General features: G+C 40.7%; 6 protein-coding genes across 16 annotated transcripts; all 6 read left to right on the top strand.

The window, feature by feature from the left end:
* Positions 1-1,142: 1,142 nt before the first annotated feature.
* Positions 1,143-35,880, top strand: dennd5a (DENN/MADD domain containing 5A). 4 transcript variants are annotated; one of them, XM_080501642.1, is made up of 24 exons: positions 1,143-1,355; positions 12,520-12,591; positions 13,412-13,521; positions 14,106-14,790; positions 19,824-20,011; positions 20,906-21,217; positions 22,743-22,958; positions 23,127-23,361; positions 23,610-23,699; positions 24,855-25,005; positions 25,080-25,173; positions 25,922-26,053; positions 26,592-26,744; positions 26,868-26,955; positions 27,037-27,124; positions 29,511-29,639; positions 30,158-30,279; positions 30,381-30,526; positions 31,208-31,326; positions 31,414-31,595; positions 31,731-31,813; positions 32,864-32,987; positions 33,819-33,987; positions 34,417-35,880. In XM_080501642.1, the coding sequence occupies exons 1-24, from the start codon at positions 1,256-1,258 to the stop codon at positions 34,598-34,600; spliced, it is 3,972 nt and encodes a 1,323-aa protein (XP_080357768.1). In that variant the 5' UTR covers positions 1,143-1,255; the 3' UTR covers positions 34,601-35,880. The 4 variants fall into 4 exon arrangements, with proteins under 4 accessions (XP_080357768.1, XP_080357770.1, XP_080357769.1 ...); XM_080501644.1 differs by lacking the exon at positions 23,610-23,699; XM_080501643.1 differs by lacking the exon at positions 12,520-12,591.
* A 775-nt stretch (positions 35,881-36,655) lies between these two features.
* Positions 36,656-39,693, top strand: sinhcafl (SIN3-HDAC complex associated factor, like). 2 transcript variants are annotated; one of them, XM_080496742.1, is made up of 6 exons: positions 36,656-36,706; positions 37,806-37,988; positions 38,125-38,224; positions 38,317-38,431; positions 38,922-39,078; positions 39,184-39,693. In XM_080496742.1, the coding sequence occupies exons 2-6, from the start codon at positions 37,861-37,863 to the stop codon at positions 39,365-39,367; spliced, it is 684 nt and encodes a 227-aa protein (XP_080352868.1). In that variant the 5' UTR covers positions 36,656-36,706; positions 37,806-37,860; the 3' UTR covers positions 39,368-39,693. The 2 variants fall into 2 exon arrangements, with proteins under 2 accessions (XP_080352868.1, XP_080352869.1); XM_080496743.1 differs by having other exon boundaries at positions 38,925-39,078.
* A 2,880-nt stretch (positions 39,694-42,573) lies between these two features.
* Positions 42,574-63,579, top strand: scube2 (signal peptide, CUB domain, EGF-like 2). 5 transcript variants are annotated; one of them, XM_080496683.1, is made up of 23 exons: positions 42,574-42,720; positions 43,198-43,317; positions 43,733-43,858; positions 44,123-44,257; positions 44,987-45,112; positions 45,231-45,347; positions 46,915-47,004; positions 47,664-47,780; positions 47,861-47,983; positions 48,777-48,893; positions 49,147-49,269; positions 49,551-49,667; positions 50,364-50,453; positions 50,595-50,708; positions 51,380-51,547; positions 51,848-52,054; positions 56,685-56,855; positions 58,607-58,774; positions 60,658-60,819; positions 60,961-61,158; positions 61,644-61,796; positions 61,897-61,976; positions 62,365-63,579. In XM_080496683.1, the coding sequence occupies exons 1-23, from the start codon at positions 42,633-42,635 to the stop codon at positions 62,509-62,511; spliced, it is 3,057 nt and encodes a 1,018-aa protein (XP_080352809.1). In that variant the 5' UTR covers positions 42,574-42,632; the 3' UTR covers positions 62,512-63,579. The 5 variants fall into 5 exon arrangements, with proteins under 5 accessions (XP_080352809.1, XP_080352811.1, XP_080352810.1 ...); XM_080496685.1 differs by having other exon boundaries at positions 51,851-52,054; XM_080496684.1 differs by having other exon boundaries at positions 43,201-43,317.
* Positions 63,580-64,131: 552 nt separating this feature from the next.
* Positions 64,132-69,977, top strand: tmem9b (TMEM9 domain family, member B). The gene is made up of 5 exons (XM_080496765.1): positions 64,132-64,317; positions 65,449-65,540; positions 65,634-65,742; positions 66,326-66,460; positions 68,825-69,977. The coding sequence occupies exons 1-5, from the start codon at positions 64,246-64,248 to the stop codon at positions 68,978-68,980; spliced, it is 564 nt and encodes a 187-aa protein (XP_080352891.1). The 5' UTR covers positions 64,132-64,245; the 3' UTR covers positions 68,981-69,977.
* A 1,613-nt stretch (positions 69,978-71,590) lies between these two features.
* On the top strand, positions 71,591-119,082 carry dennd2b (DENN domain containing 2B). 3 transcript variants are annotated; one of them, XM_080496654.1, is made up of 20 exons: positions 71,591-71,688; positions 88,697-88,798; positions 93,171-94,445; positions 95,909-96,054; positions 99,279-99,400; positions 100,472-100,684; positions 101,118-101,214; positions 101,387-101,431; positions 101,551-101,735; positions 102,351-102,460; positions 102,966-103,035; positions 105,119-105,196; positions 106,202-106,342; positions 106,450-106,598; positions 113,560-113,737; positions 114,894-114,935; positions 115,336-115,447; positions 116,899-117,138; positions 117,385-117,471; positions 118,416-119,082. In XM_080496654.1, the coding sequence occupies exons 2-20, from the start codon at positions 88,722-88,724 to the stop codon at positions 118,448-118,450; spliced, it is 3,402 nt and encodes a 1,133-aa protein (XP_080352780.1). In that variant the 5' UTR covers positions 71,591-71,688; positions 88,697-88,721; the 3' UTR covers positions 118,451-119,082. The 3 variants fall into 3 exon arrangements, with proteins under 3 accessions (XP_080352780.1, XP_080352781.1, XP_080352779.1); XM_080496655.1 differs by lacking the exon at positions 71,591-71,688 and adding an exon at positions 71,816-71,933; XM_080496653.1 differs by lacking the exon at positions 71,591-71,688 and adding an exon at positions 77,930-78,070.
* A 1,702-nt stretch (positions 119,083-120,784) lies between these two features.
* On the top strand, positions 120,785-140,391 carry trim66 (tripartite motif containing 66). The gene is made up of 21 exons (XM_080496641.1): positions 120,785-120,809; positions 121,019-121,166; positions 121,251-121,379; positions 122,230-122,342; positions 126,142-126,362; positions 127,026-127,239; positions 129,336-129,465; positions 129,793-129,909; positions 130,062-130,176; positions 130,427-130,573; positions 131,178-131,295; positions 131,589-132,394; positions 134,246-134,452; positions 135,805-135,928; positions 136,008-136,089; positions 136,185-136,368; positions 136,655-137,532; positions 137,819-137,942; positions 138,034-138,108; positions 138,708-138,860; positions 138,961-140,391. The coding sequence occupies exons 5-21, from the start codon at positions 126,354-126,356 to the stop codon at positions 139,195-139,197; spliced, it is 3,720 nt and encodes a 1,239-aa protein (XP_080352767.1). The 5' UTR covers positions 120,785-120,809; positions 121,019-121,166; positions 121,251-121,379; positions 122,230-122,342; positions 126,142-126,353; the 3' UTR covers positions 139,198-140,391.
* Positions 140,392-142,700: the final 2,309 nt, after the last annotated feature.

The raw sequence follows: 142,700 nt of genomic DNA on the forward strand, positions 1-142,700 counted from the left end.
GTTTTTGCTGAATCGATTACCTCACGTTGAAGCAACATCCAAAACAAGCCATTTAAATAGCTTGAATGTATTTTGGAGTACATGAGCTCACCAGCCCAGCTTGTTTGTGAGGCATCTGACAAGAGACTGCGAAATGAGGGGAGGCTGTTTTATAACCGCACAGTGCAGTGAGATGATACAAGCAGAAGAGCATAAAACAAATGATCAAAAATGATTGTGCATTTTTGTTCCACTTGTCTTTCTGTATCAGCATCCACTGTTGCAGTAAATTATATTAACTACTTTCTGCATCAATGTTTTGAAAAGACGATTAAATTTTTTTTTAGCATATCCATCTATTTTTAACACATCTATACAGTCATTAAACATCACCTTGCCAGTCCTTAGTGGGATCAGCCCAGAAATCCTTTCTTGTTTATGTGTTTTGACAAGGGAAACAAGTTAATGTCACTTTTGAGCTCTGTTACTGTTTTGTTCCTTATTATTATGATGTTAATATGAATGCAACTTACCCCCTTGAGCTATCTTATAGCTTATTAAACCGTAATATAGTATAGAGCCTGGGTAGAAGGGTAAAGACAGACTGAATCAAGGAAAACAGGAAAGCTCTCCAACAGATTGGTGAGCGTGGCAGAGGAAATGAAATATGGATCAGTCCCAGAGATAATGTATTCAGAAGAATCCCATCTATCCCGGTGGTGCAGTGGTTAGTGCTCTCACCTCACAGTAAAAAGAGTGTGGGTTCAATTAGAGGCTGGGACTTTCTGAGTGGAGTTTGCATGTTCTCCCCATGTGTGCATGAGTTTCCTCTGCTCCAGTTTCCTCCCACCGTCCAGTGGTATAGAAGACAGATGGACATAATCCTCATATATTTCAATGTAACTTTCCCTTCCGTTGCTTCTTATCTGTATCATCCTGTTTTTGTCGGGCATGTTGTTTTTACTGACCGATTTTAGACGTGAGTGTTCTTGTTAAGTCTGGTTCACAGTCACCTCGGCCTCGTTCAGATGTGTGTCGTTTTGTTTTGAAGGCCCATGTACCTTCCGGCCGGTGCCTTTATTCTGAAGGTCTGAGCCGGAAGTGCCCACGGCTGTTGTTTTTAAGCGAGCTGCCTCCCTCCGTGAGTCGACTCGGTTGTGATTTTCGAGCTTCGCAGCGACGTCTCATCCGTGATGGCTGGCTCAAATCACGTCTCCCAGGCGCTTTAATATGCTCCGTGCTGCGGGAGTGACGGTAGCACCGGACCAGTCTCAAAATGACCACCGGCTTCAGCTCCGGTTCCTGCCGGTTCGCAGATTATTTTGTGATCTGCGGACTCGACACCGAAAGCGGGCTGGAACCCGACGAACTGTCCGGTAAGCGCGTTAGCCACCGGGGAGGGTGAAATGTCGGGTGCGGGTTGTTTTTGGCGTCTCCTCTGCGTTATTAAGCCGTATTTTCTGTGTATTAACGTACATGTGGTTCAGCATCCAGTGGTACATGTGTCGTGTGTTTGTCGAGACGGGCAGGGAGCGAACATTAGGCCAGGCCTATAGCTCATCTCCTCTCAAGCCTGTTTGTTTGCGGGGCTCGGGGTAGAAAAGCCAGCGGATTACTGGCCTGTTGTGTCCCTTTAAACGTGCTGACATGCATTTTAATTCAGAGCCTGTCCACGAAGCCCCCCCCCCCCCCCCCCCCCCTCCCTGAATGTTACACTCATTTATCCACCAGTGTTATTTTGGTGTGGGTGCAGTGGTTGTGCGGACATGCAATGCGGTGGATTGGTTGGTGTGATGATGGAGGCTGTCATCCTGAGCTGTCACTGTCACTGTGGAGCAGATCAGACATCCAGGTAGCAACAAGCAGGGATGAAATCCTCCATACATTGACCTGTTCTCCGTCGTTTTGTTGAGCGTCAATCATCAGCATCTATCAGAGCCCACGTATTGAAATGCAGGTTGCATCTCAAAATGATGAGTCATTAAAAAGGGGGATTCTTTCCCCATTGATTTCTACACTCATTACTGTTCTAATAAAATATTTAAAGCAATGTCTACATGACAGTTGTGATCACTTGGACTTATGGTGATACCATTAGAATAATTATCATCTGACCTCATAAAATGATTAGATTGTTTTTTTTAACTTGTGTTTTATTGATTTTCATTATTTGAAGTTTAGCTGTCCTGAGTTGCATATTGTTTGACCAGCTTCCTTTTGTCGTTTTTTGTCATGTTGAAAGAATTAAGGTAGGTATGGTCTTATATCAACACAATCTTGGGCAGTCGGGCTCAATGTGATTAAAGGCCTTTGACATCTTTTGCAACATAATAACTGAGAATCCTGTTTTTTGTGTGTTATGAGCATACATTTACACTGAATTGTGGAACAGATTTCACTTGCATAACACATATTTCCATTGCTTCAGCAGTCCCAAAGCGGTATACTGTTAGTCACATTTAGTCATTCACTGAAAGCAACAGCTCTCACCCGAGGTGCTCCACCTCTATTGGGAGAAATTTTGGGGACTCGTGTCTCCCTCAAGGACACTTTGACATATAGTATGGACAAAGTAAGATGGGGAATCGAACCAGCGTTGCAACCAATAGAGCCACCCAATAGAGATAGTTTTGAAATATTTTACTTTGTAATTAATGTATGAGATTTAAGTTTCTCTGTTAGATGTTGATTGTGATAAACTATATTTCCCATTGTGTTGATGTTGACATTTAAATGAAGAGCACCTGTACTCTAGTAAGAGGGCACGCCACACCCTTTCCTTTCACAAACAATTACAGATCTAAGAGTATAGCAAGCTATCACACACATGGATCCTTTTTGGGCTTTGCACACTGTTAATGTTGAAGAATTGGAAGAGAGATATGCTCACCAGCACTTAATTTGGTGCACTTCTTAAATTCAACGGCTTCCAGTTTTAACAGCCCTGCCCTAAATTCTGACTTTATAATGATCTAACAATCAGTGTTGCATGAGATTACTTTTTTTTTCTTTCTTTTTTTTTAGCTTTAGATTGCAGTGCTGTTGAGCTGGACTGCATTTTTTTTTCTGTACACGTTAACAACTTTAGACATAAACAGTAGTGTGCTAAGTTTTCAGGAACGTCTGACAGAACTGTTTTTATTCCACTGCAACACTAAAAACTAAATATAGTATTGGTTGTGGATTTACTCTGCCAGTCATAAAGCCAATGTTTTTAAATGCTACCTCATTATTTAAAGATGGGTTCAGAGTCCCGGAAGTAGTAGTATGGCCCACATTCTTTGTTTCAAATGAAACTAACCACTCATTGTGGTATTGCAATTGGTATAACACCTTCAGAGCTGTGATGATGTAGATACGTAACTTAATTTCTGTAATCGTATATTGACCTCACAAGTCTTCAGATATAACTGCTGTCTTATAAAGCTGATGGTACTTCTTTCTACATCTAAAATGCTTCGCAAAGGGCAGCTGTTTATTGATTAGACCATTTCAAATAAGGCTGAAACAAAAAAAATTAAATACTAGCTAAGAGTTGTATGTCATTCTCTAGTTACATTTGAAGTGTATGTGTTATTGAGACATCGGAGCCTTTTGTTGTAGGAGTCAGTGTCCTGACTGGCCCGCCTCCTCAGTGCAGGCGGGGGTTGCTGTGTTTGCTGAAAAGTATTACTTCGACCTTTTGACAGAGATTTGTGTTGTTTGGTGTTGATATGAATCTGTGGCAACGTCAGCACCATCATCCCCCCCCCCACTCGTAATAATGTCAGGGTTTCCCACTGCGCCTCCTCTGATGATAAATATCGTGGGGAAGTCCTGAATGTTGAAGAGAACAAATGGCTTTGCTCAGCTCAAATGATGTGTATCACACATTGAGGGAGATAATAAAATACCAATGTTTTTTTTTTTTTGTCACCGAGGCTGTTCTCATTCTACACTTGGACGCCTCCCGATGACTGCTGTAGTTCACTCAGACAGCTGAGTGTAAATCTACCAATGTAAATGAGCTTTAAGCCCGTATTAAGGTGTATAAGCGCTTGTTGACCGGGTCACGACTCCCTGTCCCATCAGACAATAATCCAATTAGTTTGACTTTTACAGATTTTTATTTTCATGACAGCAAAAACAGTGATGGAAAGTGAAGACGGTTCAGGAAAAGACTATTTGCTTTTTTTTTTTCAGTGTCATTGTTGGTTATTGTGACTCAGCGGGTAGTGAAAGGTTTATGGAGTTCCTCAAAGTAGCTCACCAAACTGAAAACCCTTCATAGACCTAACCCCTGCGTTTCCTTTTTCTGCTTCCTTCAATCGTCTTCCTCTTTACTGCTTCAGCCCAAATTCACACTGAATTTGTAAAATGAGTCCAAAAACATACACCGGTTTGATTCTTATCCAAGCACTACCACCACAAAGGCACACGGACGTTCGTCTCATCTGAAATTCAAAATGAAAGTGCAGCTTTTTATTTTTAGCTTTTGTATCCACTATGAAAAAAAAAAATATATATATATAACAAAGAACTGTTGGTTGTAGTCAAATTCTTCATTTCTATGTCAGAATAGTTGATTAAGCAGCAATGTCAGATGGAAAAGATATTTTTTCTGTAATTTATATCAAACATTGGAACCTCCATATACTGTATTTCCTTTTTCCTTTCTTTGACCTATTTTATTGACATGGATTTACTACACACATATTGCAACATTGCAAGCCTTTCTTTTCTTTTCTTCCTTATGATTTTTGCTTTTAAGTCATGAAGAAAATCGTCTCTCAAGATTTCAGTTTGGGTTTTTTTTTTTTTTTTTTTTTTTTTACAGTGGCCATGATTATCACGATAAAATTTAATTTGTTAAGAAATTAGAAATAAAACCAGTCTTAGTGATATTCTAATAGTAAAAGATGGATTTGTAAGTTCAATGATTTGTATGGTGAAATCATCAGCCGTGTACAAATTAAGACATACACACGTACCTGTATAGCAGTTGCCATATTATCAAGTTGTCAAGTAAGTAAAATAACCGCCTACGACAGGTAATGCATATGGTTTTTTGTTGTTTTTTTTTTTTCTGGTTGTTTGATGAGGTTTTCTCATAAGCTTCTCAGAAGAGACAGAAAGTAACCCACTGAAACTTTGCTCACATGTGCAAACCGGTGTTCTGAGGTCAGACGCTGCTCTACTTAATGCGTGATGCTGCTGTTTACTGTCGAGCGAGGTCCGGGGCTTACCCCTATCGACTGTTTCATTCTTCGTCAAAGAGAGGAAATGATGGGGAGAAGTTTCGTGTAATGTCAAGTAAACATTTCTGTGGGTGGACTGCACCTTGGAGTTTTTGTTTTTACTCTTGTTGTAAATAGTTTAAAAAGGAAATGCAGAATTTTATCAGATTTCATTATTAGTTGGCGGGGATTTTTTTTTTTCTTTGAAACAGATGGCTTTACATTTTGAGGTCTCTGTTGACTCTTCACAGGCAGAAAGAACACGAGGTGGGATATTTTAGGGCGCTTTCCGCTAGGAATACAAATGACAAAGAATTTAATGTCAAGGTTTTTAAGAGTTCTTATCACACAAGTGTGACAAATGTAGAAAGCTTTTGATATAAACTCCAAAAAGAAATGGGTGATGTCACTTTATAAGTCGAGCAGGGTTAAACGTTCACGTTTTTTTAGCGTTGATCCTCTTGTGATGGCTAAATCAAAAACTAAAGACATCTATCACAATCATCTATTCTCCTAATTATTATCAACTCTTTATATGTTGCAAGTAGTGTTGATCAAAATGTGTTATTTTTATTATTTTATGACTTATCTAATAAAGCAATTCAGAATCACCCTCGTCAGGAAGTACACATAATATTTGACCGCTTATCTCTTGTCAACTTCTCAAACTTGAGGTTATTTTTCGTAAATATTCATGAGGAAGAATGAACTGAAAATGTGAAACCGCCACAAAATCATTGCTAATTTAATCAGTTGGAAGACAGAAATATTATCATCAACTAGTGTTTGTTTTTCCCTCATTATTTAGACAATGGAACTGGGCTCACTTATCTCAGTTGTTTGGATTTTGCAATGATTAAACATCCTCAGAGAAACTCACTTCAAGAAATCTATCTTGAGAAAGAGACGACAACATGCCATTCCGTAATGCAGACAATTTGCTGCAGTGTACTTATTGTTAAAGGGAAAATGGAACCAACAGATCATATTTATGGAAAGAAAAAATCGCCGTGAACAGCCTTATTAAAAACTAGTCTGTTTGAAATCGTATTTCTCATTCAATGTTTCATAAGTAAAAGCAACGACAAGATTGTGATGAAACTGAAGCAGCAGTAAACACTATTATTCCGTAGTGCAGAAACAACAGATGGTAAGAATGATTTCACTATTATTGTCCTCGCTGAACAGATGACGGCTCATTTCTTTGGGGACTTTCAAGGGTCTCAAATGGATTTAAAGGATCGAACTTTGCTGATTAAACTGGGATAAATGAACGGATTCACACATGAGAATGGCGAGTTTTCTTCTGGGGTTTAACAGAACTGCTGTATCATCGAGGGCTTTAATGTCATTCCACGTACAGTGAAACACAAAGGAATGACCAACACTTCCTCACAGCCCGGCCTGTGGCAGCGCAGTGAGGACCTGATTAGCATATGCATGACCCTGCAGCCTCACAAGCAACACTGGAAACACACAGCTCTGAGGGACACAAGTACACTGGCAGACAGGCTCCGCTTATTCAAATGCTAAATATCCTTTTGAATTTCCCAGGCAGCCTCTCTCCCCCCCCCAATCCTACTCGGCAAACAAATGAGGATGAATGGCTCAACATGAAAAGCTGGCTTTAAATGCATAATGAGCTCTTTCATATTTCCACCCAGAGTTGTTTATTTCTGGCCTCGTAAGAGACTTGTGCTTTAAGAATCTCTTTGAAAATGGATCAGTGAAATTTGGAATGCAGTTTGATAACTCACAGCCTTTTAAGGGTGACGTATATACTGATCTTTACATCTATTTCTTTTTTTAAACAAATTAATCCCCTAATAAGTGTATCATGATGCTGCATTATATGCTCATGGCGTAGATTGTTTTTCTTTAGAAAACCGAGTGAGACAGTTTCAAAGTCAACAATCTCACTTCTTTTTTTTTTTTTTACAAAGATGAAAGGTTATCTGCATTTTTCTTTGTAGATGATACTTCACAGAGAACATGAAGACTCGAGAAGCCCTGAAAGTTTCCCCGCTTAGTCATCGACTCAAAAGATTAAAAATCTGTCTTCATATAGTTTGTGTGACAAAGGGTTTTATCTTGCTGATTGCTGTTCAAAAATGCCAATTTTTTTGTTGTGTCATCTGGATTTTATCTGGATACCTCACACCTCTTGTCAGATTATCCTTGTGTCAAATGAGTCAAAATACTGCAAACAAGTTGTCGACTGGTGAAGGTTTACATTCCTCTGTGCGGTGGCAGACAAATTAAACCTGCACATTCTTGTCTGGGAGGTGGCGGGATCCCCTGGAAGACCAATCCAGTGGTGGCAAACGGATGTTTCAGGAACTCAAACTTCAGGCTTTCTTAATGAATGAAGTCGGTTTTAATATTCTCCGTCATCGACATTAAATCCTTATTTAAGTTAATAGACTACACTGTACCTGTGCTAATTTCCCAAGAGGCAGTACACAATAAATGCCGTCATCAGAAAATACTTTGAATGAAGTTTGACTCTTGAACTCAAACGCCCTTCTGTATAATAATGTTAGTTTCGAATTTTGCTGCAGGTGGTCTTGTGAGACAAGCGGCCGTCTTCCTGTTTGAAAGGAAGCATGTAAAATTACTTTAAAATACTTTATTTCGGCTTTCCAGATGGTGCAGAAAATCCTCAACCTCTCGACAGTTGTCTTTAGTGTTCCCCTAATCAATTTTTTTTTGCTAAAAAAGTACCCCGAAATCAGTGTGCTGGTGTTTTTTGGCAGCTCGCCTGTAAGCGGTGTTAACTACTGAAGCGTAAAAGAAAAGACAGCAGAGTGTTTGCAGAGACTGCCAGCTTAGAAGCTTCCCACGCTGTAACAAGAGGTAAAACATGGAACATGTATCCCTTTTTTTTTTTAAATTTTTTTTTTTAAACACACACAAAAACCAATAGTCTCAGTGGGGACTGTGAGCTGTGAAGGCAGTGAGTTGAAGCTGTGAGTAAAGTATCATTTAACGTCAGCACTGGATCCTCTGGTGGTTGAGTGTTGACGTTTCTGCCGCTGAGCTTATTTTTTGATTTTTTGATTTGAAGTGGCGACGGTCCGTCGGATACATTTTGCCGCAAGCGGGCGACTTGTGATCGAGTCGCCTCGTCCTGTGCGTGGCCCGGTGGGCCATGCTGCCGTAGGTGTGAGGGTGTAGCAGAGCTGTGGGTGGTCCCTGGCTCACAGCAGGAGTAGCCAGAGCTGAGTGACGCGCTCACTCCCACCACTACCGGTGCGTCCACTTCGCCCGCGTGTTGGGAGAGATGAGACAAATGACGCAAATGTTTTCCGCGGCAGAACGTTTTAGTGCTCATAGCGACAAGTGTAGGCTCCCCAGGTGAGGCTGTTAGCATGTAATTAGCACCAATTAGCAGTTGAGAAACATCAGACTGTCGCACCTGAGTCACATGTGAACAACGGGAAAAAGGTTCAGTGTCACACTTATTTATTACAGATATATAACACTTGCGGTTGTGCGGTTGTGCTGAACAATGGCATGACCTCCAGTGTGATATTGTGCCTATATAGATAGATAGATAGATAGATAGATAGATCGATAGATAATTACTTTATTCATCCCCGAAGGGAAATTGTCTTGTCGCAGTTAATCTTATGAAAATGTTTCAGTTGAAAATAACGTGTTTTTCTCGTTTTGCCCCCCCCCCCCCCCCCGTCAACACAAATGGTCATACAGTGACTTTTCTTTGCTGCTGTATTTCTGCAGTGCTGTACTTTCCACTCTAATCCAGGAAAATAGTGTTAGTTTTTTATTCCATACACCACATGCTGCATATGTTGAAATTTCGTTCTGCCATTTAGTTCTGGTCAAGACATTTCATACTCCAGGAGAAACCGAATTGAAAAATGTCCTGTGTTGTGAATATGGTCTGATTTTGTAACTTGTGGTTTTAGTGATTTCACGTCTCGAAAAAAAAATGTGATCCTCTGTGCACTATGAAGAACACATCATTATGTAACTGAGTAAAAGCTTTGCTTGGTTTTGAAAGTTGATTATAAGCCCCTAAACACACAATAGCATTAAACATATTACATACATATTATGAGACTTTTTACATTTGCCTGAACCATGCAACAAAACATCACCATCTCGATTAAATATGTATGTGGGTAAGTCTTATAATAAGATTTATTTTTTAATGTTAATGAAATTCCTGAATGGAAGAATCAATCGGTGTTTCTGTCTTTGGAAGTATAATTCGAACAATCATGTCAAATTTAATTACACAATTTATTAGATTTAGATTGGCTTTGGAAAGTAACAGCTTTATTTTTATGCCTTTGGATGGTGAATATATTGTGGCAGTGCTTCACTGCATTTTGAAGTAAAGGCCTGATTGTGATCTTTGAAAAGTACACAATGATCTCCTTTATATATACTGTATATACACATACTATGTATGTACATATATACATACATACATGGATACATGTAGGGTGAACAGGTCAAATTAGGAGGAAAATAACAAAATGACGTGACATTTTATTGTGATTACAGTAAAGAGCAGTGACATGAGTTCGTGGAGAAAATCAACATGACGTCTCTGGATTTTTTTGCACAAGCCAAATGCTGTTAGGCTTTTGATGAAGGACTTTCAAAACAAGTCACATCACATCTGTCAGTCTTCAGCCTGTGTCTACATGTTCACGGTCAACTGAGGTTCCTTATTTCAGCTTCGCAGTGTTTCAAAGTATCTAAATCTCGAGAACAAATGATGAATGGAGTCATCCGAATAACATAAAATTACATGAATTACCATTTCCTTGCTTTTTTATCATACTAATCCCCCTTTTGAATTGTCACCAGCCTTTTTTTTTCAGTCGAAGTTGTTCTTCTGGCCTACTTTCTTCCCAGTGGTCACTTTGGGTAAGAAAGTAACCATCAGATTAAACCACGTAATCCCACAGGGTTTTTTTTTTTTTTTTCCCCCTCCGCCAGAAATCATTTCACTGTTGGGAAGACTCTACTGCAAATCTAGTTGCTGCTTCTCTTGACACTTCCATCAGTGGCTTTGGAAGGAATAACATGAGAATTAGGTTAGAATTAGAAGAATGAAAACAGTTTATCTGAGTAAATGCATCCCCTTGCTTATCCACTAACGTTAATCTTGGATTCTCTCCAGACTGCGACAGAGGAAATTAATGTAATCTCCAGACTTTAGAATGTAATTATCATTTGTCTGACAGCGCTGACTCATAATATAAATGTGATAAAGATGGATTGTCCTTACCCGTACCCAAAAAAGTCCGTTGAGGAATGTACTGATTTCATGTCTGCTGGGCGACATTTTGCTGAGAGCTGTTTCAGTTTGAAGCGGCCGTGGTGTAACCAGGGAAGAATTGATGCATCATGTATCAACGCAGCTCACATTAGGCTCCGACATGCTGCATGAATTTGTTTTAGTGCCAGCAGGATTTCATTGGGGCTTGGGAAATGGATGCATGAAAAAGGGAAGTAGCACTGCAAAGGCTGCAAAGGGCCTTTTTTGTGATGTAAAACATCACAAAAGAGGGCTGTGGATGGCTTCCTCAGGGCTGTAATACAGTGAGCAGTCATCCACTGTAATCTCATGACTATCATCTGATGGGATCCACATTTTACACCAATTTCTCCAGACTTGAAGTGTTTAATCGACAGTTAGTGGTCTCATTGGCTCTCCCAAGTGTTTGCCTACTTCTTCACCTAATACCATGGAACTTGGCCTTCATTTCTACCGAAAAAGCAATTCCTTTAAAAAAAAAAAAAAAAGGGTCACAAAACACCCTTTGTTTTTTTCCTCTCATAAATGCCTCTAATGCCCTCCTAAACCAATAGGGTGCTGTAGTTCTTCTTCAATCTCTTTCCAAAAAGGAGCAGCAAGAAAGAATTTGTTGGCCTGTTTATAACGGTGGATTAATACACATACAGCATGCTTAGTGAGTAATTACAGCAGGTTGATGGCGTCCGTGGGATCGGCTCAAAATTAACTACAGTGCCCATGGGTGATGGTAAACGGGCAACATGCTGCCCAGTTAAAAGCTACTGCGTATTAGTGTCATTTATTGATTTTGAACATTAGAGCATGAGAGCATATGCTGATTTATTTATTTTTTCTTAAACACATGGCACTTTAAACATCACATCTGTAGTAGAGCATGATAATCATACACTGTTGATATAAGAATAGAAATGTAATTAAAAAAATTTTTTAGTTATCACTCATCTTCTAAACACATTTCTCAGGGTTGTGGCAGGTTGGATCAATCTTAGGTGTCTTAAGTTGAAGGCATGTTACAGTCAGAACAGGTTATGGTCGATGAAAAGACTAACACAGTGAGACTGACATGTGCTCACACTCACAGCTCCAGGCAGATGAGAGTCACCATTTAACCGGAAAGGCAAGTTTTTGGAGGAAGCTGGAGTACCTGTAGGAACACTCGCACCGGGAGAACATGCAAACTCCACACAGAAAGGCCTCCAACAATAAACATCTTCACTGTGAGGCCAGAGTCCTTACCACTACATCTACATGCTGCCAAAATGTGTTCATAGTAAATGAAATGTATTGTGTGTTCATCATTCCAAATGTTTGCATTCTATGATTCCTGCTTCTTTATTATAAATATCTTCTGGTTCCTTTGGTCCTCTCTGACATGAAACTCTATATCTTTTTGGTTGTGGACTGTTGCTGAGGACAATACAAGACATTTTAAGCTGCTTCTTGGGCTTTGGGAGAGGCTGGTTGGCATATTTCACCATTTTCTCTCATTTGAAAGACCAAAGGATAAATTGTTGTTTTAGTTGTTTAGTAATGAAAATTGAGTGCAACCCTTCACCACGATACTCGCTGTCTAAATGATGCATATTGTGTCTGTTGCATGGTGACATGCTAACTTTAGCAGATGAATGTGATGAATATGAGGGCATGGGAGCTTGCTAAGGTCTATGTGAAGGCACGGCCATGTCTCATTACATCGTAACCAAGATCTCCGCCTGGCTGGTTCTTTCCCCCTGGCTTTGTGTTGAGATCATGATCCATGTTACACTAATGTGGATTTGCATGATCTTCACAAGAGGAGGAAACCATGACAAAGAGAAAAAAAAAACTACATTCCTGTGTCATGAGATGTCATGGATTAGCACACCCACCTGACACAGACAAGATATTGGCCTGTATGTGTGTGTGTGTGCAGCTTGTTCTCTTGAGGGCAGAACCACCAGGATGTGTTTACACAAACTGAGAAGTGATGCGCTACCCATCGAGAACCAGCCTTTTAATTATATTTTTGTTTCATTTGTTGTGTAGCGTTATGCCAGTATATAGAGGCTACTAAATTCAGAGATGGGGCCAGAGGAAATTTGGCAAGTGCAAACGAAGGTAACCTTCCCACCACACACACTCCTCTCCCTTCTAACTGAAGCTCAGCTTTCACCCCCTCACCCTCAAACCTGGCACACCTTGTGTTTATTTTCTCAGCAGTCCTCCTTCGTTACTTAAAAATCTTGAGTTTTCACATTTATTTTCTGCACCGGTGTGGGTACTTGCCCCTTTCTATTTTGCGCACTCCTGATTTTCCTCCTCCTGGTTTCTCTCCTCCCCCTCCGCCGTCTCCCTCACCTCCTTCAGCAGCAGCTGAACAATGGGCTGATGTTTGACAATCACTGCTTCTGTTTCTCACACACACACACACACCCAAGTCCAGTGCTGGCTGCACTGGCATTGCTTGGTCAATGTTTACTCTCCCCCTACACTCTGAATGACTTTTCAGTGCTTCCTTGGTGCGTGCATCACTTCAGCTTTACTCTGGATTCAAATCAACTCAATTCGTGCTTCTCTGATTGATTATTTTATGTGTTCCTCTGTATTGTCACTAAAGCTGTCATAAAGCATTAAGATCTGCAAAGTTACATGTGTTTTGCCTGATGAACTATTCTGGATTACCAAATACTGCTGTCTGAATAGGTTTTTAACTTTCTCTTCTGGATCAAAATGCAGATGACAGTTTTATATGATGTAATACAGTCTTCTTCTCAAGACAAACCCGCTGATTTGCTCTCTCTGGAGTTGTGCCTGGCACTTTATGTCGCTTCTGTTCAAAAATTTATTTTTTTCTGTTCCTGTCTCTGCATCTGGAAACATGTGCTAACTGATTTTCCTGTTTTTTTGTCTTTGCACTGTATTTTTGCTTGACTTACAGGTGAGAATTTTGAGCAGAGTCCATTGCGGAGAACCTTTAAATCCAAAGTCCTTGCACATTATCCAGACAATGTCGAATGGAATCCATTTGATCAAGATGCAGTTGGCATGGTATGATCTCTACATGACTTTAACATAGCCTCTTGTTCTTTCATGATAACAGTATGACTTCCTTAAAAGGTTACAGTTGACTCTTGTTTTGAGCTCACGTTGGTCACTCTGGCATGAGCGGCAAGCTGACCCCCCAGTTGCTCGATGGGGTTGAGATCTGGACTGCTGATCGGCTGTTCCATCCTCTCCGCTTCCCAAATTGTGAAGGCAGTGCCTGAAAAACCCTGGTTGCAGAAAGTTTGTTGCCAATCTGACGCGATTGTCAGCACCAGGGGAGTACCACAAACTCAAACCAAGAGTCAATATGAACTGTGCAAAAAAAAAAAAAGCTGTTTGGCATCTGTGAAGAATATTTGACAAATTTGACATTAGTGCAACCAACATGCTGAGCTTCGCTCATCCCACAAATGAATCTTCCTTGTAAACGTGGCCGCATTTTAAGGGGCAATAATAGACTTTTCAACGGTGTGAAATTTATTGCTAAGCAGCCCTGAAAACTGAAAAGCTATTTCCATCTAATTCCAGTAAGATGTGTGTCGTCTTTCAAGACTCTTAACTCCTTGTGTTGGTATCTCCTCCCACAGCTTTGTATGCCAAAGGGTCTGTCGTTCAGGACACAGGTGGACTCTCGGGAGCCTCAGTTCCACTCCTTCATCATCACCCGTGAGGATGGCTCCCGGACCTACGGCTTTGCCCTCACCTTCTTTGAGGAGGTGACCAGTAAGCAGATCTGCAGTGCCATGCAGACTCTTTACCACATGCACAATGCAGAGCAGTACGACATCTTGCACACCCCCACTTCCCCGCCGGGGCCCGAGGACCAGCGGCACCAACACACCCAGAGCCGTCCCGTGCTGCACGCGGCGCCCGCCATCTCCCGTCTGCAGCGCTTCAACTCGTACGACATCAGCCGCGACACGCTGTACGTGTCGAAGTGCATCTGCCTGATCACGCCCATGGCCTTTGCCCAGGCCTGCAGGAAGGTGCTGCAGCAACTCCACCAGGCCGTCTCTTGCCCCCAGCCCCCTCCCCTCCCCCTGGAGAGCTACATATTCAACATCCTTTACGAGGTGCCCCTGCCACCATCCGGGCGGTCCCTTAAGTTCTCAGGCGTTTACGGGCCTGTGGTGTGCCAGAGGCCGAGCACCTCCGAGCTGCCACTCTTTGACTTTGCCATCGGTGAAATGTTTAATCTGCTCGGGGTGGAGAACGTCCTGCAGCTGTTCACCTGTGCCCTGCTCGAGATGCAAATCCTGCTCTACTCGCAGCGTAAGTGGTTTCCATTCTCATTCGAGCGCGTCGATCGCGAGTGCATATGCATCTGGCTCTTAGTGCAAATAAACAAGTGCTCATCCTGTTTTCTATGCACGCAGTTCGACCAATGTAAATGTTCTCTGAATAGCTGGCAGTGGTGAGGCAGGAACGAGTCCTATGTCATCTGTAACAGCTGTTGCTTTGAGAGTTGCGAGGTCATGGAAGCCTGTTAGTAAAGGCTGTCTCAGGAGATTTCTCTGCAGCGGTGAGACATATCCGTGTCATCACATGAGACTCAGATATTGTCTGGGGGGAAGGGTATTACATGCAGATGTAGCTCCAGGTTTTTTTTTTTTTTTACATTTTTATTTTTTTAAGTAAACTATTTTCAATGCTTTTGCAATCTCGTGCTGAAAAAGTGTTGCCGCGTAGAGTCTTTCTTTCATCATCCTTGAAAAGCTCAGAAACATAATGTCCCGAGGAAGTGCCTTGATTCAAGAGCTTTATACTTATCTTATGTTAAACTTTCGAATGCCTGGCATCAATGCAGTTTATTATTCACAAGAACTAAATGAAAAAAGGATTTGTGTTGCTTTGTGTGCATTTATCTTTTCAAGGACGTAAAGTCAGAACATTGACACTCAATCTTCTCATTTATGAAAGATTTGTATTTAAAAAATCACCCAGTGGGCTCAATCACAAAAAGAGTCCGATCTCTGTCATTAACGTTAAGCCCGGTTTTTGAAAAAGGTGTCTTTCCGAACATTCTGTGTCTTTATGCGTGTGGGAACAAGATGATCCCTTCAGGAGGTTGGCTCGACTGTCGTGATTGAATCCGATGCAACTGCTCGAGAAGGCAAATGGTTTACAAAACACCATGAGGAAGACGCTCTTAAGGGGGAAAGCTGTGGTGTTGCTAGGTAACCCAGAGACGGGGAGTATAGCAGTGATGCAGGATGATTATTATTGGCTGGAAGTGACATCATACCTCCTTTTTTTTTTCCCCCTCACCCCCACGAGGCTCATCGCTGCAGAGCATGTGAAGGGGTGTTGTGTAGATTTAAGCCTTGGCAGTCTTCCACTGAGAAGAACTGAGGGATTGTCGGGAAGAAACGCAGCACTGTTAAGCACACACTGCGAAGAGAGGGATGCTCTGCAAATAGAGAGATGACAGCGTGTGCTAAAAATAGAGCTGCAATTCATTACACTGAATGAAAGGAGAAAAAGAAAAAAAAAAGGACCCTGACCAACATCTTTTCAATAAAGCCATTAAAGATGAGACATTCAAACACTGTCAGCTGCTTCTGCTGTCGATTTTAAAGAGGAAGCCCATCATGTGTCAACTCTTGCAACGAGTCACATTTTTGGCATTATTCAAGATGTGTTTTATTTTTTGGGGCATTGTTTTATTCTATCATTGTGTGTTTTGTGCAGTTGAGTGACAGAACAGTTTAGAGAAGAGGGACATCACAGTCTCGGGGAGAGATCTAAACTGAGGATGCTGCAGTTGCACATGCTTGAGCTGCAGACAGGAAGTTGAGATTAAAACCACAAATCCGAAGCTGTTGGCACAGACGGTTTGGCTTCAGAGAGGCACTGGGGATCATTAGGGCTTTATATTAACATCTTATTCCAATGTTTAGCTCATTTGTGATGCCAAGGAATGTGATTATTAATATATGCTGCAATATAATTTAGGCTGATGTATGTTTTTTTCGGCAGCTTTTAAGACTTTGTTAAATGGCTTTAAAAAATGTATGCAGCTTCTCACATATGAGCTATCGCTCATTCTTGCCCCAATGTTAAACCTTATATCACTTTAATATTTGTATGCATGCCAGTGTATTTTTCTAGCCAAAATATTAAAATAGGGTTTCTTTTTAAACTAATCAAGTTATATGTTTGAATCCTGGCTGAAGTCTGAAATGTGATATTTTATCAACTGTACTTAGTGGAGAGATATCAAATAAAATCTGAATATTTATGGCTGTAAAAATCCACAAAATATAAAATTAATCAGCATCGCTTTTGCATTCAAAGAGTAGTCAAGTAAACTGAGCATTTTTGAAACGAGCTGATTAAGATTAGTTGTTTGTTCACGATAGTGTTGAGATGTCCGATCCCAGGCCGTTTCACTTCTGTATGGTCAGTGTATATTAAGTCTGCTCTGTAGTATTATTCACACTTAGTGGGTGAAGTGAAAAATTAAAGCATCACTTTGTGTCTGAACCACCAGCTCTCGGTGTGAGTAATTCTAAAATGTTCGTGGTATGCAGCTGTGCATACAAGCAGGCGTACTTCAGTCTTTGTTCAAGTGGTTTCTTGTTGCGATGGCCCAGTTTAAAAGGAGACGGGGTGATGTTAGTATTCTTGTCCCCATCCTGGGAAGAGGAAGCCTGCTGGGAAGAGGGGTGAGGGAGGGAGGTGAAGGGGGGGGGGGGTGGTCTGGCTGGGGTGTGAGAGAGCCTCTTCTCATGGAGCAGCACATGACCAAATGAAGGAATGGTATTTATTTTGGCACCATAACAGGAGAGGCTGCCACCGCTGCTGCTGTATGTGTAGTAGGTGTCAGTGAGAGAGGCGGTGGGGGGGCCTGGATGTATTGAATGTATTCACTGAAGTGCTGCTATGTGAAGTCACGATAAAGGAATTTAACTTCAACCAGAAGGCCAGCTGACTGCAGCTGTGTCACATTTCAAAATCTGGACTCCAAAAGGCCCTTCAGAGCACTTCCTCCTCCTGATCAAACCTCTTAGAGACCAGCTCCTTGTGCTGTGGTCAGGCAGCCAAGAATTTCAAAAATGTGAGAATGTTTCACCCAAATTTCACAAGGTGTAAACACCATTGGTAAATAATGCTTTTACCAAGAGACTACACTTAACAAAGTGAAAAGTGTAAAAGGCTTTTATAGACTGGAGGTTATTTGGTGTATTATTCCTTCAGTTGTTCTTTTTTTTCTTTTATATGAGGTAGACATTGTAATAAAAAGGAAAATAGCAAAAATTCAGTTTTAAGCAATGAGAGTGATATTGTAGGAAGTAGAACATGTGTATGCATGTTTGTGTGAGAAACACCTACATAGAAAAGAGTGGGGTAGTTTCTTTGAGGGAAAATAAATACACAAAAAATGCACAAAATAAACACAGAGACGCCCTCCAGCCCAGACTCGAACTGGGGATATTCTTGCTGGTGGAAGAAAAGAGTTGGCCACTACACCACTGTGCAATTGGCTGGTAGGTAGTTACAATAATATTTATTCTTCCTAGTTGGCGAATATAATAATTGTTTGCGACTGTTGAAAACACACAAAGAGCGATGCATATAGGTACATCAAAACAAAATTTTCAGACTACAGTGGAAAATGTATTTTCTATTCGGTGATCTTTTTCAGTGCTTTACCCAGTTCAGGGTGGTGATGCCAGCCGACTGTGGGTCACAGTCACACACACTCGCATTCTTTACCAACCGACAAGCAACCTCACACATGTTTTTGGACTGTGACACACAAAAAACAACATGCACTCGCGGGGAGAACATGAAAATTCCACACTGAAAAATGAAACCAGTCGTCTGATTTTCTTAATTTCTGTTCCGTTTCTCACTACTCGCATGAAAAAGGATTGAGGGGGAAAAAAAATGTTGAGAAGAAAATAGGTTTTTATACTTTCACACTGCATGTCAGAACGCGTGTCTCATCATAACAACAATGATGGCGTCGGTTATGGCTTCCTCAGACGAATTGCTTAATTCCAGAGAAACGTTTTAAACTACTCTTTAGACATCTTCATGAATGTCATAGGCCACTTTGATCACATGCTGTGGGGCCACTTCATGCAATCTGTCAGTCACAAGTCGCAAACCACAGCCAGTAGAACTTAAATCTTTCTTTATTTTCGAATTTATGCGAAATAAGTCATAGCCATTGAAGTGTAAACTTGAATCTATTTTAACATTCACATGGTGCTGCTGTGTTGTGTGACAATCCAAAGTGTCGTTCCTACAAGGTAAACTATCCTGGCAAAATTGTCTATTACTCGATCGCTTTAAGTGGCGCACTGAAGTGTCAAGAGTCAAGTGTTTCGACACGTCTTGGTCTTATTATCATCAATTTAAATGATCCAGACCCCATCGTCTTGGTGCATAATGTTTGCCTTCTCAGTGATCAGGATCACTGTGTGCGATCACTCCTTATTCCTCTAAGGTTGGTCATCAGCCGACTTCCACTCCTCCAGTTATAAAATGAAGGGTAACAAAAACAACTCAGCCAAACAATGAGCACTGCAGTCGGGTTGGGTTTCTCCTTTTGTGTTGTCAAGTTATTCCACTTTGACTCCATGAGGAAGTCACTAAATACTAAATCTTGAACCTCCCTATAGAAAAAATTGCCCTGCATTGCTTTACCTGCTGCAACCTGTCCTGTTGTGCTTTTTGGCACAGCGAATTAGAAATTCGCCGCGGGTGATTTGTGTCAGAACATTTAATTCTTTTAGTAGGTATACATAAGGCAAATCCCTCAATCATGCTTGTTTTTGCTAACACAGAATCTGCTGATAGTTTGAACAAACCGGTGTGGTTACACTCCTTTCACTACATTAGCTATCTCGTCTGTGTCATGTGGCACAATTGATTTTAGACAGCAAGCAGAACGTGATCATGGTGCAATGGAAGAGTCATGTTATGCATGTTATGCAACTCCTCATGTCATGTGCTGTTTACCAGTTGAAGGAAAGTATGACAAAATATTTATCTTCAAAAAAATGCTGATACTTATGACTTGATGGCTTTGTCATAACTATGCTGTCGACAAAAATCAGGAAAAATACTCTGACATAAGTAATCGAACCTGCGACCATTCTGCCAAACCGAGCCACAGCCGCCTCATGTAAATAAGACAAGGAATCTGAAATAAAAAGTAGAGAGGCCCATTACATGTATGAAAGTCTATAAAGTAGAGCTTTAAAGAACTGAGTCAAATGTTGATACAAATAATGTGTCAATTTTGTGACATCACCCCCCCTTTTTTTTATCTTCTTTTTTCTGCGCAACAGATTACCAGAGGCTGATGACAGTAGCGGAGAGCATCACGGCCTTAATGTTCCCCTTCCAGTGGCAGCATGTGTACGTTCCCATCCTGCCGGCCTCCCTCCTCCACTTCCTGGACGCTCCGGTGCCGTATCTCATGGGGCTCCACTCCAACGGACAGGATGACCGCACCAAACTGGAGTTGCCCCAGGAGGTATATACACACACACACACACACACACACACACACACACACACACACACACACACACACACACACACACACACACACACACACACACACACACACACACACACACACACACACACACACACACACACACACACCGTCTTGCCATGCTGGGTTTAAATGTCCATGTTCTTTTTGAGTGTGTTAGCCCTTTTAAAGGTCTCCCAGCTACATTGAGGTTTAGGTTAATTAAATTGCAGCTAAATTTATTGTGTGAACTTGACCTGTGCCGTCTTCAGTGGTGTGAAGCAGCACTACAAATCTTTTTCCTCGCTGTGGTTTTACTTGCTTTTCAGCCAAAGAAAAAGATTCATGACGACTTTAATGTTTGTCCCTGGTTTTTGTGCACACTCAAACATGACATGACATGTTGCCTGTCACTGCGGACAGGATTTGGCATGTATCCTTCTTACAACCATAACTCCCAGAAACATTAATTTTTCACTCGTTACTGGAACCAATATCACACCTATTGTCTATTTAAGCTGTCTGGTCACTGAGATGTATGGAATCTAAGCCTCACTGCTCCTCTGTCTCAGTGCCCAGGGGGTTTTACCCGTTAACTTTACTCTCAGTAAGATATTTGAATTTTAGCAGTTAGCTCATTGGATGTGTGTATTTTTGCTTCCGATGTTCACATGGACAGATCTGTTGAATGTATGACGGGATTTCAGGTCAATCACACAAATGATAAAAAGTACAGCGGTATAAACATTGTATTTGTTGGCTTTTTGATCACAATATCAGACTCATTTTATAGTATCAGAATAGTTATTACATTGCAGCAATCTTTTGTGCATAGCGTCCAATATTTTCTGTGTAATTTATTCGTGTATCCTTTGCTTTGTCATCTTTCAGGCCAACCTGTGTTTTGTGGACATTGATAATCACTTCATCGAACTGCCGGAGGAGTTGCCCCAGTTTCCCAACAAATTGGAGTTCATTCAGGAGATCTCAGAGGTGCTCATGTCCTTTGGCATCTCTCCAGAGGGAAATATTCAGTCCACCGACAGACAGGCCAAGTACCGCGGCTTCAGATCTGTCGATATGGTCTCTGACAAGCGTAACGGCAACCTGTCATCACCCCTCAACTCCTACCTGCTGAGGGAGAATGAAACCATCGCCAGGCTGCAGGCTCTGGTCAAGAGGACCGGTGTCAGCCTGGAGAAGGTATGAACGTTCTCGTTCTCATTATAAATGAGATGCAGAATAAGTGTTTTTGTGTTCCTTTTGTTGGTGTTCTAATACCTACACTGAAATGACAGGGAATTTAGTCATAATGGCAATTATGTAAGTTATTAAATTTTAAAAAAAAGGCTACATTATTTTACAGATTACATTTTTTTGCCCATCTGGAGTCTGACTGGCTGACTTAAGGTGTGAGGCAAAGTGAACTCTGGACAGGCCACTTTTAATATATGAGTCTACACCTTCTACACACCTTCAGCAGACTTAAAATCACTAATTTTACATTTCTGCAATAGAATATGTGGCAAATCCAGAGTCGCCTCATAAAACTGATGCAAGCACATCAAGTCATCATGAGTCCCAGTAACATTCAAAGCCATTCAAATACAGATGTAAGATCTTTTCACTTGTAATGACTGTAATTAAATAGGAGCTGTTTGATTTGTGAAAGGTGATGTATCATAGAGATAATGTATTGCCATGATAATATAATCATCTCATTCTATGTATTAACAGAACTTAGTTTTCACATTGTTGAAATGGATGTTTAGAAAACATGGATATAGATTTGTCAGTGATTTATCAAATGCAGTGACCAAAACATGTTTAAAACCAGAAAGTTAAGGATAGAAACATTTAGGTTGAGATATTCTTCAACTGAAAAGGTACAAAGGCTTGTTGTTTTGTCAGTCTTTATTGTTGTAGTAAGAGACAATAGACAGCAGGGGGAGCTGCTCCTTTTTTTAAATATTGTGCTTGTGGTTCTTTTTAATATTTAAGTCTTTATGAGCAAATGATACACGTCTTTATCCACCACTCATTCATTAATGCAGTTGTGAAGCGTTTGGGTTTTGACTGTCCTCTTTTTGCGTTGTCACAATTAAAGTGATGGAGAGGATGCTGTTATTTGATCCAGAATAGTGTGTAGTCCTTGAGATGTTCTCTTTCACCAGTTCAATGCATCGAAGATGAAAGAAACCCTTAATGAGCCTTAATAAGCACTGACACCCACATGTCTGTTAAGTGTTTTTTTTACAAATATCATGAAGCACTTTGAAAACACAGAGATTGACCTTTTAAAAAAAAAAAAAAAGCTTTGATACTTACAGTCTAATCAGCTTATGCACATGTGGCCAGCATTAGGTTTCCATGAAAGGGCCAGCTGGTCATCTGTCCAAGCGTTCAGCTCCAAGGTCAGATGTTACAACGACTAATGTCTGAATCTATGGTGGACTTTCAATTAAAGCATGAAGGCAGTGATTAAACAGATTCCTGGGCCATCGAATGGTTGCCATCCGCTCATCTCAAAAAAGAACTTGTTTGTTTGGGTCATAAATAAAAAAAAAAAAAAGGGTTGTTTGTTTCCTTTCTCAGAACACTGTATCATCATCAGCAGAATACGGATGAGCTTCTTATTCTTCCTCGTCTTTTGGATTTTATTTTCCGTGTTATAAAGAATCAAAATCAGCCGTTACAAATTACTGTGATGAATGTTTGTGCCCGTCAGCTGGAGGTGCGAGAGGATGCCGGCAGCATGAAGGACGCGCAGGTTCAGTGTGACGAGGAGGAGCTCAAGATGCACCAGCTCAACATCCACGTGCGCGAAGTCTTCGCCAACCGTTTCACGCAGATGTTCGCAGACTACGAGGTGTTTGTCATTCAGCCCAGCCAGGACAAAGAGTCGTGGTTCACAAATCGAGACCAGATGCAGAACTTTGACAAGGTAAAAGATAGCCTCCTAATCATAAATGTGACGCGCTATAGTATATATACACACTTTAATGGCCATTTAAATGACAAATGCATCCATTTTTATTGTGTAAGGAATCCTTTCATTTCCTCTCCGATATTTTTTTTTAACGTGGTCTTTCGACGTCTTGTGTTTGTGTAGGCCTCCTTCCTGTCTGACCAACCAGAGCCATACCTGCCCTTCCTGTCACGCTTCTTGGAGACGCAGATGTTCGCCTCCTTCATCGATAGCAAGATCCTCTGCCACGATGACGAAGAGAAGGAGCACACGCTTCGGGTGTTTGACTCCCGCGTGGATAAGATTCGGATGCTGAACGTCCGCACGCCGACACTGCGAACCTCCATGTACCAGAAGTGTACCAACATCGAAGAAGCAGGTTAGTTGAAAAAAAAAAATCTTTGTTGATTAAAGAATCTTGTTTTCAGAAAGACTTTTGACGTTGTTAACATCACTGTGTTGCTTTACAAGCTCCAAGAAGGTGAAAAAAAAGAAAGAACCATTCTAGTGTTACAGTGGGAGCCCAAATGAAAATGACCATTAAGTCCCAGTGTGTGTGACCTGACAGCCTTTCTTCACACGTTTGCTCTCTGTTAACTGACTGACTTACAACTATCTTGTTTGCAGACAACCTGATTACAAAGCGATATGAAAAAGCTGATTTTATTGTTCCCGATCCTCACCCCATTAGGCCGGAAACCGACAACACCAACCAGCGTAATATGTGTTCTCCTCGCCTCAAACTTCTCTGGGTGGAAAAACTCTGTCAATGTGTGTGCAGTGCATTGGATGGGGGGTACTTATAGAGGACAGTTTGCTTTCTTTCGTATTAAACAGAAACATGATGTATAAATACAGAGTATTTCTATTACTTTTCATACACTGCTATTAATTCAACCTTCCTCTATGAGCTCCTCTGTGCATTGCAAACACAAAGGCTTTTTCAAAGCTTGGCGATCTCTTCTTGTCCAGTTGATTTGATAACTTGCAGCATGCAGGTGATACCAGGATGATGATTTACTTCTTTCAGGAAATGAAATGTTGTCGCTGCAGCCAATCTGTGTGCCTCCAACATTTTAATACTCCGGATTTGCACTATATATATAATATATATATATATATATATATATCTCGTCTTATTTGTTTTGTGCCCTGTCGTTCACAAAATGAAGCGTTCTTACTACGGTTGACTCTTTCCTTCCAAACTTTTGGGTGCTTTTGTTCCCTTATACGTGGGTGTATTAATGATCGGGCCTCGGGAGATCGCTGTCAAAATCTGCATTCATGAATGTGCCTGTGAAGAAAAAGAGCAGAATTTCTGAACTTTTTTCTCCTGTCACATCGTCAGGCTCTGTGGGTGTTTGGGAGGACATGTTTCTTTTAAAATTTAGGATGCATTTTTTTTTTTTTCTGCTGTCAACTACTTATTCAATCAGAAATGAAAAGTAATTAGTCACAGCCTATTGATTTCTCAATATAATGTTTTAGATACAAAGAATCCTTGTCAAATGTTTGAATTAAAGAATGAAAAAAAAAGACAAAGACCTCAATTCAGATGGTGACTATTTCCAGTGAGCATAGCGCCTTACATATTGATGTACCACACTTTTATGAAGGGCAATGGTATTTTATTATTAGGATTATGGCAGTGGGATTCTGTGTAATGGGGACAGGATATTCATTTTCTAATCTATGATGCTATGTGATAGCTGAGCCCAGTTTCTTTCAAATGTTTTGTCATAGTCTCTGAAACAATAATGCCCAGAGATTTAGAGCCCTATCCTTTTGGGAGAAATGAAAATGATGTACGATGAAATGATGAATGCATCCTCGTTATCTCACTGCAAACTCCTCCTCCAAACTTCCCGGCAGAGAAAGCCATAGAGATGAGAGTGGCAAAGATCGACCACACCGCCCTGCACCCCCACCTGCTGGACATGAAGATTGGTCAGGGACGCTACGAGCAGGGCTTCTTCCCCCGGCTGCAGTCTGACGTGCTCTCCACCGGGCCCACCAGCAATAAGTGAATATTTCACAGCATCACGTGAAACAAATCTCTGTTGGAGCTTATTAATGGCCTGCTGTTCTGTGTCGCAGATGGGCCAAGAGGAGTGCTCCCGCCCAGTGGCGAAGGAGGGATCGACAGAAGCAGCACGCCGAGCACCTTTATTTAGACAATGACCAGAGAGAGGTGAGACGTCCCGGCAGTGTTTTTCTTTTCTGAGCTCATTCATTCAAACTGCCAGCTTGACGTTTCTTTGTTCATTTTGCACGACCTGCGCTCACTGTCCTTCTTATTTCGTCTTCACTCTCACCATCTTGTGTGCTCTCCTAACCCCTTTTACATATCTGGTCACTGCCTTCTCTGTTTTTCTTTTTGTTTCTCTGCCACTCATGCTTGCTCACTCTCAGCATGTCGAGTGTTTGTTTCCGGAGCTGCAGCTCCTGCTGTTTCTTGACTACTACTGGCTCACGCAGTCCTTCAAGCCTTGTCTAAAGTCGGTGACTGTGGACGTGGTATGTGTTGGTAGTGCACGGACCACATGACGTACACACACACGTGGTCTTTCCCTGAATCTGCTTCCTTAAAGTCCAGCAGCTGACCTTTCCTTTGTTTGAAAAAAATATTTGTCCCTAATGCAGCTGATTAAGATGAAGTTCGTTAAATTTTGTGGTGAATATTTAGTTTGGAACTAGTTCAATTTCTTTTGTGACTGTAGAGTCACATCATTTTAACTATAAGATTAGTAAATTCAGAAATATTTGTAACTGTTGTGGGGTTATCTCCATGTTTATTATGCAGTGAGAGCGACATTGTTTCAACATCAACAAATTAAGCTTCACTAACAACACGAGGACCCCAATATGTAGAGATTGATTCCCTGTTGGTGTATTATTTTAATAATTTACTGACTCTTGCCTCTCTCCTCTATTAACAGAAGTACATCCAGGAAGCCAGAAACTTGGGTACGACCATCAGGCAGCCGAAACTGTCCAACCTGTCGCCTTCTGTCATCGCTCAGACGAACTGGAAGTTTGTGGAAGGATTGCTGAAAGAGTGCAGGAACAAGGTTTGTCGATGACGATCTGACTGCTGAGTTTAGCTCTGCTGTGCCACATTATCTCTTTCGATGAAGACATCGGCCTATTCACAATATGACTTTTACACATGTGGAAATATTTTTCACTGGTTCTTAGTGGAGTCCTGTACAGCATCAGTGAACTAAATCAGTGTTTATCAACTTTTATAACTAACTGTACAATGTCTAAATTTAGAGTTGAATTGTTTGAAAGTATCCGTTGTTCCTTTTTAAAATCTTAATCTTTAATTCTTTGCGTTAGGTTCCCACTTCTAATAGAAGCTTTTTTTTCAAGCAAGGTCAGTCCCGTGAAAATCAGAGTTTCATTTTCAAGGGAAAAGACAGCACAACATCTTCAAAAGTTACAATTTATCTAAATAAAATGGTACCAGGCACGATCATGTGAACCAGTTGCTTCCATATATACAGTGTATATATATGTGGTTGCTCTGTAGTGTGCAAACATTCTAGTACTGTTTACTTGACATCCTTATAACTCTGTGTTTGTGTGTGTGTGGACTGTCTGCAGACTAAGCGTATGCTGGTAGAGAAGATGGGTCGGGAGGCAGTGGAGTTGGGTCATGGGGAGGTGAGCATCACTGGTGTGGAGGAGAACACGCTGATAGCGAGCCTCTGTGACCTGCTGGAGAGGATCTGGAGCCACGGGCTGCAGGTTAAACAGGTGAGAAACAAACAAGACACTTGGGTCACGGTACAGCGGATAGAACACGAGCAGAGGATTTGCTTTTGGTGATACTGGGATAGTGTTGACTCTGACCATGTTTTGTTTTTTTCTCTCTTTCAGGGAAAGTCTGCTTTGTGGTCCCACCTGCTGCACTACCAGGACAGCAAGGAGAAGAAGAATGCAACTCCAGCTGGATTGGGACCTCCAGGTAAATACAGAAATCTGTTTTAAGTGATCAACAAATATAAAAAAAAATGTTCATTATAATTACACCTTTAATTCCTTACAGGTTTCATTCATGACACTGAAAGACGAAAATCTGATGGAGGCATGTCAGCAATGCCTCCTCTGAGAGTCTCTCTGATCCAGGACATGAGGTGAGATCTGTGTATGCTTAGGTATCACTTTTTTCTACATTTGTTTAACCACATGAGGTTCAATTAACTATCAGACCAATATCCATCCATCTATCTTCTATTTTGCTAAATCCTGTTTAGGGTCACGGGGTGCTGTAGCCAATCCCAGCTTAATATGGGCGAGGACACGGTACACTACAGGCAAACAGAGACAACAACTTGCTCACATTCACATCTAGGGGCAATTTAGGTTCACCAGTTATCCTCACATGCATGTTTCTGGACTGTGGGAGGAAACCGGAGTTCTCGGTGGAAGCCCACACACACACACTGGGCGTACATCCAAACTCCTCGCAGAAAGGACCAGCCGCTATTGGAACATATTTGTGAGGCCAGTGCACTAACCACTGGTCCCCCTGGCAGCCCTCAGACCAACTTATATAAGGTTAATAGTGCCCCCTTGTGGTAAATTAACAAATAGAATCACAAGAGCAATGTACTCAAAATGGGACTCCTTTAAACGTTATTGATGAAGTAATTAGGTTACTTTATGAATGAAATTGTAAAAGTCTGATACAGTCCATCTTTATCTCAAACAATGAAGATTTTTTCTTTCAGCTAAGAAGCTATAAAATGTTTGTTTATGTCCTTGGTTTATTTGTTTTGGTTGACTGATGAAAACATATGAAAAAATGTTGTTTTTCATCTTAAGCTTTTTATACCTTTTACTACATATAAATTACCCATAGTTCATGAATTATTTTCTTTCTAAACTCCAGATCAAATAAAACTGAATTATTATCCTCTGTTTAGAAAAACATCTGGCAATAAAAAGAATGTATTCACTCTTGTGCACCTTTAATGCAATTTTGTTAGCCCATCATTAACAATAAAAGATACCAAACATATAAGAGAAAAAACCCTCATTACACCAAAAACAGTAGTTTTGTATTTTATTACACAATGTAAATTATATCACATTTACAACATGACTTGTACATCAAAACAAAGTCCATATTCGAATATACTCTATATAAAATCTGTGTTCAGTGTTCAGGCATACAGCAGTAAAACATTAAGTTAAGGGGAAAAATGCCAACTACTGCATCTGAAAGTATTTAAATATCCTTGAAAAGGCAATTGTACTGTGTATCTACTGGGCCTCCACCTATGAATGGACACTATGTCATAACAAAGCGTAATAGCAAGAGTACACTTCTTTAAAATACATTGTTTTTTTTCCAGGTGTTTCTGACCTGACATTTTTCAGTACTGTAATAAAGATTGGATTGTTTCTTGTTTATAGTCATTCAGCAAAAGTTACTTCCTTAGAAAGACGGCAGCCATCATTGTTGTCTTGGTGCCTACTCTAGCTGGCCAGTGTGTGTGAGTCTGGGCTTGTGTCGTACGAAGAAGACGCAGAGTGAGTCCGTGTAAGAGCGTGTTACTTCCAGCCTAATTACCAAGACCCCCCGCCGGTCTGACTGAGTCGAAAGGAGGGGTCAACTGAGGGTACCGACATAGAGCTCCACTGATAGATAGGTCCTCCACATTTGTGACAGCATGAGAGTAAACATGGTCTGTCACAGAGGCAGCCATCAGACTCCCTTAGAATATTATATTAATTGATGATACAGTTTTAACAAACGTGAAGTGTGTTAATTCTAGATTTTATTAGGCTTTAAAGATTATTAGAGAATATTTCAATGAAACAAACAGTGTGTATTTCAAGTTCGGTTACAATAATGGAGCATGTTGGAAATGTTTTCCACTGTTGCCATGGAGATAACAAGCAAGGGGAAAAAAAAAAACTGGGTTACTGGGAGTGAGTGAGGGTGGAGACATGGAGGGGGATGGAAGGTGGAGTAGGAGATGTGATGAAGCGCGTATGGCACAGGTGGAGTGGAAGGGAATGTGTCTGGACGTAGCAGACACGATACTGGCTCGGAGCGATGACACGGGACCGACCCGCACGCTCGCACACTTTTCCACGCTGCGGTAGAAACACCAGGCCGAGGCAGAGGGGGGCTTCTCTCTGAGACAATTCCTGGGCATCAAATCAGGAGTTTTACTTCGAGACAATAAATTAACATGAGAACTTATAAATCCATAAAAAAAAAAAAAAAAAAAGAAGGTTGATTTGTGTTCAGATGGGTTGACAAATAAGATGGAAGTACAGCATTGTTTCATAAACTATTTGTTGGGATGCAGAGTGATTGACATCGATTTTCTTTGGGTAACTAGTTAGTGAAGTGATTTTGCATGTCTACTCGATGGTGCACCAAATTTTGGCACCTCAACATGAAAGTATGCTTGTGATAGTAAAAGTGGAATCAGTCTGACCTGTGCGACCAGTCAGAAGTTGCTCTAACCCTGCTGATCGTCGGTTCTGATTTTGATCTTGCAGGCACATTCAGAACATAAGTGAGATCAAGACCGACGTGGGCAAAGCCAGAGCCTGGGTCCGTCTCTCCATGGAGAAGAAACTGCTCTCCAGACATCTGAAGCAGCTGCTCTCAGACCACGAGCTTACAAAGTGAGCGAAACGACACGCCACCTGAGTCCACATGCTTGTGTCTCTTTCAAATTCAGTGTGTTTGAAAAACAGAGCAGCAGGCAGGTCTTAGAAATGACTGAGTGTCTTTTAATGGTTCATGTCTTGACCTTCTTTCTTTACTTGTGGAGGAATGTCGGTCTCGTCTGAAATTAAGACGACGTGTGCCCCAGACATTTATAATACATTAACTCTTTTGAAATGGCAGAGCATCATAGTGTAGTCCATGGCCGCATAAATAATTCACAGGCTTGTTCATAATTGATATCTGAGTGCCGAAGTGGGTCAGGGGCATTTGTGTCTGCCTTTACGACCTTACTGTGCCATTTGTTTCTTCCAGACTCAAAACAAATTGGCACATTGTTATACACCATTGTCCACCTCGCCCTATAACTATACATTGGAGGAATGAGTTTGAAATAAACAAAATATGAATAAACTTTTGTAGATTGAACTGCTAATATTTCTTCTAATTAAACATTTTTGTTTTCTTCTTTCAGAAAACTTTACAAGCGCTATGCCTTCCTGCGGTGTGACGACGAGAAGGAGCAGTTTCTTTACCACCTGCTGTCTTTTAACGCGGTCGATTATTTTTGTTTCACCAACGTCTTCACAACCATCAGTGAGTGTTTTTCTTTGTCCAAACCGCACGGCCCACCAACTGCCAGATACTATTGATTTGAGCCCACGGTGTGACATTTCCCTCCTCTCTTGGTATCGCAGTGATCCCCTACCACGTGGTGGTTGTTTCCAGCAAGAAGCTGGGGGGCTCCATGTTCACGGCCAACCCCTGGGTGTGTGTTTCTGGTGAGTTGGCAGAGACCGGAGTCCTGCAGGTCCCCAGGAACACACTGGAGATCACCTTTGAGGTTGGTCATAATTCACACATCAAGAATGAGTTGATTTCATCATATGAAAACAAGACGGATAACTGATCATTTTTTCACTGCTTTGACGTTTGACTGGTGCTGATAGCAACATTAAGACCAGGAGCTACACATAATGAAATGTTTTTGTTGCCTTTGGCTGTTGCAAGAATTAAATGGTGCACAAAAGGAGAATTGGTGCCACCAGGCATTTATCTTAAAGTAAAAGAACATTAAATAATTGACATGTGGCATCATAGTGAACATCTATTGACATTACCTTCATGGATTTTATTTACAAGGCTAAACACTTGCTTGGGACTCTTTTAAAGCTGATGTTGATGCTGCACTTTTTGTGTGTTCATTGTGCAACAACGCATGGTGTGGTTGCTTTGTGTAGACTACTGTAATTTTTAAAGTCGTACCCAATTCAACAGACCTTTATTTACTCCCTTAAGGATGTTTGAAAGAAACATCCTGAATGAACATCTTATATCAGACCTTGTTTTTGTTTGTTTTTTGTTTTTTAAAGAAAAAGACCCTTTTGATTATGTGACTCCATGAAATAAGAGAAAAACTGAGACCAAAACTCAAAATGTTCTTTCAAAATGTTCCCTCATATCATGTATCCTGAATGTCATTTTTGTTTTGGGTGTTTCTTGAACATTCTCCTCTCCATCTCAGTGCCAGAACCTGGGAAAACTCACCACAGTGCAGATGGGTCACGACAACTCGGGGCTCTATGCAAAGTGGCTGGTTGAGTGCGTTATGGTCCGCAACGAGATCACGGGACACACGTACAAGTGAGCACACCTCATGGCGTTGTCTGTTGTCTGAAGATGTACTTCGGCCAGTTGTCTGAAGATGTGCTCGGTGCCCTTGTTGGGCAGGTTTCCGTGCGGCCGGTGGCTGGGGAAAGGCGTGGACGACGGCAGTCTGGAGAGGATCCTGGTGGGAGAGTTGATGACCCCCAGCACGGAGAACGATGAGCGGATGTGCCGCACGCCACCGATGCAGCAGTCCCCGGGGATGATGAGGAGATTTGTCACCATCTCACCAAACAGCAAACCAAGTAGGTTCCTCTATCAAATCCACAAATGATAAAAACCAAAATAATTAACCATAGAAAGCTTTCTGGGATCCCCCCCCCCAATCCCCCCCCTCTAATCTCACAGCATCTTTGTTTGCCTTTTCCCCCCTCATCCAGAGTTAAACACAGGTCAGATCCAGGAGGGAGTGGGAGAGGCCATCAACGGGATTGTGAAGCACTTCCACAAGCCGGAGAAGGAGGTGAGAGACGGCAGTCTAGACAGGCCCAAACCTGCACTTCTATTATTCATCACAAATGAGGAAACACGTCTGTCTGCACCGAAAGCCCCTTAGCGCCTCAGCCACTGCAGGCTACATGTTATAATTCACATTGTTAGAACATAATAATGAAGAATTGATGCCATTTTTTTTTTTTTTCTCTTTCAAAAACTGACCTGATTCTTGATCAGCCTCTCTGACTTCGGGGGATGTCTGTTGTTTTTCCTGTTCACTCCGGACAAATTAAAAACTTCCAACACTGATGATTATTACATTACTAACACAGGTGGAGTGACAAATGCATTTCAAAGGAGAGACTTACCAAACATTTTTTAAAGCGCACGGTTACCTAACTATTCATTATCAGCTTTAGGAGTCAGTCAATGTAGCGAGACTACACAGGGTTTTTCCTTGCAGGGAAATCCCCTTCTCATTTGCTCCACCTCTCTAACGGGCCGACAGAACAATGAGAGGAGGCTGCTGAGAGCGACAAATGTTTCTAAAAGTGAACCATGCTTTGATTATTGTTGTGTGTCGCTCCTTTTGTCACTTTGTTACATTAAATATAGATTTAGTCCAATATGTCATGCAGCCATGACGTACCTCTCTCGTACTTTTACTCTCACCGTGTCGAACACGAATCTTTCATCCTAAATCCAGATGTACTTTTCTCCCTTTCTGCTCATCATTTTATTTGATGAGATTCGGATATTCCAGCAGAACATTTGGAAGCTTTGGTATTTTGTTCTCATGTTTCTCTAGTTTAAGAGTAACTAATGAAGTGTCCATGGAAAGATAAAAACATTTTTTTTAATGTTGGTCAGTACAAACTACATATTTACAAATGCTATATATTCAGGTAGTTTGTTCATATTACTTGCCACAATTGAAATAATCCTCAAATTCAAAATGGTCGATGACACTCTGGTTCCATTTGTTTTAACGTGAGCAATTGAAACAAACAATTTTGTGAGAATACCATGACTATAATACAGGCTTTAATCCAACGCATTGCATTGTGGTTGTTCACAGAGAGGCAGCCTGACCCTTCTCCTCTGTGGGGAGTACGGACTCGTCTGGGCTCTGGAGCAGGTTTTTCAGCACGGTTTCAAATCCCCTAGACTCTTTAAGAATGTCTTCATCTGGGATTTCTTAGGTAAGGACACAAGCCTTGGCAAAAACTGAAACCTGATAGACTCAAAACGAAAAGGTTGTTGTAAAGTGTCAGAAGTGTTATAATCGATTCATTAAAAAAGATACAATAGGGTCCTCGTCCTTTGTGTACGGTCCCTAATAAAACACTTGTGAAGAATGTCCAAAATTCAGAGATTATCTGTTGTGTGCTTTGTGTGTATTTGCTTTGCTGCATGACTACTCGCGATCGCTTTCGACAAAATTAATTAAATTCTCCTATGATGCATCGTATTTCAATAGAGGCTCACTGGTTGTCTGTGACAGGACTGTTCAATACCCAGACATCACAATCCTTTAAGATGATCAGCGGTTATTATCCCACATGTTTCATTTATTTAGAAACACATCTCTGAGTTTGCTTTGCATTATCTTTATGTGTCAAAGTGTGTGTTGCACTAGACGTCTTACAATATATTTAATTGACTCGAATCTGTCTCATGATTCCAGGGCTTGGAAAAAAAGAATGAAAACATCTATTAAAATCTTCTCTTGAAGTGTGATCCACCTCAGTAGACATGATTTGTCATGTAACAGAAGCTCAGTAAACTTCTCCTGGATACTTTTACACTTTGAACAAAAATACAATAAGTACCTTCCAACCATACACACTTTACCCTGTCAGTTGAAGGTGTTCCCATTGACATTTTCATGAACACCAGATATACCAGACAGAAATACTTGATGACCTAGTGTTGAGACTGTTTTGCTAAGCAAGGTCAAAGATTGGGTAATTATATTATCCTACGATAAAGTATGAACCGTCCTATCTGTTAATCATCTTTTCTTCAAACAGAGAAGTCTCAAGTGTACTTTGAAAGTGCGGAACAGCGACAGGCGACTCCAGATGAAAACTGGCAGACAAGAGTGCGACACTTCTGCCGCTTCATGCGCGCCATCAACAGCACTTCAAGAAACATTGGCAAGGATGGAAAGTTCCAGATGCTCGTCTGTTTGGGTGCAAGGTACACACACACACACACACACACACACACACACACACACACACACAATGCCACATTGAGATGTAATAAGCATTGTTGTGATCAACAAGAAGCTTCACTGTTAAACCACTTAGACTTGTGTTGCTGAGACTGAAACAGAATGAGCACGCTGCCCTCGGTCTGACCCGGGATCATGGTCGGCACAGTCTTGTTGAAAGAATTCATGCGGATGTGCTTCTTTAATTTGTCGAATCTATACTGGGACATGCTAATGTACTTTATATACTGAATGATCAGTTCGGTTTATTGAAAACATCAGTTGACCTTGATTCTATCAAAGTGTTACTTTCTTCACTTCTGTTTTAAAGTATTTTTTTTATTAAATAATATCTTCACCACATGCTACAGTGTGTTAAGCTCTAATGTTGTGTACGTGTGTTCCTTTCTTAGGGACCATTTGCTGCATCACTGGATCGCTCTGCTTGCGGACTGTCCGATCACGGCTCAGATGTACGAGGACATTGCACTGATTAAGGACCGCACGTTGGTGAATTCTCTGATTAGAGTGTTGCAGACTTTGCAAGAATTCAACATCACCCTGGAAGCTTCGCTCGTCAAAGGCGTGGGTATCTAAAACCAAACCAACTCCCCACCAGTTGTGCTTAACCAGGAAGATCACTGCGGACCACTAAACGGATTAACTGAACCTTTTATATGCAGGAACAGACTTGAACAAAGGACACTTTCTGGCTTATATTAAAGCTACTGTTACATTTGCCATATATTAAGTGCAATGAGCCTTTCAAGATATGTCGTTATTTTTATCCTCAATGATGTTGCCATTAGATGTTAAAAATATGTTTTCTATTATGAACCATGATTTTCACATTATTGATGATGATCTACTTGTGCTATAATGTTTTATTGAAAGCTAAATATTTTCATTGTTATCGTGAACTGCTGACAATGGTTATATTTAAAGGAAAGTGAGGAACAAAACTGTTAATATATTTTCAGAGAAAAACAGTATTATTTTGTTAAATCAGTGAAGTTGCTTGCTCTGTTGTCAACTCGGATTTAAATGTCATAACGCAGAGCTTAAAGCAAATGAAGTAGAAGTATGCTTTATAAGTATGTGTATGACAGGGAGGTTTGTAGAGTGAAAGATGATTCACCCACATAGGAATATAAATGCTGATATATTTAGGCCTTTCCCTGACAAAAGTACAAGTATGCAAATGTTTTACATCGGAGTGGAGAAAATGACCTTCTTGCATGATTAATTATGCTGTGTGGCTTCAGCCTGTATCCAGTGATGACCATTATATTCAGTTGGATAGAGAAAAAATGTGTTGTAGTCATGACACAAGTGCTCAGAGAGATGCTTTGACCCAGCTTTCTGTGCAAAGTGGATCACAATAGCAGCCTTCATCTAAATACGTACAATTAGCCCTGACCCACAACATAGCCCCGACCCTGATACTACTTCTGTCGTCTTCGTCAAACAAAAACAGTGTAATGATCTGAGTACTCTTCGTGATGAAGGACCTTCATGTGCGGAGCCAAAAAGACTATGCCCCCTCCCCCGATTTTTGTCATCATGGTTTCTTGCTATGCAATATCCACAAAAGAAAATTGATTTTACTGGGCCATCCCTTGTTACATACATTGAACTTTACTGTGCAGAATAAGAGATTTGATATGTGATGGACTTCTTTTCTGTGCCAACAACATCTGAACATACTATGTTGTACTCATCTATGTACAATCGACACAGGAGCATCCGGGAAGATATATATTTTTGTTTTCCAATACAGTTGTACATTTCTTGACATAGCTGTGTAATGTAGTGTTTACTAAGTGAGCAACCGTGTACAGTGTAAAAACATATTAAGAATAAAGCATCTGTAATGCATTAAATTGACTTGGTGTTTCTGAGTTTATGGATGTTTGCAGTGTCTGTTCTGTTGTCAATTTATAGTTCCTCAATCACAAATTTAAAGCACATCGGAATTTGGATTTATGCTCTAGATATTACTGGGTTAATACTTGATAGATATATTTGGTATTTGCTGTATCAATAAGACTCAAAGTTGCTTTGAAACCCGTGATTTTAATCACAAATATCATTGATCATAAATACGCTTTCATTGATTTTAATGACTAAAATAAATATCTGGATTTCAAAAAAGTTTGTCAATAAATCCTCATTTAAAAATGTATTTAAGTATGAATGTCCATTCTGATCCAAAACACGGATTGAAATGACTCTAATCTTTTAATTCAAGATTTTTTTTAAACTGTTCCAAGTAAATATTAGGTTAAAAACTTGTTGAAGTGCGGATTTATTGTCGTTGACTGTGCTTTCACGACGGAGAAAATGTAAACAAACTCTTTCGCGCCATATCAGACATTGTTTTTTTCTTTTGAAGTCTCACTGCAGATGGATTGTGGGACTTTGCGTTTTGAAGCGAGCTGTTGACAGTTAACTTCCTGGTTGTCAACTACATCGCCCACAACCCATTTCTTCCGAGGTGTGCGTGAGAAGCGCGTCGATTGGTTGAATTTAGGTTCAAACCCAACGGCTGCGCTCCTTATATGGTCATTTCTCCGCCAAAGTCCTTTTCATTCCGGCTTTTTATGTAAATGACATTGTAATGACCAGCTGTATGCAGTAGTAGTAGTAAGAGCATGCGCAGTGCGTGAAAAGAAACGGCGAAGATTCAAAGTTTTTTGTTCAGTAAGTGCATTCTTATTTCTCTCACGCAAACATTACGTTTAAACTGTGTTACATGTCGGTTTGGTGCGAGCGAAGCGGTCGCGGCGGGGTGATATTTGCAGCCTGACGTGTTGTGACGGGCGCGAGGTACAAAGGCTGCTCCACAATGGGATAACGTGGAAGTGAAGGAGCGCGCGGCGTGGTGATGGCAGCTGCGGCGGCTAGCCCGCGTGCTAATGGCTAACAACAATGAGCCATATTTGGCGCTCTAGCGGGCAAAAGTTTGAATTAAAGGGAAGGATGCGCTCGTCGCAACTTTTTCTTCGCTTTTATTAAACAAATCGGCTGCTTCCACGAGACGTTGTGGCACAGCAGCGACGTGTTTTCCGAGCATGTGTAATTTAGCAAATAGCACGGTAGCTTTTTGTTTGTGGACTTCAGAAAGCTGCTGCTGCCCGCTTTTTGTTTCACATTTCCTCGCAGAAGCACATGTCGATCAACGATGACCCAAAACTCGGTTTTTAAATTAAGTTTCGCGATTGTCCATCGTGTATGTCTTTAATTACACGTGGAAGTGTCCAGAAAAGTAGCTGTAAGTAAGATCCTCGGTAGTAAAAGGGGACTCGTCGTGTGCGTGTGGTGGGTGTAACGTCTCCTCGCTTCACCGTGCAGACTGCCGCTGCAAAGTTCACGCCTCTCCTTCGCATGTCTAACTCCACTTTATTCCTCTCAAACTTCTACTTTTTGGTCACGTTATACACTATGCGATCGCGCTTAAATGAAATCTTTCGCGCTTTTGTCGTGTTATGTTGTATTTGGTCTCGTGACACGGCTTTAAAGTCTTCGAGATACTTTGTCGTCGTCGTGTTTTAGCGAATTTTAACGCTTTTTAAAAAAAAAATTTCAAGGGGTGTTTGCGCCCAGATACACGCGCACATTTGTTTGATAGTTGGATTCAATGTATTATAAGTTGAATTGAGTGTTTTTGTGGCGGTTCGTGTACGTGTGTGTGTGTGTGTGTGTAGGGACCGCCCCCTTTCAACAGTACAAACTGTGTGCAGACATCCATGGTGCCTTTCACAGGGACAATCGCCTCACCGTGTGCTTCACGCTTTTTCAGGATTTTTTTGTGTGCGTGTGTGTGTGAGACCACAACACTGACCAACAGACAGAGTATGTTTGGCTTTCACAAGTCCAAGATCTACCGGAGTAACGACGGCTGCTGCATCTGTAAGACCAAGTCCTCCAGCTCCCGCTTCACAGACAGCAGCCGCTATGAGGAGACGTTCAGGCTGTGTTTTGGGTAAGAGAGATTCAGTCATTTGCCCTGTGAGTCTGTCTGCTCTTCAATCTCACCACCACCGCAGCTGTTTTCCTTGTCTTTTTTTTATTAGTGTGTTAAATTCAGTTTATGACACTTTCCTTTTGTGTTTGTTCAGGCTCTCAGAGGATCGCGTTGGCGACATCTGCAACGCCTGTGTGTTATTGGTGAAAAGGTGGAAGAAGCTGCCAATCGGCTCCAAGAAGAACTGGAACCATGTGAGTTGTTTGCGCTGAATTGATCACGTTTCTTTAAGCATCTTTAACATGCACTGAATTCACCGAGTGACTTGATTCGGGTGGTGTTTCAGGTGGTGGATGCCAGAGCTGGCCCGGGCTTCAAGGTGACCAAACCCAAGAAGATCAAGAACGGTGATGGCAAAAAGAAGAGCAAACTAAAGAGGCTGCACAAGCTGAAGAGACAAAGTAAGTGTCTGTAATTTCAGGTGACCTTTGTGTTTCCACATTTTTGAGCTATTGTAAAATATATTGAAATCCAGACAGATTAAATATATTATTTTGAATAAAGGTAAATGTGTTCAGCAGCATCTTCACTTTTAGGTTGGCATGGTAACATCAGGCTGAAGACTGCGCATTTTGTTAAATAATATATTACAAATTAAAATGTTTATGAATATAGATTTATCTTAAGATTTTTTTAGTCTTGCGTAACATTTTCACTCAAGTTAAAACTAATTACTACAAATCTTTTTTTGTATGAAAGCTTAATTTGATTACTTGATAAGATCACAATTTTTTTTTTATTGCGGATTGGTTGAAGTTTTACTTTTGTAGTTAATGAATACGTTCCAAAACAAAATACTATAACATTTCTGAATGTCCTTGATGTAGAGTGATGCGAGGCTGTTTTCAGTTGGATCTCATGATGGATTTGAACTGTTTCCGTGTTTCTAAGCAGACTCAGATGCTCACAGCACCACCTCCAGCGTGTCTCCAGCTCAGTCTCCCAGCTACAGCAACCAGTCGGACGACGGCTCGGACATCGAGTCCAAACAGCAGAGACGCTCGTCACCTTCAATCTTCTCCTTCTTGGACCGCACCTACTGGAAAAGGTAAAACTACAGTTTTCTATTATATATAGCATAACAAATTTCTTTCCAATTATGGATGTTAAGAACTCAAAGGATTTGTTCTGTTTCTGCCACCCCCCCCAACAGACAAAAGGTGTGCTGCGGCATTGTCTACAAAGGTCGATTTGGAGAGGTAATTATTGATCCCCGCCTTTTCAAGCCTTGCTGCAGCTCCAAGAAACCGAAGACCCTGACGTCCACACAAGTCGCCACGCACTTGCCGGACACACTTCCACCCCAGCTCCCAGAAGAAATAAAAGAAAGTTGGTGAACGGTCCTGTTGAATCTCCCTGTGGGGTTATCCATGGCACCCTCATGGATTTGTCTCCAGTGGTAGACCGACCCTCCCCCCATTAGATCAGTTGGTTAGTTTTTTTGTCTACGTAATATTCCTTTTTATATGGTTATTTTTTTAACTTTTGTATAGAGTTGATTTTCCTTTTTTTTTTTTTAAATATATAGAAAAGATGAAAAACAAAACCAGGTGGGCATTAGTGTTATTTATAGGATGTGGAGTCAAATTTGGGTAAAGCTTCACGTTTGATTCTCAATGGTTTTTGGTTATTTTGTTATCAATTGATGAGCTTTTTGTAAATATGTCACCTTGTCATACATATCAGGACTGTTGTGTTTTTGTTTTTAAATGTGTCACATTATAAGTGTGCATGAGAAAGCCGGCAGCTTTGTGTTGCTCTTCAACACGTTGCTCTTGTGTCCACTCTGCTTTCTCCACGTTTTCATAACACAAATAACTTCTGTTAACTCCAAGGATCATTTTAGTCCAACTCTGAATTCAACAGTCTTTGTACTCTGTATATAGACGAGAAGTCTTTCAGACCGTTGACGCATGCCAGACTTTTGAAGCACCACATGTTACTTTAGCTGTTTGTGCACATTGACTCAGATACTGTTGGTTCTTTGGTTGCAGTATGTCTCTCTGGCTTTTGAAATAACGGCAGTGATGTTCTTTTTTTATATATATATTTTAAGGTCTCATTGAAATGACATTGCATGTTATGTTAAATCAGATATTTTGTTCTTTTTCTTTCATGGACTTTGTATATAAACTGTTGGAATCCAAACCATTTTAAACTATGGAAATGGCAAACCACTACTTTCATGTAGGAATTTTTTGTTTTGTTTCTGAAATGTGCTTGAAAACACAGTTTAAAGCCAGTTTTGTCATATTCTCACGTCTCTTTTTTTTTCCGCGTTTCTCTCAAAAGGCAGCTGTAGCTTGTGCTCTGTGCAGAAGTGTTGGACTGCAGGGGGGGGGGGAAGAGTAGTGACCAAAATGTACCATCATTGATCCATGAAATCCTTACTGTGTTTGAACGCTGTTGTGAGAAACTTAACATACTATTTTTAGCCAGTGAATTACTCTTGGAGAGATGTGTTTATCATTGCTATAATTTATTTTTAGAAGCAACAGTTCAAACTATGCAGACATTTTGAATGTGATAAGTGCTCTGGGGCTGTCTGCCACTTTTGCTGTCATGGTGAGAAGTAGCAGATCTTTATTCAACCAAACAGGCTTGTAAAAAAAGCATCCTATTTTAGCAATAATATGACATTTCCACAAACGACAGTCATTGTCACAATTGTTATTTTTTTTATTTTTTGCCAACGTGCACACTGTCTCAAATACTGCAGTGATAACGGTTGCTTTGTCTTGTTTCCTTCACCTCACCTGTCTCAAACTAAATTGTCAGGCGATACTCTGCAGAAGTTGCTTAATATATGAACTTTTCTGTGGCAGGGTAGTTCAATGCTGAACATGTTTATGATTCTTATTGAAAAGAGGAATGCTGCTCTTTTAAGCTGGAAAATAAGCTTGTATTCTTTTGTCCTTAGGGAGTTGCCATATTGTTTTTTTTTTGTGAGGTACATTTTGGGATGTGGGATGTGCCTTAATGACTTACCTGACTTTTCTTTCCATTATGATTCTTATGTAATTTATATTTATTTATTACAAAACCTTTTTAATGGAAATCTTGAGATAACTGGTGTAGAGCCTCTCAGAAAGACAGTTTTTGTTTTTAATTTCGTGCACTTCCGTTGAACATGCAATGTATGTTTTTTTTAATGCTTTTGTATACTGTACCACAAAGTAGATCTGTATTATAAATAAATAGATTAAAATTGAGTGCCTGTTGTATATTTTCTCACCGCCAGGTGGCGGAAAAGCGCTACAAAGATCACGAGATTCTCTCTGGCTTTCTTCTGCTTTACCTTCAGTTATAAAGTTCACCAATACACTTGCAGCTAATGTGAGTCAACGTTCAGAAACTTTGAAACAGAAAGTGATTTCATTTGATAGAGAATTTCCCAGTGATGCCCCGAGGGTTGGTCAAGCAGAGCGAAAGGTCCAAGTATGGCCCCCTGGGACTTGGGATGCCCAGGTCTGCTGGAAAGAATCATTAATCATGATGTTCGTGAGCACTTGAACACATGCATGTTTTAATTTTAAAAAAGTGATCTGCACGTACATTAAATTAGGGTTAGGGTTAGCGTTTTTACATCAAGAAACTCAGAGACTTGTGTTTAATTACATATTCACTCAGGCAATCCAGCACAGCTGGAATTTTCTTTTGTGTTGATAAATCAAGGATTCTATATTATGACAATTTCAACCGGGAGCATCAAACATAAGGCTTGTGGGCCAAAACCGACCTCCAATAGGCTCCAATCCAGCAGCAAAGCCACACGGAATATTGCAAAAAATTGAAAGAAAACAATTTTTTTTTTTTTTTTTTTTTTAAGTGTAGCAGACACAATACAACACTGAAACCCGAGCTGGCATATTCACATGAAAGTGAGTTTGTAAAAACGTGTATTTTAGACATGAGATATTCTATTCTATTCTGTGCCAGATGGTATGGTTGAAAATTGGATTTATATTGAGATTGCAGTAATTGTTGGTACTAACTATCTTATCTGTTGAATTTCTAGACATTTCCATCACACATACCGGTACTCTGCGCACAACAAACAAAGGAAACGTATTACTTTACCAGTCCACTCCACTCAAGATGAAACTGAGCCGCATGTGGCCCCTGAACTAAAATGTGTTTGACACATTTGTTTAAACCTCGCTTAAATGGGTTGTTTGGGCCAGCAGATTGACAGACTGGTTCTGGAGAAAAGTAGGTTTGAGTTTTTATAAATGAATAAGAACTTCTGGGGTAATTGCTTTCAAAATAAAATCTCTATTCTGCGCACTGGTTCGGTAATGTTTTACGCACGCTGCGCCCGTTTCCTGCTTCTCATTGGCTGAGCGTCTTGCCTCAACTCTCTGCTTCAAAAGCGCGTTTTTTTTTCTTCTTTTTTTTTACTCCCACTCACACGTGTACGCGCACGCACGCTCTCATTCTCGCTCTCTTTCAGACGCACACAGTCACTCACTCCTTTCTCTTTTCAAAAGCCCCTTGTGAGGCAGATTGACAGGCCAGAATGAAAATGAGGCGGACGCTCGCGGACGAGTCCAGTGCGTACGCGTCCTTTTGAGAAGATCTCTAAACCTGGATCATATCACCATGGGAGCTATTTGGGCTGCAAGGGACTTTTGTTTGTTTTTGCTCTTGTTAAATAGTCGCCAGAGCGCAGCGCTTCCAGAGATTCGAGGTGGGACTGTGTGTATGTGTGTGTGTGTGTGTGTGTGTGTGTGTGTGTGTGTGTGTGTGTGTGTGTGTGTGTGTGTGTGTGTGTGTGTGTGTGTGTGTGTGTGTGTGTGTGTGTGTGTGTGTGTGTGTGTGTGTGCGTGCGCGCGCGCGCGCTCCTTTACGCACGGAGTGCGCTCTTGTTGTTTCCCCACCGGTGATTCTTCTATTTAGAGTGGAAACGCGAAGTATATTTTTTTTAAGCTGCGTGTTTCGTCTACAGGCGCGTTTGTAAATGCTCTCTAAAGTTTGGCTTCTTTGGATTCTCTTCCCTGAAAACCTGCTGTCGGGTATTACTCTCGTCGGGGAACTTTGTTTTCGTGCTTGTCATTTCATTCTGTTGTGTATTCTTAGAAAATATGTATCCTTACAAGCAGTGAAACCGCTCGGCGTTTGACGTGTTCTCTTGATTGTTTTGGTCACAATGTCTTGTGGATCCCAGCAGATCCATGCGCAGAGGGAAGTGATGGCTGTCACATTGATGCTATTTGTCAGACGACCCAAGGCTCGTACAAGTGCACGTGTAAAGCAGGCTTTAAAGGAGATGGAAAGCACTGTGAAGGTAATGTGTCTACTTTCTGTTGCTATGTCAGAGTGGAAGCAATGTGGGGACATCAAGGCACACACATTGGGATATGTTTAACATCTCCGGGTTTGTTGAATCTATTCAGCAAGTCTGTAAAGGGCCTCAGTCATCCGGTAAATGTTCTATTTATTTGTGTCACAATAGTGTGTGGACTGAATTGAGGGTTGGACGAAGTTCCATCTATAATCTGAAAGGCTTTATGAGTTCCCATTCTCTAGTCTTGAGAATTCTGGATTTATACCAGAAGAATCATAAATGTCACAATTAAATATACATTCTTCTGCTCTCTTTATATCTATTTTAGATATACTCTATCCATGTGCTTTCTACAGTCGTGTCTGGAACAGGCGGAAACAGTTTTCATTTGCTGTTGACCTTGTTTTCCTCTCAGATATTGACGAATGTGACTTGGACTACAATGGTGGTTGTGTGCATGAGTGCAACAACATACCAGGCAATTATCGCTGCACTTGTTATGATGGCTTCAATCTGGCACACGACGGACACAACTGTTTAGGTAAGACCAGCTTTCAAACAACTGACTAACCCTCAGTGGCTCAGACGGAGAGCTTGAATCATCCGAGGAGTGCATGTTTGTGTGAGCCGCATGTGAAGTTTCTCACGCTGGTTCAGGCTGCAGAAAGACATCAGTTGGCAGTGACGGGATAAACACGTGAATTTCTTTTATACAAAATGTTTAAAAACTCATTTGTGGATGTAAGAAAAAAAAGGAAGTTTTGCAAGAGTTTCGTAACCTGTTCATTAATCCACTGTGCTGCAGATGTAGACGAATGCAAGTTCAACAATGGCGGGTGCCAGCACACTTGTGTCAACACCATGGGCAGCTACGAGTGCCGCTGCAAAGAGGGCTTCTTCCTCAGTGACAACCAGCACACATGCATCCACCGCTCCGTGGGTCAGTATACAGTCTGTGCACTCTTTGAAATGTTGGAACACATGAGGTTTTGTGTTTGTGTTACCCGTGTCTGGCGATGCGTGTCTGTCCTAATTGTATGAAGCCATGAAAAAGAAAAAGAAAAAAAAAGAAAAGAAGATGTTGCAAATTCTCCCATAATCACTGTCACGTCAGAGATTGACGGCACAATGAGGGGTGACAGGTTCAAGCTGACTCCCGTCACTGAGCTTTTATCTGCGGCAGCTTCACGCTGTGGGAAAAAGGATCTCGGTGTCCCCGAGAACAAACTGAAGTTAATAACTGCAACACTGTGCTCTATGTCGCAGATTAGTCTCGAGCGCCTTTTGTTTTGTCTTCTTGACTGAAGTCAACTCAAATGCGAGTACTTTCCAACCCCATTGGATCCTGACAACCCTTTTAAATCCCGTAGAAGTGTCCGCTCAGCCGTGACCTGGCTTCATCTGGTTTTGGAGAAGAGTGTTCGAAGAGTGTCGCTTCCCAGAGCGACATTCTGAGCAACATTAGCCCTGGTGATAGATGTTATTCTCCCACGTAGCAGTGCCCCAAAGAGCACAGCGGTGGATGTTTTTGGATTGCGTAAGGCATGAGGACAATCAGTGTCTTTGAGGATGCCAGACTAATCTCTCAGTGTGTGTGCTTTTGTGTGTAGCCGGTCAGTCACTGTAGGAGAGTTTCATTGTGTCCCTCTCACCCTCCTTCTGTCCCCAGAGGGCCTCAACTGTATGAATAAGGAGCACGGCTGTGCCCACATCTGCAAAGAGACACCCAAAGGGGGCGTGGCCTGTGAGTGTCGTCCCGGGTTTGAGCTGGCGAGGAACCAGAGGGGCTGCATTTGTATGTGCATGAAGAAGACGTCCCACAACACACCTACTGAGACACGCACAATACTCCAACCGACATGTATGGGGAGCCTCTTGATTCACTCTATGATTGCATGCTGTTGACATTGCAGTGACCTGTAACCATGGCAACGGAGGCTGCCAGCACACGTGTGAGGACACAGAGAATGGCCCCATATGCAGATGTCACGTCCGGTATACGCTGCAACCTGACAAGAGGTCGTGTTTAGGTAAGCAGGCAATGCACAGCCACACGGAAGTCAAACTGCTGTAAATATCAAAGGGGTACATTTTCATCCACTTTTGATCGTCTCACACTTTGTAGCTCTTTAGAAGCTGATTAATAGAAGCTTTTGATACAGACGAGTTTTCAGGAGCTCAGTCATCGCAAACTCACACATCACTAGGGCGCAGGTGAAAATTCTGAAGATGGCAAACGTCCATCCACCCGTGTTCTGCAACACAGTGGACACCGAGGACAGCACACCAGGTCCTCACAGGGCAAAAACACAGAGAGAGAGACAGTCACACACAGTCACATTTACGCCTACAGGCACATTAGTAACCATTTTAACCTCATTGGTGAGATGAAACCTGAAAATCCACACATGCACAGGGAGAACATGCACACTCAAGGTCATCTGATGTTCATGCAGCGAGGCGAGAGCAACAACTTCTAACCCATCATGCAGCCTATGAACATATCCCCTCAACATTTAAGGAAACGCATGTTAAATTATGCATGAAATCTGGAATATTATCTCAGTGCTTTTCAAAGTATTACCGTATTTGTTGTAAGGATGATAGAGACAAATCAACATGATGCAATATGAGTGCAACACCGTAGCGGTTGTCAACTACATATGAAAACTGAATTTTAAATTTCAGTTCAATTTGTTTTTTATCTTTTACAACACTGCCATCGTGGCAAATTAAAGGTTTCAGCACAATTAAAGTTTGACTTTTTATTGATCGATCTAAACAGTTGTAAACAGTAACATCTTAAAATGCGAAAACCAGGAAAAGGAATTCAAAAGAATAGAAAATATGGCTTCTTGATAAGAAAGAAAACATGCGGCATGAAAGATGATTTGGATGAATAAGCCGATGATGAGAGTTCATGCTGAAGACAGTGCAGTTTGAACATCAGCTTCTTTTAGTCGGCTGTAGGTTAAAAGAGATACAAAATTAAGCGACCAATGTACAATATATTCTGCAAACGTTTGGGATTAAAGTATTTTAGGTAGGGCATGATTACTAAATTGTAGTTTGGGTTCAGAATTGGGGCAAAACTAAACTTCCTCTTACATTCAGGGAGCAACTTGCAGTATAACACTTTGGACTTTCTTCAGTAATGCCTGCGATATCTTGATGAACGAGTGAAGTATCTCTTTCTATCAGTCCTCCTCCTGCTTGGTGGGGTGCATTTTGTTTCTCCATGCAATGGTTTCGGCAGATAAAGATCAGCTATCAGATAGTGGGTAATATCTGTCTTTCCAGCAGCAGCAGCAGCAGCAGCGTGTGTGAGGTCCAGGCGAATACAGTAACTGCGATGTTGTCGCCAGATTCACTTTACTGATCTGCTTGTTATCTAAGTCACACCAAGTCACTACATGCTGAACGTCTCCAGTGTAAAAACACATCTGGTTTCTGAAGGATGATACAAACAGCCTGAGCTGGAGTCAACACAGAGGTCAGCATGCTTGTGTTGTTTATCAAAAGTAGTCAAATATTGCATTCAAGCTGTATCTTTTTTTTTTTTTTTTTTTTTTTTTTCCTCGGACTCTGTGTTCTTAGAGCGAGACGAAGCCACCACCGACGCCTCCGACCACAATGCCACGTCTTTTACAGAGGTGGACAAACGGGTCAAAAGGAGACTGCTAATGGGTAAAAATTTACGCCGCTCACAATCTTAACAGCTCGGGTTTGTTTTTACGTGACATGTTTCGCCGCCAGGAACCACTCAGGAGTGTCAAACGGCAGAGACAAGTAATGTTTAGTAAAACCGATACATTCCTCAGACTTTTGAGCAAGCTGTGAAATAGCCACACGCTCTCTTTCTCGCACCCAAATTCCCGCCTGAAATATACGCATTTGTGACAGTGTGGTACATTTCACATTTTGCTTCCATTTGGGAAAGAAAGCGTGTGAATCTTTCCTTGTAAAGTCGGTGTGTGAAGGTGAATCTGGGTTATTGCTTACATGTAAAACATCAGGTCTTCGGCGGTCTGTTCGCTGCAGGACTCGCACACGCGAGCTGACTGCTGTGTCCTTTTCTGTAACGAGTGCATGTTGTTATCGTCAGCCTAGATGTTAACATCTGCTTTAACTGCGATTCCCCCCCCAAAAATTCAAAAGCTGAAGAGAGAGAGAGAAAAAAAAAAAAATCTTTTCGAGGACCGAAAGCACAATGTTGACAAATCAAGGTGTGTTTTATTGAGCTCCATTTATTTGATGCATAGAAAGATCAAAGTGTCCCCCCCCCCCCCCCCCCCCCGAAGAGCAGAGTCGTTCACAAATGTTGACATGGTGTTTTGTCGTTTCAGAGACCTGTGCGGTGAACAATGGGGGCTGCGACTGCACCTGCAAAGACACATCCACAGGCGTGCGCTGCACCTGCCCCGTCGGCTTCACGCTGCAGCCGGATGGAAAAACATGCAAAGGTCAGACAAAGAGGAGATGTGCTTTGAAAAGTCAACTTTTATTGGGAGCTGCGTCTGTGTAATTGTGCGTTTCGCCTCAGATATCGATGAGTGTGAGCTGCACAACGGCGGCTGCGAGCACTTTTGCAGGAACACCATCGGCAGCTTTGAGTGCAACTGCAGGAAAGGCTTCAAGCTGCTGACAGATGAACGTTCATGTCAAGGTAGAATCTTTTTCATTGAAGTCTCGAGACATTGTGTGTGATTGAGGCAGAAATCAACAAACTCGGCACTTAGAGCATTTATACCAGCCTCGTTTAATCGTAAAGGGGCTGGACAAGAAAGATGCAGGAGAGAGGAACATTATTTAAAAATACATTTTCTTTTTAATAACTGCAACTTCAATAATACTACTTTTTTATTTATTTGCTTTTTTTCATGTTTTCTCTATTTGCATTCAGAAATACACCAAAAAAAACAATATTGTTCTTTTTTAAGGACATTTTCTAAAACACTTTAAATGTTGCCCACCAGAGTCTGTCTCTTTAGCAAATGATTGTGATATTGTATTTAAGCTTGTTTTTAGTGATATCGTGATTGTCTTTCCATTAATAGTGTGATCACTATAAATAAATGGAAACAGCTCTTAATTGGAAAAATCAGTATTATCACAATATTATCACAATATTATCATAATTGTCATCATTGTTTGCAAGGTGGTCCCATTGGCTGGGTTAATCTGATTCTTTGTTTGCTTAAACCTTTCCTGCATTTTTTCCTTTAGCTTTATGATCAGTGTTTAAACAAGTAATTATTCAACAACAAATACTTACATGCATCTTCAATGAACCAATGCAATCAAAAGTCATTGTATTAGTCTTCTGGACCATAGTGCACATGATATATTCCACAAAAAGGGAAAACTGTGTGTCTTTTTTTGTGTGTGGGAAATTCCTGCTGATGCAGATTGCCACTCACTGCCCTGCTATTATGTCATCTGTCTGATTTTGATTACAGATATAGATGAATGTTTTTTTGAGCGCACATGTGATCACACGTGTGTGAACTCCCCTGGTGGTTTTCAATGTCTGTGCAACAAAGGCTATACCATGTACGGACTGGCCCACTGTGGAGGTGAGTCAGGCGGAGGGGGCTACACATAAGAAGTTGAGCGTAACACACAAGCACTCATTTTACAGGTGTGTTATTCTGAAAAAGAAGCACACACACACACACACACACACACACACACACACACACACACACACACACACACACACACACACACACACACACACACACACACACACAATGCGAGTTCTCGCTCACTGAAGTGTTTCACAGTGGACCCTGTAATTATAATAATGATTTTCCCTTTTCATCCCAGATATAAATGAGTGCAGTGTGAACAATGGCGGCTGTGAGCAGGGTTGTGAGAACGCCATAGGTGGATTTGAATGCTTTTGCCGTCCTGGCTTTAAGCTACACTGGAACAAAAAAGACTGCATTGGTAAGTTGGTGCCTCCATGTGTATAAAGCACACCGAGTTAACACTGTTGCTGTCTCTGTTTGGGTATAGTGTGAGATTTAAAAAACTTTTTTTTTTTTTATGACACTTTTGGGGACAAAAACAGGAGATACTTTGAATTATTCTCTTTTTCTCTTTAATCCGCTGTCACTTGTTTTGCCACACTGCTGTCGGCTTTGGGGCTTCCTGTGCCTCTTTCTGATGTGCATCTCTTTTAAACATGTCCTTTTTTACCTTTGAGTTTTATTGTGGTTTCTATCTAGAGGCTGAGGGTTTACCACCAACAAAACCCCCCTCTAAACCTACCTTGAACTGTAGTAAGCAGGAGGGAGGCGACCGCTGCTTTCTGACATGCCAGTCTCAAGTTCACATCAGCAGTGGTGAGTGGCATCCCACTTGACGATCATCCATGTTCCTCAAACTCTCCTGCAGATGAATGTTGTTTGCTTAGATTGGGTTATTTACATTTTTTTGGTTGATTGTTCAACAAATTGCGTTTTAGATTGGAAATTAATAACGTCATCAAGTAACTTTGATCATCCACACAATTACAGATCTAACAGATTTTTTATTTTTTTTTGCTCACTTTATTTGTCATTTTGAACATCTGATCAGCAGCTTTAAACCAGCTGCTTGCTGGTTTAAAGTAAAGAAACGGCTCCGAGGCTGTCTAAGTTTGTGTTCGCTCATCCATAACGGTTTGGCAGGAATACCCACGTTGCATTGATCACTGTTAGAAATTTCAAAACTTTTCATGTTTCTGGACTTTGTTATGCTTTGTAGACAACAAACATGTAGGATTCTCTGTGTGGTCACTATTTGAAAACAGAGATTAAGTTGCATTCACGTTATTATTTATTTTATTTTTTTTCAAACGCTTGAGTACAATCAGGTGGGCGGTGAAATACAGCTACTCTGTTAGCCAGAGAATTGTTGTGAGAACATTTGTCAACATGGGTCCACAGAGCGATTCCTCATGTTCCTACACGCTTCCTGTTTGCTCTCTAACTTGGCTTTTGTGGCCCTCACTTTTGTCAGCGTTGGTCTGTGTGTCATGGCCTCTTGTGTGTTTTCAGGGACGGAGGATTCCTACACGGTGACCTGTGGAATGCCTCTGCCCTGCTTGGCTGACGCACAAAAGAACAACAGTGGCTTGTACTGCTTAGGCAAGTACCCAACTTCAAGAGATTTATCTTTCCGCCCTGCCACACAAAACAGTAATGCAGAGACGACTCCTGTTTTCCTTTGGCTTGACTGATTCATAAGCAGATGAAAATGACAGTATTTTCTGTTCTTCTCTCCCGCAGGTCCAGAAGTGGCACGCATTAAGACCGTAGCCACCTTTAAGTCCGGCACAGCCAAATGCAACTTAAAGCGGAGTCAGGAGAAATTTGTGGAGAGCCTAAACTCGGCACATTCAGGTAAAGGAGCTTCCGCACAGGAAGCCTAACAAAGCCCCAAAATACTTGGATTACAAACAGGCTTATATGAAAATGAGCTATTTCATGTCACTGGTAAAGGAAAAAGAAACTATTTGGGTTTACCGGGGACTGCGAGCACCTACAGAAGACAGATAAAACCTGAAAGCTGCTTCAAAGAAAACCAAAAACCGAGGGCAAATGGGAAAGAAATTTGTGGGGAAAGTGATGTGGTTTTGAGTGTCTGGGCGAAGCGCTTTGTCTGGCGGTGACAGGGGAGGATGTAATTAGCCATAGCGCGCCTTTCAGCTGGGGCTGACCTAGCCATCAATCAAAGGGCTTTCTGATTGTAGGATTATTTTGCTTCTCCGGAGGGGTTCGGCATGGTCTTTTACATCCCTCACACTAGCTGAAAGGGAACATAATTGTTTCTAATAAAGAACATCATCTGAATGACATGCCATCCTTTTTTTTTTTTGCTCTCTCTCTAGCCTTTTAGCCTACATGATGATAATATATTACAGCGAGGATTTTTAATTTTTTTTAAATGACATTTTCCTGTGTATTTGGTGTTTATGTGATTTTCTTCAACAATTGTGTAATTGTGTTTCATGTTGCATTTGTGTGTCTGCTGGTGTGGTCATGGGGGGGTTGGTTGTCTCCCATGTTCACAGATAGCAGGTTTCTCTTCACTGAAAATGTCCAGTTCAGCTACGTGAGCCTCCGCTGCACGTCATCTGGACAGCGAACACGCAGCCGCCATGGTAGGAAAGCCGGCGAGGAGGACGGCTCCTCGATCACGGCTGAGTTTGAGCTGGATGTGAACCTAGAGGAGGTAACAGGTTGGTCTCTCTGTGAATTCTGCCTGCCCGTCTGTGACCTTTGCTTCTTATTCTCTTGTCTGTCACTAAACAAACATACCTGTTAAAGTATCTCCTGTTTTGATGTGGCTCTTGGTGGTGGGACCTTGCATTTGAGAAGTTCAAGGTGTTTATTTGTTTATTTTTTTCATTTATAAATCCCTGTGGTGTTTTCTTTTCTGTGAGGTAAGCATGTGGGAATCCAGGCATGAGACCACGGTTTTCTAAAGTTGTATAGGATAAACACTTGGATACAGTTGCAGTATAAAGTGCTTCTTTCAGCAGAGAGTTGTGACCTGAACTGTGTGCGTCGGCGTTCGGAGAAACGGCTTCGGAAGACCATCAGGACGCTGCGGAAGTCCATCAACCGGGAACAGTTCCACCTCCACTTTGCCGGGGCGGATTACGAGCTCTCCAAGAGTCTGGGACAGCCTGCAGAACTGCCAGGACACTGCGTGGCCGGACAGGTGCTGGTCGGGAGGAAATGCGGTGAGTTCCAAGTTCTTATTACTGATCACAGAAGCCATGATACTCAGTCAGATGTAGCATGTACTGGAAACTGTTTTTTTTTTGTGTGTGTTTTTTTTCCATGATCCCTGCCTCTTTGTGTTGAATGCAGTAGGCAGCTATGACTGTGCCCTCAACACACAGTAGGCTCATAGTCACGTCTTTAAGTACCCGAATTGGCTCATGCCAGCAAGATATATTTAGACAAGTTGGTTTAATGATTGGATTCGGAGCAGGTGTTGGCCAGATGAGTGCCATATTTGGTTTGCAGACATGCTGTAATGAGGTGGTTGGAGGGGAGAGCGAGCTCGCGTGGAAGAACAGAGAGTCTGTTGTTGGGCCTCCAAGTCGTGAGATCTTCCAGCATCTCCCCGGGATAAGAGTGTAACATTCAGGGTGATGGCAGGTCTCCTGGTAACCGTTGCCTCTCGCTTGAGTTTTATACACAACCTGTGATGGGGGGAAAATGTTCATTAAATAAGACCGCACACTGTCACTGGTGACGAGACTAAAGCTGCCTTGTGTTTTTTTTCCCCCTTTTTTTTCTGGCTGTTGCCCCTATTTCCAGGCCTCACAGCGAGTTTGCTACTTGCCGGACATCTTAATGTCACTGAGAGAGAGAAAACTTCTGCCTTTGAGGTGTCTAAATATTTATTCGGATAGTATGCGATTTGTTTGTTACACGCATGAGGATATTTGAGCGTGAAGAGTCACATCGCCACCCCCACATCTGAAGAAATAAAACTTGGTAAAGGTGCTTGTTCAAAGCCTTTGCCCTTCAACTGGACACTAAAACGTGCCCTCGAATAAGAGATTCTCTGTTGTTCTTCAAGGTTATTTTTGTTGAGAGAAGATCACAAGTTTGTTCTGTAGGCGGTGACGTGATTTGGGCTCATCATTAAGATTTATTAGCATCCGTGCCAACCTGAGTCAAGCCATAAATGCACCTATTTGACATTTCTATCTTTCAGTACGGCAAGTCTGAAGTGTCTCGATTCTTTAACACCCCCACCATGCTTTCAGGTCAACATTAAGCAGTCTATTGGCCATGGCAGGGGTGTAGACATGTAATTTGGGAGAGGAGAGGGGGGTCTGAAAGGCATTCTTCTTAACCTCCAGCTCTTTAAAGGAGCCATATTTTTCCCCTCCTCCCCCACCTCTTGCTCTGGCTTAGCTCGGAGTGCCGTTCAGTTCTTTTCAGTTTGTCCACTCCTTTGAAAACTTGACTTGGGGCTCGCTCTCACTCCTTCAGAGGAACGACAACGCAGCTCTGGTAAAATTGAAGAAAATGTTTTATATTGTTTGAGGCAATTTTCCTCGGGTATCTTTCTGTGACTGAAGGTGACACAGTTTATATTCCACAAAGCTGTTTCGGCCTTGATAACTAACATGAAAACTACTTTAAAATTAGTCATAGCTTAAGTTGTTTTATCAATTTGACATACGATACAACTGAATTTCAGTCCAATACAACATATCTCGATGTCAAAATTCAAGCAAGTGTGAACTAAGCTGATAAAAAGGGTCCATAGATACTGTAAATGGAGTTTGCCCACACTTTCAGGACTGTTTAGGTGTTTGTGGTCAACTTGTTTGCATATTTGTTTTAACATTAAAGATGTTTAGGAAGTGCTGTTGATTCAAGCTGGCAGTTTGAGTGCTGTGTCCCCCCTGCCCCCCAGCTTGGGCCACTTTGCATGACCCCCAGCCACTAAACTGCTAAAGAGAATTGACTTCAGCCACACCATGGGAATCAATTAGCATCAGCTGTTTGGGCCCCTGCTTGATGGGCGCGAGCAGTGATTGGGCCATACAGAATGGGGGGATTCAGAAACCTGACCCCTTTTATTGGGTTCAGCTCCTTACCACTGTGATACCGCAGTGTTTTCCTATGTCATCAAGTAGGCAAAAACTGGGGACTTGAATAGAGGTGAAAGGTCTTTTAAACCTCTTTGGGGCCATCAATTCGAGGACTCTATAGAAGCGCTCTTTGCATTTGAAAGGCTTCAAGGTTTTTTTTTCTCTTTCACTCTCACTCGCTCCCTTCCCTCACTGCTTCCCTCTGTCAAATAAAAGCTGTTAGAGGACAATGCAATGATGGCTCCTCATGGTCTTTCAGAATAAACAATGGGCTTCAAAAAAATGAACTGCTCTCGATAGAATTACATTTTCTTTCTTGAGAGGAAAATCTTAACAATTTGCAGAGCCACGTATAATTGATCTACGTTTAAGCTTTTGTGTCAAGCTTTTAGAGATGGAGACTCTTTACTTTACAGGCAGCTTAAAAGCTACAACGGAGGCACATTTTGCTCCAAAGGCTCAGGGATTTCATTTATTTATTCTTCTGTGAGACCAGCCTCGGTTTTCAAGTGAAGTTCTTAAGGCTATCAGACAGACACAGTAATTCCCAAATTAATTACAGGCATCACCATGAATGGGAGGAAACCAAAGCAAAACGAGGCTCAGGTCCCTTTAATCAAGGCTTCGCACTTGTGTGAGATAAGAGGGAAATGCTCCCTTTGATTTGGCTCTGTGATTGCTTTTAAAAGAGTTGGAGGTGCTTATGCTGGCATTAAAAGTTCCTTAGCCGTGTTGTATCAAGTATTAGGACCTGTCAGATGTAGATCACAGAGGCGGCAGTGGAGAAGACTGGAGCTTTTTTGTCTCGTTGAGTCCGCCTTATACCAGTAGAGGCAGAAAGATGCTGTTTCAGAGAGAACAGATCGCCAGGTTTTTTGTTTTATTTTTTCAGGATTTCAAGAGTATAATTTGTTACTCACAGGTTATACGTATTGAATTATCCTCTGAGTCATCTCAACACTGCAAGTAAGCCAAAACATTTTCAGCATCACCAACAACATAGCACAAAAAAAAAAATAGAGTAGAATCATAAACAACAACCTCGTAGTCATTTTGTTGGACAGTATCAACGTATAACTGTGTCCAAATATGAACGACAGCATGCAGCAGACCTTTAACTAGTTTTCTGTGTGTGTTAAAGACCATACAGTCCTTTGGCTGTCACACCTCATTTATCAGAAATCAACATCATGTTTATTGCCGCTGGGTTCCAAACTATGAGGAATTTATTTTGGTACAGTGTTGCATGAAAAATGAAATGTTAATAGAGGAAAATACCTCAAAGGAAATCAGGATATTCTAAAAACGTAAAAATACAGTTGTAAAGAGTCATGATTAGTGACACAATATTCAATACAGATAAGTATTTATGACTATTTTGTTTATTTCAGTGTCATGAAGTACAAAAATTCACATCATCCTGTTGTTCTGTATTTATGTTGTTCTAATGGTTTCTTCATCTGGTACATTTAAGTTTGATTTAGATTTGCACATTTATGAACAGGAAGTTGAAAATGCAGGTGCAGATTAAACATGTAATACAATGGAAAATATAGTTTTTGCCAAAATTCAATCCAAGCAATGACACTTCCACTTGTTTTAAACCTCTTACAATATGACAGAACTATTTAAATCCCTTTTTGTTCTAATCTTTATAATTCCATCCTACATGTCGTGAAAATCCCAAATCCCATAATATCAATATATTTCATAAACTTTGATGTTATTTTTTTCTTAAAGCAGATTGTATACTCAAAACAAACTTCCTATTAACTTTTTAATTTATATGTTAACTGACAAAACAATATGTTTCAGCTATTTTTCAGATGCACCTGCAAATGTTTTATAACTGTTCATATATATATTCAGACTAAAGCACATCACAATGCTTAAAATACACATGATACATATACTATTTAAATAGTCACACTAATATTAAGCAATGAAGTCAATAAGAACAAAGGTTTGTTTGTACTTAATAACTAAGCACGGACCATAACATGCTCATCAATATTACGCAATAGCTTAGTGTAGTTATTGATTTAATGGAGTATTTAAAACTGATCTGTGCTGCAACAGGAGGCTTAACTTCATGCATCACCTGTTAAACTGTGTCAGACTCCTCGATGCTTTGAACGTTAGTAAAACTGTCAAATCTATCAACAGATGAATATATTCATCAGGTGCAGCTTGGGCTTTTGATATTTTTCAGGGTGATGAGCGATTAACTGACGGCACTTGTCTGTGTTTATCCATTTCAAGTGCATACACGGCTGTCTTTGATTACACTCTCGAGGCAGCTGAGGTTGGGGTTACTTTAATGGACTTGTCAGTCAATGTGGCTGAATTTATTGCACATATCTGCTCTGTGGTTACGACTGTTTAATTATGAGTAGCTGCAGGGTGAACTGCTGTAGCTGTTGTTTCATGTCTTCACTTCACATTGTTTTCTGCTCGGGTGGATCTCTCTTTGTCAAAATGATGTCATTTACAAGGCAAGATGTTTTTTTTTGTAAAATCTTTTTTAGGTGATTCATGTCAAGTGTGTGTTTTCAATATCTCAGAAAATATTGATTTCAACCCTATTAAACAATTGACTTTGACTCAACTTGTCTTCACATCTCAGTCGCTATGTATGTAAGAGTTTGGACAACATGAATACTATTTAAGATCATCTCAGAACAACATGTTTAATGCACTTTGATCAGGGATGCTCTGTCTGTCCTGATGCATTTCTCTGCTTGTCTGTCAGTGAGTTGCAGTGTCGGGACGTACTTTGATGGCGATCAAGGACGATGTGTGCTTTGTCCAGCCGGGACGTATCAGGATGAGGAGGGACAGATGTCTTGTGAAGTCTGTCCCGGACCTGAAGGAAGAGACGTTTCAAAGGTGGTCGGAGCTCGAAACTTGTCGGAGTGCGGAGGTAGGACGTCACGCTGACCGTAGCAAAGCTCCAATCATGTTGTAACCAAACGAACAATAATCACATCAAACTCATAGAAAAATAATGCCTGCATAATTTGGATTGTAGTATATGACGCCAAGCAACAGATAAAAATGATGTGTAAAAAAGCTGCAAAGTAAGCAGGTTTTCAAGCATAGCGGTATTATTACTTTATTTCTAATGAAGAGTGAATAGACGGAAACAAAAATCAAATCAACATTTGAACTTTCCCTCGTTGTTTCAAAGTCTCACACTTTACTGTGAAAATGGATAACGTGTCTTTATCGGTGTGATTCATATAGTGTCATATCACCACACATTTTAATGTCTTGATTCAAAACTATTTTATGATCAAAGCTGTACAAAGCTTCCACATTAACTTTAATCATTGTAAATGCTTTGTCACTACCAAAGAGCATATGAATGAACACCTCTATCAATTAGATATATCAAATGTATCAGAACTATTGCTACTAATCTAATAAAAGGAACTAATGAGCATATCCAGTTTAAGTCTAAAAACTTATTTGGTACACCAAGGATACTTTTCACTTTGAAATAGCTATCTACCAGTAACTACTTACTACCGATAACCTACTTAAATGGGGTTAAAATGACCTTCCTTTACCTCTCACCTGTTATCGTAGTATTTTCTGATTTTCTTGAAATTGGCATGTAAATTGAGTCTCGACTCGCCTTTGTCGTTCTCATGTGATGATGCGAGTCCTACATTTTTAATTGCAATGAAAATGAATAAAAAGTGCTCACATATATTAATCAAGCAATTCAAGACTTCAAGTTATTTAATGACTTTAATGAGGATGCAGAGCACGTTAAAGGTTCACTCATGTTTGCTGTATCTACTTAAGATTGCTCTTGTGCCTGTACATTATTGTAAGCTGAGGTTTATTTCATGCACTGGTTCTTCAATGTTTCAGTCCATAATCATAGCAGTAGGAAGTATAAATATGATAAATGCCTTCATAATGTGTTCTTCACTCTTTTGTGCTAATCGCATCAACTGCTGTTTCCGGACTTTGGTTCATTAAAAAATTTCTTCTGAGGGAGGAAAGAAAAATATAGAAATGGTTTTCATTATATTTCCAGATGGATATATCATGCAAAGGCTTTAATAAATAAATGGAAACCAGAGAAAGCAATAAAGTCTGAGTCAGTCAGAAAATGTAAATACATTGTGAATATGAGTCACACAGGAAGCAATGGTGCCTTGATAATGATCGGTCCCTGGCAGATGTTCTGCTTTGTGTAAGCGTAAAAAAGCTTGAGCTCAGATGTTGGAGATTTGTTTGAATTCTCCGAGCAAACTTGGCTGTTTTCAGTCCTGAAGGAAAGCTGAAGGAGCCACCATGTTTTCTTCTCCTATCGTTACTGCTATCGGAGTCACTTTGTGGTCAAATCCCTGATCCCATCTCCTCTGACAGACTAAACATGAAGAGCAGATTTCTACTGGCACCCAGTTTGTAGTAGTTTTCCGGGAGTTACACTGTGTGTGACAGACGGAGATAAAACATGATATGTTTCCATTAACATTTCCTCTAGCATGGCCGAGATGCTTATCTCAATACAAGGAGAGAATATTTTTTATCCCATGTGAGAGACAATCAACAAACTTGACATTGAATTGAACCAAATGCTGTTGCTTTAAAGTTCCTGCTGTTTTTTAACATCTGCTCGCAGTCTGACGTGACCAAATGTCCGTGTGTGCTCAGGTCAGTGTTCGCCAGGTCAGTACTCTCGTGACGGCTTCGTCCCCTGCCTGTTCTGTCCTCTGGGGACGTATCAGCTGGAAGTGGGACGCACCTCCTGCTTCACCTGTGGAGGAAACCTGGTCACCAAGCACATTGGGGCTGTTTCCTTTCAGGAGTGTGAAACCAAAGGTGGGGAAATCTGCTACTCCTGCTGCTGAGTTAAAATCTGATGACTTTAGTGCAGCTTAATATCAGTATAAATCGAACATTCAGATTTTTATTTTGTAGCTGAGTATTTGTGTAAAAAAAAAAAAAAGAAAATAGTATCACAATTAATAGAACATTTTAACCTCTGAAGATTTTAACTCTCCTTTGAATGAATCATTCAATTGTCATCTGAATATGATCTCTGCTGCCCTCTGCAGTTTCTGGATGGTCTTTAATGTCGTTCTTTGCTTTTCTCCTGCCGTGCTTCTCTGCTGATATTAATCTGAGTTCTGTCCAACTGACTCAACTTGCCCCTCCCCCTCGCAGTAATGTGCTCAAAGGAACATATAGATCTAAATTATGATATCGTATTTACCTATTTTCATACATCCATCTTCAATATGGCCATCCCTGGGAGAGGTCAGCAGTCCATCACGGGGCAAACAAAAGACAGACTTTCACACCCAATTTGTAATTTATTCAAAGCTAATTTACAATCACCAATTAGCTTTTTTTTTGGAAACTTGAGTACCTGGAGAAAATGTATGCATGCATAAGGGGAACATACGAGATCTCTATATTAAGGCTTTGGAAGCCCAACTCTGTTTTCTGCTACCTATGCAAAACACGGTGCATCTCATTTAATGATTGCATTTTTAGAGGTTCACATGTTTGATTTGGCACAAGTTTTACACCAGGTACACTTAGTGAGCAGTTAGGAGTTAATCTAACCTCTTGGTGCTCTATCCATGCGTACATTATCCACTGGTGAATTCACTCGGACTAAAATAAAGCATTTGTGCAATATGATTTTATTCTGAATGTATTTGTGTTGATCAAGATTTTTTCTTTTTACCTCAAACACCTGCCATAACGAACACACCCTCTACTTTTTGTGAGCCCAGACACTTTACAATGACAGTATTTTACTCACACTTTCTTTCTGCTTTTATCTGCCTCTGTTATCAGAGTAAATGTCATTCATCTAACGCCCTTCCCTGAACAAAGCAGTTCAAAAAGGTGTCTGCCAAAAAATGCACTCCCTCATTTTCACTAACTACAGACACACTAAGGTCCAATGATGGTGCAAACCCTTTATTAAGATCTTCTGAATACATCTAATCAGTCATTAAACATGGTATTATTTTTTAAACGCAATCACTCCACTGCTTGCTTCTCTGCCATCGTTCTCCACAGTCAGACAGAACTCAACATAACACCAGTGACCTGGGCTGCATTTTGCTCTGTGGTGTTTGATCACTTATTTATCATGTTTGTATTTGCATATTTGGATAGAGAATGTATACTGTTATTACAGACGAACAACATAACTGTTTTGTTTGATTACTTGTATTTATATGGGTGGTGTAAATGCTTTCAGCAAAAAACTTCTCTGAGAATAAGAATACATTTTTAAGTGAAAGCACGAAATCTTTTATGTGACTAGTTCAAATGCAGAAAACCCATTTGTTGTTGCAGAGTACCATAAATTCCCAAAAATTCTCAAGAAAATGTTTTCAGGGGCTTTCAGAATGATGTATGAGGGAAATGATGATCGTTTTTTTCATAATAATGATGATGCATTTTGTTTGAAGGCACCTTTCCTGGCACTCGACAACACTGTACAATCATACATTTACAACAGTGCATTAAAAACAGTAAAAACAACACAGGGCACTTAACATCAGATGGAATAAGCAGTTTAGGACAGATGTTTTGAGTCGTGATTTGAAATGGGGGACTGAGTCCAGGTAGCTGAGTTGAGGAGAAAAAGAAAAAGAGGGTCCAGATCCCACAGTCTCCTCTGTAATATTCATCATTGAAAAAAATTATTTAAAACATGACGCCATCTCTTGCTCCTACAGTCCAGTGTTCACCGGGACATTTCTACAACACCAGCACTCACCGCTGCATTCGTTGTCCCATGAACACGTACCAAATGGAGTTTGGCCAGAACTATTGTGTCGCCTGTCCTGGAAACACCACCACGGACTTTGACGGCTCCACCAGCATAATGCAGTGCAAAAGTACGTATGCATGAATGTGCGAAGTGTGAAATACGTACACATAGAATGTTTTGAATTACCCCAGGGGTTTCTAGATATCGCTCTTAGCTGAAAGAAAAAAACCCAACAACTTTTCTAATGATGAGGTGTGTCCCGTCACAGACCGGCAGTGTGGAGGTGAACTGGGAGACTTTACTGGTTACATCGAGTCCCCCAACTTCCCGGGAAACTATCCAGCCAACATTGAGTGCACCTGGACCATCAACCCACCGCCTAAACGCAGGATCCTTATTGTTGTACCAGAAATCTACCTGCCTATTGAGGACGAATGCGGAGACTACCTCGTGATGAGGAAAAGCTGTGAGTTCTCTCTCTCTCTCTGTGTGTGTGTGTGTGTGTGTGTGTGTGTGTGTGTGTGTGTGTGTGTGTGTGTGTGTGTGTGTGTGTGTGTGTGTGTGTGTGTGTGTGTGTGTGTGTGTGTGTGTGTGTGTGTGTGTGTGTGTGTGTGTGTGTGTGCGCGCATGTGCGTGTTCATTTGAAAATACATTTACATCTGTCATTGATGATAAACAATGTTTGTCATGTTTAGGTTAAACTGAAATATGTTAAAGGGAAAAGAACACAACATAATGTCAGAAACTACAGGAGCAAACCTGTAAAAAAGCAGAATCAGTACATTTCAAAGTACAACGAAGAAAATCTGTAGCCAAAATCAGTATTACCATGGAGAGCCATCGTGTTTCATCATCATAATCTTATTTCAAGTGATTGCATTAGATTTGTCACAGTGAATTGGAGTTTGATTACAAAAATCCTCCTGTGATCTTCTGTGTTTCCGCTCACAGCTCTCCCCAACTCTGTGACGACCTACGAGACGTGTCAGACGTACGAGCGTCCTATCGCTTTCACCTCCCGCTCCAAGAGACTTTGGATACAGTTCAGATCCAACGAGGGAAATAGTGGGAAAGGCTTCCAGGTTCCTTATGTGACGTATGACGGTGAGAAGAAGCACAACATATACTTTTTTTTTTATATATGTGATTTAAGTCCTTTGTTGTTTCTCAGTGATGAGTTGCTGATGGATTTTGTTTATTTCAGAGGACTACCAAGAACTGATCGAAGACATTGTCAGGGATGGAAGGTTATACGCTTCAGAGAATCATCAGGAAATTCTTAAGGTAATTGTATGTTATAACAATCTCATCCATCTCTTTTCTGCATCCATCTCTTTTATTTGTACAATTTGTATTGTACAAATAAGATTTTACTTAGTTGTTTTTACTGGTCCCTTTTTATGCCATAAACTAATTAAAGTATTTCAATCATAAGACTGTGTCAGTGGCAAACAACAAAAAGCCTGTACATGTTTTTGAAGTTAGTCAGTCTTTTGATAATACAGCCAGTGCTTTCGTCCCAACAATGTGACTGAAATGCTCTTTTTCTAAGGACACTACTTCTGTTAGTCCTTCATTTGGAGGCAGTTCTGTTATAGCGCCTTCTTTTGGATTAGTACGGAAAAACAGATTTGCACAATTTTTTGTCATGAATGGTTGTTTTTCTCACCAGGACAAGAAGCTCATGAAGGCCTTGTTTGACGTGCTGGCTCACCCGCAGAACTTCTTTAATTACACGGCACAAGAATCAAGAGAAATGTTCCCCAAATCCTTCATCCGCTTCCTCCGCTCCAAAGTCCTGAGATTCCTTCGCCCTTAGGAAGCAACACTGTCCTGTCGTCAGCTGTTTTCCTCACAGAATTCCACACAGAAATGGACCACAATCTCTGTGAAACATGAGTCTGAGTGGAAAGAAGACGAGTCAAGCAAGTGGATGTTTATTTGGAGCTTTAAAGTGTACAAAGCAAAAAAATCTGCACGAGCATCTGAGAGAAAGTCCGCAACTTTAATTTTTGTTGGGATTTTTTTTTCATTAGCAATGACTTTTAACATGCTGTTAGATTCTAAAGTAAACACGAAGTGCTCGTCTGTGTATTTGAACATTTCTAAATACTGTACATGCCGACTTGATGGGACTTCCGGATGAAAAAAACAAACGTGGTAGCTAAACAAATATATATATATACTGAATGTCAGCAACACTGTATATAGAGTGTGTATCTAGTTTTAACATAGGCTACTTTTACAGGTAGAATTGAATTATTGACAGAGATACTGGTAAATGTCTGAAACAAATTAAGCACAAGTGATATCTTGGGAACATTAGCACTGCTAAAGAAGTAGTCCCGCCTGAAAAGCAATTATTCTGATGAATGTTTTGTACATGATGTAAAAAGTTTTAGGTGAATTGCTGATATATTGTAGCAACTACATACATCTTGACAGTATAGCATTGCTATGTTTGCTGCTAGTGTCAATATGTGACTTTATGAAAAACAGTGGATATTACCCAATGATGAAACCGCTTTTAACAAAATAACAAATAAAAAAAATACATCCACATGTTTTGTGAACTAGTGACCAAAGAAAACTGATCACTCTGTAAAACTCTCATGAAAAGAAATGAGAATTCCTGTAAAATAGATTTGAGCTTTTCACCTCTCTTAGATGACACGTGTAAGTATATTTTTTATTGTTTTGTACATCTAATATGCTGTAAATAAAGATAGGAAAGTTCATTTTGTGGATTATATTGTGTCAAACAGTTGTTCAACCTACATTTGATATGCATTCACACATAGACCACAAACATTTCATGACAAATTAACCTCATATAAACACTATACCCCAATGACATGCATCAAACAGACTGCCGGTATAAAATCCAAGCTACACCACTGAAATACTCTTTTTTTAATTATAATGAATGTAGTGCTATTATACTGTATTTGTATTAATAAAAATGTATTTTATTTGGGTTTCACCAGTTGTCCTTTGCAGAGGCCAGTACAGATCCTTGCCTTTTTACACAATTGATTACAGATTTGATTGTATAAGAAAACCAGATTTCTGATTTGCATAAATCGATATATAAGTGAATATATGCCTAATTGGACTCCTGAGTGATTATACACAAAGTGCAGTGCAAGTCTGAGAGAGCGTTCGATTTATTCTTCGGCGTTTCTCCTTGTCGTTTTACACGTACGGGGTTTCATAAGAGTTACCAAATATACCAAGCTAAACATATTCCTTAATCTGATACTAAATTAGCTATAAAAACAAGTTAATACATCAACTTTTTGTTTAAATTAGATCGTGATTCGTAACATTGTCAGACTCTTACCGCCCATACACCGGGCTTCCCGAGTGTATTTTACGAACGCATCCAGCCGGGAGCTGTGTGCGGAAACCCGCAGCCGCCATCTCTGGAAACTACAAGTCAGCTGCCGATTGGCTGTTTATCGGTTAGCTTCATGGCTAACGTCGTCAGGAGTCTTTAGGGAACACTTCACGTCTCCGTAAACTCTTGAAACGACCTTGCACTTTAGGAAAGATGAAGCGTGTGTTCGTGGCCGACGCTCTTTGTGTGCTCTGTTTCGTGCTGCTGAGTCAAGTGACAGCGAAGGTAAGCTAATGCTAGCCTGCTAATATTAGCAGCTTGCGTCAGTCTGACAATAATGCTGAAAGCTCGTTAAACGACAATAGTCTTTCTGTTTAAAACAAAAAGCGCATTGAACGATGATATTCTTTGTTTAAAACCCATATCTCTGATTTCTATCGGCCAGTGATCTGAATCATATTTGAACTGATTGGTGGTAAAACGTTACCGGTGTCTTAACAGCTGTGATGTTGTGAAACTGTTTATTTTGCATTTAAGTCTTCAAAGTGAACAAAACATGAACGTCATTAATCATCTGAAGACTGTTCGTTCTCACTTGCTATGTCTCGTGAACAAAATGTTTTATACCTTGTGCAGTGAAGCTGACATAATGTGTAACTAAGCAATGTTATGATACAGTAGTTGGGTTGCAGCCAATAATTCAACTGTTTTCTCAATTTTACATAACTTTTACATTTGAAGACAAATTCATGGATATCTCTGTCGTTGCGAACCAGTGTCGTATTTGGTCTGTCCTCAGTCCAGACTCAAGAGATTGAGGTTTTGTTATGCTGCAGTATATTTTATTCTTGTTTAACCAATGACAGCTGGAAACCAGAGTAGCTTATATTATCCGTTTATTATCAGATAATGTGGTCAGCATGTTAAGTTCCTTCGGTATCTTATGCAGCACAATACATAGAAGAACTGAAATGGTTTAGTAACTGTTGCTTTCTCATCTTAAAAACATGTTTTTGAACGTCTTCACCAATGTTTTCTTGGTTTTTTTGTTTATGTTTCATGGATGAAAAGATTCTTTTTCATCAATCTAATCTCTGATATCTGGTCACTTTTTGGTTTGTATTGCACTTTAAGACTGGAATACAGAGGAAACATCAAAGTGCACATTTGCTTCTAATTTAAAAACAGCATTGTCAGTGGAAATCCTTAATATGCGGCAAATGTGTGAAAGCAGCACAATCAAATATTGACCCAAGGTTTAGCATGTCTACAGAAAAGTTAACACTAACCTCGCTTCTTATGTGATAGGAATGCAAGTACATAATATAATACACAGAGACCTCATGCAAAGGCTTTAGCTTCAAGGCTTAATTCTTTCAACAAACAAGACTGATGAATGTGATGTTTTTGTTTCAGAATTCTGAAGACATCCGATGTAAATGCATCTGTCCACCATACAGAGACATCGAGGGGCAGATTTACAAACAGAATGTGTCTCTCAAAGACTGGTATGTTTCTAAAATGTCTCACACTTCCTTGAATTGCAGAAACTGTCAGAGTTCCTTTGGACTAATGGCATGGTAATCTTATTTTCTTCTCAGTAACTGTCTCCACGTAGTTGAACCGATGCCGGTGGATGGAAAAGATGTGGAAGCGTACTGTCTACGCTGTGAGTGTAAATATGAGGAGAGGAGCTCAGGAACAATCAAGGTAAGAGGATATTGGAGATGTCGATGTACCCCATGATTAAATAAATCTCAGTTTAACCTGTTGCTTTCATGTAATTAGTCATTTGGAGTTTAAAATTGCAGGTGTACAAATTTCAAATCAACCATCCTGCTTTAGATAAATTTGACATTATCACAGTGCTTACTGTCTTTACATCAGGTTAAGATAAGGAAAGGATAATGCACATAAGAATCACCCATATGTGACTGATACAGTGGATATCATCAATGTATTATCATTTAATGCAAACTGCAAAATCAATTAGATTGAAAGATATCACTATTGATGTGACCATCTTTTGCCTTCAAAGCAGCATAATTTTCCCAACAAAGACTGTTTTAAAACATTTTAGAAAACGAAGCATCGATCTTCTGTGGATGCAGCATGCTTCACGTGTGCGCACACAAAAACACAGAGATAATTGCATTAAGATCAGGGTTGTTTGTGGTTTAAAAAAACAAGAGCTTTCCGGTAGCTGACTATCTGTTTCAGCTTTATTTGTTGTTTTATTTTCTGTACACCACTTGAAAACTCTATGCAATAATGGATTGCGTTCTCTCTCTAGGTTACCATCATAATGTACCTCTCCATTTTGGGCCTGCTGCTGCTCTACATGGTCTACTTGACGCTCCTGGAGCCCATTTTGAAGAGGCGTCTGTTTGGACACTCGCAGCTCATCCAAAGCGACGATGATGTTGGGGTTAGTGTTCCTCCTCATTTTACTGCACTGTATATGAGGGTGTGAGATTGTGTTTTACAATATGATCAAGGTAACTCAGTTGTCCCCATAAACAAGTTTAATGTGGCTGTAAGTTTAATGTCACTTGTAAAAATTGTGACATGGAGAGTTTCTCATTGTGGGTAAAAGTCAGCAAAGTTAAATGATGATCATACCACAGTTATTGTGTGTCTGTGTGTATCAAAGCCCGACCAGTCATTAAGCGATCAATGCTGGAGTTAATGCTCTCAGACAAATTCAATCGTTTTCACACTTACTGTACGTTACTGTTAATCACTGTCACAACACTGAAAAAAAAGAAATTCAGGGTTTGTCAGTATCTAGACGCTGGATCCTTTACATTGCAAAGATCTGTATTATCATAACCAGTGGCAGTGCTGCAGTGGGATGAGATGACTGCCTAAAGAGGTCTACCATTACAACAAAACTCCTTTTATAAGTTATATATATATATATATATATATATATATATATGTTTCTATAAATCGAAGGAATGAGATGGTGTCCAAAACAGTTTCAATTCATAATCAAATTCAAGCTGAGATATATATATATATATATATATATATATATATATATATATATTATTTTTTTATGTGTTCACACAACACATCTTAATCATATCACGTAATTTTGCTTGATTTGCACAGAACAGCTTTTGGTTTTTTTTTTGTTTCATTTGAACAGCTTTCCCATTCGTATTTCGTCTAGATTCAAGTTAAAGTTGGAGGAGAAATTAAAAACATTTTCTCTTCAGTCGGGTTGACTTTGCGCTCATGTGGAAGTTTGTAAAATCGGCTTAAAAAATGCAATCAAAGTGCGCACTGCAGAGCTTAAATACTTCTACAACATGGCTGTGTGCTGGACTAAAGGGAATACATCTCGGGACATTGGTATTCGTGCCAACTGAGAACTCTCCAACGGCAACAAAAACCCCAAAACCTTTTCAGTGACTAAAGATTGAGGGGAATTCCTCTTGTGTGCTCGTTGTTTACAAACTGCTTCAAAAACACGGCCCAGTCTGCAGCCTCGCCACTAGAGGTCTCTCAACTGAAGTAATTTCTCTGTCATCCTCTGCAAAACTGTTCAGTCTGTTCATGACATTTGTTCACTCTTTTTTTTTTTTTTTTTTATCATCTCTTCTTGGTATTCTTGATGTATCAGTACGAGTACTTGCAAACTTTCTGTGGAATCTTCTCAACAATTAGTTGAATGTCTTCTACTTGACTTTCTGACAAGCATTTTTGTTGTCGTTCCTAACTGAACGCTGGAAGTGCGTGTAAAATTGAGCCTTTAAGCCTTTCTGAGAAGGACACTGTTTGGATATTAAGCTAAAGGAAACAGTGGCTGGCTTTGCCTCGGAGAGGAGGAGGATGAGGAGGAAGAGGAGGGGGAGAGGGGGTCTGCAGCTGGCTTTGCTGAGCTTTCTGTGTTTTGACTGAGTGAATTCAGACCAGAGGAAGTATTACGAGTGCTTTCCTTGGGAGGAAAACTGTAGATGTATTAAATGCGAGTTGAGAAGAAATCTGCATTAAAACTTCTACTTCTACTTTAGTTTGTAGTGACTGTGCTCTGGTGAAGGAGCTGGTCGTGGTGCCGCCTGGTCCAATCCATCGTGAAGCCTGTGCTTGAAATAAAATTTCATATTTGTAGTACACCAGGTTTTCTGGAAGTGATACTGTGACATTAACTGTGGAGGAAAGGATGGGCCAGTAATGTTTACTCGATCTGTGATAAGCTGTCTCACTGATGATTCTCAAACTGCACCGATTCCACCAGTGGCATTACCAAGCCTCTTATTCTTACATTCATCACAGTATGTGTGCAGTTTTTAGATTTCAGCAATGGGGAACCAAACAACTGTAACATTTGGTGTGAACTCACATAAATCATATCATTATTTTGTCTGTTGGTTGGAAATTGAAAGTGAAGAAAACTAGTTTGGTTTTGAGAGTTCTAAAGCTTGAATCTCGTCTCTTTCGTGTGACAGTCTGAGATTCATCTGTCTCGTCTGGGTGTTGTCAGATTACCTTTATCAGAGGATTACTAGATTAAAAAGAATAAAGCTGAAATAGCCGGTCGTCTCAAATTGTGTCCTTTTTGACCTGTCCCATGTTGGTGGACTGCCCTGCTGAATTGGTTAAAGACAATATTTATGGTCTGTTTCAAAATGACACCCACGACACACATAGCACTTAAAATTGGGTGTATGTGAGTTTTTCTTGTTGGAAGGTTGTCAGAAGATTAGTTTATCATTTCATGGTTTAAAAAAAAAAAAAAAAAAAAAAAAAAAAAATTTTGTTCTTGTTTTTTTCTTCTCCCCAGGACCAGCAACCTTTTGCCAACGCTCACAACGTCCTGTCCCGCTCGCACTCTCGACCCAACATGCTGAACAAAGTGGAGCACGCCCAGCAGCGCTGGAGGAGGCAGGTCCAGGAACAGAGGAAATCTGTGTTCGACCGCCATGTTGTTCTCAGTTAAAACACCCTGCAGGTGACCGGTGGGGCAACAAACAAAACAAAACTGGAAAGATAAGAGGGGGAAAAAAAAGAAACCCACTGTGACTGGTCCTTGAGTTTTTAATCGCTTCTTTTCTCTCATTTGTGGTTTTTAAAAACTCATTACATGTGATGCATCTGAGGTGAACCGGGAGAAAAGTGGACGTTTAGAGCAGAGGTTTCTGGCAGAATGCACAATCAAAGCTGGAAACTGGCCATTAGTCTGCAGGCTGCACAAGAGATTACAGTGAATTCATTTTTGCACAAAGTTCAGTAAACAGGTAAAAAAGAAAAGCAGAATTTGCCCTTTTTGACCAATAAATGTGAGTCCTCTCAGTCCATAGATCACAAATCTTTAAACTGGATCTCAGAGTAAATGTTTGAAGCCGCGCGTCATAACTGGAAGGTGTTTTTCCCACCGACTACTGTGCTCCTCCCTGTAAAATAGACATCACTCAGCCTTCTTTTGAAAATGCATGTTTTATTATAAACCTTTTTCTAACTGTGTTTTCAAAGCTTCATCCCTGCCATGACGGTTCGATGTCTCCTGACCGGCGTGAAACATTGTCATCTCATGCATCTCTTTAAAACTCCTTCTTTCGAGAGTAATTTCAATTAACCCCGTCGCAGAAATTGATGCAATTTTCACGGTGATGTCAGTAAATTATAGCCGTACTATTGATTCTCATCTGTTATTGTCGAAATCGGGGCGCTTGTCTACTGCCGAACAACTGTAACATACCGTCTCTTCTCTTCTGTGGTTTTTCTAACGTTAGTCCATGATCAGTCCTTGTTGTGTGAGAGGCGGCAGTGGTTTGGCAGATTGCTGTTATTCTGAGCTCAAAGGAGCTGCTTTGTTTTATGTTTGGGTTGTGTACAATACAGTGAGTGACTGGAAACCACTGCTGGGAGACCTTTGCAAGTGTTCTTAACTATTGTATATGTGGTACCTTTAACTTTGAAATAAATTTATGTAATATTTGTGACTTTCATTCGCAGTGTGATTAATGACTTATTTCTATTACTTTACATTCAATAGACATGTGTTTACTAGTATATTAGAATGGGAACAGGAAAAAAAAAAAAAGCTTTCAACTAATATGTGGTAGCAGTATCCGAGGTAGAACAAGTTGTCTTCCAATTCAAAAGTTGGACGTTCAACCCTTGTATTGCTTGGTGTCCTTGGTCAAATTGCACCAATGGTGTCTGAACACCCTCAGTGACAACTGTTGTCATTGGCCTGTGTGAGTGTGTTATGTAAATATCACAGATCAGGCTGGAGCATGTTTAGACCGCTCATCCAGTAAAGCGCATCTGACAGAGACCCTGCAAAGAGATTTGTTAGATTAGAAAGTTTCAAGTCAAATTTTAAAGTATACTGGAGTTCGACTGTCAATATTTGTCATGTAAAACCAGAAAGCACTCGCAAAATCACCCCTCGCCTGAAATGACACACATGCACAAACAAACACAGTTGAGTCACTCACTCTTCCATAGTTTGTGTACCAGACCACGGACGGATTTAGCGAAACAGGTATTTTCTGTATGAACATGGAAGGTTTTCTCACTCGCTCCACCGAGGATCTACTCACCAAGACTGAAAGACAAAAACTATTTCAGATCTTTGTGTTGACTGAGGATTTATTGATTTAATTTGTTTATTTCTTTAGTTTTCAATATTCAGCTTTTAATCATTGTACTTTTTGGATCAGGTTTGGCAGTTTTATGTCTGTGCTGACTTATTTATGTCTCATTTGAGTCACAACTCTGGTTGTTTGATTAGCCAGTTTGATTAATGCATTTGTTTGTGATTGTTTGCTTGTTAATGTTGATTACTTTGTCATTTTGGACTATTGTGCACAACTTTATCACTGTATCATCTTGCCATATTTGTCAAATTATATTCCCCATGCGAGTGTGTCAATTATTTGTTTATATATAAAAACATTTATTTATTTATTTTTAGCTTTTTAAAGGAAAATTATTGTATAAGTTGTCTTTGGGGACCGATATGACATTTTTTGTTCTTGGCAAGTGTGCAGTTATATAATAGAACTCCAGGAGGGACTGCAGCTTCCCACAGAGAGCCCATTTGGGACTTGAACCAAGGATTTACTCAATAAGAGTGAGCAGGAAAACCACTACACCATTCTGCAATCCAGTACACCTGACAGTTTTCTCATATAGGGGGGGGGGGGGGGGGGGGGGTGATTCAGTTGGTTCTTTATGGACAACTCATTTCCCACCAGGACTTTTCACATAAATCTAGAAATAAACCATCCAACATGATCATTTATTGCTGATTTCACACTCTTAGTTTTTCTTTATTTGATTTAAATCTAATTAAAACCACAACCAAATGGTCAGGCAATGTAAAATTGTGATTAAAATCTGTCAAAACCCGCCTTTATTTCTTGCACTTTTCAGTAAAAGTTTAATCACGCTGACCATCTTCTTTTCATTTCACTGAGTGATTTCCATACAGCTGCGTCATAGTTTCCTGTGCACTCCACTTTTTTCCTTTTTTTCCCCACTCTTCATTGCATGCAGTTGTACGGAGGAGACTATTTTCCCTCAGAAAAAAGAAGAAGAAAAAAAACCTCTCAGTTTTCAGGCTGCACAGACAGAAAGCGACAGACTCTGTTCAACAATGGAGCACTGACCAAACCCTGCAACATCTGAGACACACAGGTAGGCTTTCTGCTCCAACTCCATCAATCATCTGAATACAAGAGGAATCTTAACTTAAAAAGAGATGGTCTTTTAAAGGAAGTTGTTGCAGTGTTTGCTGCATATCCAGAGAGTTTTGTTGGAGTGAAGATGACGCCGTGAATGAGCATTTTTCTGTATTTGTGACCTCATTAACATGAGAGAGGAGGAAGTTTCCGTCAGACTGACTTTGATCGATCTGGGTTGACTCGTCTCATGTTGAGGAGGTGAAGTTGATCGTCTTTTGGTCTGCTGCTGTACTTGCATGTGTTTACCCATAGGGGGCGCCTCAGCCTTTGAATTTGATCAATCTAATAATCAATAGCTATTTGCACTTACTGTGACTCATTTCTACCTTATGCACTAACATGCCTCCTCTTGTGTCTTTTTTCAGACATGTAACTCCTAGTTACAGTCACAGTTTAGTTGTGTTTTAATGTCATTACAGTAACTTACTATATTCAGTGTACTATATTTCACATCAGCATGTGGTGATGGGGACTATCTTTTTGTCTCTAAAGAAGAGGCAGGGCCTATTTTGTAGCCTCACTGCACAAGTAACACACACACACACACACACGCACACGCACGCTCACAACATGTAACCTCACAACACTGTTTGTCTTTAGGGTTTGTGAGTGAGACTGATGTTGTGGCTGCTCTGTGGTGAAAAGCTGAAATGCCATGAGATAAAGGAATGTCCTTGTGCTAAACTTTTGCTCACAGAATATTGTGAAACTGAAGCTGCAGATCCTCTGCGCGTTTTATAGAAACAGTAACACGGTGTGACTTGTGAAACTTTGAGGTCTCAGACAAAACATTCCAGCTTTTTACCAGAACCTGCACTTCAAAGACTGACTAACAATTCAATAGTTTCCATCTTAACCAAAGATGAATAATCAGTTAGAATTGTTTCCTATTTAATTATTGGATGCTCAAAATGATTAATTATGTGTGTTTCTGGTGAATTTGGTGTTTTTCATTTTACTTGATTACTTATTGGAACCGAGGTGTTTTTAATCACTTTAAAGTCTTTAAATATCCTTTATTCGCCCATGTTCAATTTTGGGGTAATTTAATCAGTTCCCTGAAAGAGTTAAAAAAAAAAAAAAAAGCATGAATAGATGAATTTCACAGCAGTTTTCTTGGATGAATGTAGAAATCTCAGGAATGTACCAAACATGCAACAATATTCTCTCTGCGGAGCTGTGGTAACAATTTACATGTCGTGCGTGTGCACAATGTGCTGGTCTTCATATCATAGTGTCAGATACTCTAAAGAGGACGCCTCAGCTGATTTCTTCAGTTTTAAAGAGGAAAGGATGTCTTTACATGTCATATCTTCTCCCCCGGGGGCTCTCAGGCTATATCTCAGTGTTGACAGAACGTGTCAACTTAATCCTGGAGTTTAAGAGCTGCCTCGGGTCTGCTTCTGAAACCTGATACGCTGCTTATTGCACCAAATGTGTTTTTCATGAAAAATGTGGCAGATAATTGTGCAGCGGCTTTGACTCTTTGCTGACTTGACCTCTTCAACCTGTGAAATGTCCAGCAGCTAAAAGAGGGGATCGGGTTGAGTTTTTGGAGAGTGGGTGGTAAAAGTTTCACAGAGCTGTGGAGTAATCCCTGTGAATCTCTTGAGGATTTGTGATTCATCGTGAATTCTCGAACATACACAGATGAGGTTAAGTGATTTCATTGGAGATATAAAGCGTGTATTCCCCTGCGAGTGCAGCCACGGCAGGTGGAAAATGACGAGCGCCGTGGTCAGTCGTGAAACTCAGCTTGAAGTCATTCTTGTACAGTTCTCGGAGGCCGACTGAATGGAGAGTCCCTGGATGGCCACAAGAATTTCATGTATGTATGTGAGCCTTCGCTTTGATGCTCCCATGTCATGCAAGAGGAGGATGCAGCTTTTAATGAGAAGCCCAGATGGCAGTGCGATCAGTGGAACAATGGATTCCAAGAGTTTCAGCTTAGGTTACGTTCTGGTAAAACATCCCACACAGAGCAGCCGCTGCCTCTGTTCTTTGTGACCAGGCAGCACTATTCTGAAGCGTTTTCAGGAAGGACAATCTTTACAAGACCTCGAAGGCTTTTGATTGGATTCCTGAGAGAAAGCTGCATGTGGCAGATCTGGAGACTTCTTCCTGTGGAGTTGACGTAGCAAATTGCAATGGCGGATGTCTGGGGTTTGTGATTTCCTTTCTGTTACCTGCGCCATCATAACAACCATGAAATGCAAAAAAAAAAAAAGAAAAAAAAAAGTAATTTCTTGGAGAAAAATATGGGGAAGCAGCCAACAAAACAAACTCCAACCAGAGTCCACTTTCTTCTTCGTTGAAGCTTTTGACCACGTCAGCAGAAGATGACATTTGTTGCCATCAAATTCATATGGTCAAGAAAAAAACCCCATAAACCTATAATTTCAGTTAAAAGACTCCAACAAAATGATAAAAAGAATGCAAAAGTACAGACTTTCCATCCAATGTTTGTACTTAAACAGGAACTACCAGTGATTCCTGTATGTCTACGTACAGTTCTGGCGTGTTTGTTTGTGTAGTCATGTGGTGTTTTGAGTGAACTTTTAAATAGGCACTGACCACTTGACCACTGGGCAGCATGCTATAGGAGTTTGAAATTCATGTGGCTTTCGCATGCTATTGTCTGAAGGTAGTTTCTTTGAGCTAACTTAGGAAATGTGTCTCAATGAGCATAATACATAATACACAGTCTGAGATGTTTCACATGACGGATGTTTATTCAGTTAACCGCGGAGACAGTGAAGTGGTTTGAACTGACCAGAGTCAGCTGAGGGTGGGTGGACATTTCATTTTGAATACATATTGTGTTGTCCTTTTTTTTTTTTTTTTAACATTTATTTCTGTGAAGACATCCATGTCCAATCAGTTACATTCTATGATCACAAGTTAAAGCTGAGCGAGGCACGGGACAGAAAACCAGACCCGTCCATTCATCCATATATCTTCTATGGCTTAATATAACTATCTCATATATAAATCGCCATCCTTCATCCATTGGCTATCCCAGTCAGGATAGAGGGAGGGCAAGTCACAATCCATCACATGGCAAACACTGACAGACCGATAATACGATACGAACAGCTTTTTAAGATGTGCTGGAGCCCGATTGTCAACATTTGTCTTCTGACTTTGAAAGTCATGTTCTACATTTTGCTCCCAATGAATGATGCACTCTGTTACTAATTATTAGGCACCGATGCTCATTTTTAGACTCTGTGAAGAGACAAGCTTCATGTGAAGAGGAAGCAAAGGATCGAACTTGCAGGGACTTTCTGACTCTGCGGCAGGAGTGCTGACGATGACACCACTGTGCAGACCCGACACTACCCTGGGCAAGAATCACCCCACAATGAATTTAGGACCAAACCCCATTTTGAGACAGTAGTGCTGATTAATCTGTATATATCTATCTATATCTATCTATCTATCTATCTATCTATCTATCTATCTATCTATCTATCTATCTATCTATCTATCTGTCTGTCTGTCTGTCTGTCTGTCTGTCTGTCTATCTATCTATCTATCTATCTATCTATCTATCTATCTATCTATCTATCTATCTATCTCTATACTGTATATATATATATATATATATATATATATATATATATAAAAATATATATATATATATATATATATATATATATATATATATATATATATATATATATATATATATATATATATATATATATATATAAATATATATATATATTATAGACAGATCATCCCTCCAGTGTGATGACTGGACTCATGTATATTATTTACAATTTAAAGTGAGGGTCTGGGTCAGAGGACTGCAACTGATAAAACGTTCCAACTCTGGTGAACTACAGAGGAAAAACATTTTTTTTAAATGCTTTCAAAAAATTAACTGTACTCTAGTCTTATGGGTTTGACCTTTGACTCTGCCAAGTTTCACTGGTGGGAGGCGGTCCGTGTCTCCTGCCAACTTGTGTCCAGTTTCAATGGAATTTTTATTTCATTGCACTTCACAGACGCTTCCACTGATGTACTTTATGGTTTTCGGGTTATTATTTAGTATGCAGTCCAGTACAGTACAGTAGCCGTATTTTTGTCTTATGTGTCATTGTATGAATGGTCACTCTCGCACATATTCACACCTTCGGACAATTAATTAACCCAACAAGCCTGCTTTGGGGTTTTGGCAGCAAGCCAGAGTCCCTGTAAAAGAACCAAAATAAAAACCCCTGCAGGCTCATTGAAGAAGAGAAATAAAAAAAACAAGCCACCAAAGGAAAAGACAAAATTCCTGTTGAGGGATTTCACAAAATGCACTTTTTTGTTGATTTTATTATTGTACCTTTAAATTGTCCTCTGAATAATGTAAATAATGTCAATGTCATTGTGTCAAGTCTTCACATGCTATTTTATTATAAAAAGGAAATCATACTCGAAACAGAAAGTATTTTCAACTGGAAGTATAGAACTGGACTTATTATGTCTTTGGTTTCACGTTGATGATATTTCTGCATCTTTTTCACTGTAACCAAAATGGAATAAAGGTTGAACTATGTGATAACTGACTATGTTAAAGTAGTGTTGTATTTTTTTGGTGGCAGCTCATTAACCTGACGAACTCGATGTCAAAGAGGACAATGTAATGTCAACAGTGGAAAATATAAGAGTCATTTGTACCTCTCTTTACAAAAAGAAATAATTCCCTTTGCCCACAAAAGTAAAATGAAGAAAAAAACCCACCCACTGAACAATTGATGTGTATTTCCAGTTAGTAGTTTAAATATTTGTGGGTTTCACATGACATGACACAGTATTGGTCGCTCCATCTTTAGGAACAGAGACGGCATGGAAAAAATGCAGTATAGCACAAACGATTAGTAGGACACTCATCATTTAGTCATTAACAATAACATGAAGCCATTGCGAACAAAAGGGAAACACTAAGTTAGTTACAGTGTTCAAGTTCTCAAAACGAAGCTCTCACTGAACTGTCCTGTGGTCTCATTTTATGGCAGCAATTACTATGTTAATCTTTTCATTCATGCTTCCTATTTTTAATATTGACATGACAAAGTTTTGGATTCTGAACCCATCCTGAAGTAGTGATAAACATCAATGCCAGTGAATGGCTTGAGAGACTCACAGGTGTAAAGAAGAGGATTTTGGACAAGGTGGATCTAAAAATATCAGCAAAAGGCAGCTCTGACAAATTTCCAGCACAAATAAGCAGAGTCATCATTATTTTTACACCATTTCATTCATCTCTGGAGCCAGTCCCTTCTCAAATAGGGCACTCTGTCTCGGCCGTATCCTCCACAGTTAGCAGTTAACCTCAAACAAGGTTTTGAACATTGGGAAGGAACCAAAGGACCAGTAGGAAACCCACGCGCAGGGAGAGAGAGTCCAAACTCAACACAAAAATGCCCCCAACCATACTCCGACTGGGCGTGTTCTCACTGTGAGGTGAGAGCGCTAACCACTGCACTTCATCTGGAAGTGAAATAAGACTGAAACCCAACTCCAGGTGGCCAAGTTGGCTGATTTGAACCATCTTTCACCGCAGCAGGCAGGAGCAGGTATACGGCGTTGTCTGGATCCCCCCCCCCCCCCCCCCAGTCTTGGAAACACTGCTATTGAGTAAAATTGTAATGTAATGTAACACAGGTAATTTGTAGAGTGAGTCTTTTTTAAAGGACTTGAAACTGATCATGAGCTCTAACGCTTCGGTGAAATGAGTTTGATGGTCGACTATCTAGCTCTGCTCCACACTGTGCTGCAAATGAAAGACATCTTTGTGCGTGTGGGTGACAAACACAATGTCCCATCAGCCTCCTGAATATTCATCCACACTCCTCAGGCCCACAATAAACAAGGGACAAGGGGCTGAATGCCTGTCTGAGGGAGGGAGGGAGGGAGGGAAGGAGGGAGGGAGGGAGGGGAAGGGGTGGCAGACAAATCCCGAGAAAAGCGGGGGTCAAACAACCCCGTTTCCATGGCAACAAGTCCTGCCTCTGCCCTCCGTTGCAGCAGGCTGTGGGAGGACAGGAGGGGAGGGGGGAGTTGAGGAGAGGAGAGGAGAGGGGAGGCAGAAGGGCTGTTTCTTCCCCCCCCCCTTTTTCCCCCCTGGATTTTTTTTTCTTTTTTGTCGGTTTTGGTTGGAAAGACATGAGTCGGACTTTACTGTGAGGGGCAGGTATCCGTGGCTCTGCCAGCCAAAGTTTCTCTACGTGTGGACGAGCGGGATTTGTGCGTCGCCAAGGGATTATAATCTGGAAAATATATATATATGTATATATATATACATATCAACAGCCATGGATGTGAGGAGAAAGTTGGAGGTAAACGCCGCTTGTCCCTGTCTATTTTGTTGTTGTTGTTGTTGTTGTACCGTTACTCGTTTGCTGGAAGCTTTTATTTGGCAGCACAGCGGCTTTCGAATGACAGACTTTGACAGGATGGAGTGAAAAAAGTTCGCAAGGTGGTTTAAAGTGTCTCCATGTGACCATATTTGGTCATCGGCAAGTTGTACTATGAGGCGTACAAATGCAACACCAGGCTGCTGCTTGCCTTTCTCTTTTCTGCTGCAGACCCTTTTGAATGAAGAAAAAAAAAACCCACAAAAAAACTAAAAACCCAACACATCCCAGCGGATACAAGCAGTCACTCAGCAAACTGCAATGAGACCAAGTTAGAATCGTTCAAACATCCAAAAAGTCAGCAGATGAACGGAGAGCGCACATTACTCCACGGACTCTGTGGTTCAGCATACACTTTGCACGCGGATTATTTATTTATTTACCTTTTATCTGTTAACATGCGAAAAACACACTTCACCAAATCTCTTTTATATTTCCGTTTTCATTCATTTTGCACCGCCTGCTGGAGCTGAGCGTGTTCCACTTGTTTCTGAGCCAATGACAATAAGGGTGCGTTCATAGACTTGGAAAGTTACCAGTTGGGAGCATTAACACAACACAACAACTGCATCTGCAGATAGGTGACAAACAACATCATAGTCGCCTACATCACCCAACTAATAATCAAGTCACATTTAAAATGCTACTTCTCGACTTCTCGACCAGTGGTATTAAACATGTGACTCGGGGGTCCAACCTGGCCCCTCAGGGAAAGAATCTGGACCTTGGGATGACGTGCCTGAAGGAGACAATGACTACATTGTCACTCCTAAATTGGCCACTGATGGTGGAACTTCGTTTCACAAGATCATCAGACACAGCAGTGAGAAATGAAACTTCACAGCTGATTGCAAGATGCTGCTGTGAATGTGAACTCTTTGCTGGCATATTACACTCACATGTTTAAGTCTTGAAAGACTCACCATGGTAAAGAGGATTTTAGGTGGTTTTGTTAAAAAAAAGAAGTCGCATTAAACATGAATATTTTCAGAACTAGCATTATAGTACTTGAGACTGGTCAAAGGACCAAAATGTCAATGTTTTGGTCTTGACTCAGTCTTGGCTTATTAAAGTCTTGATCTTGGATTGCTCTGGAGGTCTTGACTACAACAACAGAATTAACTTGTACATTTTGCACTCAAATAAAGGGGGTGATATGAAGCTGGCAGTATTTATAGGTTATAATGCTTCAATTTAAACTGTTCTTGGTCCAATGGAAATAAAATGAGTTAGACTCCTGCTTTAGACGTTTATGGTAGTTGGCTCGCAACATACACCAAAATGATGAGGTCAGTCAGTTTTCACCTGAACTATGATATGTTTACAAAACCCGAAACAAAACCGTGTACATAACTAGAAAATTCTAATTACAATGTTGAGGGACAAATGCCCTGTTGTGTAACGTTACTTTAGCTTCGAGAAGCTTTCAAAAATGTTCCACTTTGACTTTATCGTTGAGAGGTTCCCAGGTAAACAGCTTACTCATGTATTTATCCTACTAACAATTTCGACCTTTCCAACTTTCAATATATTTTATGACGCAACAGTTGCACAACAAACTTGGATAGACTATTGTATTCTATTCTACTCTATTCTCTTGACTATCTTATTTGTTAAGGCTATATGTTCCAGATATCTCTGCTTTCAATTACTTTCTCATGGCCTCTTGCACATATTAGAATAAATCAACAAATCTGCTTAATGTGTGATAATCACCTGTTACTAAGTGAGTGTTTGTGCAAATCTAGATTGCCCTCAGGGTTTTACAACAATTATTAAAGTCATACTACTTATATACCTTATGGACAGCATTTACAAAACCCAGCTTTCACTGAGGTCTTTGTAGTGTCAATACACAGCTTTGTGTCTGTTGGGAATGTTTTTGGTCTTGAATATGAGTTTTCCTAACCGATTACAGCCTAAATCCTCACAATCTTATCTTAGCTAGTATAATACAAACCTTATGGTCTGTCACTGGTTTTCTTTAGGGCTCAAATTTTCCCTCTTATACTCTTTCCATTGTGCAGATCAAACAATGACCTTCCCCTCTCACTGGACAAGACTGTCAACACAAAGCTATTGAGGAAGTTCTTCTCTGGTCCCCATTCAGTTGTAACAAGGAGTGAGTCTGGCTTTTTACCAGACGCTCTTAAGGGAATTGTTGTTCAATCAACAATCAGAGTTTTCCCACTTAGGATTTGTTATGATTTGCAGACATTGTCTACACGTATTAGTCTGTAAGAGTAAAGGTCTCATGGTGTTGCCTGAAGAGTAGCTCCACAGGAACACTGCTGTTCTCAGGCATTTTGCTGAATATGAACCCAAGGCTACAGAGCTTTTAGATGAGCAGATAGCATAGTTTGTACAAAAATCCCAGAGTTAATTGGGCAAATCACAAGACCATCTCCCTAAACGATACCCCCAGGCTCTATTGAGAGAACACTATCCTTGAAACTGACTGTAAGTCTAAACATTTGAACTGATCTGCCTGGACACTGTGAAATGCTGCCTGTCAGTCAGTCTACCTTTAGTTGTGATCTCAGGGATGTGCTGTAGTCTGTTTCTGCCTTGTTAAATCAAATATTAGCTATTTAAAAACCATCGGTTGCTTTACCGAGAATTTTTTTTTTTGGTGTTAAAATAGGTGCCTAAATATCTTTTTTCTTCAGTTTCCAGTTTGATTATCAGCAAACCACAAATGTGTCTTCTTGATTGGCAGCATTGTTGACTTGTCCAACACTCATATGCCTCAACATCTCAATCTTTTAACATATTTCCCCATTTGGGGTGGTCTTACAATGCCAAGAGGCACATGTCATAAAACATGCTGCTTTCCGCTGTTCATACTGTTACTCATTCTGAAGCTGCCTTCTCAAATACAATTACTTCACCATCAGGTTTGATGTCTGAATACAAAACACTGTCAGCTGTGTGTTCAACTCATAAACACTTGTCACAGCCTGTTGATACTCAGACTAAATGATGCCGACTCAGCACTCACAAAGCCTCTGTATAAAGAAGACAGTTTACAGTCACTAGCATCTCTGTTATGAAAGGTAATTTAAAGAGTGTGTAAATCAACACAAATTGACTTTGAAATGCCATTTCCAGATCATTAAACACATACAGCTGAAGCTAAATTCCTGGATGTCTGAAAGGCATCGTCTAGAGGTGGAGGAGTAATGCCAATATGATGTGAGCACTGAAGGACCTTCATTTGTAACCCTTAGTGGTTTTAATTAATCCATTGCTCAACACACTGGAAGATGTTCAGTTACCTGGTGAAGGTATTTGAAGCACCATCTTTATGATTTGAAGGAAACTATGTTGGCTGCTTATGTTATTATTTTATGAGTGGCACATTAATTTATTAGACTTTTCAATAAGGTTTGATGCTGAAAAGTGCACTGGCTTTTCTTTATGTTTTCCAGATTGAATTTAAGATCATGAAAGAATTAATCATCACCTTTAAGTTTTTAGCCTGTTTGATGTTGATCAGAATTGACAACATTTGAAATAGTAGAGTCTCAGCAGTACCACCAGTGTACTTGGAATCAGTTGTTGGTTTTTGTTTCCATAGACTCTCTCTTTAAGACAGTGGCAAGCAAGAACACATTTTTCTGTCCTTGGAAAAGTCAAAGATGTTTGTGTCATGGGTCAGATCTGTGACACAAATTCAAGCCCCCCCCTGCTGCAGCTCAGATGGATTTAAGCCTGTTTTCCACATGCCTGCCTCTGCAGCTGTGCACGCTCATATCTAGGTTACACTAAAGGGTTTTCCCTCTTTTCCACAAAGTGAAAACATGCCATGATTACCCTGGAAGAGGAAAAAAAAAGAAGCTGCATTTGTGGAAAAAAAAAAAAAAAAAAGTTTCCAAGTATTGGTTCCACCTGGTCAATCGAGCCCCATAGTGGCAGCATGGTGAACCATGTGGTGGGGTAATTATATACAGTAGGTATAGCTGTGTGCAACTGCCAGTAGTAGCGACCTTGGTGGTTTTCTTTTACATAGAAGCTTTCAGAGCCTTAAATGGCTCTCCAGAGAGTCCGATTACGAACTGAATATGTTCATACTTTATATACAGAATACACTATACTCCTGTAGTTTCTGATGGGAATTTTGCAGCTTTCCCATCACCCTTATCCTTCCAAGCACACACTCAAGGTTGTTTGTGTTTATACCGCAAATGTTCACTTATCCACTAAAATGGACTGTATTTGTCTCGCTGAGAGTGAATTTCAAAAGCCATACACATGTCTAAAAGGATTTACATGTTGCACAACTCCCACTCTGCTCAGCTAACATGATTTGACACAACCAGTGAGAGTCTCTTTTTGTCTGTCCAGGACAAAACCGGTCTTTCTGTGGGATATTGAGACAATGGTGCAGATAAGTGTGTGGGCTCATGTGGTCGTGTCTGCCAGTAAGTTATGACTTTTGGACCAAGTTGAGAATCTGCAGAGATTTTCACTGTTCCTTCTGTCTTAACTTTTTTTTTTTTTTTTTTGGCAGCCTGTGAACTCTGCGGTGGTTTAAAAAAACCTTGACGTCGAGTTGCTGATCAGCAGAAATAGAGTACCAGGTCAACCAGAAAAGCCAGGGCACAGGAGAATTACAGTATTAGGTCAGGAGCTGTTGTGTCTGCTGCTTTGTGCTTTTGGATAGTGAGAGAAACCTGAAAGGAATCCTCTTTATTGGAGGTAATAAAAGTCCAACCATCATGACGTCAACAATAAATTGTAACACAAAGCCGTACTGTGTTCATGTAATCCTGAACATTGAGTGCCAGGTGCCGAGAGTGTACATATTTGTGTGTAGTCTTTGTTAAATGAAAATGAAGCTCTTGGGATCGACTCCAGGTGTGACTGCCCCTCCGCTGTGCTCCCTTTCACCCTCTGAAAACACTCTTTTAATATTTTGAAAGCCACAGCGGTCTGATGAGGAGGGCAAATATTAGTACATTCCTGTGTGTGGTGGTGAGAATAGTGTATCAGACAATCTGTCAATGTGACAGTGCCAAGGACATGTGGACTCTCTTTTGAAGATATTTTACTTAACAGAGTCTGTTTCTCGTTCGCACGGACACTGCATACAACTACACACTAATGCACACTGATAAAAGACCTACTTTTTAACCATCCCTCTCTTTCAAGGACGTAACCAATACAAAGGGCTCTTTTATTCCAAGTCAAACAGTCCATTGGAGACACTGTCATAGTAGCGTTTTATCAACATGCTCTTGTTGTAGAGTGAACAATATGTCATTCATATGCCTCTCATGTAATCTCTTATGAATATTGATGTGACTGAACTAGGGAAAAGTATTTAACATGTTTAGCTTCGAAGATTGAGAAACACTGAGCTCTTGAAGTAAAGCAGGCTCCTTGGAGTTCAAGTTTAATGCATACATTTTTTATCAAGTCAAACTTGTATCATTCTAAGACTGAATACGTTACTCACAAAACCTTGAGTGCAAACAGAGGGAGCAGCCAAGATGCAGCTTGAACAGAGTGAATGTGTGATTTGGGGAGTATATGCTTTTAATGTGCTCCATCTTTCAGACTGTTGACATCCTAAGTAGATTTGTGGTGTATCCTGTCAAGCTGTGATGAAATGCTTGAAGATGGCAGCGATGTGTGCGGGGCCTCACAGAGAAAACGTTTCGCAAAGGTTTTCTCAGAGGCATCATGCTTGTCAGGTTCACAGTGAAAGAAGTTTCCACGTATCAGTACAAGCAACTTCAGACTTTTCAGTATTACATAGTTTTTCTCGTGTCTTCTTGTCGTTACATTTCCCAGCTGGTTACTGCCTTGGCTCACTCTCACTATTGTTATCAGAGCTGTTTCCAGCTGTGGCATGCAGCTCTAAAAACCCTCGGTAATGTTACCTGCTCAACAGGTAGACCCCTCAGTCTCAGTCTGTGACGAGCTGGAAAAAAATAATGCATTGTCTCGAAGTTAAAGGGGCCTGGCTATTCTCCTGAGGAGTTGGAGAACAAAACAAAGATGAATGGAGTGACAATTTCTGACTTTGAACAAGTGGCTGGACTTACCATGTGCATAGCTATGTTGCTGTGTACTCCTCTGATCACGTTGTTTAAGCTTGAAGTCAAGCCCTCTTTATTTGTTCAGCTCAACCTCACAAATGGGAAGACATGGTGGAGCATTGATAATCGCTATTGCGTCAAAGGAAGGGTTCCTGGTTCCATCCTGCTGACAGATGGGCCATTTCTTTGTGGTGTTTGCACATTTTTCCTGTGCTTGTGCTGTGTGGCGCTTCACTGGATATCCTGGCTCCCTCCCACAGGCCAAACACATTCTTGTTATGTTTGGTGACTCAAAATTAGCCGTAGGTCAGGCTGGTTGTCTGTCCCTTTGTGTTGCCCTTATGATTGACTGGCAACCTGTTTCCGGCCCTTTGCTCTGTGTTGACTGCGGTGGGCACCAACCCTAACCCCCTGGAACCCCAATCTGGATAAATGGATATAAAAGATGAACAGATAGATGAATATCACAAAATAAGGAATAGTTTGAAGACATTTCATGAATAGAAACAGAGTACAGGCCACTTTTTATAACTGACAGGCATTCAACATGTATTGTGTGCACAGACTCGAGCAACATGGGAAAATTTGAGTTTGATTGATATGGAGTACTGATATAAGATCCACAAGGACATCCAGCTACTTCTTGCACAAGGAGGTGTGGGGGAGAGTGTCAAAGAGTGTAAATAATTAAAGAGGGAGAGGAAAAGAAAGCACAGTGTTTTATTTGTGAACTCTGGTGCTTCCAGTGACAAAAAGGAATTCATCAAAATAAACTTCTCAGATTAAATTATACCTGTGTGTCATGTAGCATCCTGCCTGACCCAGTCAAATACTAAACATGTTCACACCAGTGAATGTGGAGAGTATCTTCAGCTGTTGACTGTTAAGTTTGCCTTGCTCGGACATCTCAAGAGAAAAGTGGTCTTGAATGTGGTTGAATGCACTTTAAAGGTACTCTGGAGCTTTCTCAGAAGTCCCTTGTTTACACGCTGTGATTTTGTGTAGGGAGATGGTATCAGACCTCAGGAAGTCAGTTGGCTAACGCCTTGGTGTTTACACGGCAGAGTCCATCTTGGGGCCTCTGTGACCCATTTCTGTGATAATAGCCAAGAAAACAATGAAGTTACACAAATGTTAACCTCAACTAATGTTACAGAGAAGTTAAACCCATGAAGCGTTTGTTTCGTTGGTGTCTGTGTGTTTCCTGTCACGTGACAAAATGATTGGAAACAGGCTTTTCAGCAGAGTGAGAAAGTGATAAGTGTGTGTCACTTATACACGTTCGTCAAGTATTGATCAAATTTCATTTCATTCAATACATTTTTGTGTTCTTAGTTCAGTTGTTTAATTTCTTCTCAATACAGTACCCCGTTTGGTTTTTACATTTGATGACTGGTGACATAGCATTATTTTTTAGGTTTGGATTCAATTAGGTATTTTCTTTATATTTTTCTCAGTAAATCTGTACCCTTTGTAAAAAAAAACAAAAAAAACTGAAATCTATTTAGAAGCTGTCCTGTCTAATAAGAAACTCCTGCTTTGAGCCAACCCTGTGTTTCTTTCTATTTCTTGAGCTTCTGAAATCCTGCAGCACAACAGTATCTACATCAGAAGATATGCAATGTAATGTAATTGGGCACTGTACCCTACTTCAATTCACTTTGTGTAGTGTAGTCTGTGCACTGTGCTCCTCTGAGCCGGGCAGGACTACAACCATTTGTTGTAATAAATAAATATGATGATGCACGCTTCGTCGTCTTTGCAAAGTCGACAGGAAATAGCTGACAGCAGGAATGCTCCCTCTCTCCTCATCTGTCTCTATAAGAATCAGATCTGCTACTGGTTGGCTGGCTTCTTCATACAACTACTTCCTGTAAACAAGTCATGCGGCCAAGCAAGCACCCTCCTGTTCACCTCTGATCTCTGGGGATGTCTGTTTGACCCGCTTACGCACCAGAAACAATTAATTTGAGCCCCTTTTAAAAGGGTCAGTGCTGCAATTTCAGGGGCATTGGCCTCAAGTTTGACGGCAGGCTTCAGCTATCGTTTGATCTAATTTGTGAAAGATGATGTCTTTAACATATTTTTTTAGTTTTCTGTGTGGTCTTTTTGTCATATTGGAGGATGGTGCATCACATGGAGAATTTGAAAGATATTCAACAAGTAAAGCACTCAACATTGCAGTTTTAATAATGATGGAAGCATGGCTCATCAATTCCAATAGAAAAAGTCACTTTTTTTAACTGAACAGCTTATATAAACCTTCTGCAGACATGCTTATGAAGAAGTACACACATAAAACCAATAATAGAAAATATAGCAGAGCTTTCAATATTTGAGCTTATTGTCTCGATCCAGTTTATATCAGCCTTTATCAATTTCGTGAATGCTAATCATAAGAGTACTGCTACTTCTAAATGATATTAATACATCACAATTTAACAATATTAAGACCAGCCAAGCACTTGGTAACACAAATATTTAGAATTTTCTTTAAATTATTTTACATATTTTATTGCCTCTGATTTGAGTGGTTTAGCAAATGTAAGTCATCTATTTTTTTATGGCAATACCATTAAATTCACTGTTGCATTTAGTCCCAGATTTTGCTGAACCATCCATCAGCCCTGACCTCCTCTCTTCATAAACTTTGTGCTTCATTAACTACGTCACCTTATTCCTCCTTTTGTTGTGTTGTGCTTACTTCAGGTTCCCATGAATTGTTATGAGCTGCTTACACAAAAGAACCATGGGAGTTATTTTTATTTGATGACAATAAAAAAAAGGTTCCCATGGTGTTTTGAACATGTTGAGAACTTTCCCTGATGTAATGTGTTTCTTTGAATATCAGCAGTGACCCTTAGAAAATAGTAACATGCACCCTATCTCTAGTAATACGTGAATTGTTTACATAAACCTTTTGTTCACGTTAACTGGAGAGCAGACAGAATAAAACATAGTTTCCCTTCCAGATTTTCTCTTGGCCAAGATCCAAAATGTCGGTGACGGTTTTGGGCAGCAGGGTAGTTCTGTGTCTTTGGATGGTGAAAGGCACATTTTTTTAGGTGGGAAAGTGAAACCGTGCCAGGAGCACCAGAGGTACTCTGGCACAGGGTTGACTGCATGCTGTGTTAGTTCTGCCACTTACTTCTGGTTTGTTGAAAGTCGTTGACTGCACTATTTACACTGGAGCTTCTACATGGCAGATGTGGTGAAGTGTGGCACATAGTAGAATTTTTTTTACTAGCCACCCTTTATAAGAACTGGAGTAGCTCAGTCATTTGGGATTGAGAATAATATACTCCTGGTTTAACCCTTTAAGATGTGAGTCCTATTTGCGTCGGCCCCGTTTTTGATTGTCTGCAACAATCTATGAAGCAGATCACCAGATGCTGCTTTTCATTCAATGCACAAATCTTTACAATGATAGTGTCATCTCAAAGCACTCACTGTTTAACTATATCCTAAAGGAGAGCGGTGTAAAGGTACATACACTTCTGACCTACTACACGTGTTCAAGGCCAACAGATTGGTGAGATTCCTAAATCAACACTTATCAGTGCGCTATAGATATTGGTAAATAACTGCTTCATTTAATGTTGTACACAAATCTAAACCTACTGTATACTCACGGGCAACTGTATTCCTGGTGTTGAATATCTTTGACCGTTTTTTTTCTCTCATTTTGTTGTAGTAATTGCTGCAATGATGCTTGAATGGATGTTGTTTCAGTTCTGAGTAGGCTAAAGCAGTAGTTTGGGGGGTGGGTCTTCTCAGCAGAAGGCATTTGGGTCCAGAGTAATGCATTTTTCTATCATAAGCTTAAAAATTAATTCATTCATCTATCATATTTCTTCATTCAATTCAGTGTTGCAATGCACTGGAGCCCTTTTTAGCCTAACAAATGGGAAAGACAGTACAACCTGGACAGGCTGTTGTAGTTCAGACACAGTGACAGTGACGCACGCACGCACGCACGCACGCACGCACGCACGCACGCACGCACGCACGCACGCACGCACGCACGCACGCACGCACGCACGCACGCAGCCACAGCTCACCATTTAGCCTTAAATTAATGTTTTGGGAGAAAACACTACATTTAAAGTGGAAAGCATCTGAGGAGTTATGCTTTTTTATTGCTTGTGGGTATGAACTCTTCGACACTTTGACAAATCATGGGCTACGATAATCTGGTCTGTGATTCTATGTAACAAATTTAGTGCTACAGAAACCTGCATTCAGTCATTGATACTGCACAAAGCACTGATGCTTCATTTGATCTTGTTTCCTGTTTGTGATTCAGTGGAATGTCGATTATCTGGTGTTTGATCTATAAATGATTTGCAATGTTTCTGACTGCATTAGATGCTTCCTCTTTGTATACCTCAGTCACCCTGTGAAGAACTCTACTGGAAATATTCACCTATGTTTTTGTGTTTGCTGAAGTTGTGGTAGCATTCATTTTGTTAAAATGCTTAACATTGTGTTTGTCCGTCAGGTGAGCGGGCGGGCTGCAGACAGACATGACTGCCAACAAGAGTTCAAAGGCTGTTCCCCGAGGAGGAGGAGGGGGTAAAACTCCCCGGGACGTCCCCGACAGGTCAGTGACATCAGGGCCAGAGCTGGTGAGCTCATGTGCTCTTCCAGTAACCTCAGGTGGTTTCCACACGAGTATCCATCTGACTGGATGTTGAAAGAGACAGAAGTCCTGTATTTAGTCAGCTCATTCATCTCTCACCACAACTCCCCTTTGTGATCTGGTTGATTTTCTCCACTCATTGGAAAACAGCTGTGAGTGTCAATATTGATAATGCGACGAAAACTTTTGCAAATGTGATCCTGTTTCCTGGACAAATTGAGCTCTGAACTGTGAGTACTGAGATGATATTCGTATGATGAGAGCTGACAGTGTGCCAATGTGTTGATAGGTGTTAGTTAGAAATGTACAAAGGGGCATTTAGTGTCTGAAACTACCTGCAGTGAAATATGTCCAATAGGTTTATCATTATTATTAAGAGAGTTTTCTATACAGTAATGGACCACATTTAGGCAGTTTGATTGTCATACTAATTTTCTTGTTCATGTCCATGAAAAACTATGAATGTTCCAGAGGGATGGCTCAAAGACATATGACATTTTTGTTTCACAGTTTCATTCAGCTTTATAGCTTGGTAGTGGCTGCACTGCTTATTGTTGTTTGTGCTAAATAGCTTAGATTGTCAGGCAGAATAGAATAGAATAGAATAGAATAGAATAGAATAGAATAGAAATGCTTTATTAATCCCTGAGGGAAATTTTTAACAGAGGAAGTTAGGCATTCTACTTCCAGTGCATTTTACTGCAGACTAGTTGTTGTATACACAACTGGCTGTAATCACAATACCAAACTATTCCTATAGTAAGAATAACTGATCATTTAATATGCCTCTTAGGCTCATGTTACCTGAGAATCTTAAAGTTCACATGTAAAGCTCATAAAACCTGTCAAAGATGGATTGTAAATCCCAGTTTCAAGAGTTGGAGAGGTTTTACTGTACAGTTGGATTGTGCTACACAATGCGTGACCCCCAAACGTTGAAACTAACCAGGGATCACTTTCAAGGACAAATGACACCTACAGCAAGCTGTGTAGCCTTAAGAGGCATACATAGCAACATGTAGCAACACAGTGCCAGAATGGAAGGTAATGTTTAAACCCTGAGCACAGACAGGGTCCTCTTTTGATTTTGACCTTTGAGTATACTTTTTTTTTACAACACAGATGATAATTAACCGTCAAAAGAAACCAAGTGAGATGTTTTGACAACATTTTGGCTGAGCACCATGCGACAGAGAGAGCAGTCATACTCCTATTATTGTTCAATACATGATAAAGTCCCCAAACATTACACGTCCTCCTATTATATTGGCCTTTCTAAAATATTGAAGTTTATGCTGGAGCACAGCTGTAAATAAATTAACAAGTGGGAGCACCTGGCGAAGTTTGGACGTGTTGAACTTGAAGTGTTTTGGTTGAACTGTTCTGTGACCAGCTTGGTCTCTCCATCTCCATCCTGGTCAGTAACAGGAAGTGCCTTGTGGTTAACAGGCCCTGACAGCCTGAGTGAAAGCCGGAGGCCACGTTGTGACTGGCACCCGGCTCTTTGTACAGTACTGCATGTGTGGCCGGCCCAGCTGAAGCTGGGTAAACTGGGCTTATTTTCACAAGCATTAACTAGACCTCCAGAAACCCAGAAAGGTCCCCAGGTCCTAGAATAGAGAATAAAACAAAATCTGCCTGTGTTTTCTTTTCATGTCTAATTGAGAGGTTTTCACAGGGTAGTCTATATTTTATTCTACAGCATATAGAATATTACTAACATGTGTCTTGTTATTCTAATACAGTAAGGTATTCAAGATGTTATTTTGAGTTCTTTAGTTGACTAAACCCACTTTTGCATTTAATATTATATTCATCCATTCATCCATCCATTCATTCATTCATTCATTCATTCATTCATTCATCATCAAATGTATAATCAACTATTAAAAGCAAATAAAGGCAAAATGGAACAGAAATTACACAATACGTACAAAATAAAGATATAGTTATGTATTTTTATTTGTTTTATTAAACATGTGGTGAAGATACAGGTCTGGTTAATTTTAATCAAATAAACATTTCAAACAGCCAAGTAGAATTTATATATGTTTGCAGTAATAATAATAATATGTACATTAATAAAACAACAAATGATAATCATCATGGTCTGTGCATATCAAATTAAACATATACACAGAATCTTCAAAACATTCTCAAAAGAGTTTGCTGCCAGTGTAAATATTTCCTTTGGATCATCTTGTTATTGCCTGCTTATTGTCACATGCTACGCATGAAAACGCCCCCCTCATGTTTCAACGATGAAAGTAAAAGGAAAGTGGAAAACCCCAGAGCAAAAACACATACTGTCGTAATTAACTCAATAAACTGTGCTGTTGGTGGTATTAGATTTTGGTGTTTGGTCTGGTTGCTACTAAAACATTCCCATTAATATTTAACTTAACAGACACTGCTCTCCGCCTGGCTTCCTGTGGTTGTCCATCTCCCTGGCAGAAGTTTAGTTAGGAGTTCTGCCAAGAAACCAGTATGATTTTAATTTGTCAGACCAGTTCTAATAGCTTCCCCACTAAACTACTGCATGTACATGTGCTGACTACTGAGTAAATTTAAGTAGAAACTTTTACTGCAACACATATACTTGACAGGCTTTATTGCTATTGTTATCGATAATACAGTTTTAGAATACAACATGACAAAAGGTCTTCTTGTCAATTACCAAACAAATCCCTAGGATAATTAGTGTCTGGTTTTAATGACATTTGTATTTTAGAGACGAAAAGTAAAGACACACTTCTGTTGCACCGTTTCATTGAGTTTAATGAAAGACCGGTTAATGCTGGATGTTTTATCTTCTCTTACTTAATGATCATAGTTATTCATAATGTCCAATTTATCTCAAGACAAGCGAGTGCATGTCCTTCTGAAAAGTAACCATATTGATGGTAAAGCAGGCCGGTTTGTTTTTATGAGCTTCAGATTATGTCTCTCTCTCTCACACTGGCATCACTTTACATAATATCCCCCAGTTTCACATTTTAAGCAGTGAACCAACACTGAATAATTTCACCCGAACAAAATAAATTGTAGTTGCAGCTTATCAATATCTATCGGAGGGATAAAACTAACAATGAACACGCTAACAATGAACAATATTAGACAACACTGTGGTGATACAGTACAGTATAGTACATTTTAATATAAACTATTGACTACAGATACTGCTCTGAATTATTCTTCCAGATTAAACATAGATTATACAAACTAGTGTGTTTAAAGAAAATACAATTTCTGATGACAGATCTTTTGAGCTTTTATATGACCTTCTTCTTCTTCTTCTTCTTCTTCTTCTTCTTCTTTTTTTTTAGTTCCTCATATGTGAGTTGTCTTAAATTTACTCCTGTACCTCGCAGGCAAGAAAGATAAGATACATCCATCATGCTTACAGCTTGCAGGCATCGAGCTGTTGTAAAAGTCTCTCCACCCTGGAGCAGGAAGAATGAACCCAGGGAAGGGAAAATAGGTGTGAAGCTGGATCTGTCCCGACCTGCAGTGTTGGATCACAGTCCACAGGCCTCTCCCTCCTCCCATAACGCTTGTTATTCTTGCCATGGCTGTGACATCAGATCTCTCAGCCCTCCACTTTCACAAGAGTTAGTCATCAGCCAAATGATTATGATGATGTTCGTGATAAACCGTGAGTAGTGGAGCGTCCTGGATTTCCTTACAAATTTTTCCTGTCTGTGGAAATCGGTGAGCACCGTGAGAAAATGTGTATGTGTGTATGAGTATGTGTGTACGTGTATGTGTGGTTAACAATGTGAGAGTCAGCAGTGAGCGTGGAACTACAGCAGCACCGAGTATCACTCGGCTGCAAAGATCAGAAAAGGCTTTGAGGACCAGAGATAAGTAGTGAGGCTCATACAGGTAAGGGTGCAGTAATAAATTTGATCTGGCACACCGTTGTCTGTGAGGTCTGCATTGATTCTTCTCAAGTTATTTTTGATCATGTGGAAAAATCCACAGTGGCATTTCAATGTAGTCGGTATTTCCTTTGGCATTTATCTGAATCTCACTTTGCCAAAGACAGAATACTTTCCTGTGGTTTTTCTAAAATCGAGGCTCAGGTTTTCATTTTCTCTTTGATCCTAAAAATTAATTCAAACCTTTCAGATGATTTTTTTATTTCTCTTATTTTTACAGTTTTTGCCCATCTGTTCCAAATTGAGTTTCTGCTACCTTTATGCCATAGAGTCGAGTGGACTTGGCTGGCACCACTTACAACTCAGCTTTTCTGTTTTAAAAATCCTCTGAAAGAATTGTGTTTTGAGTTTGCATTTCTGTGAACATTTCACACTTCTCTTTCTTGTTTCAGGTGCCAGTCTACATCTCCTTGTCCTGCTCTCTCTGCCAGCCTGGGACACAGCCAGCAGTCCCTCCTGCAGAGCGACGAGAACTCTGGAAAACAGAGTAGGTACATCAGGACTGACGGCAGGTTCCTGCTACGCTCTGGATGGAACAGCAAGACAGCTGGCCTTTCCACTGCTGCGTCTCTCACGGAAAACCCTTACTCCCAAGGACGTCTCATCAAATCAAGGAGCATCAGCTGCCTGGACAACAGGCTCTCCATCTATAAGCCTCCAGCTCAAACCAAGCTGTGTCAGGAAGATCAGACCGTTCAGAATCATACAGAGAAACACGGGGATCCGTCTGCAGGAGATGGACTAAATGGTCGAGCTTTGAGTTGGAGCACGCTCTCTCTGGGACCAACATCTAACCAAGGCCACAAACGCACCCTCTCCTTGACCCGCACGGTGACAGGTGTCCCCCCAGCCACTATCCGCAAAAAGATCTCAGAATGGGAGTGCAGGAGAGTCTCTCTGCCTAGGATGAGCTTGTGTCTGGAGAAAAGAGGAGGAGAGCGCGTTGGAGGTAGTGAGGGCTGCCCGAGCCTGCTTTCCTCGCCCTGTAGCGAGAAGACTTTTGACTTTAAGGGCGTTCGCAGGATGAGCACAGCGTTCTCCGAATGCTCCTACACCGAGGTGGAAGAAGAGGAAAGAGTTCCAGACAAGGATGGTATTGGTCGATTCCAGAAAAGGATTGGCAAGGCAGAGTCATCGGGGACATTTGTGCGTTCCCTGTCTACTCGTAAAGAGACGTCAGCAGTTCTCAACAGGATACAAAAGATTGAGCAAGCGCTGAAGGAGAACCCTAGTCCTCCCCCTCCACGTTACTTGAGTAACTGCTATGCTCCAGACAAGATGAGACAAAGAACCTTTGTGATAGGTGACGACCTGGACAGTACATGCACCAGTAAGCGCAGCAGCATTTGCTCAGTGACCACTGAACCTGATGCTGTTTTGGTGCCCGACAAGCTCTCTAAACTGCGACAAAGGTTTAGTGTGAGCTCAGCCAGGTCTGAAAGCCCAGAGCCCCCCAGCCAGCAGACGTCTGTTGGCACACCAGTTAACCCCTTACCCAAACCCAAACGCACTTTTGAATATGACGCCAAGCAGGACCAGACGCAAGCCAATGGACTACCTCCAGACCGAGCCTCTGAGTCGCCCCCGCCACTGCCCTCCACCCCTGCTCCCACCATGACACGGACTGCAAAGCCCGAGGGCAGCACCCCCATAAAAATCCACGACAGGTGAGATAAGAATATTCAACTATCCTCTCTAATCACTTGTGTGAACATGCACCATACCTCTGCTGACCAGCTCCAGAATAGTGAGCTGTTTGTGTTCTCTGTTCTCACGCAATAAAACATTTATGGTGTTTCTCTAGAATCTACCTCAGTAAAAAGCATGTGCTGGAGGCGCAATTGCATCTGAAATGGAAATGGACAAACTTTCAATGCTACTGCGACTAGTTTGTGGTCCTTTGTTGTGATCTCTTTTGGTTGATTCTGATAATTCAGAATCAACCACCGAATTTGTGCTTTTTATTAATGCATTACTGTCTTTTACTTTAAATATAGAATGGCCTATTGTATATACTGGAGTGGTTTTTCGAATCAACTATAGGTTACATATTAAATAGCATCAATATCATGGGCTACACAGTCATTGCCTCATAGACAGCCATCAAAGTAAAGATGAGCGGTCTGTTTCAGGGACCGAGTGGAGATCTGCTGCAGTATCAAGCAAAAAGCAAAATAGGAGATGGATAACATGGAAATCTACAGCATTCTCGACTTACATGAAAGGCATTGTATTGTTTTTGTAAAGTGCTGCTTTTTGCCTTTTTCGGGTCATGGATTTTATCACACAGTAAATGCCTTTTGGTTTGGAAGAAAACTCCTCGCACTAAAAATAGTTGATTTATGATAGTTTACAGAACCTGTGATGTGTCAGATACTTTCCAGAAATTCATGCAGGTCCATAAAAAAGATCTGGAAGTTTATCTTGGAACGAAGAAAGAAGTCCACATGTTAATATACTAAAGGCACTATTTGTTCTGTTCTTTTGAACCATTGTTAATGTATAGCTCTCGGGGTTTTGGTTGCGAGGGTGGGGCCTCTTTAGATTGTGCCTGTGTCAAGCAGGCATAAAATCCTGAAACTTTTGTCCCTTGGACTCTGTGTTTAACATTCCTGTGGCTGTAATGATTTCAGACCAGGCCTAAAAGCCACAAGATGTTGATGGTGCGACACGACCGTACTGTAGATCTCTGTAGTCATGTAACTCAGCTAACAGTGTGTGCAGTGCTTTGACATGTGATGTGTGCCTCACAGAAATAGTAAGATATCTGCATGTTTACTTGTGAATTATCTAGAATTTCCTTGTAATTGGACCACGGCAATGATCATGTTTCTGTGGGTTTTGTTTTATTAGTAATACTTTTGGTGTAACGTCATTGAGGAAGGACCTAATGATTCGGACATGTGTTTATAAACAGGAGGAGTATCTGAGCCATCTGTTCAGTTTTTTTGTTTTTGTTTACAGCAAATGTAAGAAGTAAAACTGTCCGTTTGATTGTTTTATTGCCATCTGTAGTTTATCTGTTACTCTTTGATCTGTTGGGCACTGATGGACATTAACTATTTTTTCTTTAGAAAAAACCCAAACTGTGATCTTCCTGTTTTCATTAACTTATGTCTTTTGTTTCCAGAGAGTCGTGCGAGTCTGAGGATGCTGCCAGCTTGCCGTCTTCATATCCGTCCTCGCCCACGGAGAACGGCACACTGACCGCAGAGACACGGAGTCGACCCAATTCCAAAAGCACTTTAGAGGAGAATGCCTATGAGGACATAGTAGGTAAGCATGCTCAACAGGGTTTCAACAACTTTGAATACAAGTATGACCTTCATTTTGACGGTTTCTGTCGGACTCTTTCAGTTCGGATTTAATAAATGAGCATTTAAATAGGAGAAAATAGATGTCACCTTATGTTACATTAGTTATCGTATTATCTATGGCTACAGTAAATAGATAATACGTGTATTATAATAATATGTGGCTCATAAAGGCCCTTTATAAAAGCCTTTAGCAGATATTTTAACGAGTGGTGTGTGAAGCATGAATAAATGTACTCAGACTATAATGGCTCTTCTTCCTGTATCTGTATCATGTTGAAAAACTGAATTTCACTCAATTTCACCATCAGATTAATGGAAGCCATGTGGCTTGTGTTACATTTTATAGTAAAAAAAAAAAAAAAAGATTCTAGGATTTATTGAAATGGTTCATTGTATAATTCGTCATTTGCGTGCTGAATTTTTATTCAGGAGCGTCATATTTTCTCTCTTGGTGATATGCCCCTCACTTTCAACCAACTCAATCACATCCTCTGTGAGATAACTCGTGTATGAAATTCTGTACATGCTGAAGAGCCAAATTCCTTTCCACTAGCGAATGACCCCAGGCCTTCTGCCCAGTTCTGTTGCCAGTTCCCTTGGTGCCGACTTAATGGAGTGAAAATGTGTGTCAGTGTGAGTACAGGCCCACGACGAAGTTTGGATTCCAGCAGAAGTTAAAAGTTTTACATGCTGAAAGAAATTTAATGAAAAGCTCTCACGCATGCACAAATGAGGGCAGGATTTATTTATTTTTTTACATGTACTGTTCAGTGTGACTTGATAATTATAATAATGCATTAGTTTTTGGGAATAAATGCGCTTTTATTTTATGTATTGAAGGATCAATTCTAAGGTCATGCATAGTCTTTGAGTCCATTTTCTTGGCCTAATAGCATTAGGACATGAAAGATTTTTTTTCAACTCCAACAAAGTCCTCATTGTTCATCCAACACTGAATGTAGAGTTTGCAGCGAGGAGACATTCACTTGCCAGTCTTTATTCAAAACAACAGAATCTTTGAAACTGAGCTTCTATTTGAGCAGGATGGTGGTTTTCTTCTATGGCAGGACAGATGATACATTCAAGAAGCAGACAGGGGAGCAGGAAATTTGTCTTTTAAGGTTGCCTGTTATAACAAGTATCCAGAAAAACCACAAAGCCCCTACAAAACCCCACATAGACATCTTGTCCTGCTTGACTCATCCTGGTTTCCTGCACCTGTACTCAATGTCACATGTTTCACTGTGACTGTTTGTCAACTGTAACCTGTGCTACAGGGTGTTTTCAATGGCACAAATGATGGCAATATCAAGTGGGTGCAGTCAATAAATGGAGTTCCAATGAGTGCTACATTTACAAGCCTATGAATCACACTTTGTGCCCCAGTGACAGCATGATTCAACTGTCTATTGAACTCACCCTCATGAATGCACCTGAGAAAATGTCTGATGCATGGAATGAGTAATTAGAAAATTGCACCGAGACAACTACCTACAAACATGAACTTACGAACCTGCTTTCTTTTGATGCAAAAGATTATTTAAATAAAGCAAATTCCTCACTGTGGCCAATAACTGTCTATCTTTCTGCTGGACGCACTTCAGCAATGCCAGATTTTAATACAAGCTATAGCCGGTTTTTCCACTTTTGCCTATTTTTCTTTAAGCCATGATTTGTTCAGCAGTATCACCACAGTCTCCACTCCGCAGAGGAAGTTGATACTGCCATTGTTGCTGTAGTTTGTTCTGTGCCTCACCCTGCCCAGAAAGTCCATTGTACACACAAAAATGTACAATCACAGTGTGCCGCTGAGGTGTGTCCACTCCCTATATAATACTGTGTGTCTGGGAGTGTGTTAAAGAGGGATCTGGATGTTTGTAATCAGAGGAGTAGATTAGTAGCCTCCAGTACATAAGAAGCTCTACAGACATATCATTTTCCCAGCAGGCTCTCATTACAGTATTGCTTCAGTTTAATGGAGCAGCAGCACAATGTGGGTGCAGACGAAGCCCTCCTCGGCTTTAACGATGCACAGAAAATAACTCCACCGAGCTAATTTACTGTGTGACACAACAGAACGCTGTAAAGATCCCAGCAGTGAGCATTTTCTAGTCACGCATGCATGAGTAGGTGGGTACTGGTCCAATTATTACCTTAAAAATAGTTTCTTCCAATATTAATCTTGCAGTTAAAAAAAAGGAAACACTTTCTCAATGTAAGAGAAGCAGGGGTCGTTGGGTTTTGTGCTAATAACTAATATAAAAAAATGCTTTTTTCTTTTCAATTTCTACTGAAAAGAAAAAAAATCCTTTTTTTCTTTTCAATTTCTACTGACAGATAACACAGATTTTCTTTCTTTTAAAAGTTCCCTTCATGCATTTCGACACCATCTGGCTCTGTTTTTATTCTTCGCTGTGGTTTCTCCTCTTTCTCACAACCTTTTACAGACCCTGCCAAAAAGCTATTCTCAGAGCACATGTCTGAATAGACATGGACTGTGGTGTTACACAAGTTCTGTCTTTATTGAAGTTGGTCGTTTGCCAGGTGACATCAGTGAGAGCTGCACAATGCTCTGCAACGTCCCCTTTTTCTCCCTTCTGTCCTCATATATTGACTGAAGCGCATCTATAAAGAAGTAATACCATTTGGTCCCAATGCATTTAGGTCATAAAACATCAATATAATTATGTAAACTCACACAAAATGTATAATAATGTTGAGTTAAAAAAACAAAGTGGTAAAAGGGTTTTTGAAAATCTTATAATACATAACGTATTTGAAATCTGCAATTGCCAGAATTGTAAGAAAGTGATCCTCTTCTTCATCCCTCACTGTATGCTGTTTGCATGCCTGGACAGTGACTCACCACCACTGTCCAGAGAGTCAAGCTTGGACCGCCGGGGCCTGCGGGGCCGCCTGCCAACAGCAACTGTTTTGAAAATAGGGAGTTCACTTGAAACAGCTGGGAATGACCTCTGACTTACCTTTCATGACTCATCTCTTTTTAAACTAGCCTAGGGAGACCGGATTATGCCCTTGACACCCTTTGCTACCCCCCCCGATTACCCTCTTTGACCCCACAGATTCATCTGTTTTCTGTCAAAAAAACATCCTCTGTCCACAAGTTGTTGCAAGCTTTACTGATGATTTGATCTTGACTGAATACTCACTTCATCCCTGCAGAGAAGGAGAATCCATACGAGGATGTTGACCTGAAGCGAAGAAGTTTAGGTCGTAAGGCTTGTCTGTCGGAGAGCAGCAGATCGTGGACCACCATGGACAGGAAGCTGAACTCTCCACCTCAGGTGCGTCTTGAGCCTGTCGGGATCAGCAGCTTCGATGAGTTTTCCTGTAGTGAACACCACAGCTTCGTTTTCCTGTGAGCGTACCTCCCTGGTTGTCACTGCAGGGTCCTGGATAAGATCTTTTTAAAAAATCTCTCACCCCATTTGTGCCATGACAGGAAACAGTTTGACATGTTTAGACCTGGTGATATTCACAGAAAGGCCCATCTGGACACGCTGCTTCCTCAATTCAGTGCTGAAGCAATTGCCTCCTGAAAGAAAAAAGTGGAATGTCTCAGACGTTATTTGTAAAAAACAAATATGATCTAATGCTCCTGCAACCACTCCTTTACCAGCTTGTCTGGATGTTTAAGCATATTACACCAAAATAGACTAAAGCAAGTATAATAGAAAATAATAAGTATTCATGAAATACGACTGCATGGCGTGAGAATGTTTGTCAAAGTTAGCCCACTTTGTTGAGACTGCAGAGAAAATTGTGTGAAGATCACTACAATCTCCAGTGCATACCGAGATGGGCACAGATCATTTTCATGTTGTATTAATGCATCGAATAACAGATTGAATTATTTAGTATTTTGCACTGATGTGACAACCGACGCCTTTCTCGCTGTCTAACTATCAAACTATCTGACAAGTTCGCTCAGTGATTCAATAGAAAAGATGCAGTAGAGCTATCAGTTGACAAAATCAAAACAATGTTTTCATTGAGAAGCTAAGCAATAGATAGATATTTTGTCAACCACAGTGTGAGGAATGGTAATACTTTCTGTTCACAGAAAAAAATATTTGAATCGTTAACTTTGTCTGCTTCTCCCTCCTTTGATATATAATTGTTAATGGAATAAACACGACATGGCAGACTTGACTTCTAAAAATAATATGTGAATAAAATGTGACTCAAGGAACATTACTGATGAAAACTAGAAGGTTAGCAAGTATTTTGAGTCCAGCAAGCAGAAACCACTGCTGAGAATGAAAATCATTATGAACTGAGATAGCTATATGTAAAACTGTTTAGTACTTGATGAAATGTACCAAACATATATATGTTTTCTTGTTTGTGACTAGTTGCCGTCCAAACCCAGTAGCCAGTCCCTTCGTCTTCCTGGTCCGTGTGATCGTAAGAGTCACCGAATGTCCCAGTTGTCCAAGCGCTACAGCCACGACGAAATGTTGCTTCTTCCCCAGATCGGTGTGTCATCACCGTGCAGCCTGCTGGATGATAGCCTCTGTAGCGCCAGTGATACCCTGGCCTCACACAGGCACTGGAGGATCCCCAAGGTACACACTGCCAGATCCTACACAAACACCTGCTCTAAGTCCTGGCAGAGCCCCGACTTTGTTCTCGTTCCGTTCCTGCTATGCAGACCAGCTCGGGTTTCTGCTGGGACCGAGTCAAAATCAGAGCAGCTCCGGATCACTTGTAATTCCTCAGTTTGGAAAAGATGTATATTGGATACAGTACCTTGATGCGTGTAATTACCGTGTGGGTTTTAGGCCTCATGGTGCCTTTTCTCAAGAACTTTCCCTGAAGCTTTTCAGTCGCGCTTTTTCTTTTCTATTCTTTTTTCTTTTTTTCTGACCATTAACGCATGAGCACAAAATATCATGCTGTTACTTTTGGCCAGGTACACTCCAGCTTCCTCTATACTTAGGATGAAAAGAAACAAACCGTCAGACTCTTCACAGAGTTTCCTCTTTCCTCTGTTTACAGCTGGTCCAGAGGATCAACTCCATTTACTGCACTAAACGTGGGAAGAAGAGGCTGAAGAAGCTGTCCATGTCCAATGTTGAGACTGCTTCTCTGAGAGGTAAGGCTTTCCTGGCTTCCCTTTATCCACTGGCTAGATAAGTGAGTAAATATTTGTGTCGCAGCCACCCACATAGATTTCTCACTGTGTCGTACTCATGACAAAAACACGCTTGTGAAAATACCCTCTGATCTGTAAAATCCTTGCTTCCCTCTCCGATATCTGCCTCCAGATGACAACAGCGAGAGTGAGAGTGACTCTGACGACAGGTTCAAAGGTGAGTGGACACAGCTTCCATAGGCCCTGATGAGATTCTGCACTGGTGTTCATTCAAAGTTGAGATTTTTGTACTGTGCTCGTAGCATTTGTGAAAATTATCTTCGTTTTCCTCCCCAGCTCACACCCAGCGGTTACTGAAACTGCAGTCCATCCTTCGACGAGCCCCAAGCTACCGAACCCTGGAGCTGCAGCTCATCGAGTGGCAGGAGAGAGAACTCTTCGAGTACTTTGTGGTCGTTTCTCTGAAAAAGAAAGCCAGCAAAAACTCCTACTCTCCTGAGGTCACCTACCAATTCCCCAAGGTAACTGTAGAAATCATAACTGGGTCTTTTTTACGTCTTGTACACGAACAGTCCTGGATGACCGAGTTATTTTCTCATGAAGCAAATAGCCAAAAAAACATGTCGCGTATGTCAGTGTCCCTAAATGTTTTGGAGGACCTCTACAGGTTTTCAAGTGTTTTCTTTCAGTAATTACAAATCACTGTTGAACGTCTTCCAGTATTTCTTCTTTTTTCTAACATTACTGTTTATAATGTTATCATTGCTGTGGCCTGCATTGCTGCTATTAATGCTGCTACTGGTAGAATATGTGTGACTTCATTTGTCATAGATTATTATAGAAGGTACATGTTAAAAATATTCAGTATCCATTCATTTGAGCTGGACATGTTTTTTGTTATTACAAATTATATTTTAAGTTGTTTGGTTCTGTTAAAGTGTCCTTTGGGAGATATGCAACTGCCAACCAGGGAAACACTCAGTTTGTTGTTCATTTAATGAGGACTGGAGGGGCCAAAGGTTTAACCTTGTAGTGAGAGAAATGTTAGTCTGGTCATTTGGTGCTTACAGAGACATTCATTGGTTTGTTTTTGTTTTTTATAGAAATGGATCACTATATTTCCTCTTTTTTCACAGCTGGAGAGACCCACTAAGCAGATGAGGGAAGCAGAGCAGAGGCTGAAAGCCATCCCTCAGTTCTGTTTCCCAGATGCAAAAGACTGGAGTCCCGTCTCGGAGTACACCAGGTACAGCTGATCTTCCACAAAGTGGCAAACTCATTAAAGTTGTTTGTGTGTTGGAATGCTACAAAACACAGAAGCAGTAACTCCCGGGAGTTTCTGATTCTGGAAAATTTCTCCAAAGCCACTCACAGGTTACACGTACTGCATGCTTCTTTAATTTAGAAGATTTGGCCTTTTTGTGTGAAATCAGTGGGAGTTTTTGTCATTGGAATCAAAATATAAATGAAAATTGTTTATCTGGGATAAGGCATGCTGTGGTTTGAAAACACTTTATGCCTCTTTGTGCTAAATTGATCTTTTCATCATTTTAGTGATTGATATCATCATGCACAATACAATGTCTGTCTATTCATCTGTACTCTTGAATTGTGAAAGATGTCCAGACTCACTCAAATGTGTTTTGCATGTTTTATTAACATGCCTTTTCTTCACTGCATGTAAGTGTCGACCACATGTCATTTTGTCATCATGCTGATTTTGTTGTGTTAAAATTTGGTTTTGGCGACAGCGAGACCTTCTCCTTCATGTTGACTGGAGAGGACGGCAGCAGGAGGTTTGGGTACTGCAGACGCCTGCTGGTAAGCCACTGTTCAGCTCCCTGTCTTCTGCTCTCTGCTGGCAGCCCGCTGAGCCCTGTTTGTTGTGACAGGCGTTTTTATCTGTGCACGCAATGTGCTTTTCCCGTGGCGCTGTTAATGTGTTACATGACCGTCCACATTGGCGACAGGAAAAATCACTACAAAAAACAACACATGACCTCGGTGTTAGTTTAATAAAATACAGAAAAAAAATTAATGGAGACAACAATGATCACACTTAGTGTTTTAGCAGCTGATAGGCATCAGTGCAAGGCCAGGAAATACCTTTAGCAAAGTGTTTGTAGGAGAAACATCTGGAATAACAAATATTCAAACCACATGTTTATGACCTGGAATGTTTATGAAAGTTGCTATTTTAAATATATTGCAGTCATTTATTTCACAAAAATTACAAATCTTTCAGAATGAACGTGTGTTCAATAGGTATAATCATGAATTATATATTATGAAAAGAGATGATAGTGTGGAGATTAAAGAAAGTCAAAAAGGGAATAAAACTTAACAAGATTAAAATAATTGAAGCTCAACCTCAGTCAGGCTCGACTTATTGAATATAACAATTGTTTCTCTGAAAAGAAAAACCATAAAAAAATCCCATCTTTGTCATTCTGGAGTGTTTCTTTTGTATAATGAGGCCGCGCAGAGCTTTCAAGTGTTTTGTTGAGTTTCGCATTTAGCTTGTGGGTAGTGAGCATGTCTGTGTGGGACTCTGCGAATGTGCAGCGAGTTTCTCTTGCCAATTGGCATTTCAGAGTATGTGCATGCTACCACAGTGCGTATGGCCTTCAGATGTTTACTCACAGCGTCTCTGTGACAGCGTGTGTTCATCAGCCAGACATTGCTGGTAGTTCTTTGACAGAGAAAAACAGTGTTGAACGCTGCTATGTTTGATCTGCTCTGTTGATCTGCGATTCATCTCAATAAAAGCTGATTTAAACAAAGGTAGAAGAAGAGGTGAGCAGCTCCCCTCCAGTAACTTTGTTTCCTCCCTGCTGTCTAACCAGAAGTTGGCAGTGACTGAGCATTCCTGAGGACTTGAATCAAGCTCCACATAGTTGATTTAATCATCCATTTGGAAAAGCGGAGGAGAAACAAGAGGAGAAAATTGAATACCTAATATGGACAAGTGGACTGGCGTTTGTTGAGTGCTTGTATTCATTTATGTCTGTGTGTTTAAGTGTGTTTTTGAAGCATATTGTGGTCTGTGAGCACACTGAGGATAGCAGATATGATCAGGAGGAGCAGATTACCCACCTACATGTGGGAAGGAGGTCTTCACATCATCAAAGACGTTCACCTCAGACAACAGATTAAATCAAACAGTTAAGCCACAGCATTTAAACAACATATCTTACTCATCTTAAGGTGGTGCTCTCAAGATGATTGTATTTTAATCATGATAACTGGTCTATCTATATAAACCATGGGAAATATATGCTTCACTGATTTTTTTTTTCCTTTACTCACAAAAAATATAAGGCAATTTTATAAACCTTACAATTAAAAGTTTTTCAAAATCCTGGAACAAAAAATTTGAGTATGCAGTATATTAGGTAGATGCACAGGAGGTGTTTCATCCTGAACTGTGAAGTATTTTTTTGTGTCTGTGCACTGGTGGTTTCAAGTGTCTTCTTCACATGTGTAGAAATTGAGTTTATCCCAAGATCGGCTTTCCACTTCGATGCCATAATAAACTTTGCTCATAAGCACACCATTTAAAATCAGGCTTCGAGTGGGCATAGTCAAACATAACCCATTCATATGATTGAGAAAACAGCCATGTAGTTACAAACACACTGGACACAATGAAGCTCAAATATTCACTTTTGCGAGCCAAAGATATCTTTTGAGTCAAGGAATCATTTGGTCTTAAACTGTGCATATTTCGGTCTTTGCTCCTTATATTTTAACTCTTCTTTTTTCATCATGTCTCTTGCAAGAACTTTATAGTAGCTGTGTCAGTACTCTAAATGCACATCTTAATTGTTTTTATAAAAACATCTGTCAGCATATCTGTTCATGTCCAATAAGTCTGTTTTTTTTCTTTTTTCTTCTCTCACAGCCGACCGGGAAAGGACCTCGTCTTCCAGAGGTGTACTGTGTCATCAGCAGGCTGGGCTGTTTTGACTTGTTCTCTACAGTGAGTTCAGTCTTGTCTTTTAGGCACATGTGTAAATGTTTGCACACATTCATAACACATTAAGAAAGCCAGCTGAAGCCAGCTAGCTGTATGTGGTGTTGTAGCTGTGGTTAACCTGTCTCAGAGCTGAACAAAACTCCCCCCACTCTCATTTGCCAGAGTGTTATAGTTTCCTTCATTCACGTCTTATCGGTGCTAACACAGAGCATCGCAGTCACTGTTTGGCTTTTTTCATCCTTATCTCATTATTTTAATATTTCAAAGTGAGTGAATCCAGACGGATGAAAACAAATTGGCTGCTACATTACAGGGAAATGATACAACACAGAATATTCTAAAGACAGTTTGCATAAACATTTGGGATTTAATAATAAGTGTTATGAGACTGCAGTTGATCTATAAAAAGAATATCCCTGAAAAGAAACATCTCAAAATTGTATTTAGTAGTTCAGTTCAACCAAAAATAACATAATTATGTTGATGAAGTATGATGAACATATTAGCACAATTTAGTATTTATTTGTGAACTACAGTACTTCATTACTGGCATCAAGGATATTTTTCAAGAAGTAATGAGAGGGAAAGAAATGGCCTAAATCTTTAAACATGTATTTAATGATCGCTGTCTTCACAAAGCATTTCAGATGAAGATGTGTTAGACAAAGTGGCAGACAGACAAACACACAGCTGGAGAGAATGAGAAGGGTGATATCATATGACCTTGAAAATGAGCAATTCTCTAATCAGCTTGCCAGACAAGAGGAAGAGTGGATAGAAACAGGCTGAGAAGTACATGTGGTGGAATTTTCCAGTCAGAAAGCATGAAAATGGATAAATGAGCTATTTTTCAAAAGACGCATGCTGTTCTGGGAACAGTGGCTAGTACTCAAACACATACGTTCCAAGAACTGACATTTTCATCTAAACGCCTGCAGAATTTGCAGTGCAGCTGGTGTAATAACTGGTATATTAAGACAACTGTGCATTTTTCCCTCACAAATACAGATCCTGGATGAGGTGGAGAGACGGAGAGGTGTCTCAGCAGCCCTGGTCTATCCTTTCATGAGGAGTCTGATGGAGTCCCCCTTTCCTGCACCAGGAAAGATGATCAAAGTCAAGACATTCCTGCCCGGTGCAGGAAATGAGGTCAGAGCTTCTGGAAAATCCAGACACAACATCCTTCTCTTAGAAAAACAGAAGATTCAGATGGAGTGAACCCGGAGGTGCTGAGTGGATTAATATTTCTCACTCAGGTCATTGAGCTGAGGCGGCCCACCGACTCCAGACTGGAGCACGTGGACTTTGACAGCCTTTTCAGATGCCTCAGTGTGCGGCAGGTGGTGCGCGTCTTCGCCTCGTTGCTCCTGGAGCGTCGAGTCATCTTTGTGGCCGACAAGCTCAGGTTAGTTTCTACCACTCCCAAACAAATGAGTAATGATTTATCATCTCCTCTGAAATGACATCATGTGATGAGTAATGGTAAAATAGTTTTTGACAGTTGACACTATAAACAGTCTCTGGGTTGATTCATCTCACCATTATCTGTTTTTTTGTTTGTTATTTTTCCCTCAGGGTGTAAGCTTTTGGCTTTAACTTTTACTTTGACAGTTATATATGTAGGTCACAGGTGTAGTGCTTAGCAGTCTTACCTCATAGCACAAAGGTTCTCAGTTTGAGGCCATGTTGCTGTGGAGTTTGCATGTTGTGATGGTCTGTTTGCAGAATAGACACATGTCTAGGGTGTATCTTGCCTTCACCCAATGGAAGCTGGGATTGGCTCAACCCTCCCCGTGACCCTAAGCAGGACAAAGTGTTATAAAAGAATGATTTGAGGGTTGGCTGTAATATGTGGGCCAGGCAATAGTAAAAGATGTGAAGTATAATTCATGCAGCATCGCAGTAGATTGAGGCACCTGGCCATGAGCCCCTGGTGCAACAAAAGGATAAAGTGAGTTCAAAAATGGATGGAAATAATGAACAGAATAACCAGGATGATAAATATTATGGCTGTATAGATGATCAGATAACAGGACTCCAGTGGCCATGTTTTGCTTTCCGTGCCATCTGTCATATCAAACAGAAGAATAGTCCAGAATAACAAACACGTTGTGCCTATTTAAACGATCTTTGGCTGATGGTAGCATTCACCTCACACATAATAGCAGCACTGTGTTGAAGCTTTATTAGTTGCTCTGTGCAGAGCTGGTTAATTGTAACTTTTGATGGTAATTGGTCTCTGAAAGTCAAGCAAGAGGTCACTCTGTCAGATGCCAGTTTAGATACCAGCAGAAAAGTGGGTCAATGCAGTGAGAGTCACTTCCAGAGTAGAACTGGGCGGGGACGATAAGATGTGAAGAGTCTCCAAGGACTCTGTGTCCCAGTCTGTCCTCTTTCTGCAGAAAACACAGGGGTACTTTTAGAGCGTTAGAAGCGAGGGTGGAGTGGGAGAAGAGGAGAAGTAATCTCTCCATGTATCAGAGCCCAGTTTAAACAAACATCAGTGGGGGCAGTGACTGTGAGGGGAAGGAATGCACTTCCTGTGTGCGCGAGTCTGCCCTCTGTGATCCGCGGCTCGACTGTCACCGATTGACTTATGATGCCACGTTCACTCCCTACACATGAGCGACCTCACTCTCAGTCCCTGGAGAAAATGTGTCCAATCTGCTCATTACCCAAGGTGATAACATCAAGGGTGGGATTAGGCAACAATCTGACAATATAATATAATATAATGTGATGAAATTTAAGGCCGCACAGTGGTGTGGTGGTGAAAACTCATCAAGATAATCCTTGGTTTGATACTGGACTCTGTGATTTTCATATGTATGTTCTTCCTGTATTTTTGTGAGTTTTCTCTTTTTTCTATGTTGTCTTTCTGCCTCTGCTCTGGCTTCGGAAGAAAATGGTCTGCACAGTATTTGAATAAGTAGCATTACATTCACCACTAGTGCTTTTTTTTTTTTTTTTTTTTTTAATCATTTTACCCTTGAAGATGGAAAGCTGGATTTATTAATGAAATCACATACCTTTGGCAATGTATTGCAATCTTTGCTGGGTGAATTGTCAAAAGACAATTATGGATCTTCCTGTTGCCAGATCTTTACACAAACAAATTTAATGAAACATCTGAACTCTGACTCAAGCTTTTTATTCAGTAAATTCAGATTTCCATTTAGAATTTCAGTAATGGTCTGCACAATCGTGGAGAGGTTGGCACTATCGCCTCATTGTGAGAAGTTCTCAGGTTTGCGTCTGTGTTGTGCCACTGGGCCTTTCTGGGTCTTTCTTGCGTGGGTTTCTTCCCACGGTCCAAAAACATGTATTTGAGGCTAATTGATTACCACAAATTTAACCTTTGGCCATCATCAGCAGTTAAATTACTTTATTGTTATTTAGGAAATATTCAATGTAAAATTTTAATTACTAAATGCTAAATAATCCCCCTCAGTGAAAGAATACTATAATATTGTGGTATAAACATGCAGCCACTAACTGACTGATGACTATTATTATTGAAAGCATTTATGCATATGTGTGGATTTTAAGGTGTATGCAAGCATGCAGCCCTCCCACGGTTCAGATTCTATGTAAAAACAGTGACAGGACTTTGCTGCAGCATTAATGACTTCTGTGATGAAAGAGCTTCTCTCTTCTGGGGCTCTAGTTCATAATCCACTCCCAAAAATACCTCGGCTGCAAAGCATGATGTATGTTTCTTTCTTCTAAAATGTACATCCAACACATGCAGAAACAGAGAGGAAAAGCCATTTTAGGCCATAGTCACATTCGCGTCAGTTGCAACATTGCAGACACATAAACGCTTGCTGCACAGATCATTGATTTCCGGAGATATTTCACTATCTGATCCCTGCAAATACAAGTTTGAATTCTAACTGGATAAACTTGTCATTAACTGTCACACTCCGTAAGTGTTTCACTTGACTGAACTATAGATGCTGATTGGGTTTTGCTCATGCTAAAGGATTGTGTAAACAGTCTTTTTGAGGACAGGCAGACTATTGCATCGTAGGTCTAAACGGCTTTTCCTAATTTGACTATTGATTAGATAAAAGTTCATGCCTCTCAGTTCATAGATCCATTTATCCATCCAAAGGGGCACTGGATGGATATGTGATATAGTGCATCAACATATCGCCAGGAGGGTAAAACTAACCTGTCTTACGACGGTGTAATCCGCTCATCCCAGTTGACTATGGGAGAAGAGCTCACACACCCCCGACAGGATGCCAGTCAACCACAGGGCAAACAGACAGACAGACAGACAACCACACACACTCAAACCAGAGATATTCTTGCTATGAGACGAGTGTAATAACCACTGTGCGGCCAGTATGTGACTCCATTACATCAAATCAAACAGGTGGTCCCATTCAAATCTATCTAATAAAGATGGGAGCCTGAATGTTTCTGAGTGTTACAATATTTTCAGTTGGTTACCCACCACCTGCTGCGCCACCATGCTGCAGCCCATGTGTATCGCACTGAGGCAGCGCAGAAGGACAGAAAATTTTTCGGTGAAATATAAGATGCCTGTGTTCAGGAGGAAAGAGTAAAAAGGGAGGAGACCTTAGAGGAAAACTAAACAATGGCTGGAAGCTTTTCTCAGTCATGGTGAATTAATCAAGCTCACTTTCCTGTGGTCCTTTTGGCTGCTTGGGTTTTTTCACAGACCCACACTCGTTTCTCCTTGCGGTTGGACGACATGATAAAAAGAGTGCAATTTATAAGGTACTGGTGTTGAGTTTGGGTGTCCTGTTCTGCTTTTTCCGAGAGCGAGTTACTGTTTTGCAGCTGCAGTTTTAGGATCGATGATGATTGCAATCCTCAGACACTAAAAGAATCATTGCTGCTGTTGCAGACTCTCTCTCATCAAATGTGTGGTGGCACATCTAGTCCTCTGTTATTCTCAAAAAACTTTCTCTCCTGCTCTGCAGGGCTGGTATGAAGCCAAAACCACTTTTAACAACTCAACCGGTTTCCCATGTGGTATTTAACTCAAAGGTGGAGTGAAATCGACACAGTGTAAACATGTGAACTGTATCTGTTTTTCAAGTAAGATGTCTCCAGAGACTAGCCAGCTGATTTTTGCATCAGTGTCGCTCTCAGAACATTTGCACCCATACGCAGGAGCTCATGCACTCCCCCAAATGCTCACATACACAACACCTGTGCACATTCGTTTTCTTTCTCGACACCCTCGAGCTCAAGCTCAGACATTTTGTTTTCAATAGGAACATGCATATAGTTTTCCATCGGGGAGCCATTTCTCACTGTAAAATGCTTCTGCTGTTCAACTGAGAACCAGTGGCTGGAGATCCTTATAGACAGGAAGTGAGGAAAAACCATTTGGGGACTGAGGGAGCAAGGATAGTAGAGGATAAAAATACACCATGTGCAGCCTTCTGGAGAAATCCTATAGATCATTATGTACTTTGCTGTTGCTTTATATGATTTCTATGTGTTATTTTGAGCTTGTGAAATATTGCAAATTTGAAAAATGGCGTTGTGGAGCTTTACAGCACAGCTGGTGTCTGACAGCTGTGGCTGAGGTCGATATTAGTCCCGTCACTTTGTCCTTTCTGTCAGTGCAGTCAGTCTGAGGAACGTCAGGACGGGCCGACACAGTGCAGAGCTGCAAAGCATGCGATGGTACTGGCTTTTGTCCCCCTCCCTCTCTCTCTCTCTCAAATGCTGAAATCTGCTCTCGTTCTATGGGTTTCATGGACTAAGCCTCCCGATCCCATGTTTCCTGGAGTATCTGCCAGTTTGGCCTCACACACTTTAAACGGGGCCTGGCACACTGTGGGAGCTAATATGTCAGGATTAACTCTCCGACCTCAGCAGCTCTACACAGACCTCATCTCTGCACAACTGGATCTTCCTTTTCCTGAGAGGAAAAATCATAAATTCAAATTTCCTTTAAGTGTGTAATCAAAGTTAAATTAATCAAATAATTTTAGCTTTGTGCTTGGGTGGTGTCATTTATTTATGGTTAAAATGGGATTAAACATTTCAGCAGATGCTCGTGTCTGACAGAATCTGTTTCTCTTTGCAACTATAGACCTGCTGCTTTTTATTTCACTGAATCTGTACATTTGCCAATTGCAGACATTTGGTCATACAATTACTAGCTTATACTTACTGAAAGATTTTAATGTGGACAGACTTACTGCTGACCAGTAGAGCAACAAGCGACACTTCAAAAGCCACATGACAAAAAAACCACCATACAGCACCATCCAATCTGGAGCAACCACACTGCAAACACTGCATTTATCTTCATCCACAAACATTAAAGGTACCATCCTCGAGCGCCTGTGTGATCGTCTTTTCCTTATAATGCCCATTTTATATTCATCATGTTAAATGTTTGATTCATCATGTATTACTCTTTTGAACAGGTTTTTTTTTTTTTTCCAGACCTGTGTGTGCTTGAAGTTTTGCTCTGGATGAAATAGGAATGTCCTTTTCTCTTTCCAAAGTTGAGTGGCAACCTCTGGTAGTGTGGCGTGTTTGCATTGCAAGTTCATTTTCTCCCAGGAGTGTGCGGTGAGGGAATGAGTGTAATTGATCCTTCTGGTATCAGTGGTGTGTTGGACCATGTGTAGCCTGTGGCAAAGGTTTTTCTGAAATCTGTGCCCCGTCACTCCCTGTTGGAACTCGTCAGACCCAGGAGACGGGATCTGTTAGGAATTATCAGCCCCTCCTCAGGCAAATGGAAATCAGACTGGTCAAAGTAAAGCTGCAAGTGCAAGTGAGAGTGAAGTGGAAAAGGCCAGAACAGACTGATGGCTGTGGTTATTATTGCATTTGGGGTTCGCTGGTGTAATTCTATTTTACCCTGCTGAGGGAGCACATTATAATCCTGCCAATTTGACTCTTGGGAAGTTCAGATGAAAAGGCTTGTGGCAAATACTGTAGGTCGTCCACTTGATTACTGTGAAATAGGTTGTGGGAGTTTGTCGGTTTCCCTGTTTTTTTGCTCTAATCTTTAAAAAAAGGTCAAACTGATTGAGATCACACGAAAACAGTGACTTCTGTTGGCTTAAATGATCTTTCTGCAGTTGATGACAGCAACCACAGCGAAACATGTCTCATTAAAAGTCTATATGTATCTCAAGTAGGACCCCATTGCATACCATGTTTGATCCCTGGACTTGTCCTTGATCCATACTGATTTAGGGGTCTTTTGTCTGTACATGAGTGTGATTGGACCCATAGTTTATTTTCACTCTCTTTGTGTACATGGACTGGATAGTATGTAGAAGACAGAGGGGAGGAGGGTCAGCCACTGTCAACAAGCGACGGATCGTGAGAAAGACGGGCTGCTATTTGTGATCATGATGTTATACCGCAGCTGTCGGAGTTAAACCAAAGTGCTGCTTTTTTGTATTGCGTCAACAAGCTTCCAGCTTAACTACACCAACATGTCAGAGTCACGCCACCCCTGCAGGCGGAGTGGAGCAATATCACTATAATGCATTTTTCAATGGGGCTTACTCTAACGCATTGTGGTATGTGTGTCAAGTTCTGCTGAACTCCGTGTGGGAGAATAACGAGAGCAATCAAAAGTGGCCATTTTTCATTCCAGAAGTGTTTTAACATACAATCTTTTAGTGCTTTTTTCTCTCCATGTATTTGTCTAAACGCACAAATAGCTGAGAACAGATGAGCTGCGGAAAGAGCAGAGAGTCAAAGTACAGAGCGCCTCGCTCTGCTGTTATGCCTCATAAAAAAGTATCCATTTCATGACCAAAAAGGATCAAATTGTTATTTTACATGGGAAAAGACTTGAGAAAAAGAAATACACAGTTTGGGGAAACCTATTTAAAGATTTATGAATACTGATTCAAACATTTTCACTGATATATTTGTAAATCAGCATGACTGGACTATGCAGGAAAATATTTAACCACATAACCATTTAGCCCAGTGCTTCTCAAATGGTGGGGCAAGCCCCCCTGGGGGGGCGTGGTGGGGTGTCAGGGGGGGCATGAGGCAGGCACGACTTTCAGTATTAGTGTCTTTATTCATGCTTGAACGATAAAAAAAGGGCCTCCAGCTCATTTTATTAATTTATTTTGATAATCAGGCGATTGTATGCAGAATGCTGGTGCCAGCAAATCATACAGTGGTTTATACAGATAAATAAATAAATATTATCAGGTTCTCAATGGTAGTACAATTCGGGGAAGGGGCCTGGAAAAAATGTTGTCCTCTAGGGGGGGCATGACAGAAAATAATTGAGAACCACTGATTTAGCCACCTTTTATCCTGTATTCCAAGAAAAGATTTACTTGATGTGTGTGCTATTTCTTTTTTTTTTTCTCTTCCATCCTCAGCACCCTGTCCAGCTGCATGCATGCAGTTGTGGCACTGCTCTACCCCTTCTCCTGGCAACACACCTTCATTCCTGTCCTGCCAGCGTCCATGTTGGATATCGTCTGCTGTCCCACTCCCTTTTTGGTGGGGCTGCTGTCCAGCTCTTTGCCTAAACTCAAAGAGCTGCCTATAGAAGAGGTGAGTACTCTGTCTGTCTCTAATTGCACTTTATTTGTTCTAGGATTTCTCCTCTGACTCTCGGATTGAATCATGTCTCTTGCTGCAACAGATATTGATGTTTCAAGTGATAAATTGCAATGATGCAAATTTCAAGTGATTTGATTATAAACTGGTGATTCTCGCTGTCTTTTTTATATCCCCTGCCTCCAATGTTATTTATACTGGCAGACTAAACAGCATGACTTCCAAATAAAGAAAACAATTGTATTTCTTCAGCAGTGGTCTAACATCTAAATTTTGCCCACTTCCACAAATACAACTATCTGTGAACACCTATTGTTTTTTTGATTCACTTGCGTTATAAATCTTTGAATTTGAAACGAGGCTTTTTGAACATTCATCACATGTTGTTTTTTCCCTAAAGAACAAAACATAACTAAAGAATGGATTAATATCATGGCTGCAGCCTTTCAACAAAGCTAAATCTTCATTTTGACCATGCAAGAATTGTGTCCTATCTATTTTTATTTTTCAAGCAATTTCTTTATACATATAAATGCTTTTATAATCTGTGGTTAACACTCTCACAATGTGAGCACACAGCCAAACACACACAACACACACACACACACACACACACACACACACACACACACACACGCACACGCACACGCACACGCACACACACAGCTGTTAAATCTCAGTCCTGCCTCTGATTCTGGTTTTGCCCAGTGAAGTAATGCTCCTAATTAGTTAGAAAAACATTAAGCGTACACCTGCGTAGCTCATAGAAATGATAAAACCCTTTGTCTTTCTTTCAGCATTCACTCCATCTTCCTTACATAATCTATCTGAGTAATTTCAGTGAGAAGACACTGTCGGTCACAGTTAACCCTGGCCTGTTAACAGACTGTCAACATTGTCCGCTGTCTGTTTACATCACTTCTCCTGTTGCAGACTGACTTATGAAAACATAAAAAAATTAAAAAAAAATTTTTTTTACTATGCTGGTCTTTTGGTTAGCTGATGTTTTTGGTACTAATTAATGATTTAATTTTGCAGAGATTTCTGTTGTTGCCCTGCAAATAAAATAAACAGTCCATGCAAAAATAAAAGCCCATGTTTTATAATCAGCTCAATTTTTTTTTTAACAGTTTCTCTCTTCTTTTCTCAGGCTTTGATGGTGGACCTGGGAACTGACCGCTTCATCAGACAGGTTCGTATCCATGCTTGTCAAATAAAGAAAAACACTGACTGTAGAGTGTGACGCCAACACTGCCCAGCAAATAGGATTGGATTGAAGTTCTAAATCTAAATAACTGCTGTTTCTAATTTCAAGTCATGGTTGCACTTCTTTAATTTTGATCAGGAGACATATTAGCAGACATGACTAACAAAAGCTATCAAATGTTGATCTCAGACACTAAAGGGTGAAGCTGAGTGAGGGTCAGCCGAATGGCAGGAATGCATTATTTCTCCTCTCAAAAGTTACATGGCTTTGCTCGGAGCGTTTTGTAAAACACGCGGTTCTCTACTGTAAACCCAAGCCTATGAAACGTGCTCTCCAATCACTATTGTTTATCGCCAGTGACTGCAGCGTTTTCAATTGTTTATAGATGGACGATGAGGCCTCGCTCTTGCCGCGGAAACTTCAGGCAGCTCTGGAGCAAGCTCTGGAGCAGAGGAATGACATCATCAATCAGGACTCTGACAGCGAGTCGGACGAAGGTGAGCAAGGGACAGATCATCATTCACTAACAGGACAGATGCTCTATGAGCTAATTCCTGCCACAACGTGCAGATGAACATGTTCAGGCCCTGTCCACACCAGCCAAAACAATCTTTTTTCTCCCCTGTGTTCTCAAAAAAATAAAAAAATAAAAAATTCCACCCACATGTCACTATGAAAGCAGCTCAACACAGTGCCTAAGGGCATGGAGTACATATGCCAGGTCTTTAGGGGCGCTGTGAATCAACAGATACATGAAAAACACAGAAGAATACATGGAGCGCATAGAATTCATGCATAGAAATATGGGAGCAGACTGTGGCTCCTCCTACTACTCCAGAAATCCATATCACCTTATTAAACCTTAGGGTTCCCACTCTGTGACCCTTGATAAAAAAAAAACTGTTTTCAGGCTCCTAAAACTCCTCGCCATGTAGATGATCGGTTCAAAATGATGCTTTTACAAGATGGCGTTCTCTTGTGGACAGGCCCTCGCTGTACATGCATGTGAAACTCACTAGGAAATTAGATCTCCTGCACAGTTGTGACAATAAGTTGCTGTCGCACATCTGAATAGGGCGAGATAACAGAGAGAGTGTGTTGATCAAAGTTGTGCACTTTGAGCAGCTTGAAGTGAGGGAGATCATTGATCAGCAGTCTCCCATATGGTCTAGCGGTTAGGATTCCTGGTTTTCACCCAGGCGGCCCGGGTTCGACTCCCGGTATGGGAATGAGTGTTTTTGTGCCTGTCGTCAAGAGATGAGTGAAAAGACTGCTTTACAGCAATGTTACATTGAACAGAGCAAAATAGGGACTTTGCCCTTTGAAACACATTAACGAGGAGAGAAAAGCTCAGAGCCCTTGTGGGACAAACTGCTTTTCTTTTCTCTCTCCACTACCTCCTCCATGATAAAACCAACTGTTTGTGGCTTTTAGGCATCTGCTTTAGTCAATCACCACCTGTTCTCACTAATGTGCCAACCAAAGCAACAAACCTGTCCAAACCACTGAACAGTCTCAGAGTTTCTCAGGGATTATATCAGGACCTTCTATCTCTTTTGCTGACAAGTCAAAACAAATACGGCAGAACAAAATCAGGAAGTGGAGCATGGTTTTGCAGTTACCGTTTGGGTTGGGTTAGTTCTGTAACATTCTTGTTTTGTTTTTGGCAAGCTCCTTTTATCACTTTTAATTTAGACTCTTTGGGTCCCCTGAACAATATTTCTTTGTTGACAGTTTCATTGCGAGTCTGTGCATTATTTTCATATTGTCATTGTATTATAAATAATGAACATTCAGCTATTCTTCTGCCGTCACTAATGTTTTTTGTGCATGAATCATTTAAGAAATGTCTGAGAAAATCTCATGCGGTTAGAGGCGTTGAACCAAACGTTATAGGATACACTGCAAACTTTATTTATCTGATTGCTGTGCTTTGTGACGTCTACAGAGTATAACTCCCTGAACAGTTTGGTGTCCGAAGCTTTTATCCGCTTCTTCCTGGAGACGATGGGACATTACTCGCTCTTCATCACGCAGAATGAGCGCGGGGAGCGCATTTTCCAAAGAGAGGCCTTCCGTAAGTCTGTGGCCTCAAAGAGCATCCGGCGCTTCCTGGGGGTCTTCATGGAGTCTCAGATGTTTGCTGGATTCATTCAAGATCGGGAGCTGAGGAAGACACGAGCTAAAGGTAGACTATTGTTCTCTCAGCATCTGTTCTGTGAGTTAATGTTGTTTCCGCCTTTACAAAATCGATTACATGACTGTGCAGTTTTCTCTGTGGATTTCCATTCCTGCTCTCACCGTTCTGAAGAAACTCTTGTTCTCTTACTGTCCTCTAGTGGCTGAAGGTCTTTCTTGGTCATTGTAATTTCCTGGAACACTGAGACATGATGTCTTTTTTTTTTTTTTCTTACCTTCGCTGTGCCGTTCACAGGTCTGTTTGAGCAGAGGGTGGATCAGTATCTGGAGGAGCTGCCAGATACAGAGCAGAGCGGAGTCAACAAGTTTCTTAAAGGCCTCGGTGAGTTCAGCAGCACACGTTTCTGCCTCGTCTCACATTTCGGGAGTTTGAAAATGTAACACGTTTGAAAATGTGCTGCAAGAAAAGTATTTTTTATTAACTTTGTTCAACTTTATTTTACTGACACTAACTCACAAAGCTACAATTGCGGTAAATATTTAGCAATTAATTAGCACACCCGTCAGGACAGACGCCATCAAGGTTTCTGGATTCTCTTTGCTCTCTGAGCTTCTCTGTGCTGATTAATGCATATAGCAACAGGTTGTTCATGTTCATTTGCAAATAAATATTTTTTGTGTGTTCCAACCTGAAATGCCAGTTTCAGATATTTTCTCACAGGATCTGTGCCATTACAACTGCCTGTTTCTGTAAATGATAGTCACACTCAGATGGGACCTTTTTCATATGTGGAGAGTTTCAAGTTTACTGTCCAACACTATTCAGGCTATGAGGCGTAGGAATATTTACTCATATAAAGTACAATTTACCAAAATCAAAACATTCAGTGTTAAAGTGCAATTCATCCTAAAAAAGTTTTAAAGTGGGACTCCCAGAGGTCTGTTGGCAGAAATGGATAGGACATTTTTTTTTGCATAGCATCCCAATGATATTATGATCATCTCTAAAACACAGATATAATTTTTGGTAACTTGGATAAGACCTTCACATATCCTTCAAAAGCAGGTCTTTGCACTATTTCAACAGAAACACAGAGAGGAGAAACCACACATTGGCTTTAGATTGGACTTCTTTAATAGTTCTCATGGTTCTTGGCTGCCTTCGTCCTACATTGAATGATGGATTAACAAGAGTGGTCCTCGCTTAGCTGTAGACTTCAGCCTCACCACTAGATGGCACAGAAACCTTCCCAGTATTCTTTTTACGTCAAATATTATGCCATTTTTTGAATTCAATCAAATAATATCTGTTTTGCTGGTTTTCAGGAAGTAAAATGAAGTTTCTTCATAAAAAGAACTGAGGGGAAAACTGAAGATCCAACGTCTCGAGTTTCTGCATCATGATGATTCTCATTTTTTTGGTGTTTTGGCATTTGAAATGTACATATTAATTCACTGTAAGCTGTGATACTCTTCAGTGTATGTTTATAGTACCTTATGAGATGGCGATAGCAGGACGGTACACAGCCAGCGAGTCATAGAGTAACCACTGATGTTCAGGTGTGCTTGTGAGGAGCGTTCTCCGAGTGTGTGCAAGTATATAAGATAATGTGGGTGTAGATGTACAGTTTATGTGTTTCCTTATTTTACAACAGTGTTGTCCTCTGTTTAAGGAGTGTTAAACCTATTCTAAAGAACTGTACATGCAAGACAATGAAGAAAATGATTTTTTAAAATTCTTCACAGAGTCTCTTGCAATCTTTTATTAAAAAATGCATTAAAGTTCTTTAAGTGTCTGAGTGTACATTGTTGGATTTATGACTTTTTTGTAAAATATTTTTGATGGAAAATGTCAATGATTGCATAGATCTGACATCAAAAAGCTGCAACCTCCATGCTCTCTGTGGCCTTCATCACTTTGGAAAATGTGTTTCTTCAGATGAAAAAGTGTGCAGGTGTCATTTTTGTATAAAATAAATACTTTTTCCAAATATTACAACATCAACTGTTTTTACATCTGACGTCTCAATGACAGCCTTCCCTAAAGCTAAACATTTGGAGTAGCTGGTAAGATCCCAAAAGACACAGGAGTCTCGCACCAGCCACCACATGCTGCCGGTAACCTAATTACGTCTGTGCACATCACTCTGGTGGCTGTCACTGCCATGCTGTTATTAGCTCTCCTCGCTGAGGCTCACTGTTGACTCCAGGTGCCACGTTACTTTGCCTCTGTCTGTGTCCTTTAAAGCAATTAGAAGTGACATTTGATGTGCAGTCATTCTGTTGTGTGTTTAGGATTTAGCTGCATGCCCACGGATTACAGGGGTGGAAGTACTCAGACCCCTCAATTAATTTTATACTATAATATTAGACGTACCAGTGTGACATTCAAATTATTACTTTAAGCGGTCTCTGTGTAATTTCATTAAAAGAAATAATATCATTACATTAGTATATTTTTACATGCCTCCAATGTTTGGTCAAAGTAGTTCATGAAAATACATACTTAAATAGTAAAATAATTTTTATTAAGGAAGAATAAATACTAAAATAGTTTGTATGTAAAAATTGTTATTGGAATACATTACAAAAGTTCCACATAAAAATAATCGGATGTAATTCTGCATATGTATATTATTGTAATTTGAATTGATACTGGTAAACTATAGTTGCCATGAAGTTGTTGATTTTAATGTAGAGCTATTAGATAACTGTAAGAGACTGGGAAATAGAATGAATGCCATTAAATGCATAAAGACATTGCCATAACCTGCATAGAGAATTCATATACTTATAAGTGCAATGACACTGGTAAAGAGAATGTACCTGTACCAGCAGGACATTTCAGGGTGGTGGCACTATTCCCTTTAGTGAAACAATTCATCCCTCGAAATATTCTACATCCATTCTATATTTACTGCTTTAGATTTGGACAATTTACATATAGAAAACATATCAATTTAACAACAGTGGAGTGAGTTGTGACACAAAACTCCCTTCGAAACAAAAATATACTACAAAACCAATAAACCAATAGCGTTCCAAAACATCACAGAGGAATAGAATAAACACAAACAAAGACAGAATTAAGTTCACTTTACTTAGATTTTATTTTTCATGAAAAAAAGAAGAAGTAATTTCTACAAAGAACAATCTTGCTTGATCAGCATCAATACATTATACAAAACGTTGTTAGAGCTAGACTATTATATATTATATTATTATATATATATCAGTGTTGGATGAAGTGAAGTATTACACAAGACGGATGGATGGATATTTACATGGCGCAGAAGTGAGAGGAACTGGTCTTTTCCCTCCTCAGAAGTTTTAGTTTATCATGTTAAATTAATCGTCCATTCAGGGTCCAGTCCTTCTTAACTCAGTACTTAAATACATTTCTGTCTGTTTTATCATACGATAAGGATATATTTAAAATATGGATCACAACACGTTTTTTTCTTCCTCATAATGACGCACTTGATTTCAGTGCGTCCTTCCTCCCCTCGCTGTCCTGTCAGTAAGTTTCTGATGCCATCGTGTGAAACTCTCCAGCAGCGTCTCACTTCATCAGAAGAAGTATAGCATGAGAGCGACTATAAAATCTCACGATTAACTGCGAGACTTTGAATCTCCCAAATTTTTGTCCGGGCCAAAGAGGGACGGCATCCGATGGAGAGGAGGGGGGGCTGGATCGATACCGGAGCCTCGCAGGTCAAGGTAAAGGAAAAAAACAACAACTGTGGTTTTGTGCGGACCAACACACACACCACACGCACGCACATACACGCGCCTGCAGCAGCACGCAGGACATGATGACAGGCCGGCTCGGACTGGAGGCTGCAGGCTCATGTTTACCTGATGGGCTGTTCTGCACGAGCCGTGCAAGGACCTGTGCGCGCACTCCTTCTGTCACTTGTGTTTTTCAGGACGCTCCGTGCGCGCTGACTTGACTTGACGTGCGCGTGCTGTCCTCCCAGTGTTTGTGGACTGCAGCGTGGTGCCATGACAGGGGCGGAATCTTCATGCGCACTTTCTAAAAACACCACAGCGGGCTGAGGGATGCGCTGCCTGGAGGTGAGGCTGCGGAGAGGGAGGCTGGGGATGCGCGAGGCAGCTTCACTCCGTCGTCTGACTGACGTGTTTGTCGGGCTGTTTTAGACCGAGATCGCCGTTAATAAAGTGCTGTCAGGCTGACACGTGCAGGAACAGATGGGAGTCGGTACCCAGACGTGTAACAAGCCAGAAGGAAAACCTCTGGAAAGCCCCCAATTCCCACCGCTTCGCACTGTGAGTAAAACAACACAAAACTGCAGTGCACTGTTCATGCTGTGGAATCAAAATTGTCTGACATCATTTATAGCATATTCTGAAACCTTAAAACCAGTGAAAGCTTATAGTTTCTAAACAATCAGAAGATCCATAGGAAGAACTTCTGTATTTGTGAGTATGTCATTTTTAACTCATCTGCAATTAAAAATAAAGGGAATTTGTGGCAAATGTATCTTAAGTTGTGGGAGAAGTTTTGTTTTTCTTTTGAAATGTTATCTTTTGAAATTGAAGTCAAGATTTTGTAGGATTGTATAAAGTTGTAATTTTGGTCATATTTATAAATGCATGCAGCCTTTCTGTGTGGTGCTGTCAGTATGTTTTTGTTGTTGTTGACTTTAAATAGAATAAGGACCTTTAGAATATCAAATTGGCCTCTCAAATATCTCCAGAAGTGTTTATTGCACTGTGCTTTGATAGTAATACCTGGAGTAGAAAATAAGCAAGGTAAATGTAAATAAATCAAATTGTCAAATAGTGCAACAACTATATATACCAGGTAGTTTGTTACGTGGGGGTGGGGGGTGTTCTGATGAGGCACTCAGCCGATCTGACCACCCTCCTCAGGGCCAATAAGTCCTGCTGTGTGCCGCTGCCCGTCCAGGTGATGATACTTCCAGTTAAAACAGTCTCAATTGTGTAGTTGTAAAAGTTTCTGAGCACCTTGTGAGGGAGCCCTCAGGCATCTGAGGTGGTAGAGACACTGTGGAGCTTCTTTACCAGAGTGTTGATGTTACCGGACCAGTTACCAGATCAGTTCCAGCGTGATGTTGACAGCCTGATACTTTCCACTCTCTCCACCTCGGTCCAGCTGATTCTGAGTGGGTGGACGGCCCCCTGCTGCTTCTTGCTGTAATCCACAATCAGCTCCTTGGTTTTGCTGACATTCAGGAGGAGGCTGTTGTCTCTGCACCAGTCCTCCAGGTGGGTGCTCTCCATCAGGTACTCCATCTCAGTGTTGTTGGAGATCAAAACCCACCACCACTGTCGTCAGCAAACCTGATTGATGATGTTAGAGTCTGATGTGAACACACAGTGTATAGTGAGTGCAACAAAGTACAGCAGAGTACACATCATGTTGTGTTACTGAATTTGTCACATCACAAACTTTTAAACAAAGTTGGGCTACTGAAAAAAAAACTTTGTTACAGTCACTTGCTGCTATGAAGAAATACAAGTTACTTGACTATTCACTAAAACAAAGAAATAAGTAATAAAAAAAAGTAACCTGTGCATTGGTTTTATTTGCTCTCTCATTTAGGATGAGCTACATGGATCAGTTTAATGGCTGATCAACTAAATAAGTTCAAAGCATAACAATTCAATAGTGTCTTGGAATTTGCACACAGGTTTATGTTTATGTAAGATAGCCAATGTAAAGGCACTGATTAACTTAATGTATTAATAAATACATTTAGAATATTTTATTTAGCCTGTCTTTTAAATTTCTGTTAGTTTTGTGGTAACGGCAGAACCCACAGTCATAAGTCAATCAAAGGCCAACATTTTTACTATAAAACTGTAACTGAATAAAAACACAATACAAATACCAAAGCAATAACAATACTGCATCAGCCACAGTCATACCACTATGAAAGGTCCGGCTAAGTAAGGCTTAGTTTAATGGAGCTGAGTTATTAAAATATAATGTCCCATTATGAGGATGCGAGGTCGTAAGTGGTTGAGTGATATTACATTGATCGAACTGTTGTTGTACTGAATATCAGCAAGGCTGTGATTTGGTTGTAAGATAATTACAGCCATGCAGAAATTCAGTACAACAACACAATCCGGAGTGTGATATTGCTTATTGAACAGCTACACTGATGCAAATTGTTGGTGCTCAGCAATAAAAACATAAACCATGATTGATTTCTTTAATCTTCATTTTTCCCCTGTCAGCACGTATTGTGCTGCTGCAAAACCTGAAAGTGACTGTTGCTAAACAACACCAATCTTTTGTTCACTGCAATTCTACATCGACTTCTTTTTTGTAAATGTTTATACTGCATGCAACCTGTAAAACAGCAATGTTTTTTTCTTATGGGCCCTTAGCTGTTATCAGTGTCTTTAAAACATTAGACACAGCTGCGAGGCTAAAGGATGCAGCTGTGAAGTGTCCCAGTGTGCTTATAAGGTTTCAGTATTCATAAGAACTCTCTCCTGCAATCAGAGTCTTCTGTCAGAAATAAATACCATCGTTATAAATCTTAAGCGAAAAATTGTTAGATACGCGACAACAGAAAGTAACAACGAAATTCATTTTTTTCTTTTTCTATGTCACTTTATGTAGTCCTGATGCGCTGAACTTGTCTTCTCAAATGGATATTTCTGATGATTTAACTCATTGATAAATACACTAAGAATACAGAATGCTAAGTTGACACTTGACTAAAGAAATAGGTCAAAACTTGCCGCGGTTACCATGTGCACGTTCCAAAAGCATTACTTCATTTCAGTATTTGGCAGTGATCCATCGCAGTAATAATGGGAACCATCATGTGTTGCAGAGGAGAGATGATATACTATGTAATTGAGTGAAAACTAACATGCACAGATATCAGTGCCTTCCATCAGGCAAATAAATTGGAAAATACCTGCCTATCAGATATTGTGAGGAGAAAAAATGAATTCAATATAGAAGAAGGTTAATTTTAGATGCCATCATCTGTGGCAGTGCAATCACCTGAGGAAGTGAGGAAAAACATGATGGAACAAATATTTCTTTGAAATGATGTTTATATGGGAAGTTGCAGCTGAAGCTGATCGTTTATTCAAGGTAAATCATTGTATCTAATGCTGCCTTTAAAAACGAACAAACAAGCAAACCGGCATCTAATTAATGGCCAGCCAGTGAAACTGTATTTCTCACGTTGATGAGTGTAACTTCTTTGAGGAGAGAAATGGTAAAGCTGCACATTAACTTGAGACTGGATGAAGATAATCCTGCTTTCTCTGTGACCTCATCACCTCAGTGTTAATAGATGTTACACAAGGGGTGCTTTCAAGGGAGGGATCACGGCGCAGGTTTCTATTATTGTGACATCTCTTGAGATGGTGTGCGTATTTAGTACCAGCTTCATTTAGCAGAGCAGGGAAGCTGCTCGGCGGGAGGTTTCGGAGTGAACGATGAATGCTGTGGAGGTGCAGGTAAAGTAAGTGGAAGGGTTTCAAAATGCTACGGAGCTGCATGAGCAAGACACGGGGTGCACTACGACTGACTAATTGTGTTTTAAATTGGGTCTTTGCGCGCACAATAGGGAATGGGATTGCTCTAAGCTCCCCACTGAAACGTCTAAGGATGAGAAAGTTGTCAGATTTGTAGGTCAGGCTGGAGGGGTTGTTGTTAGGCAGACTTTCTCATACGTCCAGTTGTTTAATTCTAGGAGTGTTTGTCTCAAGTTTCATTTGGATTTAAGAAGTATGCTGCTCAGCAGTGTCTTTCCCCAGATTCCATTTCATCATGCATCTGTTGTCGTCGTTGGTAGATCTCTAGTTGCAGTATTGGGAAAAAAAACCCAATGCATCTACATTTTATCATTCTGTTACCTTAATTAACCTTTTTTGTTCAGTTATGACAAGGGGTTTGTAACCTTTATGAATTAAAAGAGCAATTTTGACCTCCTTATCCACCAGATTTCACTTTTTTTGCAAATGGAAAACAAATTTGACCTTCAAAATGAGGACAATACAGCTTGTAAACATTCATATGTAGTAAGGCCATCAAACCAAAACTGTAGTTTATGTTGCATTAAAGAGGTTAAAGAACAACATTAAGGATCACTAACATTTTAGGAGTGTTTTAGCAGTTACAGCAACATAAATCACTTTTAAAGAGTGAAAGTGATCATAATAATCCATAATCCACTGACATCCATAGGATTACTTAAAAAATAACCACATACATTTTCAGGCCTGTTTGAATTATTCAGACATACGTAGAAAAATAAAATAGAAATTAATATAATGTGAAGCCTAATATAGCATATGGAGGGATCATGTATTCATTAAAAGCACCAAGAAGGTGAATTTATCTATTCTCGTTAGACATACTATTGAATAGACAAAGAGTTTATACAAAAGTTTGTATGTTGTGAAATGAAATGGATGGAAAAAAACAACAACTAAACACTGAAATAACTTCAGATTAAGTTACGATAGTAGAGGCTGAAGATCTGCGTGAGCCGCAGGGTGCAGTCCCCTGTCCGAGTGTTTACTTTATCTGCCATGTCGGCATGAAGTCTTCATTGATTATTCGGTGTTAGACAGTATCGCAGGAGTGTATCCTCATTCCATCTGGAGCTCATCGGAGCCTGACCCCGTTTCAGCGTGGTACGTTAAGAGTGTGTCTCCTCTGGGACCCGTCCCCTCCTCATGCTGACAAAGGCAAGAAGGCCACAGCTGGCCCGTGCGAGCTCAGCCCAACACACTGTGACACAACCTGATCCCGACATCATCCCGTTCTGCCTCCACACAACCTAAAGGTGCTCGCGTTACAGCCTCCTTCCTCATTGTAGGTCACCTGGTCTTCTTTCCTCCATTTTGGGAAAAAAAAAAGGGCTTCCGGGGATATTTTGCCCTACAAAAAATAATTATGTTATCTCCCTAATTCCCAATTATTATGCACAGGCTTATTTAAGAAAAAAAAAAAGGATTAGATTTTCTCTCCTTTTTGTGGCTGCAGAGTGAAATTTGAACATGACACGCCTCTCCTCTGCTACAGTGAGGGGTCCTACACTTGGATGAACTGGGGGAGGAGAGAGCACTGCGAGGCTGTCATGTAAGCCGTCTCCTCTGGGGCCACCTCTCGGTGTGTGCTGCTTCCTGCCTCAGGTAGAAGCCTCAGTGTTTCTGCTGCTGAGGCGACAGGCTGCTCCCTCTCCTCTCTGCTCCTGCCTGCTGAGATAGCAACACACCCCCTCTCGAAGCGTTGAAATGGAGAAGGTAAGGTGTCTCTTTCAGCATCGTTTCCTATCTTCACTTTAACACGCTTTCTTTACTGGCACAGCCGGAGATCGCATCTTTTTGTGCAGCAGCATCTCAATTTGCACTCTGGGCCTTATTTTTCCCCCACTTCTGATGCTTGTGCCGCTCCTGTTTCACCTATAAAGTCATCTAATGTGGTTTGAGGATATCCGTGTCTTTGTCCAGAAGTGAGTTTGATCCTAAATGTCTGTTTATAGCTTCGAAACTGATTCAAGAATGAACTCCACACAATGACTGTTGCCACGAGAATAGATGAATAGATTATCTGCACAATTATCTTGGTAGACGTGAGATGACAGCATTTGAAATGGTGATGTCAACACAAGGCACTGAAAGAGCTTTTGCATTATTTTAATTAGGAAGTCGTTATAGATGAAGGTGATAACTGACGCTCCAGCATGGTTCAGTTTTATCGTCACAAAGAGCTCTCTTATCTCTGAGACATTGCAGATGTGAGAACATGGAATAACACTTTGAATTTTGATCTCACCCGAAGCAAAACAGCCACACAATTGTGACATCTGCCACGTCATTTGTTTAACACGTAGACCTGTGTGTGAGGCTGTTTGTCTCCATTGCACATATTAAAAAGAGATACACTCCTTTTTTTCACTCCTCCAGAGCTGCTCAGAGTGCACTGAGCCAACACTCGCTCAGAGCCTCTGTACGGTCTGCAACAAGTGGCTGTGTTACCAGTGCACAGATGTGCACCAGCATCAGAGAGCTCCTACTGCTTCTCAGTACACAGACTCGCACCAACAACAGAGGCCCAGTGCCAGCCAGTGTCCTGACCTGCACCAGAAGGGCTCCAGCTCCCTGCCTCCTACTGGACAAGGCAAGACATTTGTTTAAAAGTCTTGGTAACCTCACTTTTCAGACTGTTCTGACTCTTTTCTCCCCCTGCCTTTATTCTTGTTGTTTGTTCATCATCTTTCAGCAGAAACTACTCCAGTGAATAATGCACGAGGCAATGGTTGATAATAGTTCCTGGAGATCCTTGTGTTTTTATTACACCTATCTTTAACACATGGCCCAGATTCTGAAGTGCTCAGATGATTTCATTTTTTCTAATATTAGTGTGCTGCTATTTAAAGCCCCTGAAATATGCCCGACAGCTTTTGTTGCCAGCTGCTTTTGCAGGACTGCATTGAACAAACTGTCAAATCGTAGCATTCTTGACAACTTTATTGTGATGTTGGAGTGTTTCTGGTTGGTTTGCCGGCCTGTGCGAAAAGCTGGAGGGCTGCGTTGATAGACAGGATGTGGTCAGTTGTTTTGGGTTCGTGCACACGACTGTGATGTTCAGCTCTCCACCACAACACTCTCTGATGATCTACAGACACAAGGGGATTGGCTGAGGTGAGCCGGCCAGCAGAGACCTGTAAGGATTCGTGCACCAGCCTCTCCAGCTATTGTTAGATACAGTATACTATACATCCATCCTGTGGGCCAACAGTTTTTTCAGTGACCTATTTAGACACATTTGAGAGTTTAAATATGCATTCCAATGCATATTATGTAAATGTATGTCTTTGTGTGTATGAAGCTGATGGCGCTTGAATGGCTTAAAGATTGTAAACTGACAGCTTCATCACTCATGCCATCACTTTACACCTGGAATTTATTCTGCTGTAATTTCTTTGCAACAACTGTCTGATGGTTTCTGCACCAAAGTACAGAGACTGGCCAGCTCTAATGTCACATGTAAATGTTGTACATCACAGAACCTTAGTATAAAGATGTATAAATGATGTATAAATGTGAGACTTGGAAAAATCTCACATTAATACATCCGTCCATACATCCATCCAACAACAACAACTGTTTGAGCAGTTCGAAAGCACATTCACCCATTTACACTCTAATGGGGGCGGCTGCCATGAATTGCACCTAGCCCATCCATTGGGAGCAGTTTGTGGTTCAGTGTCTTGCTCAAGGACACTCTGACATGAGGAACTGGATCTGTGATGACTGCTCCACCAATTGAGCCATAGCTGCCCAAAGTCAATTATCGACCCAAGACCGATATAGGTTTGGTACTAAGTACACTTCTGAGCATACTTGTGTTTGAACAAAGCGTTAGTTTATTAAGGACAAAATGAGCACGGAAGTCCAATAACAACTCACTGCTCGGATTCACATCTGGCAAGCCATTCCTCTCCTTCCACGTTACCCAGTCATTGCCAGTGTGAGGGTGGAAGTCGCCAAGTAAGACTGTGAAGTCTATTGGTGTTGCTCCTTCCAGGACCTCACCGACTCACTTCAAGAAGGCCAAATACTCTGCACTGTTATTTGGTGCGTAAGAAAAAAACAACAGTCAGAGTTTTCTTCCCCACCACCTTAAACCGCAGGGCAGAGACCCTCTGGAACAAACTCCAACTGTGTGGCTTATGAGTATCCATACACCTGCCCCTCACCTCTCACTCTGTGCAACACCAGGGTCAGAGAGTAGAAAAAAAGACTATCCCTTATCAAGGAGTATGGTTCCAGGGCCAGGGCTGTGTGTGGAAGTGAACCCAACTATATCTACTCTGTACCTCGAAGCGTAGTTGTAAGCGTTGTTTCTTTTTTTTTTATCCATAGGAAGATAATTTTGTGGTTTTAAGGACTAAGAGCTAACACTTATATATATTTGTTTATGGAGGAGACACATGGGAGCATTTTGTAACATCATAAAGTTTGAGTTTTGACTTGATCATTTCACAGAGGACCACGTGTCTGAAATTATATTATGGGATTTTTAAATGTACCCTGAAACATGCATTTTGCCTGTATGAGAATTAATCCTCGTTTAATGCATGTATTTTCTACAATGCCTCTCAATGTTGACGTCCTCCTGCTGTCCTGCTGTAAAAGTTGACTGTTGCTGATGTTCCATGATCCCCCCCCCCCCCCCCCCCCCCCCCCCCCCCCCATGTATGTCTCTCGCAGGCCCAGGGTCGTATCCTTGCTCCCTCCTCACGTGCCACTCTCACAGACAGGAGCCCTTGGAGCTTTTTTGTGAGTCATGTGACCTTCTGTGCTGTAGCAGCTGTCACCTGTCCTCCCACAAAAACCACAGGTCAGTCCTCAGATACGCAGCACAAGGACACTGCAGCGAAAGGCTAACCGCAGGTTAAAAACTTCCTCTGAGCTGTAACGCTCCTTAACTGCCCTGTCACTTTTATCAACTGTATCTGCATACACTACCCTTGGCCAGCCTAACATTCATTAAGTATTCATGCCCTCTTGTTTTCTGTGATGTTACAGTACGGTAGCCGCTTCGAAGGTCACCTGCATAATGTGTTGTTCTCAGGGGAAACAAATTTAATTTGACTGTTCGTCCTGCCAAAAAGATGCATTAGTTAACTTACTATCTGGTGGATACTGTGATCCCTCATGTGTCCAGGGTAGTGCAGATTGGGAAGGCCCTGCAGGATCAGCAGTGGCTGCTTGAGAACCTGATGGTCCAGGTGGAGGAGAGAAGGTCTGCAGTGGAAAACAATGCCAAACAAATAGAAGACAGGTTGGTTTAGAGTTGTATTCACAGTCCAAAGGTACGAGTAATCTTTGTCACGAATGGTCAATAATTTAGCAGTTTAAAATATAGCAAGCTAATGAATAAATGAGTGTCTGAAATCCTGCTCTCCCTTTTCTCCCCGTTTTTTGTCTGTGTAGACTTCATGGAGTAAAGATTGCACACAGGAAGGCAGAGAACCAGATTAAAATGGCAAAGATGATTATGATAAACGAGCTTAACAAACGAGCCAACCTATTAATAGAGCAACTGGAGGTAATTACTTTCTCTTTCTTTCTTTCCTTCTTATCGTTCAACCAGCCGTGTCTCTACATGCAAAGAATCCCTAACTGCCATGATGAAATCAGCCCCCCAAGCAAGCAAATGAGATCCCATAATAATAATCTGTCAAAGCTGCTTAAACCAACATCTCGGCAACAACATCCCTCAAAAGAAAAGGGTTCTAAATCAACCCACAGCAAAGCACTGACATCTAACTTTATGCATCTTCTGTGTTTCTTTGCAGAAAATTTCCGAGAGCTTCCAGCAGCGTCTGGATGACCAGCTGCAAGGAGCAATAGAGCTCTGTGGCCAGCTGGACCACATTCAGAAGTTCATCACCTGGGCTACGACCCATCACTGCAGAGGCCCGGTGCTCTTCAGCAGGGCTCTGGTATGCAAACATGACGGTCAGCAGACGTCCGTGGTCCTGCCGTAATAAACAAACGCAAGGAGGGGGCCAGAACAAGTGTGATGGTTTTTTTTGTGTGTGTTTTTTTTTTTAAACCTCTGTCATTGTTACAGCACTGCCTCCCCTCAGATTTATATTTCTAAATGTTTTGGGGCCTTTTGCCTTTATTAAGAAGAGACAGTTTGGGCCATAGGATGACAGTGTCATGCAGAAAACACCCAGCCAGCTGGGAAATCTTTTGACAATTGCACGGCCGATAGTATTTCTATCTGGATAAAGTGCACTCCAACTACTCACTCATCTCATCCATCCTCCGTGCAAGGTTTGACCAATAGGAACTTAACAGGAGGATAACGCACAAACTCCACATAGAAAGGCCCTGGACGTGGATTAAACGGGTTTTCGCGCAATATAAAATATTAAATGGTAAAAACATTCAACGTGGGTGATTACTGATTATTTTATTGCAGATTTAGTACAAGCAATTATTATTGGACTGATTAAAATTGAGCATCAAAGAGCATGGAAAATACAGCATGTAAAATGTACCCTGTTCCCAAATGTGAAGCATATCTCTTTTGTGCAGATTTCACTTCAGATGCAGCAGCTGCTTGAGGCTCCTATCCACTCTGACTCTTGGAATCCCGTCAAGATCAAATTCAACTGGGATGCAAGTTACTGGACAAAGCAAATGTCTTCTTTAGGTAAATTAACTTCAATTAAGGCAATGTGACTATATTAAAATGTACTTTGTTGTCATGATGGAGATAATGTGTGTCAGTTAAAATGTCAAATTATGTCAAAGGTTTGCTGAAGACTGAGAAAATTCATCCATTTCCTGTGAGCTAAAGTGTATTTTTACATCAAGAATGGTTTTGCAGTTACACACACAGAGACATTTTACTATAAACAGAATTGCCATATGCATGTCTTTTATTATATTAGGTATTTCAAGTCTTTCAAGCATGCTGTGTTGTTTGACTGTGTTGCTCTGTAGGCCAGCTGACGGTTGAAGGGGGAAACTGCACCTATCCTCCAGCAATGGCTTGCTCCAGTATCACGAGGCCTCAGCCCATCACCTGCCTCACTGCTCCGTCTGTGTTTCACAGAGGACGAGAGTCGGGCTGCGGGTACCCAGCCTGCTGTGAGCCCCAAATGTGTTGCCTGCATGGCATTCCCACTCAGCAAGACCTGCCCAGTCTGGACAAAAGCCAGCTGGAGGCTTCACTTTATAACTCCAGCTGCGCTCAGCCTGCCCTTATTTCTGCCTCTCTGCATCAGAGCCAGCAACTCCAGAGATGCTGGGACATGGACAACACCTTACAGTGTCCCCCGCCTACGTCACCTGCCCCAATCGTAGGACCCATCCAGCTTAGCTGTAGCCGAGCATCTGCATCCCAGCCTTTAGCTCCTGACTCACAACCCCACTCTCAGTCTAAATCCTATCTCTCTTATCACCAACACCAAAGAGAGGAGGTTCCTGACAGCCAGGATCAGCTCAGTGTGTACCGCGATAGGCCAAGCCAATGTCAGAGCAAGCTGTCGGCCAGCAAAGCCCCGCAGCAAGAGCTCAACCACACGACTGTGGGGGGAGATGTGGAAAACTGGGGTGAAAGACACCGAGTGGAGGAGACCTGTGAACAATTAACAGTAGACGAGGAGCTGCAAAGGGACAGGAGCAAGCAGAGTCCCATCCAACCACAACCACAACAACAGCTGCAGGTTTCTGTAGCAGCAGAGCAGGGCAAAGAGCAGCAGAGGACCAGGCATGCACTGATGCTCAGAGACCACAGAGATGGCAGGGTGAGAAAACAATTAACTGTAGACATTGACTTACTGTATACACAATATTGCAAAAAAAATCAATGAAGCAGAGAAGAGTGCATCTAAAAAGATCTAATTTACACATTATGTTTGTGCATTGAAACAAAAATCTATTACTCTCAGTATATTTTCCATGGAGGATTCGGGTTTTGGGGAAAAAGGTGTTGCCTTCTTATTTAGTGATATATTTCAAACTTAATGACACCCACCGTTCTTATAGTTAACATAATAATCAAGTGTCATTAAAGCACAGTGTATTCATGTAATAACTGCAGTCATTTCCTGGTTAGATACATCTGCGGTTCCGTGTGCATGTTGTGAAAGTGCATATGAAAGTAGATGGTGAGGTTACATTTTGTGCAGCCTTTTTGTTTTGTTTCATTTCACACATTGGTTTGCAACGTTTCAGTGAGTTAAAATTTTTACCCAAACCACACAAGCTGGGAACATTGATTGGTCAGGCAGATTTCCTCTTAACACCCCTCCCCAAAAGAAAAAAAAAATTCAGTTCAAAGTTTGAACACGCAAACAGAAAATTGCAGACAACAACAGCGAAATTGAAATTAAGACATAGTGTACGGTAATACCTTTTTGAAGTTATTTTAAACAGCAGCTGAAACATGTTTTATATTGGGATGATTGTTAATGTCTTTGTTGACATGCAGGAGATTGTTGGCTTTGAGGCTGTATTCAGCTTTAATTAATGGCCATTAACTAAAAGGGATGCTTTCATTTAATGCCAGAACGATCACTTCCCACTTTTGACAGCTAGCCTGAAAACAGATGGTGCAACAGAGAGCTGCTCCTGCTTTCATAAAGAAATGATGATGGGAAAACAAAGAGGCGCTCTGACAATTAAAGCTGAACAGTTCACATCAATGCATCATAAAATCCAGTAGAACACCGTTCATCACAGTCACACTTGATGCCAGAGGTTTTAGCATGCGCATAATCACCTCTCTAAAAATTCTCAAGATGCGTGATTACAAAGACGTTATTTTTACATTTTCAAGTCACAGCATCTGAAAATGATATAAAACCACTCGGGCACAGTCATTCATGTACTTAACCTGTCATTAATGAGGCACTGAGGGAATAGTAGGAGCTGCCAGTTTGGTTTTAACTCCAGTTTTAACTCTGAGATAAATTCTTGCTCCTCCCATCATTCCTGAAAGAAGGATTATAGTCTATTTTTCTCCATGGTGTGAATCCTGCTTTCCTCCCCCACAGGGCACAGATCAGGTGAGTGTTTTAATCGCATGATACTTAGGAGCATGTGCTCAGTGTCATCCTGGCCTGAGTATGTATGATAGTGTATGTGAAAAACAAAAAAAAGGAAGAAAAAGGAACATGAAAAGAAATGTGCAGGGATAAATGATTTGTCAGACCTCCTGCTTGTATTAGCTGAAGACACAGCTGAGGTGTTTAATACAGAAATGTATGGGAGACTTGCGTCAGTAGAGGGGAAAAGAGTGGTAATGAGTGATTAGCTGTTCTGCCTTAATCAAAGGGCCACATTGAATTTGTGATGTTAAATTTACATACGATAATTACTGTGGTATGCAAACCTTTTATTGTCTGAACAATAATACTAATACATGCAACATGTTTGTAAGGATCAGCTCGTTTGTGTAGCTCCCAGAATAGGCGGTGAGTGATGTTTTTGTTCATTTAATGTGTGCCTTGTGTCACACTCGAGGTTGTGTCCGCCGCACACATCCCACACATTCTTTTCTGTCTTTTCACTTATTAATGGCACGAACAGGTGCATCTGTGCATGTGATGCAGCTTGAAGGCCTGCTCAGCTGTGTATGTTTGTGTTTCTGACAGAGATCCACATCCCTGGAGGTGTCCATGACAGCCCACGAGTGTGTATCTGATGTGCAGAGCAACAGACTCGGCTCTACCTCAGTGTGCACGAGGAGAAAGAGACGCTCCCAGAGCATTCCGACAGAACTGGCAGCCCCATCCAGCAGCCCGCACGCTGAAAGGCCCGCACGGTGCGCTCGCAGCCCACAGGCAGGAGCTGCAAATCAGGTAACTCTGCACAAGATTATAATCACACGAGGAGGATCCGAGGCTGTGCTGTCAGAGAGAATGGAGGTGATCAGAGGAAAGATGTGCACTTTACACGTGTGAGTCCTGGCATTGCAAAGAAACTAATAACAGGACTATTATCTCCTGTCAAGTGTAATTCCATAAAATTCTCTAAAACTCAGAGCAAAGTATCATATTTCGACTGCAGTAAACTGGCAGTAGAAGAGAGAATTATCCCACGGGAAGAATTTGGCTGCTTTTGTGAGTTTGGAGTCAGAAAGTTTAGACGTGTACCTCCTAGAGAGCTCGTTCCACATCTCTGCTTGACACCATATTAGCTGCTGCAGCAACAGCACTTATGCATCTGTCACCAAACTGTTTCTGTCAGGTTCTGTAGTGGGTAAGACTCTACAAGAACAAGCACATCACAAAATAAAAGATTTAAAGAGGATTTAAATTTCAGTACGGCCATTTTCTTATGCAATAGCAGTGCAACATGTAATTGGTGTGGAACATTTGGTGGGAACTAATTTTAATGCTTCAAAGAGTTGACATTAAATAAGAAAACAGCTCATTTGGTGCAACAGAAAAGAGAATACCAAGAATCCACCATTTTTAAAGAAAATTATTTTTAATTGTTACAAACTAACTACATTCTTCTAGGCAGAGGTGCCAAAGTAACTTTAGCTCAAAGATGACCTACAGGTCAGTCTGATGTCCTGTGGACTACACCAGGAAAAATTACATAATACCCGACAAGTAATAACAACTTCAAATATTTATCTTTTTTTTAGTGCAAAGAGGTGTGCGTAAAGGATGTAAAAATCACATTCAATTAAATATTTATTTTTAAAGCCTGAGTAGATTAAAATTATTAAAGAAAGTTATGCCATTTGCAGGGGTCTTTTTTCTTTGAAAATTCTTGCATAATAAATGGTAAAAAAAAAAATTGTTTAATGATTTTGCTATTTTTGGTCATTTTTCCTCATCTTTATACTACATTTCTGAACTAATTGTGAATTATTCACATTCAATACATTTCATATACATTTAAATATTACATATTTACATATTGTGTAGCCCTAATGCCAATGCTAGTTTGCTAACAATATAGTCACTCGCATTCGTTTCACTGATCAATCTGCTTGAGTCTCAGTGTGAGTCTTCATCAGTCTAAATTGTTTATGTAAATTATTGGAAATTAAGTTAATGCTGTGTCACTCCGATCATTTTCAGTATAATTGGTCACATTTTGGACTGCTGGTTTTGTTTTTGTGGCCCTGATCAAAGTATCCATCCTTGTAGATTTTTGCTACTTGATGTATTTTGTGGTTTGCTAACTTTGTTCCCAGCATGACATTATGGATCTGAGACAGAGGAGAGCTTCAGACGGGCTTCTTTGTGCTGCCAAGTCATCAAACTCCACCCTGTCCAGAGGACAGCTGCCTCCCCTGCTGTTCTATAAGACAGAGCCAGGTATTGAAATATACATTAAGGCTGAAGATAGACAGATTTGTTTGCAAGTTGGTTAATGCATGTCCATCTTTGTGTTTAGATCACCCTGTCATATATGTGAATGTAGAAGCTGATCATGAAGCCAAGGAGAAGTGCAGAGTCTCCAGGAATGCCCAGAGCAGGTGAGTCATTAGTGAGAAATCGAACCTCTTTTCTGTGCATGGATCTTAAAATAAAGTTATTTTCATTGTTTATCCTCTGCCTCTGTCTGAAGTAGCAGTGATGTTCTGAAGGACTCGGGAAGACCCAGGGTTCCTGTGGTTTGCTTAGAGAGGCTCAAAATACTTGTGTCACAGCTTCCCCCTCATGGACGCCGACAGAGTGACCCTTTACCTGCCAGTGGGGCGAACAAGGGCGAACCTCCAGCACAGCAGAGAGGCTGGCACAATGCAACACCTGAAGTATGATTTATTGTTGTATATGATAAGATTAATAGTTTCAGGTTGTTGTTTCCACATTTTCTATTCTCATTTTTGCTTTGTGATGTATTAGTAAGAAAACCAACGACTTCCAGATTTATGCAATGTTCCTTTTGCTTACATTTTGTATTCCTTGTCTGCAGTAAGTATGCTGCAGCCATTTAGCCTCAGAAAGGCTTTTTTTCCCAATGTATTAACAACAGTCAGTGCATTTTAATAACAGGGGATGATCATTAAAAACCTTCCCTTCTTGTTTCTAATTTCTCAGGGGATAGCCAGAGGCTTTGAGACCAGGAGGACCACCAGCTCGCTCACAGCACCACCATATGCAGAGCGACAAATTCGTAATCAGTTTAAAACTCTGTCATCCAACAGCGACGTGAACAGCCACAACAACAGAGGGAGACTCAACTCCCATGAGGCATCTGCACTGCCCTCCACTGACTCTAAATATGCACCACAGAGTTACTCCCCATCGGATCCGGACTCTGACTCAGATCCCAGGTCCGTCACAGAGGATACTGTTGTGTCTTGTGGTGATCAAGACCCACAGCTAGACTCTGATGACACACAAGAGTCTGACCCAAATACACAGTCTTCATCTGAGGCTGAACTTGAATGTCTGGCCGAGGAAAAATCAGCAGCTGCAGCTGAATCGGAGCCAAGTTTAGAGGATGAGGCAGAGCCGGAGTCAGCTGCAGGAAGAGGATCAGAGGATGGCCAAGAGGCGGATGGTGAGATGGAATCAGGTGATGCTGAAACAGAGTCAGAGTTCCAGCCGGAATTTGAGCCCGGCTTTCAAGCTGAGACCGACTCTGATGCTGCGTCCGTTCAGCCTCTGGAGTCTCAGGGCTCTGCAGAGTCTGAAGTCGATGCGCTATCTGAACCTGAACTGACAGCTGACGACCCACAGCCGCTCCGCTCTGACCTGGAGGAGGAGTCTCACATGGGTCCTGGAAATCAGAGGCAACTTCTGATTGCAAACCCAGTGACAGAGGAGCTCCACTCTGAGCAGGACAGCGCCGAGATGGAGAGCGAGGACTTCTGTGCCGTGTGTCTGATTGGAGGAGACCTGCTGTGCTGCGATCGCTGTCCAAAAGTCTTCCACTTGTCGTGTCACATCCCGCCTCTGCTGAGCTTTCCCTCGTAAGCTTCCCTCACTGTCACCTGTAACTTATACAGATGCATCCCAGACAACTTTAATACAAATGAAAAGTTCCTTCAACTGTGAAAAGTCCATATTATATAAATGTACTACAGAAAAACTGAAATATTTCAAGTCTTTTAGTTTCATTCTTTGTGAATTAGTTGACAAACCATTAAAGAAAATATTTTAAATCACTGTCTATAATCACTATTCAAATTTAAAAACTTGAATAATGCAGTTTATTTGGTAAATTTTTGGTATTTTGCTAAATCTTCCCCTGTTCAGAGGCGATTGGCTGTGCAGCCTGTGCAGAGATGCTGAACAACCAGAGGTTGAGTACAACTGTGAGAACGAGAGAATATCTGGAGAACACGCGTCAGCATACGGACTCGCCGCCTGTGACCAGAGAGTAGGTCACCGCTGGAGCTACATTAAATGCAGTGACGACTAAAATGATTTTTTTTATAACCGTTTCTTCATGTTTGCTTTTGTGGTTTCAGAAATGTGAGCGGCTGACTCTTCTGATCCTCAGTAATATCCTGAGCACTCCCTTCCAGGAACCAGTCAGTCCACTGGTGAGCGACCACCATGTTCTCACAGTCCTGCACTCATTTCTCACAAGATCATTTGCACGACATAATTTATTTTTGTAATATAGATGCAGTCCCACAGTAGCACCAAGAAAAGTGTTCCCCACGCTGACGAGGACGTAAACACACTTTGATTGCTGCTATATTTATCAGGGTTTGGGGGCTCAGGTTCCTTAGAGCCTCACAGCTGCACAGAATGCATTTTCTCTCTCATTAAATATTGATGAAGCTGAGTTTCTGTTAAAGTATTTGCGGCATTCATTGTTTATACCAGTTTTCTGTCTTTGGTTTCTCCACTGGTTAGCGTTGATCGGTATAGTGTGTGCACACATACACATGACGATAATGTGTTCGATAGTGTTTAGAAATTGGTTGACTATTCAAATCACAGTCACTGTTAAGCATGTAGGAAGATTCACAACAGTCAATTTTAATCATGTATAGGCTGCATCCCATTTTACACTAGTTGTTTGATTAAAAAGAAACCACTTTGAGGTATTGAAACTGCAATAATAGCTTTTGTTGACCAAACCTGGCTCGTCAGATGGTGTGAGAATCTTAAATGTAACTGCATTTTCATACAGGCTCGCCATTACTACCAGATCATTAAGAGACCAATGGATCTGTCTGTGATCAGGACCAGACTCAATAAGGGGAACAGCAGACACTACAACTCTCCCAATCAGTTTGTTGCAGATGTCTACCTGATGTTCCGGAACTGTGCAAAGTTCAATTACGTAAGTTATGAAACAAATGATAGAAGTAATTCAGATGACCATCCTCATCCGTAGTCAGTGTCAGACTTGTCGCTATGTGACTCCTTCTCTCTGCCTGCAGCCTGACTCAGAGGTGGCTCAGGCCGGCCACAGCCTCGAGGCGTTCTTCACCTCCAAGCTGAAACAGGTTTTCCCAGACAGAGTTTTCCCCGCAGCTGAGGCGGACTCTGACAGTGACGAATACGATGAGGCCTACAGGATGACAGAGAGTGGCTTCCCCTGGCCAGAGAGGAGGGAGCAGTGTCACAGGAAGAGGAAGAGGAGACAGTCCCTCAGGTCCAGGAGACATCACTTCTAACCAGAGGTCAACCACAGCTGCAAATATGTTGCTCTTGCATGTAGTCACACAGTTTTTTTTTCTTCCTTCAAATTAGCACACTTTGGGACTGCGATACTGCTTCCATGTTCGAATTTGAAAGTACTCCTTTTGTTAAGGTATGTAGGCACATGACAGTGCTGCCACCTGATGGCAGCTGATCATATTGACACTTTAAAAGTTGGAGAGGTGACCAATGCAAGAAAATATATTCTTCCTCTAGACTTCCGCTGATAAGATGTGCAGGGAATGTGAGAACAGGGGGGAATCATAAGTCACATTATTTCTGTGGCTCTTAAACGTGGTTCAGTAGGGAGGGGACGCTGCATTTTTTTAGTTTATCGTATTATAAGACTTTGGCCACTGATGATTTGCTGCTGATGCTCCGCTCACTATTTTATGCATTGATATTAAATCATCAAATACTTCATCTAATCTTATTTCATATTGCTTTATTGTAAATAGAGGATGCTGCAGTTGTTTATTAATTTGACTTTGCATCTTTAAGTGGAAATATTGTTGTTTTTTTTTAAGGCATTGCTCTGACTACACAATTCTTCAAAGCCGATACATTTTGTATTTAGATAGTCATAAGTGTTCCACGTGTTTATACAGGTGTAACAGTATAAAAGTTTATTTTACTATATGCAGCTATAATTGCTAAATTGCTAAATGCTGTAAGTTTGACTGAGTTTGTGAATTGCATGATGTGAGTGATTGCAGCCACTCTCACAATGTGATAATCAAACAGTCAATAAAGTATCAATTAGTCCAATATTTAAGTTTACATATTGATTATGTATCTTTTCCTTCGGTGTTTTAGCAAAAAGTTGTACTCTTCTATTATCTAAATGACTCAGGCTTAATAAGGTGTAAGGTATTGATATTGTTCGGTATTGATTATTATACAAAACTGCACTGCTGAAAGAAAATCTGCCATTTTATAATGTTGCTGTAGTACATTTCCTGTTTTTAGAAGTACTTTACTAGCTTCCTGAGTCTTAATGTAATCCTCATTTGACTTCGTCAGTAATACACAGAAGACAAGTGTATGTACGATGTATGTAGCGTCACTTCTTTTCTGTGAAAAATGATCATCTGATCTGGTGTATGAATTATGTGACTGACACAAGAGAGCAGGTTCATTTTTCTTTTTTTTATTAGTGAACAGTCAATGAATACATGCAAAGTAATATCAATAAAACATCTTCCAAGGACAACCCATGTATACTTATTTTATCTACCACTTCAATCACTTTATTACATGTAAACACTTTGGACTGCCTGAATCACCACTATATTGAGACACCTGTCTAAATGTGTGTGGATCCTCCTATAATATTCACAATTACGGATTTTTTTCTGCTTCTAACAGAAACTTTAGGGAGAAACTAATACATCACAACTAACAGGTGCCACATTAGGATCCTGCTTCCCACAACCCTGAATTTGATAAAGCTGCATAGTGGATGATAGATGGGTGGATAATAATATATTAGGAAGCCTGATGATTTTGGCAGGTTTTTCTTTGTTGGTTTCGTATATTTGGTATTGTCTATTATTTTAGATATGATTGGTAATTAAGGAGAATACATTTAAAAATCAATTGGAGCCCATGGTAATGCATTTGGCTATTGAGGCATAAAGGTTCAGGGTTTCATGCATTCCCTGAAGGACGACAAAAAAAAGAAAGTTCAGCAGATTTAAAAAGACATCAGCAATAATGTATTTACTGACGTCATAGATTCAGTCCTGAACTTTGTCTGGGAAGCAGTCAAGAAAAGGGGATGCAGCTCCCTGGCCTCTCCTCAGCTCAGACATGACGTCAGCCTCCTGTGTGGTCCTGAGGCTTTTTACCCAGACCACGCTGTTGGCGCCTGCCTCACATTGAACACAAACAATATGGACAATTTTTCAAATTCAACTTTCCATTAAAAACTTCACAATATTATATTGCATGTCATAAATTTACAAGGAACAGTTGTTCTACAAATGTTGAACAAATGTTCAAAAATGTCTTCAAGCGGGGTTTCGTGTGTCTGCAGGTCTGTTTTAGATTTAGTAAGACAAAAGAAGGATATATGCAACTTAATAAGGTGATTTTTGGAGAAAGGACCATTCTAAAAGATGTCCCTGATGACATATTAAAGTGTTATTGTTGTGCAACTAAAATAACATGACCCCCCCCCCCCCCAAGATGAGATTCCTTCCAAATTTCAGTGGGACTTTGTTTCCTTGCTGCTTTGTGCTGTAAAAATTCCAGTTGTGTTATGTGTTTTATGGACGAGGATTAACTGCAGACTTTGGTATCATGACTCTGCTCGTGCTGTTCTTAGTATCAATCTGTTTTTCATACAAGAATAAGTGTTTAAGTGCTCTCTGATTTGGACTGAGGGCATATCTCTATATCTTATATATGAACCACATTTGTGACCTTTTACTCAGCAGACATTGAAAAGAAATGTACAGGATTTAATAATGTGAACAATGAAAAGGGCAGACAGCGAAGGGCTCAGAGAAAAAAAATAAAATGTCGGCTCGCCCGTGAAACAGTCTGTTGAATCAAAGTTTAGAGTCGTCTTGTGTTGCAGGAGTCACAGAGGAGGAGGAGAGGAAATGTGTAAGTCAAGGAGGTCAAGTAGGATGTTACATTCAAAACCTCTTCAGTGGTCATAGTCTTAGATACTCGTCTGTGGCACCACTCATTTCTAGCTATACTAATATCGTCAACATGGTTCAGCCAAGTCTCTTTTTTGTGACAAGGTTTGGTACACAGTCCAATATGGTGACCGCATCCAAACACTAAAGACAAAACAGAAACATGAAACTGTTGTGAGTTCCAAACCAGATGGGTTACTCGAAGAAGATTTGTGAGGCTCTCCACCAGCTAGTTTCTAAAATTCCCCCCCAAAATATAGATTTTACAGCTAATGGTATGATAATGGTAAGCATATTTGAACCAGAATTCAGTAGAAATGACTGCATATGACTATATTACTGTTTATTTCAAGGTAAAAAAAAATCCCCAAATGCATGCATTTTGATCTAGAATATGTACAATTAGTCATTTTCATGAAATAAGAGCAATATTTCTCATAAATCCTTATGGTTTACGGTCAAAGCAGCCAAACGGTGCCTTATCCAGATATATATGAACTTACAAAATGAATTGTTGAACTATAATTGGAGAGACATTAGCTGGAAATATGTCGACAAGACCTTTAACATTTAACAAAAAAAGACATATGACAAATGGAGTTAATACAAACAAACACAACACAATAAGCATGAGACACAAAACCTCAACGAGGCAATGACAACAGGAAACATATTAAAATACGCCTTGAACATATGACCCATCTATCCATTCACCCATCTGAGCAGGCTCATGAAACTTGAAAATACAAAACCACAAAAGGAGACTCAACACATTTATTGTCATAGGCAATCCGCTCTTTGTGTATCACTATTGTGTCTTTTGTTTT

The sequence above is a fragment of the Blennius ocellaris genome (assembly GCF_963422515.1).
Source record: "Blennius ocellaris genome assembly, chromosome: 1".
NCBI classification, from domain to species: domain Eukaryota; kingdom Metazoa; phylum Chordata; class Actinopteri; order Blenniiformes; family Blenniidae; genus Blennius; species Blennius ocellaris.

Bases quoted from the DNA above. Each gene is read 5' to 3' on its own strand.
- scube2 (XM_080496683.1), top strand. From the start codon at position 42,633: ATGGGAGCTATTTGGGCTGCAAGGGACTTTTGTTTGTTTTTGCTCTTG. The intron at 43,318-43,732 runs GTAATGTGTCTA...TTTTCCTCTCAG, and splicing joins AGATGGAAAGCACTGTGAAG to ATATTGACGAATGTGACTTG. The intron at 61,977-62,364 runs GTAATTGTATGT...TTTTCTCACCAG, and splicing joins ATCATCAGGAAATTCTTAAG to GACAAGAAGCTCATGAAGGC.
- trim66 (XM_080496641.1), top strand. The intron at 136,090-136,184 runs GTGAGTCATTAG...TGTCTGAAGTAG, and splicing joins TCCAGGAATGCCCAGAGCAG to CAGTGATGTTCTGAAGGACT. The intron at 137,943-138,033 runs GTAGGTCACCGC...TTGTGGTTTCAG, and splicing joins TCGCCGCCTGTGACCAGAGA to AAATGTGAGCGGCTGACTCT.
- dennd2b (XM_080496654.1), top strand. From the start codon at position 88,722: ATGACTGCCAACAAGAGTTCAAAGGCTGTTCCCCGAGGAGGAGGAGGG. The intron at 100,685-101,117 runs GTACACACTGCC...CTCTGTTTACAG, and splicing joins GGCACTGGAGGATCCCCAAG to CTGGTCCAGAGGATCAACTC. The intron at 117,472-118,415 runs GTGAGTTCAGCA...GCTGGTTTTCAG, and splicing joins CAAGTTTCTTAAAGGCCTCG to GAAGTAAAATGAAGTTTCTT.
- dennd5a (XM_080501642.1), top strand. From the start codon at position 1,256: ATGACCACCGGCTTCAGCTCCGGTTCCTGCCGGTTCGCAGATTATTTT. The intron at 1,356-12,519 runs GTAAGCGCGTTA...TTTGTTGTGTAG, and splicing joins GGAACCCGACGAACTGTCCG to CGTTATGCCAGTATATAGAG. The intron at 30,527-31,207 runs GTTGGTCATAAT...TCTCCATCTCAG, and splicing joins CACTGGAGATCACCTTTGAG to TGCCAGAACCTGGGAAAACT.
- tmem9b (XM_080496765.1), top strand. From the start codon at position 64,246: ATGAAGCGTGTGTTCGTGGCCGACGCTCTTTGTGTGCTCTGTTTCGTG. The intron at 65,541-65,633 runs GTATGTTTCTAA...TTTTCTTCTCAG, and splicing joins AATGTGTCTCTCAAAGACTG to TAACTGTCTCCACGTAGTTG. The intron at 65,743-66,325 runs GTAAGAGGATAT...TTCTCTCTCTAG, and splicing joins GGAGCTCAGGAACAATCAAG to GTTACCATCATAATGTACCT.
- sinhcafl (XM_080496742.1), top strand. From the start codon at position 37,861: ATGTTTGGCTTTCACAAGTCCAAGATCTACCGGAGTAACGACGGCTGC. The intron at 38,225-38,316 runs GTGAGTTGTTTG...GTGGTGTTTCAG, and splicing joins CCAAGAAGAACTGGAACCAT to GTGGTGGATGCCAGAGCTGG. The intron at 39,079-39,183 runs GTAAAACTACAG...CCCCCCCAACAG, and splicing joins GACCGCACCTACTGGAAAAG to ACAAAAGGTGTGCTGCGGCA.